The 144,179-nt window shown below is 42.9% G+C and overlaps 3 protein-coding genes and 1 long non-coding RNA gene across 13 annotated transcripts; 2 read left to right on the top strand and 2 right to left on the bottom strand.

The window, feature by feature from the left end:
- Window positions 1-461: 461 nt before the first annotated feature.
- On the bottom strand, window positions 462-2,135 carry RNF222 (ring finger protein 222). The gene is made up of 2 exons (XM_053376201.1): window positions 1,804-2,135; window positions 462-1,152 (listed from the first exon to the last, which is right to left on the bottom strand). The coding sequence occupies exon 2, from the start codon at window positions 1,119-1,121 to the stop codon at window positions 462-464; it is 660 nt and encodes a 219-aa protein (XP_053232176.1). The 5' UTR covers window positions 1,122-1,152; window positions 1,804-2,135.
- A 32,410-nt stretch (window positions 2,136-34,545) lies between these two features.
- NDEL1 (nudE neurodevelopment protein 1 like 1) lies at window positions 34,546-63,978 on the top strand. Of its 7 annotated transcripts, XR_008328844.1 has the most exons (11): window positions 34,546-34,695; window positions 45,417-45,514; window positions 48,267-48,420; window positions 49,330-49,478; window positions 50,168-50,304; window positions 51,845-52,018; window positions 52,746-52,837; window positions 53,404-53,555; window positions 56,833-56,965; window positions 58,303-58,327; window positions 62,739-62,810. XR_008328844.1 is itself a non-coding variant. In XM_053376194.1 (10 exons), exons 2-9 carry the CDS (start codon window positions 45,423-45,425, stop codon window positions 56,930-56,932), a joined length of 1,050 nt encoding a protein of 349 aa, XP_053232169.1. In that variant the 5' UTR covers window positions 34,546-34,695; window positions 45,417-45,422; the 3' UTR covers window positions 56,933-56,965; window positions 62,739-63,978. The 7 variants fall into 7 exon arrangements, 6 of the variants coding, with proteins under 6 accessions (XP_053232169.1, XP_053232175.1, XP_053232173.1 ...); XM_053376194.1 differs by lacking the exon at window positions 58,303-58,327 and having other exon boundaries at window positions 62,739-63,978; XM_053376200.1 differs by lacking the exon at window positions 56,833-56,965 and having other exon boundaries at window positions 34,547-34,695; window positions 62,739-63,978.
- A 1,119-nt stretch (window positions 63,979-65,097) lies between these two features.
- On the bottom strand, window positions 65,098-139,889 carry MYH10 (myosin heavy chain 10). Of its 4 annotated transcripts, none has more exons than XM_053376190.1 (43): window positions 139,870-139,889; window positions 133,364-133,736; window positions 127,653-127,809; window positions 118,761-118,788; window positions 116,167-116,269; window positions 113,346-113,375; window positions 112,151-112,168; window positions 109,658-109,750; window positions 107,806-107,869; window positions 103,361-103,459; window positions 102,098-102,241; window positions 101,447-101,542; window positions 99,561-99,679; window positions 98,829-98,981; window positions 98,274-98,447; window positions 97,188-97,361; window positions 95,215-95,329; window positions 90,456-90,649; window positions 89,638-89,759; window positions 89,373-89,442; window positions 89,118-89,278; window positions 88,726-88,834; window positions 88,494-88,625; window positions 87,465-87,671; window positions 87,190-87,327; window positions 85,883-86,006; window positions 81,109-81,280; window positions 80,127-80,339; window positions 79,454-79,598; window positions 78,463-78,669; window positions 76,862-76,966; window positions 75,428-75,580; window positions 74,594-74,842; window positions 73,995-74,207; window positions 73,103-73,315; window positions 71,496-71,657; window positions 71,123-71,251; window positions 70,172-70,260; window positions 69,891-70,014; window positions 69,597-69,805; window positions 68,450-68,558; window positions 67,305-67,477; window positions 65,098-66,626 (listed from the first exon to the last, which is right to left on the bottom strand). In XM_053376190.1, exons 2-43 carry the CDS (start codon window positions 133,709-133,711, stop codon window positions 66,482-66,484), a joined length of 5,982 nt encoding a protein of 1,993 aa, XP_053232165.1. In that variant the 5' UTR covers window positions 133,712-133,736; window positions 139,870-139,889; the 3' UTR covers window positions 65,098-66,481. The 4 variants fall into 4 exon arrangements, with proteins under 4 accessions (XP_053232165.1, XP_053232164.1, XP_053232166.1 ...); XM_053376189.1 differs by lacking the exon at window positions 139,870-139,889 and adding an exon at window positions 139,547-139,676; XM_053376191.1 differs by lacking the exons at window positions 112,151-112,168; window positions 139,870-139,889 and adding an exon at window positions 139,547-139,676.
- Window positions 139,890-139,902: 13 nt separating this feature from the next.
- On the top strand, window positions 139,903-142,141 carry LOC128407626 (uncharacterized). The gene is made up of 2 exons (XR_008328845.1): window positions 139,903-140,153; window positions 141,354-142,141. It is a non-coding gene; the product is annotated as an uncharacterized LOC128407626 (long non-coding RNA).
- The last annotated feature ends 2,038 nt before the right edge of the window (window positions 142,142-144,179 follow it).

The raw sequence follows: 144,179 nt of genomic DNA, 5'->3' as shown, positions 1-144,179 counted from the left end.
ACTGGCACCAGAGGCAGTTACAATGTTGAGTTTGGGTGTGAGCTCAGATCCCTGCTCAGCTGTGAAGCTCATTGGTTGGTCTTAAGAAATGTTGTCACCTCTCAGTCTACCTTAATCTCACAGGGAAACTTTAATACAACTCTGAGCTCCTTGGAGGTGCTCCTTGAAGGGCAGGATATGCATGTAACAATTAAATAAACACACTGATTATCCTCAGCAGGATATTTAGACCCCGTCTCTAGTCTAGGTGACCTTTCTTGCTCCTCTGAACCACACTTTAGCAATACCATCATACATGACAAGGGAGGGATTGTACAAATACCATTTCCTGTAGTTCTGTTTCCTTCGTGGATCTCCCATCGACCCGAATCCTGCAATTCTTTGCGGGTGTGCCAAAGGGATAACTTTTTTCATAATGTGGTTCCCAAAAGGAGATGCAGGGGAGGGGTGCAGAGTAGGGTTCATTCTAGTAGTAGTAGCCAGGGGAGAACAGCCCCCAACAGAGCAACAGTGGAGACCAGGAGGATTGCCAAGACAATGGGTGATTGGAAGCAGCCCATTATTAGGGACCTCTGAGACGCCATTGACCCCGCAGCTTCCACATCGTGGTTTAGAGCGGTGACACCAATGTTCTCTTCGATCAGCGGCATCCCACACTGAGTGATAATGAAGACGTGAGACTGTCGCTCCAAGCCACCAGGGTGCACCACCGAGTTCATGCTAGGGCAGCCACACACATTCTGGTGGCTGTCGTAGCCACGCAGGGACATCAGGAAATGGCCAGGCACCACTAAAGTGTTTGCTGACCCCAAGGACAGCAACGAAGGTGAGAGAGGCAGCTCCAAAGGTGGAGGGTTCGGGGAGATCTTGGAAGGCAAGCAGGCTCTCTTCCTGCAGAGGAAGGTCACAAAGCGACAGACGGGGCAGGTGAGGCAGTTCTGTAGCCGGCCCTCATCCCGAGATGCCAAAAGGCACTTGACCAGACAGTCGTGGCAAAAAGTGTGCCCACAGCTCAGCACCCGGCGCGACACTTTCGGAGACTGAAATGACTCATAACAGACGGGGCACTCTGCCGAAGGGGCAGCAGCAGGAATCTCCTTACTGGTTTTGGTCACAGACATCCTTGTCCACTTGTTCACATGCAGCCACCAGCTGGATGAAAAGCAGGACACAAATACTTTTAAGAACTCCAGAAGAAGATGAGGTGAGAAGGGGAAGAAAGTGTGGGTTGTATATACACGTGGAGAAGGCCCCTTTCAGTCCCTCTGCAGATACATAAATTAGCCCACATAGATTTAGACTGGTGGCAGAATAAATAACTTCAGTATGGAAACACCAAGGAACAAGCCCCCAAAGGATAATAAGAATAATAATTAATAGTGGGCTGGTTGTTCTTGTTTTAAGCACTTTTTGAACGGCCTTTCAAACATTTTCCCACAAGCAAGGGGACTAGAAATTAGCTTTAACGAGAGATTGTAGAGATTCTTGCCATTTAGGCTGGTGAGAAGAAACTTTAAAATTGCGAAAGCTAGATGTGAATATGCTGCAACCCATCCTATCCCACATTCAAGGCTAAGGTTAAGTAATCCAAGAACGTAAGAGCACAATGAAGCTAGAAACAGAAGCAAAACAAAAATGTCAACCCTTCTCCTCATTAACTTTTTGTTTGTTTGTAAACATTTCTATGCCATCAACACATGGTAAGAAAAAATGTCTTGGTGGCAAGCGGGATAAAATCAACAATAAAACCACATTCATAATAGCACAAACAAAACCACATGGATATGCTACACAGATACGTACAGGTCAAAAGATCTGCAGAGGTGTCCCGTCCATGGAGATCATTTGAAGCACACCATCTTTTCGTAGATCCCGGAGTTTTCCCACCAGCATCCTGCTCCTTTCCTCTCAAGCACCATACCTCCCTTCCTCAAAACCAGCAAGGAGCTACCTCTCCAGGCATTTGGTGTTGGTGCCTCCAACCTTCCCAAGCTCACGATGAACAAGCCCTAGCTATAGAACAATGAGTGTTTGCTGGGTGGTTCGCTCTGTATCCATGCCTTTGCCTTGCGTCAGATCTTTAAGCAGGCAGGTAGGCAGGAGGGCGGTTCCCCGAGGAGTGAATGTGGAGGAACTTGTTTGTGAATCGGAGGTTTCTCTTTCCCGATTTGGGACTTGGGGAGGAGTCACCACAACTCAGCGTCTGAATCATGGCACCTCAAAGATGCTCTTTCTGTACCAGGCTGTGACATGCATGGACATCATGTGGTCTTCCTAGTGAATGAGATACTGAAACTGAGATGCAGATCTGTTGGGCTTGTTAAACTTTTCACCTTGCCTGTAATTTACTTGAGAGAGATAGTCAGGAGGATCTGCCATTACGATGTACAAAAAGGAGAAATACCAAACTGTCCTCAAAGGCAATTATATTACAAGAGCGCCCACAGGGGTTGTTGTTGTCATCGTCATTGTTTATTGAACTTGTTAGTTGCTTTATGTTATCTTGCTCAGGGCAACCCAAGGTGACTTACAAACAGGCAGAACACCTCCTCCCTCTCCCACTGGCATAGATGCATTAAAATCAAGAGGAAAGAGGGAAGTCTGAATAGAAATACAGTGGTACCTCAGGTTAAGTACTTAATTCGTTCCGGAGGTCTGTTCTTAACCTGAAACTGTTCTTAACCTGAAGCACCACTTTAGCTAATGGGACCTCCTGCTGCTGCTGCGCCGCCGGAGCACAATTTCTGTTCTCATCCTGAAGCAAAGTTCTTAACCTGAAGCACTATTTCTGGGTTAGCGGAGTCTGTGACCTGAAGCGTATGTAACCTGAAGCGTATGTAACCTGAGGTACCACTGTATTGTATGATGAGAAAGCATGATGTGTAAAAAGAAAAATGGAAAATGCATAAACAATTTTTTTAAAAAAAATCAAGAGGAAAAATAAATATACTAAAAACATCCCATCAACTTTTAAAAGGCTGCAGAGAGTTAAAGGTCAAAGGCTTGGTCATAGAGGAAATTTTTTGCCTGTCCCCTAAAGATATGTAACAAGGGCACCAGGCAAGCCTCCTTGGGGAGAGCATTCCACAAATGGGAGCCACCACAGAAAAGGCCCGTTCTTATGTTGCCAGCCTCCAGACTTCTTGTGGAGAAGGCACAAAGAAGGGCCTCAGATGATGATTGCAGGGTCCGGGTTGGTTCATATGGGGACAGGCAGTCTTTATAGATCAAAAACAGCATTTTGAATTGGGCCCAGAAACTAATTGGCAGCCAGTGAAGTCCAGCCAGGATTGGCACTACAGTGGTACCTCGGGTTAAGTACTTAATTCGTTCCGGAGGTCCGTTCTTAACCTGAAACTGTTCTTAACCTGAAGCACCACTTTAGCTAATGGGGCCTCTTGCTGCCACTGCGCCGCTGGAGCACGATTTCTGTTCTCATCCTGAAGCAAAGTTCTTAACCTGAAGCACTATTTCTGGGTTAGTGGAGTATGTAACCTGAAGCGTATGTAACCTGAAGCGTATGTAACCTGAGGTGCCATTGTATATGCACAAACTGTCTTGCCCTGGTGAGTTTGAACTATTGTGTTCTGAAGTTCAGAGGCAGCCCCACACTTAACATGTTGCAGTAATTAACCTAGAGTTAGATGCTATCAGAGCATAGACAACAGAAGTTAGGCTATCCCAGTCCAACTTACATCTATGACCTTCCCTGATTTGTATGGGAAACCCCTGCTCCACCATCCTGGACATTTGTGCTCCTTCAGCCCATCAAACAGCTGTTGATCCTCCCTTCCCCCTGCATGTCCTTCCCAACAGTGTGTGAATGCATGTGTGTGGGTTTGAATGTGTGCATTAATGGCTCCTCCCACTGATAGCTCCAGCCACACCTGTGGCACGTGGGCCCCAATTATCCATCCACTGCCACATGGCATTTGAGGGCAAAAAGGTTTCCTAGACTGGACTAGAACATACCTACCTGGCTAACACCGATCACAAATAAGACCAGTATTAAGAGTGCACCATTTTTGTTACCAGATCATTTCACAGATCAGTTCAAGGTGATAGGTTTTACTTGCATGTTTTCTCAGAAGGAAGTCACTCAAGCATTAAATGGCAGTGATTGTGCAAATGAATGCAGTTATAACCCTGTAATTGGCCAGTTCTGTGACTACCTCAAGCACTGCCTCCTCCCACGTAGACCCCACCACACCCTTGGCATTTGGTGAGGATCTGCTCTGCATATCAACTCCCCCCACCCCCCAAAAAAGTTTAGGTTGATAATATTTTCTAAGGATAAGGCTAGTTCCAACACTGTTATCCCAGGCAAATGAAGAGGATAGTAATCAAGGTTAAATTAAATTCCAACTAGGCTGGCAAACCAATGTGCATTCTCCATTAAAAACATTTATAGAGCGGGTTCTGGTGTGTTCTAATTGCTTTGCATAGTTTGCCACCTTGCAATCCATTCTTACAAGAACACAGGAAGGTAGCTCAGCAAAGTGTTCCTATATTGCAGAGGGGAGGTTTTTTGTAGGCCACAAACTATGCTGATGGTAGGCTAATAATTGAATGGGCGATCACGCAGTTGGCGAAGAACCAAACTGGGGACTTCCTGGTTCACATCGCAGAATGCCAGCTATACCTGGTCTGTTCTCCCTCTGAGAGATGTAGGTTAAGGCATATATTTTGACACGAAGAATAGCTGAGCTCTTCCTGATAGGATTGCAACAACAGCAGGACTTCTGAAGAGATGACTCAGAAGGAGAAAATTATTTAATTATTTAGAGCGGGGTAGTCAACCTTTTTGTACCTACTGCCCACTAATGCATCTTTCTTCATGGTAGAATTTTCTTACCGCCCACCAGTGCTCAATGGAAGGAGGATTCAGCTTGTGCTGTGGAACCCCCGACCGCCCACCTAGGATCCTGAAACGCCCACTAGTGGGTGGTAGGGACCAGGTTGACAACCCCTGATTTAGAGCAATTCAATTTTTAATCCTGCATTTCAACCAAAGAAGCTCCTGGATTACAATGACTTCATATGTTCCACTTGTCCCTAATGTTCAAAGATAGTTTATCCACTTTTCTGTTGCTTATCTCTGGTGAACCGAACTACTGGGTGGAATTCAATGTGGCACTATAATAAACTTCCTGTCTGCGCTGGATGATCCCAAACCCTCCAAGTGTCCCTATTTTCCAGGAATGCCCTTGATTTAGAGAAGCCATCCCGGTTTCTGATTTGCTCCCAGAATGTCCCGCTTTTCCTTAATATGTCCCTATTTCCATTGGATAAATGTTAGAGGTTAAGGAGTTATCCAACCCCCAAGCCATATGAAGGCAATAATAGGGAATTTTTTTTTTAAAAAAAATGTTTAATGTTTGTTATGTTTTTATATATGTTGGAAGTCTCCCAGAGTGGCTGGAGCAACCCAGTAAGATGTGTATATAAATAGTATGAAGATGTGGGTAGTATGAAGATACAGACTCTGCTAACCCATAAATAGTACCTCGGGTTAAGAACTTTGCTTCAGGATGAGAACAGAAATCGCGCAGCAGTGGCGCGGCGGCATCAGGAGGCCCCATTAGCTAAAGTTGTGCTTCAGGTTAAGAACAGTTTCAGGTTAAGTACGGACCTCCGGAACGAATTAAGTTCTTAACCCAAGGAACCACTGTAGTAAAATTATCATTGTGGAATGAGACTTCCCTATTTTCATTGGAGAAATGTTGGAGGGTCCTCTTACAGGCTGTTTCTGTGGGCTCTCCTGACTGCACCCCAACTCTGAGCCAACATCAGCAGAGGCAGGGGGCACACAAGGCACATGGGGGGAAGAAGATGAGGAGAGCCCCATCGCCATTGTGCAGGGCTTCCACTAATGGAATTCATCCAGGGAACCCCACTGCCCTGTCCCTACATTTGCCTTTGGGAGGTATATTTAAAAAGGCACAGGGGGCAAGATTCATCTAGCAAACCCTGTCAGCAAAGAGGCTTCTCCCCCTCCTCCAGCTGCACCCCTGAAATCAGCTCAGCGAGTCAGGAAAACTGTGAGAGGAAGGGCAATCGTTCCATCTGGCAAGCTGATGTCCTTGCACAGGTGGAACATTGAAGCTGATGTGCTTGTGCGGACAGAACCTTTGTAATAGCACAATGCTACCCAGACAAGCAAAGGAAAAGAGGAGGAACTATCCCTGGAAAACAAGGACAACTGGAGAATATGTAGTCATTATAATCCAGGTCAAATAGCAGGATAAAAAGTGTTCTAAATAAATAAATGCGTTTCAATTTCTGAGTCATTTCTTCGGAAGTCCTGATAGTGTGGCAACGCTACCAGGAAGGCCATTGCTGGGCTGAACGGCCTTTTGTGTCCAAATAGACACAGAGACCACCTGGCATACTATTCTGTGTTGTGAAAAGAGCAACTCCCTATCAGACACACACGCTGCAATGTATCCCAGTGTGGGAATGAGAAAGGGTTGGTAAATAGTGGCATCTCTAGTGAACATCATAGAGGGAGGACAAGACTTCTGTACCCTGCAGGTACTGCTAAGCTCATGGGGGGGGGGGAGGAACTATGTAGAATGGCAGGTGGCCTTTGGTTTTTTTCTAATGCTTTTTATTAATTTTTAACATAGATATACAATTTTGATCCACATTTTCACAAATTCCATACTTTTGGACTTCCTTCAACTTCTCTGACAATCATCCATATTTAACTCTTGCTTACGCATTTCTTCTGTTCTCTATTGCCATAAGTCCCCCCTCCAATCATCCATTTTCATTTAACAATATACCTCAGTTTTTACAGTGCTTCTTTAAACCCCACTAGCGTTGTTTGTACTTCACATGTACTTTTCAGATATTCCACAAATTTCCCCCAGTCCTCGATGAACTTTTGGTCTCGAAGATATCTAACTTTCCCTGTTAACTTGTCCAGTTCTGCATAGTCTGTTAATTTCATCCTCCATTCCTCTTTCGTCGGTCTTTCCTCTTGTTTCCACTTCTGGTGGAAACAGGTGGCCTTTGTTCCACACTGGACAGTTACCCCTGTGCCTCACAGAAGGTTCTCCACTCATCTTAGAGCCAGAACAGGCAGCATGTCTATTATCAGTTCTCCAGACTCTTTGCTTTTCACTTTAAAGCAGCCATTGAAAGGAGGATGCTCTGATTTAGATCAAAGCAATGGTTTTGGTGGAGATGGTTAACCCTTTCCTTGTGCTGCTTTCCTGATCTAAATTGCCCCCTTCCCAAAGCTGTTTCTAGCCCACTTGGTGAAATGGACTGGTACCTGCATCATGCACTGGGCCCTGTATTCACTCCCTCATTTTCTGTGATTGATCACTCGCAGTGTTTACTTACCCACCATGGTCAGAAGCAATACAGTGATACCTCGTGTTACAGATGCTTCAGGTTACAGACTCCGCTAACCCAGAAATAGTACCTCGGGTTAAGAACTTTGCTTCAGGATGAGAACAGAAATTGTGCTCCGGCGGTGCGGCAGCAGCGGGAGGCCCCATTAGCTAAAGTGGTGCCTCAGGTTAAGAACAGTTTCAGGTTAAGAACAGACCTCTGGAACAAATAAAGTTCTTAACCCGAGGTACCACTGTACTTCAGGAGCTTTTCTCCAGCTGTTCTGAAAGACTCCTTAGGACCTAAGTATGGCTGGGACACACATCATTGTTGCCACAGGACAGTAGGGAAGAATAACCTTCCCATGCTGAAAAAATGCTTGTCCCTGTACTAATGCTTTTGAAAATACTCACTTTGTGACTTATGGTGATCATGTTGTGACTCTTCCACAATCGCTTTCTGTCATGTTCCAGTACCTTCTGGGGGAGCCTCACGAAATGATGAAACTTAGTCACATGGGGATCATTGTATCTGTTCTAAGCTAGTTTGGGATCCTGCATCATGGGGAGGCTGTTGCTTTGGCAGACCACCACCCCCCCCACTGTAAAAAGCCCAAGGTGACCATAAAGGGAGCTGCTTTGGGCGAGAAGCTTCCAGGACAGCAGATCTTTGCTAGACTGTTGCTAGACTGCCCCACTTCAGATGGGAGGTGGGAGATGTTGGGATAGGACCTGGGAGAACAGGGTTCAAATCCCCACTCACCCATGAAGCTCACTGTGTGACCTTGGTCTAGTCACCATCTCTCAGCCTGACCTACCTCACAAGGTTGTTGTGAAGGTAAAATGGAAAGCGGGGAGAGCCATTTCCACCATCTTGAGCTCATTGGAGGAAAGTGGCATAGAATTATTATTATTTTTAAAAGTTTAAATGTGTCCCAACACAAAAACCTGCATATTGAAAACTATCAGGCCCTGGAGAAGGCTAGCATAAACTCATTCACCTCTGACCTACTAATCTTCTATGTACAGGGAGCTTTTGTTCTGAGGGACAATTCAACAAGCAATCTTTGACCTGCAATCGGAAGTGGTACAGTCCAGCAAGGGCTGTGCCTTAATACTCTTAGCATTCCAGCCTCCCAGAAGGTACTGGAATGAAGAGATAACTTCGTCATCCTTGACCCCGTTTAGTTTCCTGGAAACTTAAAGCGCAGAGAAGGAAAGCAGCATGTCAGGATTTGCAGCTAATTGAAGCCTGATGCCAGATTACCTGCACCCTCCACAGTTAGGTCATTGGCCACCCAATGAGAAATGGAACCCACCATAGTCCACCTAAGTCCCAAATAATGTGTATTTGAAGGACACAAATAAGACACATCATTCTGAGTCAATTTACAAATGTGGTACTCAAGCATTCCTGCCTGATGATTTGGATACAGTTCGTTCTCTGTGGGTTATTCCTTCTCTCAGAGGCTGTGAGCCTGTCTCTCTGGACTATCCAGAATAACAGTTTGAAGCATGGCATATTCCACCATGAATAAACAACCCTCCTCCTTGGGTCAAACTACATGACCCACATGGAATTGGCCATCGGATCTTCTCATCTTTCTGTTGGAAGCACCCATGAAGGTGCTCCAGTTTTGACAGAAGAAGCAGTGTCAGGGACTGGGCACCCTGACCCTTCCAGGAAGGAGGAAGACAGTATAGATTTACAAGAGGGGCTTGAGGGAGGTCGCAGCTCAGAGGGAGATGAGGGGAAAAGTTGGGAAATCATGGGAGAGCCAGAGCAACACCTGGCTGACACGTTGTCATTAGAAAGCATTCCAGACCCTCCATCTCCCAGAACCAGGAAAGCCTTAAAAGAGGAGAGCAAAGAGCTCAAAGACAGAGGGCACGTAGCAGCACCCATAGAGGAGATGATGAGAATGACGAAAGAGGAAATGGGAGAGATAGGGGGGTGGAGATTCACTCGGGACAATGCCATTATCCAAGAGGCTGGGTTCTATAGCCTCTCTCTGTAAAGATTGAAATAAAAAGGGCTATAAGAAACTTTTCCTTGTCATTATAATTTACTGGGCAACTAGCTGGGAGTTGCTGACAGCATCCTAACATGTGGGAGGGGACTTCAATCCTTCTCTTGGGTCATTTCCCCTTTCTAATCTGCACCTCCCAAGCTGCTATTTGCTCCACTGGGGAAAACAGGTGGCTGGATATACAATACCTACACAATAGCAGGGTATCCAGTCATGGAAGGAGAAGGGCCATAACTCAGTGGTAGAACATCTGCTCTACAGCCAGAAGGTCTCCAGTTCATTCCCTGACACCTTCAAGTAGGGCTGGAAGAAGATCCCTCCCTGGAACCCTGGAGAACCACTGCCAATCTGGGTAGACCAGTGGTTTTTCTTTAAAAAACGTTAGGGGTACTCTCATTTTCCTACTCATATTGAAATACTGCCCCTCAATGAGGCCAAACTTGGTTTCACAAACTATTTAGGGGTATGCGTCCCCTTACGTCTCCCTAGAAAAGAAACAGTGGGATAGACCATGCTGAGATAAGTGGACCAGTGGCCTGATTCATTATAAGACAGTTTCCTGTGTTTCTATATCCCATGTAATCTGCTTCATAGAGAACTAGCATGTTGGGGAGCAGTCTGGACTAGGGTGATTCTCTTTGGTGTGCCAATTTTCCATGTGCATGGTTTGCTTGTTTGTTTGCTTGTTTGTTTGCTGAGGAACATTTAATCATGTGAACCTCACTTGCAGTCCAAAGTAGTATAGTCCTGATTCAGGATTTACACCCTCAGTGAGAACTAGGCCAAAATGAAACTATGAGCTCACCACCACATTTATTTATAGACTCCAGCTAAACAGGCCCATCAGCTCCTGCTACTTCTAGCAACAATGGGAACAGAGACATTTTGGCAGATCAAGTGGGCACCTCCTTGCTGCAGGCTAGGGTGGGTAGTGTCCCCATTCTCCGGGAGTATAAATACATACACTCTACCTCTTCTCTAGTCAACTTATTTGGGAACTTGAGAGATACAACTGAGTCAGCCAAACAGGTTTAGATACTGACACCAGGTTCTGTGGAAATCAAATTAGCCCAGCGTTTAGTTGCATTATTATGAGACCGTTGGGATCCTTCTCAGGTGGTAGAAGGACAAGTCCCCATACACACACACACACACACACACACACACACACACACACACACTTACTAGAACCAGAAAGATCTCTAAGCACAATCTAAGACAAACATAAAAATGAGCTGCATAAAATTTAAGTAAAATCATCACCATCATCATTAAAAAAAACCACCCCAAAACTTTTAGTTAAAATGAAATGCTAAAATTACATGTCTTGGGCTGATAAAGGCTCCCCAACCTTATTGTGCAGTTACATTTCAGCTACCAGCTTCCAATTGCTGCATATAATAATTCAAAAGCCTTCTGTCATTTCAGACAGGAACCCACCGCTAGAGAACAGAGTGTACAGGGTAAATTGCAGAGATTCCTGACAGGTGAGGCTGGAGGAAGGAATGGATCCTGAGAGGAGGGAGAGGAGTGGCTGTAATGCATGTACACCTAATACACAACATGCTAGCAAATTTTATTTATATCCTGCCTTTCTTCCATAACAGAATGGAAGGCAGTGTGCCATGAGGTCCCCAGGCAGTCTCCTGCATGTACCTTCAGACCATACCCTGGAATGTTCCTAACCGGCAGGATCTGCCTCTCCTGTCAACCCAGATCATTCAAGTGCCTACGAAATTAGGACAACAGCCCACTTAGCCAAGAATCCTGTCTTAGACAGCGGCTGGTCCCAGATAACTTTGGGGAAATGTATGGGATGATTCAGAGGGCAGTTGAGGGTTGGCTCATCCTAGAGTCCTTGGACTCTTGGGACACTTTGAAACTGGTAACCTTTGTTCCAGTTAGGAATGCAAGGGTGATCTACTTGCCTCATATGCCTAGCGTGGAGAGCCAGTGAGCTTGCACATTTGGGGCTGCCTCAGTTCTACTGGAGGCCCCATACATTAATAGTAGTAGTAGTAGTAGTAATTTTATTATTTATACCCCACCCATCTGGCTAGGTTTCCCCAGCCATTGGCTTTGAGGCTTTGAGATTCATGCTTCAATCTTCCCCACAGGGCCAGAGAAGTATAGGTATCAGTTCCCCGAAACACCTGCTGCTGCAGCTGCTTCCAGGTGACTTTCTACACCTTACGAAATCTTTCTTTGTCCTGCGCCATTCTTCCCACCTGGGTACCATCCCTCTCATTTGGCTTTCAAATCACAGCTGTGTTGGCTAATTGAGATACAGAAGACAAGGTCCATCTAGGTTGATTATACAACTCTAAATTACATAACACAGGCTGCATCACTTTGTCATTTGCCCAGGCCAAGGCAGCAATGTTTCTTTGTGGATTCCACCCTCTCAAGGAGACAACATCTCTGAGCAAGTAGTGATCGAAGCTGATTACAGGCTGGACTGCGTTTAAGAACATCACAGCCTTGCCCTGGGTCTCATGACTGTGAGTGTTTGCATGAGGCCTCTGGTGCCTTCTCTTTCTCCTGGAAGCAGGTTGGGCCAGTCTGATCTGAGTCACACACTCCCCACGATTCTTGACTCCAGAGCAAAGCTGGTTAGCTCAGAGTTACCCTTCCTTTTTCCAGAATGCACTGTTCTTCACCAACAGCACTGTCTCTTCAGAGTTCAAGCCACCTTCTGTGTTGCTCTGACACACACTGTAGTTCATGTTTGCTGCGGCCGGGACTTGTTGACTGTGTCACTGCCACTCCTACCACAGTGAAGTGCTGTTTGCCCTCTCTCGCCAATTGCAGGAGGACTTTCCCACAAAAAATGACAACAGAAAACCCAATGAATTTAAAACTCACACTGTCATAGCTTTAATTGGTGATATGCTGAGAAGAGAAGACTCCCTGGAAAAGACCCTGATGTTGGGAAAGATGGAGGGCACAAGGAGAAGGGGACGACAGAGGACGAGATGGCTGGACAGTGTTCTCAAAGCTACCAGCATGAGTTTGACCAAACTGCGGGAGGCCGTGGAAGACAGGAGTGCCTGGCCCATGGGGTCACGAAGAGTCGGACATGACTAGACGACTAAACAACAAGAAGAAGTAAGACCATAACCACAGAGGGCCCATGCCCTAGTTACATCCAAATTAGATTACTTTAGTGCACTCTACATGGGGCTGCTTTTGAACACAGTTCAGAAACAACAATTAGTACAAAATGTGGCTGGTAAGTAGTTATCTAGAGCCTTAATACAACTCCAGTATTATGTTACTTTCATTTGTTTCTATTCCATGTTTTGTACCAATTCAAGGTGTTGGGCTTGATATCATCATTATCATCTTTAAAGCCCTCAGCAGCATAGGACGAGGATATCTTAAGAACTGCATCCTTCTATATTAGCCTGCTCAAGCACAGAGATCAGTTTTGTAAGCTCTGCTAAACAACCCTCCATCATCAGAAGTACATTGGGTGAATGTAAATCTGCTAAATTTCTGTTGATCAGGCTTCTGTTCAGGACATAGCAAAAGTTTGCTGATTAGGGTTGCCATATGTCCCAAATTCCCCAGACATACCCGGAATACTGCGATCAGAAGCAGTGTCTGGACAGAAATTGGGATTAGTAATAATAATAATAATAGTAGTAGTAGTAGTAGTAGTAGTAGTAGTAGTAGTCCAGGAAAATCTGGACGTATGGCAACCCATGTCGGCAGTGTCATTTTTGCCGATTTCCCTTAAAAATAGCTCCAAAATGTAAAAAATAAATAAATGTGATCCTAGCAAAAGGCCACCAGTGAAAATCTCACAAATCCTGTTATCTCACAAACAAGACCAAACTGAATCTACAAATTGCAAGCAAACTGAATGTGAATTGGACCAGGTTTCATTGCAAGTCGAGGCTGATAAATTACTGAACTGGGGATTTGTCTTCATATTTTATTAATGCAAAAAAGAAGAAGGAAGAAGCCTGTTCTTTCCAACCCTGCAGACCTTTGCTCAGCTTTCACTTCCACACCTAGTCTAGGACACATATGCCCACAAGGTGGCACTGTGGCACGCCACTTTTGGACCATCCTGTTTATGGCACTGGGCACTGGGAGCAACGCTGTCAGGAAGATGTCTGATGAGTTAAGCAGGGCCTACTTGAACTGATTAATTTAAATAATTTATTCTGACCTTCCATCATATTCCCAACGGCAGTTGACTAAAAGAATTAAACAGTAATGTTATGCCTACCAGTGTGGTTGCTCGAGAGCGAACAGGCAAACCCCCACTGGTCTTTTCAAAGGCTTTATTATTGGTGCAAAAACATTTACAGTGCAGAACGTCTCAGTTCATGTCTTGCTCAGTCACTAGCAGAATCTGAGAGTGGGTGGCCCTTAAACTTTCCCCAGCAGAGTAGTCTCTTGACCCCCATCCGACGCCTCCCCTCTCTGCGTGTAAACCTACTGCGCAGAGAGGGCGTGGGCAGAGGGGGACCTCCCTCCCCTCCCCCCGCTTTGCTCATGCACGGTGTCTTGGCTCTCTCTTGCATCCTCCGAGCCCTGCATCTCTTCCCCACTAGAGACGGGGCTTCCCTCCTCCGCGGAGGAAGTGCTGCTTCTCACGATCTTTGGAGGCTCCCTGTAACCCAGCTGCCCTTCCACCTCTCGCCTCTGAGCTGATGGCAGTTCCCTGACAAGTAACTACTACACTCTCGCAAGTCACAAAATTTGCAAAATAAGCAACACAGCAACACAGCAACACAGAAGAGTCAGCGGGATTAAAATGGTATATTAAGATCTCGGGAAAATAAAAAAGGCTTTTTCCTGGCACCAAAGGGCAATAAAAATCTCACTGGGAAGAGCATCCTGCAACTAGGGTGCCACCACTGAGAAGGCCCTCTATCTTGGTAGGCACCTTCCTCACCTGAGGTGGAAGGGGCCCCTGCAGGAGCACCTCCGTTTAAGACCTTAATGTACAGGTAGGCAAATGTGGAGACAGGCAGCTCTCCACATAGGCTGGTCCTAAGCCATGATGGACTTGAAAGTCAAAAGCAGCACTTGGGATTCAGCTCATAAACAGACTAGGGTCCTGGGGGTGATAGTGGAAGGTCTGGAGCTGGGTTAGGGGTCCTATCAGGACATGTGAACCACTTGCAACCCTACTCTGAGCTGGGGCCCATAGTAAGGTCCTGCTCCTCCTCTGAATCACAGAAGAGGAGATTCCGCCATGCTTGGGGTCGGCTCAGAAATGTGCCCCAACACATCCTCCGCATCAAAGTGCCCTTTTTTTAGCTGTGAGATGAAGGCAATTTGGCTGTTGTGCATTTCAGAGTATTCTTTGCACAAATGATTAAATGCAAAATGGCAATTAAGATAATGTTATTTTAGATTCATCCTATTGGTGAAATTCTAGAAATTGCATGCAGGGGGTGAGGGGTGTGTGAGTGTATGTTTCATGAAGTGAATATCAATGAGACAACTAGCTCATTCCTTGGTCAGACAAACTGGATCTTACCCCTACAGGTTACTGAGGTTTGTAGATAGATAGCCGGGGGGGCAGTGTGTGTGTGTGTGTGTGTGTGTGTGTGTGTGTAAAATGTTTGCCAAACTTCAGTCCAGCTCTATGGCAGCAGAGGCCATGGAGGCAGGGAGATGCATCAGAGCCACGTTGTCTGTTATATGGTGGGGAAAGAGAATCTATCAGAGATTCCATTAATTTAACAATCAGGACTACAGCAGATATATAAGGCATTGCAACTGCAAGGCCCCTCTTTACTCCTTTGTAGGCACTGTAAAACGTAAAACTGTAAAACTGTAAAGGACCCCTGGACGATTAAGTCCAGTCAAAGGTGAGTATGGGGTGCAGTGCTCATCTCACTTTTCATACTAAGGGAGCCAGTGTTTTTCCACAGACAGCTTTCCAGGTCATGTGGCCAGCATGACTAAACTGCTTCTGGCGCAACAGGACACTGTGACGAGTGCCAGAGTACAGGGAAATGCTGTTTACCTTCCAGCCACAGCAGTACCTATTTATCTCCTTGCACTGGCAATAGCACAATGCTACCCAGACAAGCAAAGGAAAAGAGGAGTAACTATCTCTGGAAAATAAGGACAACTGGAGGATATGAGGTCATTATAATCTGGGTCAAATAGCAGGGTACCATAGCGGTGCCTATTTATCTACTTGCACTTTGATGTGCTTTCCAACTGCTAGGTTGGCAGGAGCAGGGACCGAGCAACGGGAGCTCACTCCGTCATGGGGATTCGAACCACTAACCTTCTGATCGGCAAGCCCACTGTATAAAATGCTACCAATGGGTTGTTTGAGGCTAGTGGCATGGATGAGTGCTGCTAGGAGTAGAAAGTTGAACTATTTTAAAAAATGGTTTCAGGTCCTACTCAGTCCCTTAAAAGTTTTTAATTCTCTGATTTGATTCTATTCCCTGGGAGCAGGGAGGAGTCCATACCGAGGTAGGGTGTGTGTGTGTGTGTGTGTGTGTTTGTGTGTGTAGGCAATGCCAAGATAGGGCATACACACAGCTGGGAGTGCTTGATTGGCTCAGCTGGTGTGCCCAAACCACCCTGCCCTTGCCACCACCCTGCCCTGCAACCTCTTCATGTTGTGGTATACACAACAGGGACACTGCTGCCAGGGGGCCTGGTCTGTGGCAGCTCCCCTCCCTGCTGGCTGCTCCTACCTCCCCCCCAGCCTTGTGTTATTTATTCATTGTCTCCAACAGTTTACTCCACGGCTTCTTCAGTGCTTCTTCCTTCAACTTGTTTTCTTTCTACCCTTTGAATCATACCTGCAAGGCCAGTCAATGGGAGCTCCTGGTTTGCTCTTCCCCTCTGTTGCCCCAGGTCCTCCACTTCTAGAGCTCTGCTCTTGGCCCCGTGCCCCCTTGTTGTCAAGTCCCTCCCATGGCATCTCATATTGTCACCCGTATTTCAATGGCACCTAAATAGCATCTTTCTCTCCCCTTCCACCTGAACCTTCATCCATAGTCAGAGGCTTCTGAATGCCAGTTGCTGGAAACTACAGGAGGGAAGAGTGATCCTTTGCTCAGGTCCTGCTTGCAGGCTTCCCACAAGCATCTGTCCACTTTTGAGAACTGAATGCTGGACTAGATGGGCCGCTTGCCAGATCCAGCAGGGCTCTTCTTGTGGACTTACCTGCCACTTTTCCTGCCTGGATGACTTTCTCCTTTAACACAGGCAGGGGTGTGGATCTTCCTGCCAAATTCACATTGGTGTTTAGGGCCGTCTTAAGCATATCCGGCGCCGTGGCTCAAAGATCCGTCCAGCGCCCCCTCCCTTTCCCAGAGTTGTTGACCTTTTCCCAAGCCTCTGCGGGGATCACTCTCCTCCCGCAAAGGCTTGGGAGGTGTGCTGGGCCAGGGGTTAACCCGAACAATGTGGTCCAGGTCTGGTCCCGAATCCAAGGATTCCGCAAGGAGTCAGTCCAACAGGGCCAAGGTAAGACACAAGGCAGGAAACCAGGCTAGGTCAGGCACAGGCTCTCAGGCAGGTAATAGCAATGTTGCTCCCGCAACCTGGGGTGGGGTCCGGCAGCCTTTTATCTCTGACGGGGTAACGGCCAGTCCTGATCCTTAGTGACTCACCTCCCTGTCTCGCCTGAAGGCCAGCACTCCTCCTGCGAGTACTCAGGTATCTCCTTCTCTCAGACCTGAGTCTCTGCAGCTCGGGTGATGTCGGTGGGTTACTAGACCCAGAGGCCACCTCAGCCTCTCCTGACCCAACTGGTAGTGGAGCAGCCCAGGAGAGGGTAACAAGGTAATCCCCCACATCTGGAGCCAGGCCAGGCTCAGGCCCCTGACTCGGCCCAGCTGGAGCTTGTTGCAGGGGAACCTGTGCAGACCGGGGCTCTTCAGAATCAGGCCCAGACTTGGTTCTGATGCCACCTGAGGCAGAGGATCCGGTGCGGACTGAGACTCCTTCGGTTCTGAGTCCGAGCCCGAGTCCCAGGCCATCACAGGTGGCAAGCTCCACGCCTGCCAGCCATATGGTTGACGGGGCACAGCTGGCGGGCATGCAGGGAAAGGGGAGGCCGCTGGCAAAGCCGCACAGCTCCCCCACTCGCTGGGGCGCCCCGAGAGGCCAGCGCCCTGGCGCAATGCGCCAGTAAGCCCAATAGGAAAGACAGCTCTGTTGGTGTTGCATTCTAATTTTTTCATATAGATTCCATCACAGAGCGCAGCTGGGGGTTGCAGGTCATGCCCCTCCCATTAGACCGGGCAACCCAGCAGTGTGCAGGAGTCGGTTGAGCACAATAAAGGCATGCAAGTTCTATGCTGCTTTTTCTCTCTATGAGGCCAATGACTATAATGCTTCTTTCTTCTTAAATAAACATTTCTTTGTTTAAGTTTCAGCATGCATTGCCTTGGGGTTCAAGAGGCTGTGCTTATGCCTCTCTGTTTGAGACTCCCTCGCCAGATTATTCTCATGCCTTAAACAAGATTTATGCTTAGATTTATGCTTCTGGGTGTGAAACAGAGCTCTGAGTTGGAAAGGACAATGTGCTGTTTCTAGTCTAACCAGTACATATTCTCAGATTAGGGCAATGCAGAACATCCGAAGCCTTTGTGCTAGTTTAGGCTACTTGTGCAAATCCTAAAACTCATTTTCATCAAATACTTTCTTCTGAATAGCAGGAAAGGGCAAGGAAAATAACCAGGGGCTGCAGTAACACCCCAACGAGAAACAGCGTTTACAGTGTTGGGGGCCTTTTTAGCAAGAGTGCATGGTGGAGATTACAGAAGTAAAGAAAGATATGCATGTGTATTGTGTGAAGAAACTGGATAGAGAGTTTTTCTTCCTCTCTGAGTCTGTGTGCACACCATACATAGAAAGCACAGTCAAACACACACCCCTTCAAAGAATCCTGGGAACTGTAGTTTTTTCAAGGGTGCTGGGAATTGTAGCTCTGTGGGGTGTGAACTACAGTTCCCAATATTCTTTGAGGTGTGTGTGTTTAAATGTATGGTGTATACACAGCCTAGAATCACCCAGTGAAGTCAATCGGTAAGAGACTGGGAAATGACAAAGGGAAGTATTTCTTCACACAGTGCAAAACATAAACTATGGAATTTGCTGCCACAGCCCACTTTGAATGACATTGAAAGGGAGTTAGACCAATCCATGGAGGAGAAGGCTTCTCAGTGGCTGCTGTTCATAAGGGCTGTATACTACTTCAACATCAGATTCTAGTTGCTGGGTAATTTGCATGGGAATAGTGTTACTGCATTCATGTCTGCATATGGGCTTTTCATAGGCATCTGGTTGGCCATGGTGGAAACAGGATGCTGGCCTGATGCCAGAGGGTTCTTCTTGCCGTCTTATGTTCTTACTGGAGGTTATTATAAAAGTTTGGGAAAGTAAGTCCATAGCCATGAATCAAAAAGTTGTTCCAAGTGGTTTCATGCTGAAAGAGAGAGAGGTGCTACTAAAAGAGTCAGAATGGCATTTCTTTCTGAAGAAGCTGAGACCCCATAGGTCATCCTAGAACTAAGCTGAACAAAGTTCTTGTCTCCTGAGAAGTGAAAAGTGGTGGCATCTGCTATGCAATGTTCTAAAATAGTTTAATAGAATGGACAACAATTTCCAAAGTGAGCTGAAACCTGGCAGCTCCTTGATGGGAACCAGCTTCAAGAATCAGCTCTGCTGAACTTCCTTATATGTGAGGTCTTAAAACAAAAGGGACGCATCAGTTGGGAACTATGGCCCTATCGAGGCATCTATTTTCTTCCACCCACAAATCCCAGCTGATGCCAGCTGGCATTTGGCACTGGCAGGAAAAGGGAACCCCAGGCTCTCTCCATGCTGGAGCAGGTCAGAAAAGCCAGGTGCTGCAGAGATCTGCTTCTGCAGGCATCAACAACCCTCACCTTGTGTTCATCTCTTAGGACATTTATTCTTTGCTTAGAAAAAAATCCCCAGCTGCAGGGCCAGGGGCATGCTAACACTTGGACTGGATCCTTGCAATGCCCAGTGCAACTATGGCATGGGCAGGTTCCTGAGAAGCTCATACATGCCACTCTTTGCATTATGAGTCCCCAAGGCTCCTCACAGTGAGAACTTCAAAGGTGGAATTAATATCTTAAAGATGCCAGTAGCTTCAAGCTGTCCTCATTGTAAGCAGGCCAACCCTGCAGTTAACAGCTTGATTATCTACTTCCCAAAGGCTTAGGACAACTGCATAATGAACCACAGGAGGAGATCTGGTGATGAGGGTGTGTTTCCCAATCCTTTCAATTGCCTCAACCCTCCTTCATTTTTGTAGGATGAGCACCTTTGTTTGCCTAAAGAAGATAACAGACGATTCACATGCCCCTGCGCCTCTTAGGAGAGAGATCTTCTTTGCTTGCCACCAAAGGAAGGCTGAGATCCAGGAGGAGGTAAGAAGACATCCGCTGGTTTAAGAATGTGTGCAGGAGGTCTGCAGGATCAGGCGGAATGTGAGATTTCTGGTGCAGCTACCAACACTGATGTTCCAGGAAGAAAGATGGGCTCTTGCAGAGAGTAACTGCAAAGGGAGTTGAGAGAAAAGCTTTGCACTGTGTCTGTCTGTGTGTTGTCTGAAGAGCAATTAGTGAAGGCTTGGCTTGGGGAAATTATTTCTGTATAAGCCCTTAGTCCAGGTGTATTCCGGTGCTAGTCTCTGTATGCTCAGAAAATGCAGCTATTTGACCAGTGAGCCTTTATTAAGTAGTGGCAATTAGCGCACCTTGGAACTGTTAAAGGAGCAGGTGCTGTCTCTAGGCCAAGAGGGGCCCTACAGCCTATACCAGAGTGCAACAAAACAAGAAAGAAGGTATTGTGGGATGGAATTCAAAGCAGATGCTCTGTCACTGAGCTACGACCTTTCCCCTGTGAAGGAATTCTGGGAATGAGAGTTCTGTGAAGGAGGGGACAAAAGATCTCAAACTGAGCGCTCTCAGAACTAGAAAACTGCAACCTCAGCTCTGTAATGTGGGTGGATCCTGGATTCCAGGTGGCAGGAGAGGGCAGGGTCAGTCAGGAGGAAAGCATGGCAAATTTAGCCTTTTCTTTTTTGAACTGCTGTACTTTAACACTGGATTTGTATACTGTAGGGGGAAGGGGGGGGAATTGATTCTGTTTCATGCTCTGCTCCCAGCGTTACACAGCTTGCACAGTCCACAGGAGAGGGCTTGACATAAAAGTCACAAACTGTCTGCTTTACTAGTCGGCCTCAGTAAACCTGCCACCAGCTGATGCTTTTTATCCTTCCCCGCCTGTCTGAGATCCGTAACAAGGAAGCACTAAGCTAGCGCCCGACTGACCTATCTTTGCTTAGACTGTCTGGATAGAAATCCAACTCCGGCCATCTGGTGGAGCTTGTGGGGATGGAGATGGTGGGGTACAGGTCAGGCTACCACTTTGGGATGAATACCAGACTCATTTTGAAAGGGCAGGGATGTTTCCACTTACACTGCCCACTCCCATCCTCAAGAACTTTCCCCTAACCTAAGCAAAGGGGGTCTACAGATGAGTCCTAAACTACATCCAGGTCAGCAGCACGAGATGATGAAAGTAAGGGCTACAGTACAGGTCAAGTTGGGGTCTCCGGAATGGTCTAATTATATGGAGCATCCCAATAAAAAGGATGTAGCCATCTGTCTCGCTACTCGGAAGGTCTTAAAAAATTGCTGCAGTTCATGCTGACAACTTCCCTTTCTATCCTAAGCAGCAGGCAGTGGCTATTTTCCCAGCTGCTGTAAATTAAAATATATGGCTCTTCAAGGTGTCAGGAGACACCAAGTGCTCTCTATGCTCCAAAGGAGCTTGCAGATCATTGAGGGAGAATGGGTGGCTGCACATGTGTGCGTGTGTGTGAATCTGAATGCATCTTTTCTGTGGCCAACATTGTAGCAGCTAAGGAATATGGTTAAGAACCTGGCTCAGTGCGTATGACTAAGTATGTATTGCATAACATTAAAAAAACCCACACCATGAAAGGGACTGCTGACGCCACACTGTCTCTGAAGGAAGACAATAGGGAAAAGTCGTAAGTCAGCCAAAACAAAACGGAATCAATCAACCTTTGGTGTCCCAGAAGGAAGACTAGCTGCCCTCCTTCATTCATGGTTTCGGTATCTGACTGGTACTGCATCTTAGCTGAAGGAAGCCATCAGTATGCAGCTCAACATGAATATTCTGGAGCTAGGAAAGGGGCAGAAAGGGGCAAGCAAAAGGATGAAGGGGACAGGAGCAACAGTGGCACTGTTTGGGGCTTGTTAGATTAGGAAAAAAGAGGCCAGTAGATGGGGGAGGGGAAACATGACAGAAGTGTGGAGAAAGTGAAGAAAGAGAAGCCCCGTCCCCCAATAATACTAGAATTCAGGATCATCCAATTAAGATGAATAGTAGAAGATTCAAGACAGGCAAGAGGACATATGTCTTCACAGTGTACAGTTAAACTGTGGAATTTGCTACCACTAGATACGGCGACCAACCCAGACACCTGTACGACAAAGTTAAATTCATGAAGGTTATGCAGCTATCAGTGGTTACTTGTCATGATGACTTATATGTTTCCTTCCAGATCAGAGATAGCAGGCCTCTGAATACTAGTTGCTGGGGAGCGACAGGAAGAGGGTCCCCTCCCACCACAGGTCTTCCCTGTAAGCTTCTCATTAGGGCATCTAACTGGCCACTGTGAGATGCTGAACTACCGTATTTTTCGCTTTGTAAGACGCACCAGACCACAAGACGCACCTAATTTTTGGAGGAGGAAAACAAGAAAAAAAGTATTCTGAATCTCAGAAGCCAGAACAGCAAGAGGGATCACTGCACAGTGAAAGCAGCAATCCCTCTTGCTGTTCTGGCTTCTGGATAGCTTCGCAGCCTGAATTCACTCCATAAGACGCACACACATTTCCCCTTACTTTTTAGGAGGGAAAAAGTGAGTCTTATAGAGCAAAAAATAGGGTACATCTTATTTTGGCCTCATTCAGCAGCACTGGTGGTTCTTGAGGGTTTTATTTTCCCTAGGTGGGGATATTGTAAGGGAGGAAGAGTTGCTGGAGATATATGGTGGAAAGGTAAGGCAGGCAAAGCATATTACAGTGGTACCTCAGGTTACAGATGCTTCAGGTTACACGATTTCGGGTTGCACACTGCGCCGAACCCGGAAGTACCGGAACAGGTTACTTCTGGGTTCTGGCGCTCGTGCATGCGCAGAAGCACTAAAGCCGGATCGCGACCTGCACATGCGCAGACGCAGCGCTGCGGGTAGTGAACGCTGCGGGTTGCGAACGTGCCTCCCGCAAGGATCGTGTTCGCAACCCAAGCTATGTAGACACAAATAAAATATTGTACACACACATACACACATTTCCCTTGTGAGTACTTTTTATAAGGGTCTATGACAAAGGAACAATTGGGGGGGGGCATCTGGGGTGGGGGAGCCCTTGAGGCCTGACAGCCTACACTGGGTCAGCCTGAATGATCTCAGTGGCATCTTCTTATTTAGGCAAGGGAGGTGACAGTGGAGGAGAGAGAAGCTGTTTTCTGCATTGTGAGGTAATGGGAGACGAGCAGGAAGGGAATATAACCCAGCATTTGCACTGTTCCTTGGGCTTCTCATTCAATTTTTTCCCTTTCCTGTCATTAAAAGGGGGGATAAGGCACCAACTTCCTCCTCCTCCTCTCTCTAATTTACAAAACAACAGGACAGTCACCAGAGCCTTGCATTCTCTCCCCAGGAGTGGGAACGAGCATGCAGTTTCCACCAACAAGCAAAGGAGGTTAGGGGTTAATTTACTTTCATAATCTAGAGTGTCAGCTCAGCAGCACCTCGGCAAAGATGCTGATGGTGTTAATAAGGAGATACGAAGAACTGGCAATTGGGATTAAGTACTATCCATCTTCCCCCTCCTCCTTTCTGTCCCCCACCCCCAAACTCGCTGTCTCTCTGTGCCTTTCTGCATCTGTGCATACAATGTAATTTTCTCCAGTATGTCCAATAAACCTAATTTCTTCCCTCAAGATTTAGATGGTTTTATCCCTGATTATATACCCAGGAGAGGTAATTCCTGCTTAACTTGGTATCCAATTGAACCCTGATGGGAACTCTCCAAGCAGCTCCAGCTCTTTAAGGCGCAGGAGCAAATCAGATTATTATTCTTGCTGGCTGTGGAGGAGTTTGTCTGAGCAAGAGGCGCTCCTTGGAGGCTCTGCCTGCCTTCTCTTGAGTCCTTTTAAATCCAGCAACAGTGCACTGAATGGTTTCCTCGCCTTCTTTCTGCAATGTTAAATAGTGGGGATGGGGTTGCTGCTGTTTCCTAGCAGCTTCTAGGGGAAGCTAGGGTGAGCTTCTAGGGTGAGCGTCCATTGCTCTGTCCCAGCTCCTGCCAACTGAGCAGTTCAAAAGCACACCAGTGCAAGTAGATAAATAGGTACCGCTGTGGCGGGGAGGTAAACTGCGTTTCTGTGCACTCTGGCTTCCATAGCAGTGCTCCATTGAGCCAGAAGCTGTTTAGTCATGCTGGCCACATGGCCCGGAAAAGCTGTCTGTGGACAAACGCCAGCTCCCTCAGCCTGAAAAGTGAGGTGAGTGCCACAACCCCAGAGTCACCTTTTACTGGACTTAACCATCCAGAGGTCCTTTACCTATAGCAGCTTCTCAGGTCAGCTTCTGTCTTTCTTTCTTCTTAGCAAATAAGGGTGCTTCCAGATTGCCTGTTCGTTGATTTGTTTGTGGGGAGGCGAGATGACCTTGTGTCAAAGCAGGAGCTATCTCACACTAGCCAGCACATCTCCCCATCACTTTCCTTATCACAAAAGTCTGATATTTTGGGAAAGCGAGGTTCTCATGTAAGACTTCCCAGTCTGCTATAATTGCAAGGCCTCAATTTACTGGTATGTGATTGAGTCTCACCTGAAAATAGTGACCGTCAGAAAGTGTCTTTTATGTCTGGAGTCTTTCACAGAGCTTGGAAAGTTCATTTTAAAAAGCAACTAGCTAACCTTAAAAGCTGCCCTTATACAGGGCTGCCTGAAGATGTCTTCTAAAAGTCCAGCCTCGGAGCGACAGTAGTGGCTGCTCCTTGCAGTGAGCAAGCAGTGCAAAGCAGCGAGCTGCGCTCTGCTTCTTTTGAGGCAGTCTGGGGGGGGGAGATGGGTCCCATCCACCCAAGAAGCAAGGGGTCAAATTCCTCACCCACCCAGAGCAGGGGTAGATGGTGGCGGCTGCTGCCCTGAGCAGATAGGCCCTTCTGGGATGTTGGCACTCATCCAGAGACACCAAGCACCCTAACTCTTTTCTCAGGGCTAAAACAGCAGATACAAGAGAGATCTGTGGCTTGATCTGCCCACATTTTAATTTACTTTAAAGCAGGCTACATGGGGGTTGGGGTTCTTATTTTATCAGAGCAAGCAGTACTGGCAGCAATCATCCCCACCATACATGTAAAGCATGTGGCGCCCCCCAAAGAATCACGGAAACTGTAGCATGTTAAGGGTGCTGGGAACTGTAGTGCAGTGAGGGATTAATTCCCAGGATCCTTTGGGGGAAGCTATGTACTTTAAATGTGTTTTGGCATGGTATGGATGTGACCTAGATTGCTCTTCGAAGCTGCTATTTTTCCAAAGGGATGACACAAAAGTTGTTGAGCTTCTTTGGGCAATAGTTCTCTAAATATACGTTGTTAAAAAAAAAAGGGAACTAGCTCAAGAAAAAAGGCATTCCTTGGGAAAACAAACTGGTTTCTTTAAAAGTAAAAAAACAACAACTGGTTCCTTTAAAAGGAAAACAACTTAGCTTAAATAAATAAGAACTGTGGTAGACACTCTTCTTCTCTAGAAAGCCCTGCTGAGGGCAACATAAGCTTTTCAGGGCAGGGAAGCTGCAAAGTGCAGACTACCAGAGATATTATTTGTAGAATGAAAGGAGGTATGCTTACAAACATCCCTTGACCACCTTGAAAGAAAGGTAAGGGGAGACCCCATCTTTGATCCCTCCCCCATCATGTTTTCTCTCAGGCTCAGGTTCTGACACTTCCAGACAGTGGCATAGCGTGGGGGGTGCAGGGGGGCCCGGCCGCACCGGGCGCAACATCTGGGGGTTAGGGGGCGCAAATCCACGGGTTAGGGGGTGCAGATTACTTGCCTTGCCCCGGGTATGCCACTGCTTCCAGAATAGGGCTGGGGGAGACGCATGCCTGAAAGCCAAGATGGACCAGTGGTCTGATCCGACTACCTTTGCACAATTGAAGCAATGCCCATTGTTTTACTACCTACAGCTGCTGCAGGCAGTTCTTGTCATTGTGGATTGCCTGCCGGATCCACAGTGATGGATCCTGTACTGTAGAGGTGGCTTGGGCTCGATTACTAACCCCCAGCGCTGCAAAGAGCAATTGCTCTCTTCTGTTGAAAAAATTGTTACCCAGCAACAGGGAGGCTCATCTCCCTGGCAAAATCCCACGATCATTCCTGTGGGGCAATTTGCATTTGAAAAGCGAGTTTCCTTCCATTGCTGGAATATCAATGGCTTTGAATCCATTACATGGGCCTTTATGGGGAAGGGGGCGGGGAGAAAGTAGTGCCTGGGAACTGATGCACTGTGGATCTGAGTTGGCCTATTCTCATTGGTCTTTATAGCCAGCAGCACTCCTGCCATATTGTGGCACAGGAACCATAACAGAGAGGGCATTCCATGGGCACTTCCCTTATGGCAAGACTTTAAAGAGGTGTGCAGTAACTTCCTTCCTCATAGACACCATATATCCAGCGGGCATTAAGCCAGAGGCATTGAGAAGGCTGCAGCCGTTCTCATCTTTATTAGAAACCACAGGCCGGAAGCACAGCGATGCAAATTGCTATGGCAGAAGCAGAGCACTGCCTGTGAAACTGGGCACTTTCCTTAATTAAGTGTGTGTCCAATGGCTGCTTCTCATTATTAGATATGTTGCACTCTGGTACAAGATTGAGGGCACAAGGAGAAGGGGATGACGGAGGACGAGATGGTTGGACAGTGTTCTCGAAGCTACTAACATGTGTTTGACCAAACTGTGGGAGGCAGTGGAAGACAGGAGTGCCTGGTGTGCTCTGGTCCATGGGGTCACAAGGAGTCGGACGTGACTAAACAACTAAACAACAAAGCACTCTGATACAGACACCCCAGTACAAAACACACATGTATGTCAACATCCTACCAGTGTGGCAGAATAATAGAATTATAGAATCATAGGATTGTAAGGAGGAAAGGGCCACAAGGGTCACCAACCCCTTGCAATGCAGGAATCTTTCACCCAACATCTTGAATCCACGACCCTGGACTTAAGAGTCTCATGCTCTACCTACTGAGCCAGGGGATCTGGGTGCAGGGCTTAGGGGTGTTGGACTAGGATTCAAACCCCTACTCAGCCATGCAATTCTCTGGGTGACCTTGGGCCTGTCAGGGCCACCCTCACAGGGTTGTTGTGAGGATAAAATGGGAAAGTGTACGCTACCTTAAGCTACACTGGAGAAAAGGTGAGATATAAATGTAGTAATAAATATATATATAGGTAAATAATAAACCGGTTAATGTGCAAAGATCACCACTTTTTGCCTCAAATTACACACAAGTTGTTAAGTAGGAAAAGATCAGATTCCCGCTTACATGTACAGTAGTTTAAAGGGAAAGCTACCTGGAAGGCAAACTTTTTGTTTTAATACTGCTCTTTTGTGCAGACGCAGGCCTGGCCAGGACGGCTTTCCTGTTATAGCTTCTGGGGTTGACGAGGCATGTGAGCCTCACCTGTCCTGAGCCTACGCCAACTGAGGAATCACACACCTCCATCCTAAGCTAGCGAGCCCCATCTGGGCTGTTGGTCCTTGCCTTCCTTCCCTCCAAACTGACAGCTGTTAGTTCTGAAATCCTGAGGTCAGGGGTGGTATGTCCCATTTTGCCACTTGAGGCAAAACAGGAAGTGCCGCCCTGCTCTGCAACACCACCACCACCAGTGAGATACTACAACTTAGCTGCCTGCCTATTTAGAGGGTATTTTTTTTTACCTGTGATTTCCTTTTTAAAAAAGCTTAACAACTTTGGCTGCCTCCCCTCCCCCAACAAAAATCCTGGCTACGCCATTAGTTCATACATGTTAGACATTTCATTATTTCCATAATTCTTGACTAATGCCTTGAAATAAATTATCACCTTAATTAAAAAAAACAACCCAGAGCTAGAACAAATGTGAGAAAATGCATTTGAATTCAAAACCTTTATTTGTTCGGCAGCTGCAAAGAGAGCTTTTGAAGAAGTTGGTTAAAGCAGATCTCAAAGTCTTGACATCCAAATTCTGTAATCTGAATGATGGCACCTGAGTTTTGCTTTGGTTACAGTCTGAAATTTTGTAAATGAAACAAAATAGCCAGAAATGGGGAAACGAGTGTCACCTTCTTTCAAACCATCCATTTGTATTCCATGCTTCTGAACTGACTGGGGACGTTCATCCAAGTATGCATTTTGTTTTGACTTTGAAGGTTTTCACATTAAAAATTGACCTGATTTGGGATTTTGCAAATTAATACCAAACTATGATTTGTTACAAACTAGAAGTGGAAAGTTGTAAATCTCTTCCCCTTGTGCACAGCAGAAGTGGCAGAGGATGCACAGGAGCCCAAGCCTCACTGTTGTTCATTTCTGATTCTGAGGTGTGTGTGTGTGTGTGTGTGTGTCTGTGTGTGTGTGTGTGTGTGTGAAAGTGTCACTGTCTCCATGTGTTCCTTGCACAGACAGCGCATATTCTTGCAATATCAGCATTCTCACAACCACAATCAAATATCTACATGTGACCCTACTACTCACTTCATGCTGCTGTGCAACACTTATGTGGAACAGATGTAAACATTCTGGAATATTTCCATTTCCTGACTCCCGATCAATGGACCACAGAAGAGATTTATTTGGAAGGATGTTACGGAAGTACTAGCAATCACCGTATTGTCAGATGTGGCTCTGCTATCAAGACAGACAGGCATATGTCTTCATAAACATGTAGGTGCCTTCCTGAGCGACTGGAAGTACACAAAGGAGAATGGGGGGGGATGTTTTGAGTGAGGCATATCATTCCTCACAATTCCTCCCACGTGCTATTTATGATTACATGACTTGGAAACCATACAAGAGAACATCTGAAACTGGTAGGGGCATTTGTGTGGGGAGGGGGAAGAGTGCAGACAGGCAAGCCCACAGATTCTACCCTTAATAGCTATTTTCATAGATATGGTTTGCCTATTGCTAGCAAGCCCTACCATGCAAACATATAAAGTATTATGAGAATCAGGGCCATCTTTACCTGAGGTGCAAGGGGTGTGGGGCACTCGGGCGCCAAATTCTAGGGGGGTGCCAGGCACCCACCGCTGAAGCCACCTAAGCTCTATCTACCTGTTGTGAAATAATAAATAATTTTGATCAAGATAGAAAAACAAAAGACATATATGCCTAGGAATTATTATTATTATTATTATTATTATTATTATTATTATTATTATTTATTTGTACCCCGCCCATCTGGCTGGGTCTCCCCAGCCACTCTGGGCAGCTTCCAACAAAGATTACAATGTCACACATTAAAAACTTCCCTAAACAGGGCTGCCTTCAGATGTCTTCTAAATGTCAGGTAGTTGTTTATCTCTTTGACATCTGATGGGAGGGCATTCCACAGGGTGGGTGCCACTATCGAGAAGGCCCTCTGCCTGGTTCCCTGTAGCTTTGCTTCTCGCAGTGAGGGAACCGCTAGAAGGAGGCCCTTGGTGCTGGACCTCAGTGTCCGGGCAGAACGATGGAGGTGGAGACGCTCCTTCAGGTATACTGGACCGAGGCTGTTTAGGGCTTTAAAGGTCTGCACCAACACTTTGAATTGTGCTCGGAAACATACTGGGAGCTAATGTAGGTCTTTCAGGACCGGTGTTATATTGTCTTGGCAGCCGCTCCCAGTCACCAGCTTAGCTGCTGCATTCTGGATTAATTGTAGTTTCCGGGTCACCTTCAAAGGTAGTCCCACGTAGAGCACATTGCAGTAGTCCAAGCATTCACCACTCTGGCAAGACAGTCCACAGGCAGGTAGGGTCTCAGCCTGCATACCAGATGGAGCTGGCCCTGGATACAGAATTGACCTGCACCTCCATGGACAGCTGTGAGTCCAAAATGACTCCCAGGCTGCGCACCTGGTCCTTCAGGGGCACAGTTACCCCATTCAGGACCAGGCAGTCCTCCACACCAGTCCACCCCCTGTCCCCCAAGAACAGTACTTCTTTCTTGTCAGGATTCAACCTCAATCCATTAGCCACCATCCATCCTCCAACCACCTCAAGGCACTCACACAGGACCTTCACTGCCTTCACTGGTTCCAGTTTAAAAGAGAGGTAGAGCTGGGTATCATCAGCATATTGATGGATACCCAGCCCTAATGATCTCTCCCAGCAGCTTCATATAGATGTTAAAAAGCATGGGGGAGAAGACAGAACCCTGAGGCACCCGAAATGTATACCTACTGTTTCACTAAAGGTCATTTGACTTTGTGCACTCATTTACCAAAGATGCACCGTGCCAGCAGCGGCGTTTGTCATTCACAATGGCGGTGCTTGTCATTCTCAATGGTGCCGTGCACGCGAAATTAACTAAATTTGGGGGTGCTGGGTGGATCTTTGCACCCTGGCGGTGCATATGCTAAAGACGGCCCTGATGAGAATTAACAAGAAAATAAATTCATGGGGGTGGGGAGGTTTATGTGATGATGAGAAGGGCAAGTAGGTACAAATTGCTTGCATGTGTTCTCTAGGCTTGCCCAACCTTCTTCTTCTTTTTACATTATCATCTAAACAATGACCGCTCACAAATAGGCACAGGGTTTACTACCAAAGACAGTCCCCAAATGCCAACAATTCCAGTCCGTAGTAGCGAAGCTGCAAGATCCTGTAGCTGCAGATAAAACTGATATACATGTGTAGTTGGGGCAATGAATGTAAAACAGGTACTGTACCACACCTGGGCAGGTATAGTTGGATAGACTGTGCTCACTGAAGCATTCACAGGCTCTGAAAGACATCTGTCTCTGCATTCCCACACTCAATCTATAACGCCCACCCTGTGTGTACTCCTATAAGAGAGAGAGAGAGAGAGCATGCCTTGTCAAGAGTCCTGACCCCAGATTTCATGAGACACTCCTTAGTCTCTACTCTCAGGCCCCTCTGTGCTCTCATCACCCCACCCCATGAGACGGATCCCACTTCAATAGAATCCATTATGTCTCTTTTCTTTGGTCTGCTTTTCAATAGATGACTTGGTTCTGCCTGGGAAGCACAGCCCCACCACGGCTAAAGAGGAGCACTGGCTGTTCGGGGTAGGAGAGAATTAATGCTAAGTGACTGTGCCTTTGTGAGCCTCGGGACTCGGAGCCCGTGGAGAATGCATGGGAACAACTGCAGATTACAACAGGGTGCAAGCAAAAGAAGTTAAAAAAAAAAAAACCCCACACACCCTGAAAACAAACATCGACTTTAAATCAGTGTTAACCAGACAGGCAGCCCCCTCTAAATGCAAGTTTGGAAACAGGGGCCCCAACACTGTCTCTTTGTTAATTCTATGAAAGCCCCGTCAGTATCGGACAAAAGCAAATGTGCAAGGGATGTTGCCATGTGTCAGGTGCAGCAACTAAGGAGGAGAATGCAGGGGAAGTGAAGAGAACAGAGTCTCAGAGGAGAGGCCCATTGCACCTCTCCATCCTTCAGAGATAGTTCCATCTGCAGCCACACTCTCCCGGTGTGAGAAGGCATTCAGACTATCTCAGCTATGGCGGGGAGGCAGTTAAGGGCAGAAATGTTGTAAGCAGAACGCAGGGATGTCGCTACAGCCATCACAATCATCTCCCTGGATTTTTGACGGCAGCATTTTCAGATCATTGAGCTTCAAGAATCCAGATGGCTTATTACGGAATACTGGCCCAAGACATTTTGATGCCTGAGGCCAATGGTAGAGATCAGAGGCGCCATCTCCTATGGGCCGAACCCTTCCCCTGCCTTATTTTTTGGGAGGGGGCTGGCTCCCCCATTGTTCAAAGAGAGAGGAGGAGGCCAAGCATGGAGCCTAGTGCAGTGTGTCTTCAGTGGCCATCTCCTCCTCCTCCTCCTCCTCCCCCCCCAAATGGAGGGGAAGGAAGAGGGAAGCAGCCCCTGGCCAGTGGTGGTGGCAGGAAGAGGAGGATCCACCAGCCATTGAAGCCACATTGCCGCTGCATTCAGCTCCGCCCCTGGCTCCTCCCAGTGTTCTGATGTCACACGTGACATCACACACGTGACATCGGGAGCCCCATTCTCTCTTGAAGTTGGCGCCTCTGATAGACGTACACTGCTCCCTCCTTTCCATATGCAGAAGTTGACTGGACTGATAGTTGAATCTTACTTCAGTACCAGGAACAAGAGATCATCATGCAACTGAGGGTAGCCAGAAGGCTAGTTAGGGTGTGTGTGTAGGGCAGGCCCCATAGAATACACAGCTCTGCCTTCCAACTGAAGGGTACAGCCAGAGGTTCAGGAGAAACAGCCAGGGGCCACCTGCAGCTGAGCATCTGCTTGAGGTGACTTGACCTAATGGTAGGGCCAGCAGAGATGGTTTTAGGGTGGTGAGACAGGTGTGGTTGCACTGGGCCCTGCGCTGCAGGGGGTGCCACAACAATGCTATAGAACGGAGCGTGAGTGGTGCCAAATATTAGCATCACACAGTGCCCTGCTGAAATTTGAGAGCTCAGAGTCCTCCACTGAGGCCAGCCTTGGACAACATGCAGTAGTACCTCAGGTTACAGACGCTTCAGGTTACAGACTCCACTAACCCAGAAATAGTATCTCTGCTTAAGAACTTTGCTTCAGGATGAGAACAGAAATTGCACGACATTGGCAGCAGGAGGCCCCATTAGCTAAAGTGGTAGCTCAGGTTAAGAACAGTTTCAGGTTAAGCATGGACCTCCAGAACGAATTCTTAACCCAAGGTACCACTGTATACGAAGTCCATAGCAAGCAAGGAAACCATCCAAGTCACTTCCAGTACCACATAAGGGGAAGCAGCTATTAGGGATAGTTTTTACATGAAAGCAAGGCGCCTGTAGTTCCTACTTCTTTCTTCTCAGTCTTGCAGGAAAGGCTCTGGTTTGTCCCTTTAGGGGGACTGCAGTTTAATAGCAGGTTTCTAAAACTATCTCAGGAAGATCTCAATACTAGCAGGCATATCTAGGAAGCAGATCTCAGCTAATCTCCTTCCTGTCCTCCTTCCTGTTTTAACTTCCTGTGAACAAGATAGAATGTCTCACACAGCTTAGCATGAACTACTACATCATCTTCCTGAAACACTAACGCTGTTCTGTTCATAAAATACCTCTTTTGTGTAGAAAGGGGCACTGGTAGAAGGGCTTCATCTTTAAGAAACCAGTTTCTTCCTACAAGGTAGGAAGTCCCAGGCTGTTTAGTAACATACATCTATGCATGTTCTCTAATAAAATACCGTATTTTTCGCTCTATAACATGCACCCGACCATAACACGCACATAGTTTTTAGAGGAGGAAAACAAGAAAAAAAATATTCTAAATGAAACAGTGGATGTATGATTTTTGTGGTTCATGCTGTGGCCACAGACATGTGATCTGACGGTGAGTTTGGGGTAGCCCAATGCAACAATCCTCAGGATCCATGTGGATCCATGCTTTGTAACCACGTTTTTGCACCACTGCAGCCCCAGGCAACAGTGGGTGCATGATTTTTTTGGTGCAAGCTGTAGCCATGGACATGCTATATGATCTGATGGTGAATTTGGGAATACCCAGTGCAAAAATCCTGAGGATCCATGTGGATCCGTGCTTTGTAACCACGTTTTAAGTGGGGAGGGAAGGAAAAACACAGAAGGGACAAGGAACACGTGTGGGGTGGGTGGAGAAGGATGCAGAAGAGGGGTATAAGAGGAGAAGGCTCCTCTCCTCTCCCGCTTTGCTCCTTTAAAGGCTCTGCTTCTCTCCCTCCTCCCCGGCTCGCTGAAAAAAACAGCTCTGGACTCGTGTAAGCGGCTCCTCTCCTCTCCCACTTTGCTCCTTTAAAGCAAGCAGGCTCTCTGTCCCTCTCTCCTCCCCACTCAATCGCTCTTCTCCCGCTTTGCTGTTTCAAAGCGAGCCACGGAGGAGGGAAGGAAGGGGAACCATGGATCCTCTGCTCACGACTGCAGCAGATCCCCCCGCCATCCGTAGGCATTCGCTCCATAACACGCACAGACATTTCCCCTTACTTTCTAGAAGGAAAAAAGTGAGTGTTATGGTGCAAAAAATACGGTATGTCTCACTGTGTTTTTCCCATGTAAATGTACACAATGTTGCAGTTTATGGGTGGGATTCAACTAACCTTTTCCCTCAGAACAGACCTATTGAAATCAGTGGTCTAATCTTAGTCATGTTCATTAATTTAAATGAGCCTACTCTGAGTAAAGCTTAGTTAGATACCACCCTAAGGCTTTGTAAGTCAGAATCACACTTTGCATCACACCTGGAATCAAACAGGCAACCCGTGTAGATCTTCTAAGTACTGTACTAGTGATAGGTATTACCTCTTGGGTACTGCTATATGCATCCTATCTACCAGTGAAAGAAGCTAAGCATCACTTGAGCAAAAGGAAGAAAAAAAATAGAACACACCCAACAACCCACTATTTATTATACAGTATTAACAATGTAAGACTTTTCTTTTCTTTTTACATTGCTGGATAGGTATAGGGAAGAAATGGAACAAAATCCGTTCTGATTGGTCTTGGAAACCATGCAGGTAGGAAGAGATTGACCACACTGAATACTGTATTTGGAACACACAACTAGGTTGCAATCCTGCACACACTTACTTGGGTAATACGTGTCATTGGCATGTACGTATTTGGATTGCGCTACATGTGTGATCGCCAGTGGGTTGGTTTGTCGCAACAAAATCAGCAAAACCACTACAGGAACATTAAAGTTTTAATTTTGCTTTTAGTATCACGCGCGAGTCTCAGAATAGGCACGGCGCGCGCTCGAGAAGGGCGTGACCATATCTACATGGCCCCGCCCCCTCTCCCGCGGCCTGCCGTTCAAGCTGGCTGGCTCCGCCCCTGAGCGGGGTTGTGCTTGTCTCGTGGCGGACCTCGCCTTCTGCTGTGACGTAGCCAAGGCGGTGGGTTGCCCGGATGAGGCAGGGTTCGGAGCTGTGTCAGCGACTGAGGCGATGCGGTGGCAGCAGCGGCGTCGGCAGTGGTAGGAGGAGAGCGCCGCTGAACGGTTGAGGAGCGCGAGGAGGAACAAGGGTGGGTCTAGAGGAGCAAGTGTGTGTGAGAAAGAGCGTGTGTTGTGTGCGAGGGTGGGTTGACTTTTTGAAGTGCGCGAGCGGGGCTGAGGTACCGCCGAAGCCGGGTGAGCCCCCCCCCCCGTCCTCTCTCCCCCCCCCACAACTGCTTCACTCCTTCGTCGCGAGCTCGTGCCGGATTGGTTGCGAAGCGACAACGGGGCAGATTCCGCCCCTGCCGGCCTTCTATTAGTCGGAAGAGGAGCCACGGCCGACTGTCACTGGCTTGAAGCCGTGTCATTCATCCATCAGGGAGCGGCGGGCGGACGGGCAGGCGGCCTCCCTCCCCCCCCCCCGAGGACTCGCTGCCCTCCTTTCCCTGCCACCGCTCAGGCAGGGGAGGAGGCGGCCGTTTGTCGCTCCTCTGTTGGTGGCGCCACCGCCGCCCGCCACGCTGTCGGCCAGCGCCGCCCTGTGACGCCTCGGCGCCCCGCCCGGAACCTGCCCTCCCTTGCCCTGGACCGTTAACGCCGAAGGGTTCCGGCTGCTGCTGCTGGCCTCGTGACTCACCTCACGGCCCGCCGCTGCCGCCGCCCGGTAGGCCCCGGCCTCAGATGAAGGCCTGCCTCCGGTTCTGCACCGCCGGCACCAACTCCCTTTCGTGCCAGCCCAGCGCTTCGTAAGAAGCGGGCATCCTGTTGCCGCTTCTCAGGCCTCCATTTAAGTGCTCCAGGCTCCAGTCGGTTGAGCTTCGGCGTTTGGCCTGTGAGTGACTTCCAGCTCCTGGCCAACCCTGTGGCCGCCCTGACTTTTCCTTTCTCTTCCTGCCTCTGGCAACCTTGGCCAGGTACCTCCCGCAGCTTTTGTTCCAGCTGATAAGGCTCTACGACAAGCGAGGCCCAAATCCCCGTGTGTGTAAAATCTTGGGCGGCTTGGATTCCTTCCGGTATTGAAGTCTCTTCCCAGGAGTGATTCAGGGCCGTCTCTTGCAAGGTCTTTTTTTGGGATGTTTGTGAATTTCCCAAGCGAGTAAACCCTGCTTTTAAATTAGGAGGAGGTGTCAAAGAGTTTATGACCTTCCTTCTGAGTCTTTGTGTGTTGTGATAGGAAAAAGATGACTGCCCCCTTTAAGGATTTGGCTTAACCCTTTAAGGTTAAGCTGGACATGCTGAGACACTTGGTCACATGTCACACTGTATATATTAAATGCGTATGTTTTTAATGTTTACATCCGAAGGCTGTCTAGGTGAGGTGAATAATGTCTTCCTCTGTTAATTCCCATTGGGCTCACTTCTTGTGTTGCACCTCATCCAGGGGAGGAAGCCTGCAGTAATTGGAAATGGACAGATAAGGTGAGGAAGGGTCAGGATTCAACTCCACTGCCTTGGGTCTCCTTTTACTCTGAAAATGAGATTATTATTATTTATGAAATTTTATATCACCCCTCACCTGTAGATTTCAGGGCAGTGCACACCATAAAAATACAAGACAAAGAACAAAAACAATATAAACCAGTAACCTCCCCGCCCCCACCCTCTTCTTACATGTGAATAGGGATGAGAACAAAAAATGAGGTTGCTTCTATTATATGCAGCTGAAGTGAACTGAAAGCATATCTCCCCCTACTCCCCTTATTACTCTTGCCTCCATTTCCCTCCACTCCCTCTGCACCCTTCTCCTGTGTCATATAGTTGATCACACTGGATATAGTCTGTCTTCTACATGTACACCAGTACTGTAATAATGATAATAGCAGATGTTTTATACAAACAACTCCTCCTTTGTTAATGTTGATTTTCACTGTAGAATCTATAACTACTAGCCTGCCAAATTGGGGAAAGGGAAAAGCTTAGGTGTTTTGCTGTCAGATGGTTGCTAGGATACACAAATATACTGATGATGTCAGAGCACTAAGTTCCCATGAGTCACTGAAAATATTTTTCTTTTGCTTAGTGGAGGGAAGAGGCAGGTATGCTGCATTTTATTTTGGAGATAATCAAGTTGTTGGAAGGTGGCTATTCTAGATCAAAAGTAAACAACAACAACAAAAAACACCTACCCACCAAATCACGCAAAGCAAATCCTAATTATGGTTTTCTGCCCCAAAGAGCTGAAGGCTTTTTGTTTGAGACAGCTGCAGAGTAAAATCTTAGTTGCTGCTGTTCTCGTTGCTCCCTGACCCATCCGGTTTTTTTGCCCTTACTACGTATGTCTTAAACCATGTTCTGCAATCACAGAGGCAATTTTTGCATTGTTGGCATTAGACATATCTTACACTCAAATTTATGGTGATACAACTGCTTTCATGGTATTGGCCCTTGCAGATTCATATGAGATGGGGTTCAGACTCTGGAAAGTAAAGCCTTCATTGAGAGTTCAGCTACTTCAGATAGGATAGGAGGTGAAAGCCTTTAGTTTATCTTTCACAATGTAGATAGATTTGATGTCAGAGTCTTGGCATGATGTCCCCAAAGAGGCTTTCCTGGCAACCACATTAACATCTTTTCGGCACCAGGCAAAGACCAAACTTTTCCTGCTTTTGAGGGTATATTTTAACTTGTTATTTCATTGGTCACTTTTTCTGGGGAACATACTGATGACAAGACATACTGATGTTTCTGAATTGTGCTGTAATATACTTAATGATTGCTTGTGTTACGTATTTTAAAATGTGTAACTTTGATGTTTTTATTTTGTCTTTTCATGGTTAGTCTACTTGACATTCTTCTGTAGGTGATGAATAGATGTTAATAATAAGTATGATTATTATAACTATTGGTGCAGATTTCTCAAATGCCTGGTGACCTCTTTGCCTAATGGTTCGTACTGTATGCTGAAAACATAACCCTTGATTTTTCTGGTTCCACCCAAACCTTGAAAGCCAGAGATTACATGGAACTCCAGTATACCTTCAGTTAAAAGCCATGTGTGGTTACAGTATAGTTCAGTCCTAGGGCCCCATGAAGAAAGTGGACACATCCTGCAGGTTTTATCGGTAGGGAAATAGCCGGGCACCAGTAGGTTATGTTCTTTTGTGGGTTTATTGAGAGCTTGGAGGTTGAAAATGAATGTGGAGCAGTAGTGGATCATTGTTGCTTGGTCTTCTGTCAAGATGAAACATCATAATATAACATGGGCAAATATTCTATTGTGGAGGGTTCTTGTCAATTTGTCTTTATGATACATTATCTGCAACAATATATATTAGACTGAAATGTAGATATATGTCTTCAGCATTGCTTTTTGCAATGGACTTGGAGGTATCAAACTACTGCTGTTTAGGTGCCTGTAGGTGAAATTCCAAAATTCTTTCACCTCAAGCTTTCCTTTCTCACTGCAGGTGAAAATATGTGAATGTATCTCTTATGTTGCAGGGGTGGGGTGCAGTCTTGCATGGGTGACATTGGAAGGAGAATGGTTAGCAGGGAAAGTGGTAAGAGCCCTCTCCTGCCTTTATTTATTATTGCTGCCTCCAGTTGCTACTTTTCATTTAAAAAAAAAAAGTCAGGGGAAGTTTACATTGAACTATGTGTATGCAGTGTGGCTTCTGGCCACAGTGTGCAGTTAGGGCCTGATATAGGATGACTTCTCTTTAAAAGTGTAGAGCTTTGTAATAAGTACTTGAGAGCGTCAGAGCTGCGCCCAGGAGGCTTGCTGCTTGGCAATAATAAGAGCAAAGGGGAGGGAGTGGCTGATTCACAACTGAGTTTAGAGAGAGTGAGACTCTGCAGCTCTGAGGACATGTGAATTCTGATTGCCTAAAATTGCATCATTTACAAAGTGCATGCTTTTCAAGTTAATGCTGGGACCAATACAAACTTTGATATGTGGCAACAGCAAACAAGCTTTTAAGGGAGAAATAAGTTGATGAAAGTTTCGCTAGATTTAGATGGATCACGATCAGTTACTATTCCAAGGAAGGGAAAGGAGACCATGCAACTCAGCTATTGGTCTGGTGTATACAAAACTTGTATGTGCATCATTCTTTCATATTTGGGGCTTAGAAAGGTTAATAAGGTGTTATGAAAAAGAAAGTAAAACACAGCACAGTGCTCACGAACTAATCTGTGTTAAAGTACTATATTTGTGTATGCAGTATTGAGGTATTTCAGACTTTAGAATCAGTTTCTAGAGCTGATTCCAAATTAAAGTGCATTCTGTTTTCATTTCCTGCAAGGAAGTTGTTTGTGTGCTGTCTGTGACAAATATTGAGTTTATTTTGTTAATGCCATTTTAAGGATATATGAATTTTAGTAAACCAGTTCAGTGAGAGCATTTAACTGGTCTCAAAAACTGAAGTCTGGCACCATAATGCTGTGCTTCTAAATGTAGACTAATGACTATAGATTGATAGTCCCCCCCCTTCCACTCAGTGGTTCTCTGACGTTCTTGTATCTAAGTTTAGGAACTGGAAATAAATGTGCATTTGAGGCTATTGCAATTGAGGTAGTTTTTGTCTGAGTAATGTACTTGCCAGAGGAACACTAAATAAGTCGTCGTCCCCCGCCCCCCCCCCCCCGTAAAATGGCAGGGAAAGATTGAATGAATGTTATACTTTTTTTTGGAAATAATTTTAATTTGATTTTACAAATGTAGAGTTATAACAATACAAATTACATATCCATATTTAGATATTTCCCTGAATCTCTGGACTTCCCACCTTCCCCTCCATGGGTCCTATTGAATGAATGCTATCCTTAATTTTGATAAACCTTCTCAGAAGAACTTAGGTCATCGTATAAAGAATCATGTTAAGTTTCCCCTATCACACCACACATTTGCTTTCCTTGTTCTTACAGATGGCTTTTAAAAAATTATAAATGCAGAACTCTCTTAGGGTAATTCACAGTAAGCCATGGTTACTAGTTCACATTGAATGCAGAAATTGCTTTCATTCCAAGTAGAAGTACAAACCATCACCTTTGGCTAAGTGTTATGGTTCATACTCACTTGTAGCAATCACTCATCCAGTGGCTGTCCTGATAGCAGAATCTTGTTCAGAGCAACAGCCAAATCCATTGAGTGACTTGAACATTCAAAATATATTGCTTATTTGCTACCTTTATTGTACTTTGTGGCAGTTAAGCTATGCCACATTACCACTTCCACAACTAACATGTTGGCTCTCACCCAACGTCCAAACCGAGTATCAAGTTTTGCTTTGCTCCAAACAGCAGCTTCTTTGGATAAAAATACATCTCAGTCCCCTGTTCTGTTGAGCCAAGGATTATAGCTTGTTGCTGCTGCTCATTAGTAGGGAGAAGTAAAGTGAAAATGACCTCTGCATCCATGGTAAGCCATAACCATAGCTTACCATGTACATCTAAATGCAACTGCAGTGTAGATTCTCTTTACAGTTCTTATTTGCCATCATATAGTCTTGAGAGGTGTTGCTTTTATTTGAACAGGTACAAAAAGGAAATGAACAGGCGAACTGTTCTGAACCCTGATTTGCCCTGGTTCTATACATGTGCCACACACTTTATTTTGCTGCTCTGCCCCCATGGGTGGATATAGTTTTGTTCTCTTCTTTTGGTACTCTAGAACTTCATTCATCATTTTTTTGTAAGCTTACTGGGCAGCTGGTATCAGTGAAGAGGTGATCAAAGGCTGCAGTTTGTAAATTCTTCCTTTCCTTGATGAAACTGGTTGTTTTTAGTAGTACTGAGACCTTTCATTGAGTAATCATCATGTGACCTTACTAGTCTCTGTAGATTCCAGAGCAGCATCTGATAAACACAGGTTTCAGGAAATGCTGACATCCTCTCCCAGCCAGTTGCCAGAAGCATATGATTCAGTGTTCTGAAGTGAGTTAGATCTTATGATAATGCTAAAACACACTTCTGAGGAAGATAAATAATTGTTTGCTTGAGTAATCACCACTTAAAATGTGAATTTGGTATTTGTCCCCCCTCATAAATTTATGACTGCTTCCTACATGCTTTTTAAAATGTGCGGTGAAGTGAACATGAAGTGACCTCAAAACATGTGTCTTTGGGATGTGATCAGAGAGGAGTCTTAGAGATGTATCTGGCAGAATTCAAGCTTGTATGCTATCCATTTGTCTCATACTTGTGCTCTAATCTTACACATCACAAAGATGTGTGTCTGTGCCATTTTCTAGTTGCTTTCCTACGTAGATTGTAAGAATGCAATTAAGGAATAATACTGTGGATAACATTTTTTAGAACATTGTACTTAGTGGTACATATGCACACAAGCTTATTTTTCAGTTTGAACCTCTGCTTTGCAAATCCTTTTTCTTTTTTGAAGGCAACACAGAAGCTGTGGCAGTGCCTCTGGATGATGGGCTTTATTCCTAATTCTGTTCAGACGCTATGCTGGGCCAACTGGCAATCCCCCCTCCAACTGCTCCCCACACTTTCCCCAGATTAGTGTTAAGTATAATTAAGCATTTCCAGTGTAACCATAGTTACCACTAGACATACGTTGCCTTTAATTTGGAAATTGAAACCACGATTAGCCCTTAAATCAGAGATTGAAATTAGCTAGCCATAGTTAGCAGTTATAGTAGGTTCACATATTGTGTGGGGGTTATGTTCCGGGGGCTGCATGTAAAGCTGTAGAAAAGTTCTTTTGGGATGCTCTCAAGCTGCTAATTACTTGACTGGAGTGCAGTAGAGACTTTCTTTTATATTAGGTGTATGGCTCACATTCAGTGTTCGAAACTGCTATTGTTCTAGGTGCATTTTGCGACAGGGAATTTCATTAGTGTGAGCAGTTTCTGAAGATTTCAGATTAGAGCTGCAGAGTGGAGGGGGAGAAGAGAGTTATCTGTTGAGGACTCCCCATTCTTGAAGACTTTTTTGCATTCTTAGTCTACATTTACATTTTATTTTATTTCCTTTCCTTTCCATTAATTGGCCAAACAGAGTTTACAAATCAAATATACAGTGGTACCTCGGGTTACATATGCTTCAGGTTACATACTCTTCAGGTTACAGACTCTGCTAACCCAGAATTAGTACCTCGGGTTAAGAACTTTGCTTCAGGATGAGAACAGAAATCGTGCTCCGGCGGTGCGGCAGCAGCAGGAGGCCCCATTAGCTAAAGTGGTGTTTCAGGTTAAGAACAGTTTCAGGTTAAGAACGGACCTCCAGAATGAATTAAGTACGTAACCAGAGGTACAACTGTACTCGCATTAGACTTTGCAAAATGTCAGTCAATGCTGTTGGAGGATTTGACTTCATGCTTCATAAACTACCTGTTCTAAGGACCATAGCCTGCTTTTGAAGTCTCTTCATCTGCTTAGTTTTTCACTTCCTCCATACTTCTGTGGTGTTTTTGCTTAGGACTGATTTGCGAAGAGGCTGCCTGGAAACTTGCAAGCAAAGATGTACTACATTTGAAATCCCTTCTCCACAATGGTTGCCAATTATCATCTTTGTGGAAATTGTGCTATCCATGTTATTAGGCCTAAGCCACAACATAATCAGCTTGTAACAGACTGTATTTTTCCAGACCTGTTGAGTTTCATTTCTGAGAGGCCTCTGAGAGCAAACTACTGTTGCACTACTTCAGTCATGCTTGTTCGAAGTGTCTCATGTTGCCATTTTGGTGCTTTAAATTTAAACTGTAAATCCAAGTGAAGTCCTTGGAAGAAGTCATTTGAAAACAGCACACTATTGGGTGGAAGAACCCACAAATAGTTCATTCCTGGAATGGTGCAGACTGTTTTAAATAGTACCTTGGCACAAACACCATTGATGTTACCACACTGAGAAGGCAGAGTCTGCCAAGTCCCAAAATGCCACTTAGCAATTTGATCTGTTCCTTGAGTCACTTATTGCAATGATGTCTGTTTACATGCTAGGATTCTTTGTCCCAGTTCAGGGAGACTATACTGGATCAGGTGCATTGGTTATGATCCGTTGCAGTTGTGTGATTGGAATGGGGGTAACAGAATGTAAGAAATGATAGGTCAGCATTTATATTCTAGATGGACACAAAAAAGTCAAGGTAATAATAATTAAATAATAAATTACTAATAAAAAGGTAACCCATAAGTTGAAACAATATCATAGCCCAGTGACCAAAATATTCATCTCCATGACCTCCAATCTGTTGTCCATTGGACTATGATACTGTTTTTATAAAATTACCATTTAAAACTTGTCCTGTACAGTGGTACCTCGGGTTACATACGCTTCAGGTTACAGACTCCACTAACCCAGAAATGGTGCTTCAGGTTAAGAACTTTCCTTCAGGATGAGAACAGAAATCGTACTCCGGCGGTGCAGCAGCAGCAGGAGGCCCCATTAGCTAAAGTGGTGCTTCAGGTTAAGAACAGTTTCAGGTTAAGAACAGTTTCAGGTTAAGTACGGACCTCTGGAACGAATTAAGTACTTAACCCGAGGTACCACTGTATATGGAGTAGATTTATATTTAACTTATAAGTCACCTTTACTTTTTTGTATCTATAAAGTATTGGGCAGGAAATACATTTACCTTGTTCTTGATTACTCAGTGTTTATATTTCTCCACTATCATTATTCATGATACTTTTCTCAAAGTACTGGCCTCAGATGATACTGCTATTTAAGAACTGTAGTTCTGAACTGTTACATTTTTTTCTTTGTCATGTTTTGTACAGTAAGATGAAGTAGAATACTATGTGTGTGCTTTGAATGTTCAGGTCAGAAATGTGGGTCACAGAAATGTGGGATGCGCCAGTTTGTTTCCCTGGAGGGAGAAATGGCTATTGATGCTTGTCAGAATTCAGCAGTATTCTTTGGTTAACAGCATTAGAATCTATATACATGCGGAGGATGAAAAGCTATCGTGAATGCAGTTCATTCCTTCCTGTGTGGCACCTCAAAAGCCTTCTTTGTAGTTGAGTGGCTGCAACATTGACTCAGATGCTAGCAGTGATCATCTGTTGAAGTAATGGGGGCTTTAACAGTCCTCTGGAAGGAAGCAGCTGACTAAATTTTAATTGTATTATTATTATTTTATTTTTCAAACTTTTGTGGGAATATGATTTAAGGGCAGTAAAAAAATATATATAATGAGTCCTGTTGGCCTTTAAAAATGAGCTTGCTTTTGATATCTAAATTTATTGGTAATCTTAATGTATATTTATTGTAACTTGCTAAGAGGTTTTGATCAAGTGCTATATAAATCCTGTTAAATAAGAAAAATAAAACAGGAGGAACAAATGCTGCTTGGAATCGTGCACTACAGAGGGCTAAACTAGATGTGTTATGAGAGATTGCCTATGTTTAACATTTTAAAAAGCTTCAGTGATCTGGAGTGGGTCATAGCACTAGCGGGAGTGCTGACCAGGGCTCTTTGCAAGGAGCTTGCAAAAAATGCTTCTGCATTCTTTGCAGGTCGCTTCAAGGATTGACTGTGGAGTTCCCCATGAGGAAATCAATAGCACAGTTTTTTTGTTTAATGTATTTTTTATTAAAGATTTCTTGGTTTATAAAAGTATGTGCAATGCCTTTTTTCAAGTTACATTTTCTACAGATCAGTTTCATTTGTTGAGACATTACTGTTATATTAGGAAGAAAAGTCGGGAAGAGGTGGAGGGGGCCATGGTGGGTGGGGGTGGGATCGGGTGGCGATGTTTCTATTTTACTTAATATATGCGTGGGGTTTTGTATCAGCGTCACTTGTGCAAGTTCTCTGCTAGAAATCAATAGCACAGTTGATACCAGGAAGCTTGAACTGAGCACCTCTCAGCACAACCAGGAGTCTACTTTAAGGTTGTGCACTGGCAACCATGTTTCCACCTGCCCTCAGCTGATGTCAAATACCATGTCAGATTTGGAACAAGTTTTGTGTAGTATAAGGGAGAAAGCAGGCTAAATTGGGACCCATGCTGGGCCTAATTGGGTCACAGTCTGGAGATTCCCCATACCTCTAGTAGAGCTTCTAGCCTCCATCAGCTATAGTGCTTTGTCTATGCCTTCAATGTACTCTTGAAGTGCTACCCTATGTTTTTGTTGGCATGTCAAAGCAGTTCATTATCTTTGTGCTTCTGAACAGATAATGTTGTAGAGCCACTCTGCCAATTTCTATTCATTATTCAGGTGCTAAAGAAAGGGCAGTTTGAAACCTTTCAGCCTCTCACTGTCTGTAGGGCAGGAACAAACCTTTGCTTGGCTTAAATGGCTGACCAGACTTTACTTCTATGATCTTATTCAGTGGGTGATAGACGTGTTAGTTCCAGTAATTACAGGTCTTACCACCTGGCTGAAAAGCCAATGCCTGCCTTAAAATGTGATCATTTGCATATTCCTTAGCTGGATTTGTTCCAACTCCGTTAACCCTTCTTTGAATAGCATGGTACATTTTGGGTGTGTTTTTATTTTGTTTTCCCAGAACATTTAAAGTGGTATTCAATTTAAATGCAACAATGCATCTTCAGAGAACTCTTGGTGGCCTGGTTCAACCCAGACTTAAGGTAAAGGTAAAGGGACCCCTGACCATTAGGTCCAGTCGTGACCGACTCTGGGGTTGCGGCGCTCATCTCGCTTTATTGGCCGAGGGAGCCGGCGTACAGCTTCTGGGTCATGTGGCCAGCATGACCCAGACTTAAAACATTTTAATTGCTGATAAAAAAATATGCCAATCACCCATACTCATTTCTTTTGAGATAAATAGAAGGTGAGGTATAGTTCTACTTGTTGCTTTGGAATGCTGAGAGTCCTGGGGCTTGTCTGAAACCAGTAGGCCATATCAGGAGCTTCCTGTTAAACACTCTGGATTTTGCAGGTGACCATGATCATGGACTGTGAAGAAATCCCTGAGTTCTCATGTCCAGAGGAAGAAACTGCATACTGGAAGGAGTTATCTTTGAAATATAAACAAAGGTATGGTTCTAGTAGTAGTTTATTGAGTTTCATTTCTAGGTAGTTAATGCATTTAAATTGCTTTCTTTGAGGTAACCTTTTAAATGTCTGTCGCAGCAGTAAGAAGCAAGTGGTTGGAAGCCACGTGTCTTCAGCAAAGCTGTGAGCTATGTGCTCTGGGATGCAGGAATAGAATTTCTTTGTCAGTAGTGGCCTTGCACTGTTTGAAATCTGCCTTTGCAAACAATGGGGTCCTTTATCATCTCAAGAAAGCTGCTGATTGCTGCCCTTTGCAGATTGTCTCATGCTTCACTGTGGGGTTAAACTGTATATCTTTAAAAGTTCTAGTTTTACTGAAGTTTAGGTACAGTGCAGCCTAATTTTGGTAAATAAGGTTGTTCTGAGATTATAGGAGCTTCTGACTCCCTCTAGTGATTAGGATGCTGTTTAAGCCTCTGATTCTTGTATATTGCAATGATAGCAGCCCAGCACATGCGTGATCTGAATGAATTCAGTTTCCTGCCTGAATACTGGTATGGAATGAAAGACAAAGACAGCCATTATGGGCTACCAGACACCCCCCCCCCCCGAGATTAGATAGATAGTAGATTCATTGTTCTGACTTGGTGGGTAATTTTTGTATAGTCTTGTAGTCTTGTTAGCTTCTTCTTGCCTAGATCAGTATGGTTTGAAAAATAAAAGGGGGGGGGAGAGTGATGTTGGCTTCCTAAACAAGGTGTGTGGTGTGAGTTTTTAAGGAGTTAACACAGGGATGGGTAGAAACTACTCTATTGGGAAATTTGCGGGGGATTGGCAGTGGTTTTCAATTTTTATTTTTTTTAGCAATAGCAAAAAGGATTCAACAGCATCCTCAGATTATTAGTGCCTTGTTTATTCATCACTTTTAAGAGTCTCCAAGTGACTTACAGTTTTTTATCTAAAGGCACTCATCCAGTAATATTGTAAAAAAGTTGAAGCCTATTCTACCCAAATAAAATATTAACACCACGAACAGGCCAGAAAACATACTACAGTATTATCCCAATTAATCAAAAGCCTGGGCAAATAGGAATGTCTTAGCCTGGTGTCTGAAAGCTGACAGTGATGGTGCTAGGTTTTTATAGGGAGAGGATTCCACAAATGGATAGCAACCCTTGAAAAAGCCCATTCTCAAGTTGTCACCCTCTATACCTCCCTCTGAAGAGGCACACAGAGAGGGGCCTCTGAAAATCCCTGGGTTTGGGTAAGTTCATACAAGGAGAAGTGGTCCCTAAAGTATTGCGGGTTCTGAGCAGCATAAGGCTCTATAGGTCAAAACCCACACTTTGAATTGCACTCAGAAACTAACTGTTAGCCAATGTAGTCAGGCCAGATTGGTGTTACTATGTTCAGACCATCTGATCCCAGTCAAGTTAACAATCTAGCTGGTCAATTTTGCACTGGCTGCAGTTTACAAATACCTTTCAGTGGTTACCCAGATGTGGGCACAGGAGCTAGGCCAGTGGTTGCAAGCTTTTTTGGAGCAGTGCAGTTTTTGATTTTTGAGAGTGCTGTGGGCACCCTGCATAAATGGCATGGCATAATCCAAAATTAGAGTACATTCATGATTAAGCTTTCCCCATATTTATATTTCCATACTAGAAACAGCTTAACCTGTTGTATTTCAGCTTGTCATATAGATGTTAAAGGCATATATTAGCAAACTACTTGGATGCTATTGTAGTTAAGTGGTAAATAAATTGTTTAAATAAAATAAATACAAACCCTGATTTTCCACAGTGTCAACCCTAAACCAAAGCCTACGCTGCTTCATTAAACTTGAAGAGACTTGCTTCTGAGTAAACATGTAGACCATTGTATAGTAAATTAACTATACAGTGAATTGTGAATGAGTGCAGGAGACATGCCTAAGCCTCTTTGAAAAGCCTTCACTTTTGCCTTTTGCAGGGACAGGATTCTTTAACATCCAGCCACACTTACTGTAGTAATATTTTTAGAAAATAACTTATAGGGAGAGCCAGTTTGGTTTAGTGGTTATGAGCAGTGGACTCGTAATCTGGTGAACCGGGTTCTTGCCTCCGTTCCTCCACATGCACCTGCTGGGTGACCTTGGGCTAGTCACACTTCTTTGAAGTCTCTAAGCCTCACTCACCTCACAGAGTGTTTGTTGTGGGGGAGGAAGGGAAAGGAGATTGTTAGCTGTTTTGAGACTCCTTAGGGTAGTGGTAAAGCGGGATATCAAATCCAAACTCCTCCTCCTCCTCCACCTAATTTCAGGTGAATTCACCACAGGAAAGATGGATTCTGGTTGTTAGGGGAAAAGGAAGGGCAAATTACAAATATTCCACTGGTTGGAGAGTAAGGGGAGGGGGAAACAGCAGCTCTCTGGGGCCCCAGGGATTTCTACTGCTTGGTGTCCAAATAACTTGTTTATTAATCTCTTTATTAACTTTAAACAGTATAGCATCACAAGAGACACAGTATTTTGAAACAGCATGTGTCTCAAGTGACACAAAGAATTCTATTGTTTGGAAGACTATTTTTTTCTTTCTATGGGGATGCGCATAGATAGTGTGCAGCAATTCTTTCAGTAGGCTTTCAGCAAGAATCGTGGTTAACCTCCACACAATAATCTTTCACATAATGCAGCAGTAAATACTTTTGGTCTTTTTGAGGTTCAGTGGGAAGAAGTAGTTAAGAGCTTGCTAATACCATACAGGATGGAGGCATGGTTGGAGTAATGCCTCACTCATCATCACCATTCTTCTTACAGTTTCCAGGAGGCCCGTGACGAGCTGGCAGAATTTCAGGAGGGCAGCAGAGAACTGGAAGCAGAGTTGGAGGCTCAACTGGTACAGGCTGAACAGAGGAACCGGGACTTGCAAGCAGACAACCAAAGATTAAAGCAAGAAGTGGAAACTTTAAAGGTACAGCTGCATCTGTTGGTGGAGGCAAATCTGGAATAGGAAATTATCGTTGCATTTATAGCTCACTTCATTATCAAGACATTGCTCTAAAGCTACACTTAGGTTTCAAGGCCAGTTAATTGTGGCCTATCCTTTCTCTTATTTTTATAGTCTCTTAGCCCACCAGATTTTCAAAAGTCACTGGAAAGTGAGCAGCCTAACAAGCCTTGGAGCTTAAAACTAGTGCTCAATGTCTATTAAAGGGCTTTTAAGAGTGAACATTGGTGTATTCTAATGCCTTTTACATGTGAAAGGACTGCTTGGTGCTATGAGTATACTATAGGAAGAGAAGATGTTTTGGCAGAATCCTATCTGAAAGGTGTATGCATTGCTGGTTGCAAGGCTATAAGAGTTTAGTTGCAGTTCAAAGACACAGTGAACTGCCATACTGCCTTGCCTTGACATGCTTCTGGAGAATTGCATTCTCTCCCATAAACCTAAAGATACTGTAACTTGGATCTTCTGTACTAAGAGTACTTGGTTACTTACAACCATCCAGTATAATGAAAAAGCATGCTTGCTTTGTGGTCTTAGATGAGGGCTTGAGCATACTGTATCCACTACACCCCTTAAGACGAGCTGTCCCTATCAATATGAGTCTCTTAGCTGAGGGGCTCTTTTGTAGCTACACATCTCATATGTGAATTTGCTTTTCAGAAATGTGGTAGGCATTGAGGAGTAAAAGAGAAGAAAATTGGTCAAGTCCTGCTGGGTGTGACTTGGTCTGCTTATATAGGCTAGGTAGTCTGTAAATGTATCTGCAAATATGAATGTGAGTTTGAGGAAGTAGCACAGGGGATAGCAGGAATGCTTCTAAATCACTTTGTTAATTTCAAAGCAGCAGAATACTTAATACTCTTGTGCTTTCAGGAGAAGCTTGAGCACCAGTATTCACAAAGCTACAAGCAAGTGTCTTTGTTGGAGGATGACTTGAGTCAGACCCGGGCAATTAAAGACCAGCTGCATAAATATGTGAGAGAGCTAGAGCAATCCAATGATGACCTTGAGCGTGCTAAGAGGTAAGGGTCATGGTGTTGGGTGGTGGTCTGTTCCCTTCCTGAGACAGATACTTCCTTATATTGCCTTGCTGCTCAGGTTTTTGTTTCAGTAGCTTCCAAAGAACTTTGTATGCTATAAATAGTGAATTGATACTGATGCAGTTGTGTAACTAAAACATCTACAGTGCTTATCATATGTCCAAAATCTCTTTCATGTGGTAGCCTCTTGGGTTAGCAAAAAATATGATTGAATTTTGAAGCATTAATGTAAAACACGCAATGACTATAATTTCCATTTATACAACAAATTGTTTTGCACTGTCCCCATAAAAATATATATGTATGTGTGTAGTGTTTGTGCCTGGTTGGACTGATTCTCTCCAGAATGATAAATTAGCATTCAGAATGTGCTGTGAGGAAAGTGGTCAATGATTTCTGCTACATCTACAGCCCACAGCATCAGGTTGGCACCAAGTGTGCCAAAAAAATTATTTTATTTTATTTATAGTTAAGTATATATATCATGAATAGGAGCCGCAAACACCTTTAAAATGAAATCCTGCTCTCGGGGATTTAGGGCATCCTTGCAAATAAATTCAGAAAGTTACCAACCACAACCTAACCATGACTTATAATACGATAGTTTTAGAAGTGACTGTTGAATGTGCACTGAAGAGCTGTATCCTCTGTTTTTCTCTGTGTGTCTCTAGGGCCACAATTGTTTCCTTGGAAGACTTTGAACAAAGACTGAATCAGGCCATTGAGAGAAATGCCTTTTTGGAAAGCGAGTTAGATGACAAGGAATCTCTGCTAGTTTCTGTACAAAGGCTGAAGGATGAAGCAAGAGGTATTGCTAAATTAATGCTTAGTTAATGAAGATGGAATCTGGTTGTGAAGGAATAAATACGAACTTTTAGAATGAACCGTGGGTACAAATGTAAGCCAAATCGTAATATATTGTCATATCGTGAAGTTTAGCTGGCGATATATTACGATGTTGGAAAGCAGGTATTGCCTAGCCATAGGTTCATAGAAACAGTAAAAGGGCTTTGAACTACTACTGGTTTCCAAGCACCAAACAGCCAGGTGGGTGCCTGGAAAGTTCACACAAGGTATTTTGAGAGATGGGTGGGGTTGCCTACCTATCAATCATGTGATGTCATAATGATGTCATGTCATATTTGGCTTACAAGGCTGATCCTGATAAGGATTTGACCTGCGGAGGCAAATAGGTTTCCCAGCCATGCTTTATGTAGTGGCTATCATATTTCAGAACATGAATCAACGATCTATTGGACATCAGCACACCAGATTTGATGAGGAAATACATATTTAGTAGCTTTGAAACCCATCTGTACTTATGTAATCTCCTTTGGAAATCCCTGACTTATGGAACATTTCTCGGAATAGGCTTCAGCAGTACATAGATAAAGGCATGTCTGGCACCTTCAACATTCTTTCTGCGGCACCCCTGTGAGGCTCAGGAGCCCAGTTATGTCACCCCTTGCCTGCAGAGCTGGCAGCCACTCACCGTTTTTCAAACACGCTCCCTTGTAGAGTGTTCCCTTAGCCTCCTTTCCTTGGGAGTCGTTTGGGCAGCCGCTGCTGCCGCCCCTGGTCTCTTGAGTTGCTCTCCTGTCACAAAGAGAGGTGCCTCTTCACACTGCCCCACAAGGTCCTGGGACTTGTCTGTCCATTCCCAACATCAAGGGCTGGTGGACTGGCTGACAGGGCTCCTTTGCCTGCTTGATTGGTTGATCTGAGGCAGCCTCAGCTCCTGGCAACCAGTACCTGGCAAGACACTAAGAAGACCTTGCTGTGCCATTCTGCACAGACCTCTTGTCTCTCCCTGTTGTAGTGTGCTGCCTGCACTTATAACTTGGTAAAATAAAATAAGAGTGTGTATATTTTATAGACTTGGGTTCTTTTGACGTTTCAACAAAAAGTGTCTTTTCCACAATGGAAGTGTGAGGTGCTATTCAAAATATGAATATGCTGTGTCAGCCAAGCAGATGCTTGATAGCTAAGGAGTACATTCATAAAAGCTAGTGGGAGGAGGGAGGTGAATTTACCTGATGGGCAGTTTGCCTTTGCTTAAGGGTTATTAGTAATGCTACTTCTGTGTAACTTGCATTGATAGACAATGGAAATTGTTCATTATTGACTTCAAGCTTTAGTTCAAAGAAAGTCTTGTCCAAGTTAGGCTTTGAGATCAAGTCATTCAGCTCCAGCCAACGTTCTGTTTGTGTCTCATTCGGTCTTCACAACCTACTCAGAGATGGTAGCAATCCCCAGAGAAATGAGTACAACAGAAGTTGGAGGGTAAGGTGGATGTGTTCTCTGTGTTATGGGACACATCTGCAATATATTCTTCTTCAAACTTACAGATTTAAGACAAGAATTAGCAGTACGGGAAAGGCAACAGGAAGTGACCAGGAAGTCAGCTCCTAGTTCCCCAACCTTGGACTGTGAGAAGATGGATTCAGCTGTCCAAGCATCACTCTCACTGCCAGCAACACCTGTTGGGAAAAGCTGTGAGAACAGCTTTCCCTCTCCAAAAGGTAGAACACAAAACACATGTTATGCTTTGAATGTTCTACTGTTTACATTGTGTGTGAATGTAGAACTTGCACAGTTCTTGCACAGCTGTAGTAATGTAGAAATAGTGGGCCAGTCTCAGAGTAGAAGTTAAAGAACAAATTTTGAGCCATATAAAGCAACAAAGATTTATTTGTGTATTAATTAAGACTTAATTTTTTCCACCTGGCCTGTGAGGGTATGACCCTGACTGACTCCAGCTACAAAAGCTGAGGCTGCTGAAAGAATCTTGAGTGGGCTTTTTGTGGTGTGTATGTGTTGCTGCTGTTGCTGGGGTTTTTTTTGTATCTTATTTATGTGGAAATCGTTCAGTTTGTTTGTATACTTTTTGATGTTTTGTTTCTTTTTTAGGACTACTTTTGTTACATTTTTATAAGCTGCCTTCAGCATGTTTTTAACTTTGTAAAGGTGGCATACAAATAAAATGGTTGATTATTTTTCCATTGCTTCTTGTTTTCGTTATAAAGTCCTATCCCATATAATGGCAATGTAGATATTTGAAGATTGTGCAATAAGGTTTTAGGGAACTCACTGAGATAGTTGGTCTTCATAAATACGTGTAGTGGTGATATTTTCCCAGAGAGCAACTGTTCTTGGGGCCAGGGAACATGAGTAGGCATGCTCTTCATTTTCCTTTTTTGTTCCTATGTACATCCATATGACTAGTCTGTTGTCTTTTTCCATCTGCAGCTCTTCCCAACGGTTTTGGTACCAGTCCCCTTACTCCCTCTGCCAGAATATCTGCGCTCAATATTGTAGGTGATCTCCTAAGAAAAGTTGGGGTAAGAGCCTTTCTTTACTGTGCATGACTTATTTATTCTCTCTTTCAGAGTTCCAGGCTATGTTTAAAGCAGCCTAGGACTTTTCATTGATACTGTTGCATACTGATTCTGTCACACTCTTTGTTATGAGATGGACTGTAAACAAGGATGCTAAGTGAAACAAATGTATTGTTAATAGCATTGTGGAGGTATCTGCTTCAAGATGTTTGAGCCAACTCTCTCTCTCTCTCTCTCTCTCTGTGTGTGTGTGTGTGTGTGTGTCAGAGAGAGAGAGAGAGAGAGAGAGAGAGAGAGAGAGAGAGAGAGAGAGATGGAATTAGTTCTCTGAAGAATTCTGGCCTGTCCTGCATTTGGGAATCCATGTTCTATTCAAGAGCAGACTTTTCAAATCAGCTTCTCTTACTAAGAATGTGACATAAGTGGAATCAGAAGATTGTTTGACTGCTCTGAGTCATTGCTCCATCTTATATTTTGTTGAATCTGCTGATGTTGATTCTATTTCTCCTATTCCCTCATTAAGGCAAATTTCTTTAAATAAAAAGCTCTGTTATCTACTTCTTTCTCAGGCCTTGGAATCGAAATTAGCTGCTTGTAGAAACTTTGCGAAGGACCAGGCATCGCGGAAATCTTACATTTCAGGGAACATAAACAGCAGCATGATAAACAGCAATGGCATGAAGTTCTGTCATTCAGGACACACGACATTCTATGACAAAGCGTAAGTTCTTGTTGTGCTCAATGTTTCAGGGATGTAGTTTGTATGCTAATAGACAAAAGCTTCCAACCTTTGGCCTATGGACATATTTCCTGTGGATATAGGGTGCAACTTAAGGAAGCCCATCATCTTCAGGCCTCTTGTTAAGCCAGAGAACAGGATACCTTGACCCTCTGAGGATGCGAATCTGAGCTTTCATGTTATCCAATTTGGCACCTAAGCTGTAGCACTAGGAAGCTGGCTTGGCAACCTTCAAGAAATTGTAGTGGGCCCTTTAGAGTGTTCTGTACAGTTGGGGAAAGGTGTTAATAGCAAATCGTGGAACATCACTCAAAATAAGCAAGGCATCATGAGGTCAGATTTGTTTGGCTTACTGTGACACTTCATGCTTTGGTTTCTTCCCAAGATTTAAGTGAAGCTTGTTAAGTAAGAAACAACCTAGCCTTCACATGCCATCAGTGAAACTCAGGAGTATTCCATCATGGCTACCACGTATGTCTAACAGAATGTTGGTTAGTAATGGTGGTGAGCTGAACTCCCACCCTCATATTTGTTGGACCATTTGTCCCCTTGGGAAAATGAATATGTTTTCAATTAGATTTCAAGATGGACAGAAGAAAATTTTGTGGGCAGTGGTGGGCTTGGATTCACTTTACTTCTTAGAATGAGGAGGCAGAGGGTTTAGGGTCAACAGGACCTTTTTTCCCTGAGTGTTAACTGTCATGCCGTTGTGTATGTGCTGATTTAGGTAAGATCATGAAGGGTAAGGGTTGGGTTAACTCACCCATTCCTGCACAAAGTTGTCCTGATCAAATTTTTTATTTTTTAAACTATAGGGCAGTGGTGGGAAATAGAATTTGGCTGGTAAGCCAGATCCTTAGCTCCCCCACCCTCAGTGGGACACTTTGACAGCTGCAGTGTCAAAGTCCTGCCCACTTGTCAGTCACTTGATATCACAATGTCAGGTGACCCATTTTTCCCTAGGCAACACAGCTCAAAGTCAAACTGTGTCGCCAGGCAAGATTGCAGCGAGGCTTGAAGTTGGTGCTGATCAGCCAAATTTAACAGGTGCTGCATCCAAGTCCCATTTGCCAAAGAGCAGTTGGGAGTATATTCTAAGGCTCCTGGTTATTCCTTTCTCTTGCATCGTTACCTCATATATGGCATCATATATGATGGCAGGTGGGCATGGCTTAGGAGAAATGGCCTCACAGGCCATATTAAGGACTCCTGGCAGAACAAATTAGCCTGTGGGCTGGAGTTTTCTCAACCACGGCCATAGAGAATGTGAAGGACTACAGAGTTTCTCTTCCTCTATCATATCAAGTACAGGAAGACAAACTTGGGAATGTTTGAAATGATACACACTCTTGGTAATTTCATTATAAAACGTAAGGTAAGCCCCTTCCACTCTTTCCACTGAGAACTTTCTCAGAAATTTCTTCTGCTCTTTCCCAATTTGGGGCAAAAATTATTCTAGCCTTTTATGCCCCTCCCCTGCAAATGGGCAAAAAGAGCTGTGCCAAAAATATCGGTCCAGCTCTAGTTAAGAGCTGTTTGTTTGAAAAGTTTCGGGAGCTATGCTGCCTTGAGCATTTGTGAGGTTTTAAATAGTGTATGGTCAACCATGTTCCTAATCTTTTTGCAGAGATTTGGAGCCACTGCAAAGAAAGCCCTGCCCTATGCCACCTTTCCCCATACTTTGGATTGTGGAGGATCAGGGTCATCCTTAAATTATCCTGCACAGAGATTGTTTAGGTGACATAAACAGGGAGTTAGGCAATGAAGTTGTTGCAAAACTGAAGTGTTATGTTCCATGCAGCCTGCACCAGTTGCAATCTAACAGCTGCATTTCTAGTACCTTTTTCAAAGGCAGCCCCTGACAGACCTCAAGACAGCAGTCTAACCTAGATGTGACTAAGTGTGATTAGGGCAAAGTGTGGTACATCTTTCATGTGCAAAACTAAATCCACATAAGCAGCTGAGTCCTTCAGAAGTTTGGGAGGGGAAAGTGAAAGTAGAAGCTCTGCTGGCTGTCTTTGTTCCTGGCTTAATGATGTTTTCTGTATAGCTTACAGACCAAGCTGCATCTTTGCCATTTGCACAAAGGTGGGATAGGAAATTGCTTGTGGATACACTTAGTCTCAATGTGAATTGGGTGTGTTTTCAATGTGTGATTTGCTTCTCATGGTCATGAATCCAGAGGCAAGCCTCTTAAAACCCACGCTTGCTATCTTGAGCCATACTGTGAACAGTAAGCAGATTGTAAGGTAGGAAAGGGTCACTCCATGCTGGGCTGCTTTGTGTAATACAACATGCAGTTGACCCGCTGGAAGTATTCATGCTTTGTGTATATTTTGTATTATCCCTCTATTGCTGCATCAGTCATCATCTCACGTCTCTTTTCAGGTCCTTTGTGCTTTTTATCAGTTTAAGCTCATCTTATATTGGCTTAGTTTTTGTTGCCCTGTCCTCTTTTTGCTTTTTGCTCATCCCTTCATTTAGAACACCCGGGCTTTCCTCTTACAAGTCTCTCTCCAAAATTCTCTTCAGGTTTTCCCAAGTCTCATTCTGCACTTTTGCAGAAATGATTTCTTTCTATTTGGTCCTCTTATTTTTTTTTTTTTTTTTTGCCAGTCCCTGACCTCACCTTGCACTATGCCATATCCATTCAGTGCAGAACTCCCTGTTGTTTATAGTAACTAGTACAGAACTGAAACAACAGAATTGGTAAACAGTACTGTTAGGCAGCTGCAGTCCTACTTTTGGGCAGTGGTTAGGGGATTCTTGCAGCTTGTCTCTTGAAGAATATGTCTAACAGAGATCTGGTGATCCTGTCTTCAAGGTGAACAAATAACAACGACAAGCTATATCCCATGAAGCAGATACACAGGGTTTTCTTGAGCAGCAAGCAGGGAGGTATTCAAGTTCTTCAGGAGTGTGCAGAGAAGAGTCAAAGGCCACACTTCTTTTCTCAGTTCCTTCTGCTTTTGGCCCCGATGTTGACACTCTGTGGCCTTGCATCCTGTCCCTCTTCCTTTGCTGCTTCTCCTTGTATCTCCCCCACCCTCCCTTTCAGTCCACCTGTGATTTATTTTTAATTTTTTGCATATTGTTAAGCCCTTCTGAGTAATTGTGAATTGGCTACCGTCTTATTGCCATGCTGGCTAGGGCTGAGTATAGCTTATCATGGCATGGAAAGTGAGCTTAGGCATGCTCTTTTTTCTCCTTCTCCCCTGTTTGTTTGTTTCTTTCTTTCTCTCTCTCTCTCTTTCTCTAGCCCCTGTAGTCTTCTCCCTGCCCCCAATTGTCGCTGGATCCTGAAACAGCCACGCATGTTTATGGACCCAACCCAATCTGCTGCTGCTGCTGCCTTATGAATGGCCTATGGTTGGGTGGTGGGACTGATTGAGGTAACTCACACATTGCTCTATTGCTGGCTTTGCTGCTGTTCTGCTAGTAGCAATTGTTTACACTGTTGACTCTCTATAGTGCATTGGAATTGAGTGGCTATTAAATTGGGGTGTGGTGGGTACCGTCCTACCTAGTGACATGCAGGAACAACTTAAGGGCCGCTTATATGGAAAGTTAACTAAGTCATTTGTTGAAACTTGAAGCCAAGTGAGCTTAAGTGAAGTTGGAAATTGTGACTGAACCAGAGAATAAACCAGTTATTCATGTCCTTGTAATGCTGAAAATTGGTGGTGGCTGATAAGTGGCTGAGATGACTTCATGAAAACTCGTCTTTTGAGCTCATTAGACTAGGGATGAGGAACCATAGGCCTGTGGGGTATATGTCATCCCTAAGACCTCCCCATCTGGCCTACAGTGTTCCCTTCCCTGCTGCAATTAAATATGAAAAAAAGGCTTTTCCCAGAGCATTTCAGTTTGCCACAGCTAGGAAGGAAAGTGTTAATACTCCCTTTGCACCAAAACACCCTGTGCTCTGCAATTAAACTTGATAAATAGCCTTCTGTTGCCCTCAGTAGGTTTTTCTCAAGCCTAATTGTTGTGATGGTCTGTCACAGCCCATTTGCAATCTCCAGAAAATCCATCCCTCCTCCAGGAGTTGGGCTTCAAAAACCCCAAAATACTGTTTTCAAGCCAAGTTGGCTGGGGGAGTAAATGCATGTGATATGAAGGCAGGTGTGTGTATGTAATCCCTGGAGGGTTTATATCTCATCCTGCTTTAGATCTCATTGCCAAGGGTACAATTGTGTGTGTTCCTTGCTTGCATTGTAGTAGCACACGTTTCTATTGCAGAATGAGAGCACCATCAGCAGAGCACGCTTTAGATCCCAGCTCAAGCCAGAATTCCATGCTGGTGTCTTTGTATCTTATGTTAGCATTAATGTACAGCGTTATCAAATTCTGAACACAGCTGTATTGATGTTGTACAAGCTAGTACTAAAAATGGTCTCTGGTAGGCCATCAAGGACCACTGACTATATTATTAGAAATATATACAGTATACATGAATGCCAGTTGTGCAGGCAGAACCCCTAATAGCAAAGTGTTCCCAAAGCAAGGCAGACGTGTAGATGGTAAACTGGATTGATTTTAGGCAACTCTAATCTTGCTGTTTTAGTGCTATGCTTGGTGGAATTTGGAAAGCAATTCCCCACTTTGGCTTTAATACTAGTTCTTAAATCGACTTCAAGAACCTCACCTTCATCAGTGATGCCTGGAAGTCTTTTGACATAACAGATATTTTCAATATGAATTGTTTCCATCTCTCCTTTTTGGATAGGTCAGATTCCCTGCGCATTTCATGGGTAATTGCAACTGTTTTGGTGTGATGCCTGATGCGTGGAGATGCGAGTGTGTGTCACTTATCAGGGATGTGTGGGGCTGAGATACTAATCTTGTGACTGAATTGGTTTTTGGTTTTTATTGCTATGTAACTAGATTTATAGATTTTACGTAACAGGATGCTATACTTCTATTGAACTCTTGTCCTCTTCATGCATGCCACTTGAGTGCGACAAATACGTGCCAGATTTGAGGTGTGTGCTGTGTACAGAAATGAAACTTCTGGAAATTTGCAAACCATGGAAAAACAAACCCCTAGAAATTTTGAGACAAAATAATATATATATAAGTGCTTATTCATCAATTTCAAACTTGAATATAAAATGTATTGTGTAAAGTTAGTACTTTAGCAAACAGTACAATTTAATGAAATTTGAAAAACAAATGCCTTAGTTGTATTTGAGCATCAATTACAAATAGGCCTAGAAATAGAGTTACTACCTGCTGAACCTTACATTACATAAAGATAACTTTTTTTGTAAAAATATGAAAAAAATGATCACATAAAGCAGGAACAATCAGTATTGTGATAAGCAAAATGAAAGTTTTTGACAATTAGGCCTTGAAACAGTCCACCGTCCATAGCATTTATGCAGAAATGGGAAAAAACCCCAAATTAATAAAATAATAATAATCTGGAGACACATGAGGGGGTAGTGGAGTGATACCACATATCACAAGCAAGATTCATATATATCTGCTTTATATTCAGGTGGTGACCTTCTCATGCGGGGTTCTATTCCCAGCCCCCATAAGTGTCAGTGGAGTGCATATAAGCCTTCATCTGGGTCCAAAAGGACCTGTGCGTCTGCAATCATATGTCAGTTGGACATTGCTAAAATGGTTGCCGCCTGTATAACAGGATTGAGCTCTTTAGTCATTAGCACACAGCAAGTGTGGAAGGCAAGGGTAAAAATACCATAAATAAGCCACATGAAACCCTAATTGAGCAATAAAGCATACCCTTGAAAATACCCACAATGAAATTTGTTTCTAATCATGATCATAGATTCCAATTTCCTTTTCCTTCTCCATAATCCGTGAACTGAAGGTTTGCTGCTTGAAACAATATTTGCATGTTAGCTTGTTTCTTAATTCAGTGTGTACTTAATTTGCATCATTTTATTTCATGCTCAAATTTCAAGTGGAGGAATTTGGAGTAGGCATTAAGAATTGTGCATGTCTTCTAGAAGTACCTAACACTTTACATCAGAAATTAAGGAAGTAAGATAAAGATGAAACAATATTTTAAAGCCCTGTATTAAAAGGTGTCATTCACATTAGATTGGCTCCAATGCTGGAGGAATTACACTCACCTAACAAGATTTCACCTGCCTGTTCTTCCATTCTGCCCCTGCCACCAACAGACCTCCAAAATCTGTTCCAGAAGGTTTAGAGACCCTTCAGAGAAAATTCTGACACTGTGGAAGTCTGTTGCAGATGAGGAGAGGAAGTGAAGTCCCTTTGCTCAAATACAGAAAGCTGCCTAATCATTGGTCCCTGTAGCTCATTATTGTCTACACTGATATATTGGCTCTCTAGGGTTTCAGGCAGGGAGTCTCTCCCAGCTCTACCTGGAGATTAAGCCTGGGACCTTCATCAGGCAAAGCAGATGCTTGCCCAGTGCTGAGGTTTGACCCTTCTGTCCATAATTCCAAAAGTGAAAATAGTTCATAAGTTTCAGATTTTCTTCCACAGCGTCCTTTCTTTTTCATTGAAAAATGGAGGGGAAAGGCCTTGAAGGGAGAAGGGCATTCCCCTACCTCCCTATTCATTCTTTGTCAATAGATTTCTGCTTAAGAAGGGGAGAGGAAGTCACTGCTGAATGTAGTCACTTCTGCTGTTTGAGTGAGAAGTATGCCACAGGCAAAAAGCTTTGCCTGCTCATATTGATGCGGCATTTCTCCAGCTCAGGAAGGCAGAGGGAGGCTTTAATGGGCCTCCTGCCTCAGCCAGTTCTAAGGTGATAAGTAGGCTAGAAATGGCTGGCCGACAGTCGCTAGGGCTTTATTGCATCAGAACTGCAGTTCAGTGAATGGCCTGGATTTGAACAGTCTTGTACCTCAGTTCTCAGCTGTTACCATGACATCCCTTGTGTGACTAGCCCCAGCACTTTGCATGGTTTTTGTAGGAGCAGTTTAGCCTATAATTGCCTTAAGCCATCTTCAGAATTGTGACCTAGAAATAGTTTTTCTTAGCTGTAGGGCTCACACCACCATCATTTAGCTTGCCCTGGGAAGCGCTAGCAGTCCACTAGATGCCTGCTAATCAGTGAATTGTACAATTGACCAAGACAATCTCTTTTCAGTGCTAAGTGAACTTCCATAGCTGTGATGCAGCCTCCAGCTGCATCTGTGTAGGTATTGTCTCTGTCCAGTATGGGACAAGCTATGTACTGGGAGAAAGTTTGGACATATATATTGGGTTTCACTTCAGCATCATCATTATGTGCTTAATTTGTGCCCAAGCCCAGTACATTTAAAAACCTGAAATTGGAAATAAACATCAGTATATTCAAAGGGATGTGTACATATTTTGTGGGTAACACCACATTAGTGTATCTGGGAATACTAGTCAACAAGTTCAGGTCTGTTTAGGAGTTGGACTCCTCATCAGTGAATGTTTGTATTCCAGAAGTGTTGTCCGCTGCCTGTAGGTTTGGGAGCCTAGAACTATGCATAACCATGACCTTGCTGGAACTTTCTGAATCCACCTTCTAGTACAGAATCTGGCATCACTCCAATTCTTGGTGATTGGATTGCAAATTTTGAAAACACAGGCAATTTGTGCAAAACCACTTGACCTGGCTGGAGCATATAATGGCTAGGTCATTCAACATGTTCTATCACCCTGTCTCAATGTCCAATGCGATGGACCTGGCCATTCTCCCAGGACACTTTTCTGTTCATTAGCATCATAAACATCTTCTCTGTCTCTACCACACTAAAAGTAGCTAGGGGGTTGCATCCAATTATATTCTGCTAATAAATGGTTTCTTGATCCATCAGAGGCTTATATGAATTCCCCCTGCCCTCTGCAGTCCACTGTGTGCACACACATTCCAGAGAGTTGGGGAGCCCTTGAAGTGTGTGGGGGGAGGGCCTTGGCAGGAGAAAAGGGGAATTTGCAAAACAGGACTTCCATTCACTGATACCTCTACTTGAATGAAGAGCTTGCTGTGGGTGTAGGGCACAATTATATAGATTGAACCAATGGGAATTCCAATTCATTGGCAAAACTAACTCTGAAACACTTCTGTCACTCTGCAACTTTTGAATAATTGAATTTGAGACCTATTTCTTAGCTATTGTAACACAGCCCACAGCAAAGATTTAACTAGCTCTGTGAGCCACCTAGTCCTTCTTTATGTAATTCATTTTTGCTTTTCTTCCGGGTTGCAGCAGCAGGAGAGTGTCCCACATTTGCATGCAGCCTAGCTCTGGGGACTTGTGGTAAATTATGAGTCCCCTTCTCTAGTTTTTCAAATGGAGATTAGGTCTAAGAGCAACAGAGGTTGGTTTGGTATTTGTGTGGCAGCCGGGAGCACCTCTACATGGAGGTGTGATGTTTGGTCAATGCATATTGTGCGTTTTATACTTCTCATAGCTTTCTGATAGACTGGAAAACTTGGATGATAATTTCTGTGTTTGGTTGTGTGGTAATGCTAAGGCAACATACCATACAAAGTTATTTATGCACACCTTGATGGTAGTGAAACATTAGTAGTTTACAAGAAATATTAAAATTATCAGTTTAAAAGATTAAAAAATGTCAACATCTGTGACTGAACAGGCTTGTCTAAACAAAAATGTTTTAAGCAGGTGGGTGTAAACAGGATACACTAAAGGTGTCTGTCTGGTGTCAGTAGGCAGGGAGTTCCAAAGTATAGGTGCTGCCACACTAAAATACCCATTTCGTATAGCCAAATATGCTTACAAAGCATTTGGTGTATTTCCGGATAAGCAAAAAGCCCTGTTACCCCTGATGACAGCCCCAAAGGCAGATGTTTCTATTAAATATATAGAAAATACATGTGTACTTTGCCTTTTTGCAGTTAGCCCCCAAAATTATACAATTGTAAAATATAAACAAACATACCAAAATGGAAAACAAATGGAAGGAGACTATCCTGAAAGGAGACAGAAGTGTCTATCAAGGGACTTGCCCTTGCTGCATGCATTTTGGGAACTGAACTATTGGCCTTTAGTTTGCAGGATTAACAGTCCTTTGGATTTTCACAATTCAGTTTACACACTTGGCTAGCCCTTGCAAGACAAACAGTTCAGCATTGCATGTGTTTGTGACATGGCGCAACAAGTGCAGTTTTTATCTGTCGGTACTTCTTGTTGACCATTTTCTCTTACTGTTCCACAGGGCAGTCAATGGCTTTGACCAAGGCCCACCACCAGGTCTAGGAGGGTCCAGACCATCATCAGCACCAGGCATGCTCCCTCTGAGTGTATGAATGGGTTGCAAGGCCATGATGGGACTCTAATTAGTTCGTGAAGGAACAAGAGCTGCTTGCAAAACTTTTCCGTTAGTGCCCCCTGCTGGAGCTGAGTGGGTTGTAGCACTCAGAAGCTGCCTGGAGAAGATCCCAGCACACACAGAGCACTCCTTATGTCAATACAGTCTATTTTCTTCTATTTCCATCGTGGACGTTCTTTAACGTGGTCACCGCTGATGTCTGTCTCACAGGATGCTGGAGTTGCACTTGCCTAAATCACCTTCTCCTGCTGCCCCACCCTCCAGTTTTGTACCTCTGCTAAGTTGGGCCTACTTTGATGCTGGATGGCCCCTTAGCAACTCCTCCACCTCCTCCCACTGCTCCCCAAACTTTGCACATAGGCACACAGGATCCCAGTGCTGTATTTCTTTTCCCCACCCTGCCCCCTTTCTGGATGAGACAGTGAGACAGCTCATATTCAAGGGAAGCCAGGGAAGGCCTAGAACTTCTCTGGCCAGCTGATACGCTTGGGATGCAGGATGAACCTGTATGGACCTTCCATACTCCCAATGAAATGATGATGTATCCAATGGGCTTGAGACCTGATGGAGCAGCCCTGCTAAAGATCTAGCTGTGGTATCTCCTCTGTGGAGCACAAGAAATGTGTGTGTTGTGCAATTATGTCTCTGTTCACCAAAGCTGGTAATTTTTAAAGTAGAGCAACACCCCTGTTTAATTTTTTAAAATTTTTAGTCAGCTTCATCGTATGCTGCTGGCTTTTGTCTATCTTATTTCAATAAACCAGTGGTTTGGGGCTCTGGCTTCTTAGTGAGATTTAGTGGGAATTGCCTAGGAGCAAGGGAAAGAGAAGGGAATAAAAGCCAGAGCAGGCTAGGGGCAAATTGCCACTCACAGCTTGGATTTTGTCAGCCCTTTTCTTGTGTGTCCTTTGCTGCATTTACTGTTTACATTTGTTTTACTGTACATAGGTTTGTAAACATAATATCTTTGCCTAAGATATTTGTACATAACTTGGGCTTTGTAGCTTTATTTATTCAGAATCTCTGAGGCATGTTTTCCCTAGGACAGTGTATCAGATTTCTGTGGTGACTGCCATCCTGTGGTTCAACGAGAGATGGTCCAAAAATAAAGATCTTTTAATGTGGACACATTGGCTTTTGCAGAAAAGATGCTTCTGCCTATGCTTTGTGTGTTGTTTTGGTGAGTGGGTGGTGTCGCTGTGGAGCAGGCTCTTCCCCTTATAAAGTTGATACAAGTTCCCTTCCACAGCTGTGGCTAGCTGTCAGTAGAGGGTAAATACGGGAGTGTGTGCATCTACAACTAGATGTGGAGGTGGTCTGATCAAAGAGCACCCTTTTTCATGTGTTTTGGAATTGTGGGAGCCAGGGAGGGGGCTCTCTTCTCCTACATGCCTAACCTATGTTGGATTCCTGCAGCACATGACAGGTGCCAGGAAAGACTAAGTTACACTAAGAACTAACTAAGAAGAGTACTTAAAACTTGTTTAATGTCAAGATGGCAACTGAACAGAGAATTCAGGTTTGATGGGTTTCTAGTAAGATTTCCAGCCAAAATCGAAACTTTCTGCATGGTGCTTCACTACTGTCAACATCCACCATGATTGGCAGTAGCATGTGCTCCTATTCATCTTCATAGTTTCTTATCTTGAAGAAAGTACACACCCAAAAGACCCAAGCTTCAGGTAGGCCTTTTTCTCCTAGATGTAAATACATCAGTAATAATGGACCAATCCACCACTTCTGTACTGTCACAAGTGGTGAGTGGGTACTACCTTAAGTTATACACCAGTTGCAAAGCTATTTATCATCTTCATTACACACTGCTACAAGAGTAAACACAATCTAAAGGGAAAGGGATTTTGACAGGTTGATGCCACATCTGTCAACATCTGGCTTACAGATAAAAGGTTTTCCCTTGTTCTAAATTAAGGAATGGGGGAGGCAGCATTCCCCCCCCCCCCGTTATTGTGACTAGTATTCCTTGCATTATGTATTGGTTGCTGAACTCGGCACACCTGTTTCTCAAATGCTAAAAGAATTTAAAACCCAAGAAAATAAATTATTGAAGTAACTCGATGCCTATCACTTACTACAACTTAAAAATGATTCAGTATTTAATATTATTATCAACATTTACTTTTAGAGCACCATCAGTTTATCAATAGGGACAAACCTGCAAGTTTCATTTATTCATTTCTATCTTGATTTCGGGAGGGAGAGCATAAGTAAGCAGCCCAAGCATGAATGAGTCTCTAGAATGAATAAATTTATTGTCTTACAAAAATCATTGTCTAGAAATATGGAGATACAAAGAAACAAGGTATTTGCAGTCAGATGCCTGGTGGTCAACAGCCAGTTAGGATTAAGAAATACCCAAATGCACAGAAACAAAAGCTTTATAACGGATGTTAAAGCTTGTAACCAAAAAAAGTATTTTTTTCAAGCATGTTGCAACAGATCAAGATTTCATAGTTAACACTGATTCCTCATCACTGAATATCAATACCACTTGGACTAGAGAAGATGTGTATGTAACATGATATGATAAAATTAATACATTAAATCATTGTTATAGGCAAATTATATATGTAACATTGTCTTAGTACTGTAGTGTCTAAGGCACTTTCTGTAAATGTCAGTTCACAGCTATGAAACAATAAGGATGCTAAGCTAGGTGCAGTTAACACTGTCCAAATGAAAGCCGAAGAAAGGGAGAGAGCAGTTCCACAGGCTGTATCCATTTACAGGCAATGTCCTCGTGCTATCCTCTGGCAGACACACTGATCTTGGGCATCAAGATAGCTGGCAAGAGCGGCTCTAATCTTAACACTTCTATCCCCAGCAAGGAAACAGTTGCTGGGTAGCTGCGGGGGGGGGGGGGGAATCCAATTCCCAGGCTGAGACTATCCAATTTGCACTGAGCACTATTAATAGTACTGTACTGAAGAAAGTGGTTAGTATCTTATTTGGTCTCTAATCTGCCAGGACATAGCACCAACCCAGTTTGGAGGTCCCATGGTTGAAGAGTGCTCATTATGTAGCACCAACTGCTGGCTAGTAGAGATGCTACTCTCAGCTGTACGTTACCCCCTGAAGCCCCTCAGGGCGTTTTCACAGTCAATGACCTAAATCTATCGTAAAATGATCAGGAAAAAGGCGCAGTCGGGGCTGGTACAGAAGCAGAACTTTGGAGACCAAAAGAAAAGCAAGTGATTGCTATACAGCTAAACATGCATAGAAAAGGGGAAGAGGCAGGTGTCAGAAACTTCTGCTTGGGAATGGTGTATCAGAAGGGACAGAGGAGTAATCCTATCGCCCAGTGCCTTAGAAAATGGCTTTACAATGGATACCTTGAAGACAAAGAGCACTGAATGAAGACAGTTTTAATACATATAAAGAAGCAGTGGTACCTATATCCAAAGCAGGCTACATCATGGCAAAGCCAGGCAGCAGTATGCTGGGACTGACCTGCATGACCAGGTAGTGTGCCAGTGTTGCCTAAGGCAAGTCTAGGGCCACAAGGCAATTTGGTGGCCAGTAAGGGCCTCTTCTTCCTCCTCTTCCAAATGCATGGAGCGAAAGTCACATTGGCGGGAATACCCGCTGTAAGATATGGTGTGGGGGAAGCTCTACTCTGTTTGGGCAGCCTGCGGCTCATTGATATCACTGCCTTTACTCTCTGCGTCGTCATCTGAAAGCTCCAGGGAAGCCCCTTCAATGTGCAGCTGGCGCCTCCCGGATCGGCTGGAGGAAAACGTGATTGGGCCGCCCCTCCTATATGAGGAAGAGGGAAAGGAGTGAGTTGTTGGAAGGACATAAGACCTTTGCTTCACAGAGAAAGGATGTCTAGCTACCCACCATGCCCCACATTAGCATAAAGGAGTCCCCCTCATTGAGACCATGGCGCTCACAGATGAGGATCACAATACCACTTAAATCATGTTTCCAGTGATAGACTTAAGCCTACAACTATGACTGCTACCTGTGTGGCTATAGCTTAGGATACATCACTTTGCCCTCTCATTCGTTGGTATAGGAGTTGAGTAGGGCCTGCACTCAGCCTACTTGGCACACAATCAGCTAATGATCTGAACCTGTAGACATGAGGTGGGATTCAACAAAATTGTTGTGTGCGCACACACAACAGGACTCCCCTCCTGCTTCACCCCCCCTTAATCTGCTCTGGGGGGTTGGGGAATGTCCTGTTGTTGAGAGGACCACATCCCCTACTTAGTGCTACATTAAATTTCAAGCATAATGTTCAATTCTGGCTACTCAACAGCACCCTCCCATTAAATTCTGGACCACATTAGAGTTGAGCTATCACAAACTGGGGGAGGGAGAGAACTGGAAATGGTGAATCAAATGAGCCCCACACAACAACTCAAAAGCGACCCGCCCCGAAGCATTTGCCCACACCTGCCTTGACCTTCCTTCCACCACGTGACTCACCGTAGCCTGTTCTTCAGAGTGCTGACCTCCCTGCTAAGACCCTCATTGGCTTCAGTGGCATCATCCAGCTCACGCTGCAGCTTACGGCGTGAGGCATTAGCACGTGTTGCCTCCTCCTCTGCCTCTTCCAGCTGCCGTTTGAGCTGCTTCATCCTGGCATTGGCCTTCTCCATCTACAGAGCATTATCAGAAACAGGCCCCATGAAAGAAACATCCGCACGACACGCCAGATGAGATTAGAGATCCTATTTCACTCGAGACAGAGAACCTCTGGCAGCGGTGTAACAATCTTTCGGTCTCCATACACTGTGGGATGTTCACGGGGCAGATTGACAAGTTCGTCCACTTTCACAAAGCAGACAGTGCTGCCTGCCTTGGCTGCCTGTGCTGCTCAAATGGATTTTATAAAACTTCGGTGAAACTCTTCTCTAACGCACTACCTGAGTTGGTTTTTTTAACCTTATGGCAAGAAATTGCATGCTCCAGAAATACCCTTCTCCTGAAGGTATAGTTCAGTCATTTGCAATTACTCCAGATCAGAGAAGCAGAAGTTTGAATGGGCTGCAGGAGAGGCTTGCACAAGCCCCCAACTCCACACCCAAGTGAATGGGATCCATAGCAGCAGAGATGCTGCAGGATGTGCACACACCTGCTCACTTAAAGAACTTCATGGAGGTTATTGGCCAAGGGTGAAGAACCTTTTCAGCCCAAGGGGAACATTCCCTTCTGGGCGTACATTCGAGTGGTGGGTGGGGAACAGCAGCAAAAGTGGGTGGGGCGCTGAATTCGAATTTCAACTAGGCTACATTTTCTGTACCCACTCTCACACACCTCTTTCTTTCCTTCATCCAGACAAGCAGGAGGCATTATCAGAGTTCAAAGACACATTTCAGCCATGCAAAAACACTCACGGAGAGTGCGATGAAGGACCAGTGAGGGGGGTTGGCCTGGAGAAAGAGGTTGTGGCCAAGGAAGGGAAGTCACCAGGGAGTGCTCTCAGCCTCCAGTTCTGAGGTTCTTTCCCCGTCCACAATACAGGCCGTTGTAAACAACCTGCCATGCTTCCCGATGTGCATTAGCAGGGAAAATTTTCTATAGTCAGCTAGGCACAGCAGAGATTCTAAGTGGCACAGGTAGTTCCTCACCTGTTCTTTGTACTGATCTGCATGTCGGCGCTCATCCTCAACCTGCATGAACACCTCCTTCAGCTTCTTCTCTGTCCGACGTACTAGCTTGTTGGCTGCTGCCCTTTCCCTAAGGTAAGTCAACAGAGCGGGATCACTCAACTTGACGTCAAAAAGTTAACAGACTAGTCATTAGTGCAACAGAGCCCAAATGTATACCAACCACAGGTGAAGGTTCCATGAACCCACAGCAGAAAAATAAAGCACTAGTGAGAATAATTAGCTACCAGGCTAGGTTCAAGTGCTGGTATTAGTGTATGAAGCCCTACAGAACCTGGAACCAGGATACTTGATAGTTTGCCTCATTCCCTATATACCCAACTGATCACTGCATCCAGCACAAGTGGGCAACCTGCAATTATCATTCACTTAGGAGGTCCGTTCCATATGATGTCAGAATGAGGCCTTTAGTGTGGAAACAGCTACCATTTGGAACTCCCTTCCATTGCATATCAATCAGGTGCCATCACTGTTGCCTTTTCAGCACCTGCTAACGTCATTCCACTTTCAACAAACCTTCTAAAAATCTGTATCCCAGCTGGTATTTGTTTTGGATTTGAACCGAGTTTATGTATGTGCTGCTGTTTTTATATTTACAGTTGTCTTTAAAACTGTATTATATATGCAATTGTTTTAACTGTTTTTATTTATGTACTGTCTTATATATGTTATTAGAAATCGCTTTGAGGTGTTACATGAGAAGAGAGTCATAAATGAAATAATAATAGAAAAAATAATGGTGGTGATGATGAAGTGGGTTCCCATAACCATCTAGAGCAGTGGTGGCCAAACGTTGAACTCCCATCATCCCTAGCTAACAGGACCAGTGGGCAGGGATGGGAATTGTAGTCCCAAAACAATTCATGCATCAAGCAGTGCTAACATCAAAGCAATAAATCACACCATCAGAAATAAACTTGATTAAGATCGCACAAATGCCTGCACTGGATGATTATTATTCCTTGGGCTTGCAAGCTTCTGGCTGGATGACTATCTTGTTTCATTAATAGCTACCAAAAAAGGTGTTTCAGAATAAACTGCGCTTTTTCAAAATCAAATCACGATTCAGCCTCCTGGAAACACTATTTTCAGAGTGTGCCGTGCTTACTTTGCCTCTTGCTCCAACTGTTCTTCGAGCTGCCCAATCTTTGCTTCCAGCGCTGAAATGGTTGCCTTGAACTTGGACTTCACTGAACCCTCCAGCTCCTGGAGCTTAGCTTTCAACTCTTTGTTGTGCCGCTCCAGCTGCTGGCGTGCATTCTCACTCTTCTGGGCGGCACTCCGCTCTCCGGCCAGCTCAGAGTTCAGGGTGTCAACCTTTAAGAAAGGCAAGCAGTTGTTTAAACACTCTCACCCCTTTAGGGACAAGTAGAAAACATCCAGCTAAGACAAAAGGGGTTACCTGCAGAGTGGTTTTGCGGAAACGATCATTGAGGAGCTCCATGTTGCTCTGCTCTTCCTCTAGTTCTTCCTCCAGCTGTGCAATTCGGGCTTCTAAGCGGCGCTTCTCGTCAAGCAAGGCAGATCTACACAGGGGGACAACAGAGGATCACTAAAAACTCAGCTAAGATATTAGGCTGTTGTCACATGTATTGAGGTTTGCGCAGCAACTGGTGCAGACACAGAACGCTTCTGCCACATAATGGCTGCCATAGGTGGAGAAGTCTACCCGGAGTTACTTACTTTCCAGAGGCACTGTTGGCAATTTCATCAGCCAGCTCATCTCTCTCTTGCTCTGCATGGCGTCTGGCTCTCTCGGAGGCAGCAAGGTCCTGAAAATATATATTCATGGGAATCTCACTAGTTTCAGCAGGCAAAACCATTTTCAAACATACGGTGGGAAGGGAGCGAAAGCTACCATGTTGTGCCCAATATCACTATCAAACAGGCCTGCACAAGCAGCCTTTTGCTTTTAAGAAATTAATATGCTTTGCTTCTAGCCTAGTTTAACCATGTTGTGAAGTTCCCCAGCTCACATATTACCTGGCATTTTCTAGTATACATCAAATGCACTTTTGAGCTACTCAAGTCTACCAGAAATAGCTGAGTAATCTCTTTTTTAAACTGGATTCTTTTGACCTCAATCTCCTGGTTCTCAAAAAGTAAGGCACCCCTGCCAACATGCAAAGGGGTCTAGATATTGACAGCCATTTCAATCAGAGGAGCACAAGCTCCTCAAAAACATTATCTATGCTTCTCCCCTCCATGTGACAGCCAAAAAGTCTTCATGAATCTTGGGGCAACTAAAAGAGCCACAATGTTTGGTGATTCACAGTCCCACCTAGTTTTAGCTGGTCAACTGTTCAGCACACACTCACTGTTTTCTCCCATTTTCTTCTTTTTGTATTTGGACTCTGTTCAAATTGGACTTTGTTTATAGCATTACCCTAACCCAAGAGAGTTTGATACTGAAGCTTGACTCTACCAGATCCTTGAAAAGTATTCAAATCAACTATTTCAAACAGATGAACCATTTTAGTGTGTGCGCTTTAAAAGTTGTGCCAAAACCACACACACTCAACTGCAAAGCATCTGTAAAATATACACACTCAACTTGCAGAATGTTAAGAGTCAAAACATTCCTATCTCCACCTTAAGCCACGGGTATATCTCAGGCAGCTTTCCGTGCCATACCTCTTGCAGTTGAAGAATTTCTGCTTCAAGGCTTTTGAGCTTTTTCTCATTCTCCTTCGACTGAGCAAAGATTTCGTCTCTAGATGCCCGGGCCTCTTCTAGTTCACGCTGATAATCTTTCATCTGAGCCTGAAATTTAAAAGGCATCTTAAGACCAAGACAAGATATTTATTCTGAGAACTTGGCCAACCAATCACATGGCCAGAATTTACACATCTAGAGTATCCAGTTTTGATTAGATCCTGTTTCTATTAATGTTGATCAATTATATTCAGGTTATCCAGGTCTTTTTCTCTGTTACAGTAAGGAGAAGCTGATAAGTACGTTGGGGGCCAAGGTTTGATTAAATTATTTCAGGAATAGCTGTGCACACCTGCAACTTGCGCAACTGTTTGATTGCTTCGTCGCGGGCTTTGTTTGAAGCCTCTATCTGAGCTTCTAGGTCTTTCAGATCTGCCTCCATTTTCTTCTTGGATGCCACAGCCAAAGCACGCTGCTTCCTCTCATCTTCCAGTTCTGCTTCCAGCTCTCGGACCTACAGGGCAAATCAGTAACAAGCAAAACAGGAAGGCAAAAGAGAAGAATTCAAAAAAAGTCCCGCAGTTTGGAGCTGCCTATAAGGAAGGATGAAGTCTGGGGAAAACATTTGTGCAGTATTTAAATAAAAACACAGACTATAGGATCCACATGCCCTTATGAGGATGCCGTAAAGAAACCCTCTGATAATCCACATTAGCTGTTCAGGAGACAAGCCAAGCAGAGGGCATCTAAGCAGACAAAAATGCAGAAGAGCTACATGGGCTACAATCAGCTATCTTTTCACTTGTCCAGTGATTTTATGAGCAGTTTTTCACCGAGAGCTTCTATCTCCTTTGATCCATAGCTCCTGTGCAAAAGCTTAATATTACAGGTTATTGAAGCCAACCATAATTGTTAACCTCATAGTAAGGCCAAAGGGGCACACTTGTTCATGGTACACCGGTTCCCAAAATGGAGACAATAAAAGCTTTGTGTAGTCTCATTAATTCTTCAAAGCAAAATGGAAAGTAATTTATGATCAACTATGCAAAAAAACCCCAAACCCTTAAAAAACCTACTGAAGAGCTCATAAACAACTTAATGTGTTTTACCGCAAAACCAAATTAAAAAAGAAAGAGGCAAAGAATATGGCATCATTTCCTGAATCAGAACTTGAAAGACATTTTCTTAACAGACTTCACAGCAGCTTGCATACAGTAGAAAGCAACACCTATTTCTACCTCAACACCTATTTCTACCTCCAGTCAGCAGCACCCATACTAGAATTGAAAGAGATCTGTTGAAGGACATCTGCACTAAGCAAAACTCCTAAGCCAGCAGCTTACAGTCCTCCTTTACAGTTGATAAATCAACAGCTCCTCCTTGACTGTTTCTATATTCATAGTGCTCAGCACTCTGTACATTAATTACAACAGCAGAAAGGAAGCTGTAAATTCCATGATCCAGGTTCACTCTACCTGCCCTCCGTCATGTAGAGCCAGCAAAATGCTTCCCCCCCACCTGGCATTTTTGTAACACTGGTTCAGTGAATACTGAATCCATAGGCATTACACATGTATGCAAGATTATGATAAATCGCTATGGACTTAATACAAATTAAGATTTTTTGCTTTATTTACCAGAGATTTTCAGCTTTATGCACCCTACAAAACCTGGGTGGAAAATAGCCTAAATGAAACGAAATCTGGCATTTTGAGAATGCTTCAGCCACTGCCCTTTCAAAGGAATAATCAAGCATGCATGGAAATTGCCAGAGTGGTCATGAATGAAGACAGATTTTGTTTGGCTCTTGGGGTTGGAAGGACTTGTGCTTCAGGTGACTAACATTCCAGCTTCAAAGCTTAATAAAATCCAACCACCTACCGCTTTAGTTTGAGGGACACTTGCTCAACAGAACGTATAACCACCAGTATGGTTACTTCCGTATGTTAAAAGCTTTACCTGTTTTACTAAGAGCCTCTTCTTCTCCTCATTCTGCTCATCTCTAGCCTGGAGATCCCGCTCAAACTGTGCTTTCATGGCTTGCATGTTCACTTCCAGGCGCAATTTGGCATCTTCTGTGGCTTGCAACTCATCCTCCAGCTCTTCCAATTGTGTCCGCATCTCCTCCACTTGTTGCTCCAAGGTGCGCTTGGATTTTTCCAATTCATGAACCTGCAGCCGCAATCAAATGATTAGTGTTCTTACATTCCCATTTTTTTAAAAAAACTACAACCTGTGAATAGCTTCTTAAGTAGTATAATTATTTCAACAAATCCTACATTAATAGGGGCATTAAGTAAGATTTTTGCTTGGATGCCTCAAGTAATAGGTATAAAATCACCAAACTTGCAGATAAGATGCATGCCAATGATGCCCCCCCAAGAGCTGAGGTCCAAAATTCACACGACAATATACTGTTGGGTCATCAGACCAAGTAGATTTGGGCTTGTGGTTTGCCCTACCAAAAATATTGGGAACCACCGACCTAGAACACATACACAAGTGCTCATACCACATTTGCTTCTGCCTTTTGAGAGCACAGGGATGGAAGACACTACCATAGTAGAGAACATAGAGCTCTTATGTTCAGAAGAGTGTAAAAGCTGAAGTTACAACAATGACAAAAATGCACAGAGACAGGCAACTTTAACCCTAGGACTATGAGCATTTGTGTTTTGAGAACCTTCCAGTGCACGCAGCTGTTGAAGCATACAGAATTCCAGAAGTCTTCTCAGAACATTAGAATGAATGTGCTCCAACTGCCCAAAGTTCAATTTGAAATACAACCATTGAAGCACTTGTTCAAACTGTACTACATCATTCTCAGTCATGCAAACAGTACACCACTCACATTTTTGCCCACATCATCTTTGGAACTCATCAAGTCTTCCATCTCTGTCCGGAGTTGCTTGTTCTGCCTCTCATATTCTTCACGGGCCTCCAAAGCTTCCTCCAGGGCTCGTGCTAGAGAGAGGGCTTTGGTTTCCTTTTCTCTTGCCTCGGCCTCTGCACGATCCCTTTCCTCTGCATAGCGAGCAGATATGTTCTTCTCTTCTGCCAGCATCTGAGCATCGCAACATATGCAAAGTTGGAAGAAGTCGGACATAAATATAGATTTCAAGCTCTTAGCTTCCAAATTACCAAGGTAGTTTGATACTTTGCATCTCAACCTTGAGAAGCTCTGGGGCAACCACAGTGGATGTAAGAGATGAGGGTGCATTTCTTCTCCTCTCCCCAATTCCTCAATATTGATCCTGTTTCTCAAGAATGCATTAGGATTCCTGCAACCCCCAAGTTAAGTAGCCAGCTGAAAACCAGTTTAGATATTCCACCAACTCACAGGTAGACCATGAAAATGCCTATGTAACAAGATTATCTACTGGGCAAATAATAGCTAACTGCTACCTGTATCATCAAGAAGAAAGCAAGAGGATTTATATAGTGGCATACCTGATCAAACTTCTTCTGCTTTTTCTCCAAGTTGGAAACAATTTGGCGCTGATGATCAAGGTCCACTATTAAGTCATCAAGCTCCTGCTGAAGACGGTTCTTGGTCTTCTCCAACTTATCATACGCCATTGCCTTTTCTTCAAGACGCTGGCTCAGAAGTTCCATGTCCTTCAGTAGTTTCTTCTTGTTCTCCTCCAATCCTTCAATAGTCCCCAAGTCATCATCAACCTTCTTTTTGGCATCGGCGAGCTGAGTTTAATGAGCAACAGAAAATAACGTCGTTATGACCTTTCTGTGTTTGGCAAAGAGACATACATACGTTGTGCAGGTGGAAGTTGGCTTGTTTTCCATTGAGATGGCAGGGTTCTCACTGCAAAGCTGTGTGCAGGTGAGGGCTTACACACAAGGACAGCAGATGCCTAGGCTAGAACCAGATTGAATGGAGAAACATTTCTTCATTCAGGTCAGTTGGCACCCTCAGTAGTACAGACTACCTGTACATTTGTTTTTACTGCAGTGTGAACTAGATCCACTTTTACTGAATTTATTGTATTGAATTGGTGGGAATACTACCCCCCCCCCGAAAGCAGTTGCATCCACTATCCAAGCTAACAGGTAAATAGACTGGTGTAACCTTGAAATGCTTTGCAAGAAATCAGGAGCGGTGCACCTTGCCAAAAGTTCACAGCTCCTGACGTTTCCCTGCTCCGGTACTGGAGATACAGTAATGAAGAGTCAGGAAAAGCCAATTCAGTTTAAACTAGTCTAAGACAAACCTGGCTGGAATAAAAACACAGAGCTCCGCAACTGCCCGTGTATTCCATGGCTTCTCACCTGAGACTGCAGAGTCAACACCTGTTTCTCCAAATTCTTCCTGGCTTCCTCCTCTTCCTCCTGCTGCTCCTGCAGATTGTTCTTCTCTTCCTCCAACTGTCGAATCCTGCTACTCAAGTTCAGTTTCTGGCGAGTCTCCTCTTGCAACAGCTCCTGTTGTGGGAATGAAAAACGCACTCATGTTTATCACTTGTCCTGAGAGAATCTGAACTTAGCCTGACGTGGTGGTGTTCAGTATGGAATGGGGATATTTACTTGCTGTGAGATGGTACGGGGCTGGGTAAGGATGTCAAGTTTATGCTGGGGTGATCTGAAAGCATTAACTCATTGTTATACAATTTGGTAATGAGATGCATCATTACAGATCTAAAAGCAGTTAACTGGTCCCAGCCAAAAAGAGCCCTCCGTTAAAATGAAGAAATATCCCAGCATCTTATTGTCAGGGAATGGGATGAGACTGCTGCCATTAGGAAAATGACATTAATTGCACAACAGGAAAAGGGCACTTCAGAATTGCCAGAGCTGGTCATGCATTACAGTGGAAACTGGGCGATGCTATCACTGCAGCGTTACCCATCATGCTTCTCAGAAGCAAGTGTAAGCATCAAAAGGACATAGGGATCCTGTGCCATAAAATGTCCAAAGTTGTGTTAAAGGTTTGAACAAATCTTTGCAAGGGAATCCATTATTTTAAATGTGAGCATGCAATTAAAAACCTTGTCTTGTTCATCTTCAGCACAACTCTTGAGACAGAATACCTTTATTTCCACTGTGCAGATAAGGAATGAACCAAGAACATCAAAGGGTGCTGCTCCATGTTCTAGATCTGAAAACACTTTGGGTCACCTGTACACTGTTGCTTAGAAATGCTTGGGCCTTAGCTCTTCCAGAAACAGGCATGTAAGCTTACAGGAGTTGTATTATCTGCACTACAGCAGACGCCGTTCTAACAGCTGCATGGACGCCCAGCTTGGCTTCCCTCTTATTAGCATTCCAGCTTGCAGTGAACACCTTTCTTTTTTGCAGGGCCTTCATAGCTGGAATTAATTTGCTTCTCTTCTTCTGATTTTATGTATAATGACTGATTTATACTCAGGGCAGCATTCACTTGTGCCCTTCCATGAACAGGAGGCCTTTGATCTAGTGGAGGTCCCCACTAATGAAAGAGGAGGAGGCAATTTTCACCAATTCCCACTGCAGCTTTTATCCACATTGTTCTAGAGGACTCCAGTATGTCGGAGCAAATTTCGGCAGGTGAGCAGCTGGAAAAAAAGTCTTCCCTCCTCTTTGGTTAGCTGAGGTGTCCACTGGATCAAAATTTCTTAGATGAGCAGGAGAGCACAACTACAACCAGCCCCTTGTACTTCCATTTTAATTTTTGCTTGGCTTATATATAGGTTTTTGCTGACGTGCATTCTAGAATTTTAGACATACCTGTGTATCTTGTAGCTGAGACTCCAAACTGGCAGCATCTTTGGCAAATTTAATGCCTTTTTTCTCTGCTTCTTCCAGGAGACTTGAGACGCTCTCCAGCTCATTCTGCAAAGCAAAGGAATCTAGAGGTAATGTACTCACATCTTGCTTGTGAGAAAATGTGTTTTTCCAAAGCGACATCCTCAGTATAGGATATTCATAACAGTATTCATCTAAGGCAATATTTGAAATATCTATGTTCTGATGTCTCATTGCTGTCTGTGACTATTTACATGAGACTTCACTTTAGAACATGCAGCAGATTTGAAAAACTTCAATGGAACTAAGGAGAATCTTACTATTTGTTTCCTCCATGACATTGACAACAGCAACTGCATTCTTTTGATTCCAAAAGTAGCGCAAGTGGACCCATTTGCAAGACATTTGTTTTGCAGCTACTTTAGAGTAATGCAGTTGAATAATCCACCTTTTAGGCATGCTTGCTTCAGGTTCTGTTAAGATTATCACTGCTGCCCTACGTCAAACAGAGCTAACAGAACTCCTATAGGGTTCTAGTTCTCTGACCTGACCCGATCTAATCTAATCTAATCTAATCTAGTATGGTAAACTGGAATTGGCTGGAAAACAGTATTTCAGTTCTCTTTGCATGACTGGGCAGTTGTGTATTACATGAGTGAAGTTTTTTTACAGCTTCAAAATAAAGTGGCAGTTGAAAGGCTTGAAATTTACTTAGAAGTTTGACCCTGTGCACATTTTTACACTAGAATTTTCTTGAAGCAGCTTAGACTGCAAAATAAATAAAATAAAATACCGTCCTTTAACACTTCCAATATATTTCATGATAAGTCCTAAAGTGTTATGATAAACTGTAAGAGAATTTTAAAACTATTCTCCTCTGCCTACTGCAGCAGTTTCTGATTGGTACAGATTTTCCCCAAAGTATTCTACACCCGTGAACCATCTCTCTGACATTTTTACTGCTCATTATGTTTGTTATATACTAAAGGATGCAAGGCCCTGGAGCATAGTCCTGACCCAAGGCCTACATTTCTTATGAACTTTTGAATACTTTTATTGAAAACTTTCACAAAACGTTTCAACAGCCTCCCTAAGAAACTGATTTTTTAGTTTTAACTCTACTGAATCTGTGGTGAGCAGAATGAGGAATAATTTTCACTCTGCCGTTTTAAGTAACTTTCGCAAAATTCAAAATGTTTCTCTGAGCAGGATGTGGCTTGCATGGGGGAAAATGGGGACTTCAAGACAGGGGAAATGGTACAAGAGCTCTATAAACAGTCTCCTTGTCACAAGAGGAACAGTAACGTTGCATTTTTCAGGTGCTTAAAACTATTTCAACTTCCAAGAACCATATCAATGCAAAGCAGAATCTTTGCATTTGCTCACCAAAGGATAACTAGTGCAACACAAAGTATTACCAGCAGCAGCTCCCATCCTATTATCTGACATTAATGCCACACCAATTTTTCAAAATACTACATCTGTATCAAGCAGGAGCATTTTAGAAGGATGTTCACTAAACTGTGTAGTCTGACCAAGAGTTCGTGAGAAAAAGCTAAAGAATCGCCCATCCAAATCTTTACCTGCAGTTTGCTTGATTTTTCTGTAAGTTCTGTCCTCAGCCTCTCTCCTTCTGCAACCTTGGCCAGCAATTCCTGTACCTGCCCATCCAGCTTCTTCCTCTTGTGCTCCGATTCAGATCTAACCTGCTGCAACACCTTCACCTCGCAGGCCAGCTCCTTGTTATCTGTTTCCAAGCACTGCTTGTTCTTTTCAAGATTTGATTTGAACTAGAAGCAAAAGAAAGGTCATCACACTTCACCTGCAATATAAAAGCTAGGCTTCACCTGCAGCAAAAATCTTTTTTTCTAGATTCAGACTAAAATTCACTGGCTTCTTCATTTGAGGAACCACAAGTTGGCCATCTGATTTGAATTCTTAGCTGCTTCAAGTTCAATATGAAACCGAACAGCTTTAGATATTGCATTGCAACACAACTGTAACACTTTACTGTGGAAGTGTCTACAAATGCATGAATTTGACACGGACACGTATGCTACCGGCTACAGTCATAACAGTGGTTGCAACAATGGTTATGTGAGCAATTAAATCATAAAAGTGAGGCCTCATTTGCCAGAAATATATACCTAGGGTGGAGCAGGAGCTGCCACTGTAGATCACAATTCCACAAGGGACGCAAGAGGACCCAAATCTTAACACTTTATAATTTTTAGGTGCATATCTGTGAGCAACACCCATATGAGCAAAGTCAACTGATCTTGCATTTCTGAGATAGGTAGCAAAGACTACTGCATTTTCATCCTTAATCTATTGGACGTTTATCTGCTGTTCTGTTCAAAACTGCTGATAGGTTGGTTAAAAAAATGCAAGATCAACTGACTTAACTAGACAAATGGCAGCCATATCCACTGTGCAGTTATATTATGAAAGAAGAGTATTAACATCTGTTTGAATGTATTATTTAATATATGAATATCCTGCCCTCCTTCAACTGAACCCAACAGAGTATATACAAAGGGCTCTGAGGCAGTCTCCCGTGCATCTTCCACTCACTCGTTTGGCCTGTTCAAGCTGTTCCGAGAGCTCTTCCAAGGCTGTTGCATGCCTCTGCCTAATATCCTGAATTTGGGCTTCGTGATTCTTTGTTTCTTCCTCAAGAGCTTTCTTCAGTTCAGCAACTTCCTGCTCACGCTTTGTCCTAAGGAATACCCAGCAAGTCAAGATCTGAAGGTCTGAGCAGCTTCTACCACAGTGTTTATTTTCCAACGATTTTTGCCTCTATGCAAATTTAAGATAGTTTTCAGAAACAAGCAATCTACCAGCATTGCCCAGAAGTAGTGGTAAGAAGAATCCAGTTTGGGTAGAATAACCAAGTTTTAGTTTTAGTTGTTATTCCCCAAAGGCAGATTTCTGTGGGAAGGGAGAGCCACCACCACTTAAATGTTACAAAAAACACCTAACTGGAGATTAATCTGTGTCAGAAGACATGAGGCAGTCCTAAGTTTATTACAATATAAGGAGTGCTGCGTTACTTTTGGAAACTCTTCCTGTGTGAGAGTTTTTACACAGATGTAAGTCATTACTGTTGCTTTGATTCAACAAAATCATTACATCTCCCAGAGAGTTGTAGCCAGGAATTCAGATTAACCAGAATAGGGATTGTTCTTTATGAGGAATCAAAGCATTATGAACACATTCCTTGTTATGTATCTAGTCTTCTACTAACCTGAGCTCTTGCTGAGCTGCTGTGGTATCCAAGGTATCTTCCAGCTCAGTCTTCAGTGCCTCCAGCTCCTCACTTAGATCTCTCTTCTGCTTTTCGGCCTTGTTTCGTGAAGCCTTTTCTGATTCAAGGTCCTCCTGCAGTTCTGCAATTTGAGCTTGAAGTTCTCGTATTAATTTCAGCGCGTTGTTCTTCTGCACAGCTTCCTCATCCCCTCTGGAAACACAACACAATTTCTAGAATAAGAATGAAGCTCGGGGTCCAGGCTTTGCAAAAAGCCTATTATACCCAGCCAGATGGGCGGGGTATAAATTAAAAAAATAATGTTGGGAGTGCAAGTAAGAGTTCTAGACTTCCACAAGAAAACTTATCAGTGAAGAGCAATTTGGCAGTGTACTGGATTCTGTCTACCTAGTCGCAGACGAGATCTAATAAGAGGTGGAAATCAAATGGCATTGATAACAAAAGTGACTAGATTTTGAGTCCTTGCAGATGCCATGATACCACCAGACAACACACACCCCTTGACACCTGCAGAGGCCCACTGCTGCTCCTGATTTTTATTTTATTTTTTCCTTGTCATGAAAGGAAATTGGTGATGCTCAGAAAAAAACACGTGATAGAAGAAGAGTTTGGATTTGATATCCCGCCTTATCACTATCCGAAGGAGTCTCAAAGTGGCTAATATTCTCCTTCCCTTCCTCCCCCACAACAAACACTCTGTGAGGTGAGTGGGGCTGAGAGACTTCAGAGAAGTGTGACTGGCCCAAGGTCACCCAGCAGCTGCATGTGGGGGAGCAGAGGCAAGAACCCGGTTCACCAGATTACGAGTCTACTGCTCTTAACCACTACACCACTACTGGGATGGGCTGTGGAGTGTGCAATTTACACAGCACCCCAGTGCCAACAAAGCAGAAATATGCAGTAATAGCTTAATAGCACCCTACAATACCAAATAACCTGGCACTATCTTTGCATATTCTACCTGGCAAGAGCAGCCTGCAGCTCCTCTTCTTTCTTGGCAAGCTGGATTTTTAGCTCCTCAATCTGGGCTTGCAACTCTGCAATTTGGTCCTGTAGATCAGTTGTTTCTCCATCAAGTTTCCTTTTAGCTTTTTCCAGTTCTTGACGAGTCTTTTCTTCTTTTTTCAAGCGCTCTTTAGGAGAAACAATCATGGTAAGTGGGGAATTTTTGTCTACTAAACGCTATCTTGTGAGAGCATGCCAAGGATGAACTTGCTAAAAATGAAGGTAACCAAATGGCTAATTCAAGATCTAGGGGCATAGAGTTGCATCAATCCCAAGTGAAAATGCCAGAATTCAGTGTACACATTTAGAGCATCTAACTTACAGATCACTACCATAGGACAGAGCTCCTGGAAATTATCATGTTTCAAATAGCATTCTGTTTGAACACTTCCAACATGAAGAACGATGCAGTCTGGGTTTAAAATCAGTGTTGTTAAGAACATAAATGAACCCTAGAGAGTAACAGTGATGTTTCATTTCTTATCTGATTAATTTCTGCTATCTTCCAAGGCAACAAAATTGGGACTAGAACAACTCTGTATGTCACTTATGTAATAATGACTATTGATGTTTTTATCACAATGATGGGACTGCCATTTGACTTTTCTGTGCCAGGGACCAAGATATCCTGGGCTGCCTATCTCTAGAACCTGGGAGGCAGACTTCTTAAGGAAAGGAACTTCTCCCCACAAAGTCCTCAAACTATTACCAAAATCACAACTTGGTGACAGTACAAATCAAGGTGTTTAGGAAGGAAGCCTGATTGTTCTCTGACAAGAGCAGAGGTTCACTAGCTAAGAAACAGAACTTGACCAGCCCTGGGAGACCATGATTAGAACCCTCTTGTCCAAAAGCTCCAGAAAAACATCAATTTATTCCACAGTAACTTCTAAGGTAAGGGACGCGGGTGGCGCTGTGGGTAAAACCTCAGCGCCTAGGACTTGCCGATCGTATCGTCGGCGGTTCGAATCCCCGCGGTGGGGTGAGCTCCCCTCGTTCGGTCCCAGCTCCTGCCCACCTAGCAGTTCGAAAGCACTCTTAAGTGCAAGTAGATAAATAGGTACCGCTTTATAGCGGGAAGGTAAACGGCGTTTCCGTGTGCTGCGCTGGTGCTGGCTCACCAGAGCAGCTTCGTCACGCTGGCCACGTGACCCGGAAGTGTCTCCGGACAGCGCTGGCCCCCGGCCTCTTAAGCGAGATGGGCGCCCAACCCCAGAGTGGGTCACGACTGGCCCGTACGGGCAGGGGTACCTTTACCTTTAACTTCTAAGGTAGTTAAGCCTATGTGTGCACCTGCATTTGTGCAGACAAGAAAAAGAGCACTTGGCTGAGGCAATAACTTCAAAGGGAATAGAAGGATCTTAAATGACAGCCTGATGCATTTTGAGTCTGATGCATTATGCATTTCATTAAGGAATATTTAGTTTATAGAAAGTTTCTACTCTGAAACATCATTGCATAGCTTGTGCATAAAAGGGTTCTCTGCGCTTTGCTCTCTGGGGACTATAAAAGAGACTCTTGCAGGCAGCTAGCTCTAGCTTCTGGAAAGCACAGCAGACAAGTTTCCATCTGTATCAAATAAAAGGAAGTATTTGCTGGTAAGAAGTTGACTATAGAAATCTGGCTAGAAGCCACCGAAGAATCTTTGGAGTATCCAGAAGTACTCTACAATTATTGGTTGTAGAAAACTGAAAAGTATTTGGAACCTCTTTAGTACCTCTGATGGTTATTTAAAGTACTACTGAAAAGTAACTCTCCCGAGGAGCTTGTCTGAAATATGTAGTCAATGGCTGATGGTCACAGAAGAGGCTGAGGTGGGAAATGTGCCAATTTCCTGTTGGGTGAGATTGTGTTGGGGATAGAATCTCCTCACTCAGTCTCTAAAAGATGATTAACAACTCCTGCCTGTTGACTGTTGTTGGTAGAGGCAAAACAAAACCTTCAGTGCGTTAAGATAAGCTTCTGGTCCTCAACTAAAGATCTCATGGAAAGTCTACTTCCCAAGCAGAGGGAAGAAATAGGAACTGGGAGAGATCCATCTCTTAAGTTAAGCCAGAATCTTGGGAGGCTAACTATAGGATTTCTGTTCATTCAGAGAAGAAAAACAATAAGGAAGACACTTTGGGAAACTGTAAAAATGCATTCTCTTCCATTTTGGACTCCCAATGAAGTGGTATATGGTGACACCTTTATGCTTTCTTCCAGTATCAGGTTACTAAGTGTAAGGAAAGGCTATGACTAGCTTAAGAAATTGCAAGATGAACTTCAAGAATACGGCGGATGTCAGTTGAAATCCTTATTATTCAATTTCAGCCTATCTAGCTAAATGTCAGAACTGTAATACTTTCAGAATCAAGTCAGGTGGCCACAGCACTGTAGGCAGAAACTATTCCCAAATTAGGACACAAAAATAAGTAAATGTGTATGGAAAGTCAGAATTCTATGATGTATGTGTTTTACAGCCAAAAATTATTGCACATCTAAATCCAAGAAGGGGGTTACGTATACTGTTGATATTGCAAATGTAACACTGCAAATATTTCATGGTATTTCTTCTCAAAACATAATCCATCAGCGAATGCCAAGAGCAGAAGGGGGAATTTTTATAAACAGAACATTGGGATAAAGAAAAATAACTCTATTTTGAAGCAAGTTGAGATAGCAAAAATAAATGCTAAGAACTTCCAGAAAGTATTCTAATGTGCAGCATAAACAGTGATGTTAAAAAAATTGCAGAGAGAGAGAGACAGAGAGAGAGAGAGAAGTCAGTGAGATCTGGAAGGCAACTTGGAGTAAGGAAGGGGGGAGGGGTATGAAAACTGGAATACCCCAGTGAGAGAAGGGATCCTGTTCTTGTTGGCATGGCTCTGGTCTCCCAGTAGGAGAAAGAAGGAAGTTCTATAAGTAACAGTATACTGTACATAGGAGTGAAATTTGCTTTGGTGATGCCAGGTGCCTAGATATTTGCACTAACATATAACAATCTAGGAATGCAGAAGTTGGTACAAAACAAAGACATTCTCCTCTTTTGTCATTCCATAGGGCCAACACAGCGACACCCAATTCCTATGAATAAGATTCAATATTTTCCAGTAATGAAGGACATGCTGCTTTCTTTTTTTTGAAAATCTACTTAACAAAAACAAAAGTCAGATTAAGACAATGTGCCCAACGGCCAAAATGGCTATTAAGGAAACACAAAGGAAGATTTGAACACATTTTTTTGCATTTGCAATGCTTAAAGCAAACTGCTAACCTAAATAGTTTTCTTTGTGCTGACATTCGTTATAATGAAATACTCAGATACCAAGAGATGCAAGTCCAAATATTTGAAAATCTGTATTTACCCTGATTAATTCATTAACTTATTTGTTACAGCTGGGATTAGCATGTTGGCCCACTGACCGGTCAAATGTTGCCCACTGACCTCCTATTTGACCAAATACTGCCAAATATTTCATGAAAGGGAATATGACACTGGTAGGTTGCAGCTTAGCTTTTTCTTTAGCTATGTAGCAGCAGTAACAGAGAATGAAGACTGCTTGCCCCTTCACCCTGCAGTAGTCAGGAGCATACTGCTGACATACTGATGCAGATAGAAGAAAAAAGCAGGGGAAACAGGTAACCAAAGAACTAGCCTGCTTTCAATTTAGCACACTTGTCTTTAAAAACCAACTTGTGTTCAACAGCTGCTTTAAAAAAATACTTTAAAAAATGTAAAGCAGATGAAAATGTGTTTGTCATCAGAAGCCCTTCCCCTTTAAAGGAACAAAAATGGTATGACATCATTTGTGACATAGAACAACTACATACGACCCAGAAACTACATACGAGTAGTGGGGAGGGGGAAGCAGGGAGACTTTCAATGGCAGACTGGCCATTCATTCAGCACACGAACAAAACTCTATAGGACAAACTGCACCTGCTGCATTCCACAAGGTATGTATGTATTTGCATTCTCTTTCATATTGATATTAGCAACTTTTCAGCCTCTTTCCACTTCAGTGCTTGCATGAACTATGGTTTTATCTGAACTATGCCTTTGAGTTCTGGAAAAGGAGGGGGGAATATTCAGTTTGTAATTCTTGTTCTCTTTTCACTGTATATTTTTTTTTTAAGAAAGAAGCCCTCCTCTGAGTCCCTCTGCCATACGAAGTTTGCCTTCCCTGTTTGACATTTGCCTGTTTTCTTGGTTGGGCCCTTTGTATATTCCCTCCCCAGGGAAACCTACCTGGCACCAGACCTGTTTCTGTTAAATGCCAGGTGAAGACCTTTTTATCTGCCTAGGCATTCCAAAACGTGTTGAAGCTGGTTTCTGAAGGCTGTTTCATGCTTTGTGTGGGATTTTGTTGATTTGTTTATTTTATACTGAGTTTCATTGTATTTGGGTTGTTGTTCTTCTTGTTGTACATGTGCATGTACATGGGAGCAGGCAGACCGTAGGTCAACTTGTAAATTCACTGATTTTATTTTGTAACAAGCCAGTTGATTAAAATATCATTGCTCCAACAGTTAGTGCTTTAAAAATACTTGATCAAACAAATATTTTCCGACCAAATGCCCAATCCTAATAGCTGCCAAACTGACACTGTGGAAGACTATTATTGTACCTCTGGTCCCAGAAAATGATACACGTAAAGGCAGTGATAAGCTTGTTTTTCGTTCAGTGTTAGCATACTTTCGACTTTTACTGAGAGTCCCTTCATATGGCAAATCTTGAAATTGCTAACCTTCCAAATCTGTGATCATCATTTCCTGCTTGTTCTTGAGTTTAGCTAAGTTTTTTGCCTTTTCTTCTTCTTCAGCCAGCTGTGAAGTACACTCTGCAATTCTATCCTCCATTAATTTCTTTTCCTAATTGAGAAAAAGAAAGCAACTGTTAGGTAGTACATATATGGGCTCAGAGCAATAGACATGGGTCCAGCAGATACAGCTTGAGGCTGCATGAACAATGCGACAGGACAGGACAAGTCAATTGCCCCTCCGTATTTTACTGATCCTCCTAAGATTTTAAAGCAAAATGTGCAGGGCAAGCTGAAAAGAAGCCGTGTTACTTGATTACTTCCAAGTAATTAAATCATGGGGCTCATCCAGATATATTTAGTAGAGGGCACAGCAGAAATCATACGTTTCAGGACATATCATTCCCCAGGGATGGGGGGGAAAATGTTTTTAATGGTTCAAATAGGGGAGAATTAGAATGGACAAGAGTGCAGAGAGGCGAGTGCTCCCTAGGGTAAACACATGTGCCAAATGTATTTGGAGAAGGATGCTGTGTATAGGGGTTTACACTGAGTTTCTGAGCCAGGATGGGCCAGCTGGAATGGTGGACTGAGAGGGCAGTGGACACAAACTCCAAGGACAAGGAAGGGTGTACTGCAGGTGGGGTTGCTCTGGACATCATAAAATTCAACAAGCTACAATTCTCAAAAGGGGCAGACATCTCCACAGAACCGTTGTGGGTGGAGATACTGGGTCAGGGGCAATTTAGTACTTGAAGAGACGTACTGTCATCCCCCTGACCAAAATGCTCGTGATGATTTTGAGATGGGAGAATGAAATCTAGGAGGCATCTGAAATAGGAAGTGTAGAAACCAGTGACTAACCTATCCTCATGCAGACTGGATACTTGTTCAGGTCACGATGAACAGCACTACTGCCATACAAATAGAAACGGGTCCCCAAATGCAGGTTGGGATTAAAGGTGGGACCTGGGCTTGGAAAGGTTGCAGAATGCTACTCTAGAAGATGACCATTAAATCAAAGCTATCTTTCATAGAATGAACAGCAAAGCACACCCTTTTTGCATGACTTATGACATGACTGCATGATAGCAGCACAACACATGACAAGAGTTTGCTCTATTGGGGAGGGGCAGGGAGGGTCCTAAATCCAGCAACAAACAGATGCCAATTACTCTCTGGATTACAAGGTTGAGGAGCCACAAGATGGCTCCCACAGCAGTCACTTTTAACGCATTGCATTATTGTTTCCACATACACTAGTTCTAAAGGAGTGTGTCACAATTTGCTCTCACCTTAAGAAATTTGGAATTTTGGTCCTCCAACAGTAAGATCTCTTCTTCCATCTTTTTTATTTTGGCTTCAGCTGTTACCTTCTCCAGCTGCAACTTCTGCCGAGCACCTTCTTCCTCATCGAGCTGCTCCTCTAAGTCCTTAAAAAGCAGAAAGCTCAACTCAGCTATATTATAACTTGCCCCCAGTTTTCACGTGGTCTCACCAAAGATAAGTCAATGTACCAAAATTTAGACATATTTTCTAATCATCCTACCATCAGCACATCTAGAGATACCTGTATGTGCGCCTGCATTTTCTTCTTTTCATTCTGTAGCGCTTGGTTCCTTTCTTCCTCCTCTTCAACCCTGGATTCTAAATCATGCAGAATTTCTTCTAACTCTTGCTTCTTTGAAGCCAGACGGGCTCTCATCTCTTCAGCTTCAGCGAAGAGTTCTGTCTCTGCTTGCAACTGCTCTGCAAGAATATTTTTCTCTTCCAACAGCTGCAAATTCAGTAAGAAAGTATTGTCAATCCTCCTTCAATATATTGTCAAAAACAACCATTTCATAGTTACGGGAGCATCTTGCATAGCTCACCCAGTCCTAAAAGTCGCTGAAAGAACAAGCATGCACAGACAACCAGTTACCAGAAGGAAAGACTTTTGAGTGGTGCTATTTGCTGCAATCTTGTGCCTATTCCTCCAGTTGTTCTCAAGGATGGAACCAAGAAGGAATAAACTAATAAGAGGGAACAAATATATCCTTTTATCTAGCCCAGGCTCCTTTTCACTATAGCAGCCGCCAACTATTTTTGCTATCAGCAGCCATACACGTAGAGAAAAACTATACAGGGAGGGTGTGTATGTATACAGGGGTATACTTTGGTCTTTCAATTTTCAGTGGCTCCCTGTGCAAGGCCAAAATTCAGTGTCCTCTGCCTCTCACCTTCTGTTCCGCACATGTGCTATGTCATAGTTGCGACGCCCCTTGCAGCTCCATGCCCAGTGTGGAGGAACCAGTTACACTGCCCTAAATCTGCCTCTGATTATATGTATATATCCAGAAAAGATTTGAGTTCAATTTCAAAAGCGATCCACTCTGTAGCTTCATATTCCTTCTCCAGGCCAGTCATTAAAATGTATTCGCTATAACTCCTTGCGTGTTTATTTGATCACACAATATGCTTTCTATTTCTACACAAACTAGCTAGATGTATCTAACTGCAGAAAGTTAAGATGTTAGTTTTGCCTAGGTAGATAATAAAGTCATACATGCTATTAGAATAAGGTTTGACTTTGTGCATAGGTCAGATTGTGTATACAAACCTGTTGATGTTTCCTTTCCATCTCCTCAAGTTCTGCTTCTACCTTTGTCTGTTTCTCCTTCACCTTCAGAAGCTCCTCATCCTTAGCCTGAAGTTCTTCCTCCTGGCGAGTAACTTGAAGCAGGGGCTTCACCTGCAAAGTATGACACAAGAGGCATGCCACTTTCGTTCTGCTGAAAATTCCTAACCATCACCACCACCACCACCACCACCGACCTTTGTGGACAACCTACCTTTGTGAACACTCTCCACCACTGCCAATGCCGCAGCTTCAAATAGGCAGCACAATTTCTCTGCAGGACTTTCAATGCACTCAGCTGCTGTTGTTTCTTAGCAAAAGCCCTAAACACAAACCAAGGTTTTCCATTTCAGTTGGGAATGTTTGCATTTTAACAGCTACATCAAAGCATTTCCAAAGCCATATTCAAGTGCAAGGGGGCAATACTCATGCTTTTTTTATCCTGGTAATAAACTTATTACACCAGACTGCTTCTCAAGCTTTTTAGCAGTGAAATAACCATGCATCTGTCTGTAAATTCAGTGCTTTTGATTAAGCTAACTGAACATTTCCACAAAATCTGCACTTCAGATATAAACGTCTGCCAAGATTACTATAAACACTTACTTTCTGGCAAGGTATCCCCTGCAGACTGCCTGGAAGAAGATGATGATGTCTGTGATCTTCAGATCCCTTTCTTCCTCTAGGTGTGCCAGAACACCAGCTCGGAAAAAAATCTTGCTCTGTCCAATTCTATACAAGTTGGGGTCCAGCTCTAATGCTCTGATCTGCACAAATATCCAAAACCCATTTGTTTCAAAATTTATAAGGCAAAGAAGATAACGATTTTTAGCAATGTTAGATTGCTACTGAATGACTTACCATGCGTTCACAAGCCTGCTTCCCATCCATAAATCCCTTAGGAATTGCATTAGGAGTCAGGATCTCATATCTGCCAATCAATAAGAAAACAACCAGTTAAGCTCTGATCAAAATGTACAGGCACCAATTTTCATTTAATCCCCGTGCTACGCTTGACTAATGACAGAAAGTTATGTTGAGGGGGAAGACTGGGTTTAACCACCTGAAATGATGTAGCTCTGAACATGCATTCTGGAGTAAAAGCCAAAACTAGTTATTATAGTACCTCTGTCTAAATTCTTGGAACACTATCCTGTTTGGAAATCCTTGCCGACAAATCCTTATTCCTTCCAAGACACCGTTGCAGCGAAGCTGATCTAGAACGAGGTGCGGATCCAGCTTTCCAGCCTAAAGGCAGAGGAAAAGCTCTGTTACAGGACAGTACTAGCAGCTCCTTGTAATCATCCTTCTGGCTTTTAGCCTTACCTAGTTAAAGAAACTAACCACTCACAAGGATGAAGTGGGGTTCTGAATACTTGTGCAAAACATGAAATCCAAACCCTATCATGTCAACAAATACATCAAATGTCAATAGTATTTCTGGAGAGTCATTCCCCGTGTCTGCAGTCATGGGATTGTTGTCTATGACATGACGGTGTATGTTTTCATTCCACAGTGTGGAAAGTGATGGAGACAAGATGTTTTGTGTTACTGTGTTCCGTGAAGGGGGACTATTGTCCTTTGTTCTCTCTCTCAGTTGTCTGATGAGAAAGAGGATGGAGCTAAGTCAGAATGCTCTGAGTGTATTATATGTAAATAAACGTAGATTAGCCAAAATGCTGAGCTACTGAGTTCTGTTACGCAAACTGCGAATACTTTGTGGATCCCTAAGTGTGCTGATGCCTTTTGGCATTAGTCGCTGTGATGTTCGGGTTGGAGAAAGCTTTTGAAGCTCCCGAACAATCGACCAGGAGGGAAAGAACATGCCAGTTGGGCATGTGTCTCTACCAGGGTCCTACTTGAGAGTAGGTCGCTCCTAACAAGTATTAGCGACTGGGAAGGGAAAATTAGATGCATATTTTAACGTTTGAAATGAACACATACCCTCTTTTCATGGTTTGGAATGATGCAGCGGACAAAATTTGGGTTAGTATTTCGCAGCGTGGCCATCAGTTTGGTGAGGGACTCCTTGTATAGCTGCCCCACAGTACGGAACATGCCCTTCTTGGTCTTGTAAGTGGAGCCAAACGCGGTCTCTGTTATCCCAGTGACTTGATCCAGACCCACAATGCGGTCCACTGCAGGCAACAAGAACACCGAATTAAGCGGATTCAGGAAACAGAGCAGCGCCCGAGAGATAAAAGGTTCGACAAATGCTCTGCGCGACAAACGGTGGAAGGTGCTGCCTACTATGGCAAAGCAATCTACGTACATATGGAAGCAGCAGGATTGGAAGCAACACACCAGGCAGAACATTGTAGCTTTTGCCATTATGCACTACAAAGCACAAGTCACGGCTTTATGCACCAAAAGCCATTCCCTTTTCATACGTAAAAGGAATTTTAGACCAAGAAGCCGCAAATAATGTGAGTGAATATGTGGGAAGGTTTACAATAGAGCCAAAAAATGCAAATGACGACATGTATCAAACTTCGCTAGGAACAAACCATGATCAGCCTCCCAACAACTTCTGCTTAACTTGAAGAAAACATGGAATAATATTCCCATAGAAAATGGGGGGGGGGGATAATTAGGCCATTTTGCTTCACCACTGACATTCCCTTTACCACATCGTATGAAGTGCAATTCTGTGGGTACGTCATAGCAAATATATCAGTACACCTGAGATATCCACTGTGTATGTGACAATGCTAAAGCTTCTGTAAAGCTCTTTACTTTTTTGAGGAACAGAAGGGAAAGGATTTTCTATATTGTTTTCTTCTATGGATTCTATAAATAAACCAAACTCTAAAGGCACGAGGAACCAAGCACACATTTGGAGCAGGAGCACAGGGGGTGGAGATATTATTTTTTGGTCAGTTAGCAAAAGAGAAATGCAAATAAACAAATCTCAGGACAGCCACAGTACTGGGTATTCCTAGGAAACAACACATTAAAATCTTCAACCTAAGATCTTGCTAATTAACCTAGTCAAGTCTACTTCAATTAAGTATGCATAAAATTACGTCACAGTATTTACTAATGAGAGAGCAATGCATGCTGCATTCTCCAATGAAGGAAGAACCAAACTGTAACCAATCTCCCAAGTTTAAGTGAATAGGGGCCACATGCTTAAGTATTTGCACAACCATGTATTTCACAAAATACATTTTTTTCTATCAGGAGTAGAAATCAGTCCCCTCTAGTGATCAAGGAAGCACCGCAGGAGAGCAGATTCACTTAGGAAAAAGCAACATGCTTCATTCTGAAACTACATCAATATGATTAACTTAGATACACCCATGGAGATACATAAATTCCCTGCTTATGTATTTTAGCTTACAACAAAAGCACGATCAGACACGTAATGGTGGCAGTAAAAATCTACTAAAATGCCCAAACAGGCTCCGTAAAATACTTTTGGTGAAAAACAAAGAAGACTAAAGAGCAGCTTTAAAGCCTACCAAAATATATACAGTTTTGCTAATGGGGTAATCTTATAGGTTTACTGAGAAGTAAATTCCACTGCGATCAACTGGGCTTAGTTCCTTGTAAGTCTGCTTAGGAGCGCAGCCTGAGATTTGCTTCAAGTTTAGAAGTGCTCCTGCAGATTAATGGGCAGCATATACCCCTGGCAGAATTTGTTTACTGACGGACTTCCCTCATAAACTATCATTCAAAATATAGGCATTTAATAGCAATGATACTAATTTTGAGCAGCTTCTGAAATAATAAACATTCAACATGCCATTTAATGCCAGCGCAGCAAGTTGTATAAAGAAAACTTGCTTTGACTGCAATTTTTTTTAAAAAATTGTATACAGACATTAACAAGTACAAACCATACTGAACCAGAGTACCGAGACTCCTAATTTCAAATACCCCAAATCATTGGGGTATGTTGGAGAAGCAAGCCTGTGTTTCAAAATGCAGCTACTCACTTGCAAAGCTTCTAGAGGTGCAGTACAAAAAAATGAGACTCTATGTATGCAGCAGCAACTAAATAGGTATGTGCACAAGAACATTTGCCTTGTGGAGGTAACACTAAGGTTAGGATGAAATGAAAGTTCATGCTTGCCTAACAAGCAAAAAAATGTTTTTCCTACAGATTCAAGTCCTGCTTTTAGGAGGCCTATGTTATTATTTTTGTTTTTCATTCATTCACCTGGTGTATCAGGAAGACCAGTAACATTGTCATAGAAAGAAGCTCTCTGAATAATGTCAATCTCTATGGCACAGAAACAGCAAGAACAAAGAGCAGATACACAAGACAGTCTAGTTAGTAAAAAGAAGACAATTTTGAATTGCAAGCAAGCTTTAACAAAGTGCATAACAGGTTGCTATGGTGTAATGATGGATCTTCAGCAGAGTGTGTTGATTTCAGGGCCCAAACAGTGAACATAAAGGCAGGTTGTCAGACCATAGATTTACAAGGAAACATGACAGTGATTCCATATTTCACAACAAGGAACTGTTTACTGAAAAAATGTTCTGAAATGGAACAATTGTTGTGTTCATGCATACTTTGGGGCTGGTTCGCAGTCTGTTTAATAGAGAAACCAGTGCTTTTTTCCTTAGAAAATGTTTAGGGGTACTCTCATTTTCCTACTCATATTGAAATACTGCACCTCAATGAGGCTAAACTTAGATTCACAAAATGTTTAGGAGTAGGTGTACCCCTGCGTCCCCCCAGAAAAAAGCACTGAGAGAAACTATGTATGGACTGTGAAGCTATAAGCCCACAGGCACACCATCTACTAATTTTACAACTAAACTTATGACAGACGTGGAAACGCCCCCTTCTCACAATCCATGCACGGTCCCTGCTCCAAGGCATTTACAATATTCCCAGAATGGGCATTTATCAAAGTCATTACACATTCTTGAAACCTGGCTCCATAAAAGCTCAAAAGCATTTCTTCGGTCTTCAGCATGTTTACTTTGCTTCACTAAAGTTGACCTTAGCGAGGAAGTAAAATTGCTAATATTGCACCTTTGTATAAATCTATGATGGGCCACACTTGTATAGTGCAGCTGGTAACTATATCTTTAAAAGGCTGTTTGTAGACCTGAAAATGATGCAGAACAACGACAACCAAATTTACCAGAGGCCTTAAGCATGTCCCCTACATAAGGAAAGCTGACCATCTTGATTTGTTGCTAATTTTGAAAGCAGGCTAGGTTCAAGGTTCTTGTGTTAGCTCACAAAGCCAAAATCAACTTGGGCCCGAAGTACCTCAATGACCATCTGGTCCCTTATACACCACCTCACTCCCCGAGATCCTGGTGGCTCCTCACAGGCCTTAGGTTTGGTAGGCCTTCATTACAGGCCTGTAGGGGTTTGGCAGGGGCCAGCCCTCCCCTTCTTTGAGAAACCCCTTGAAAGCCATATTTTCTGGTCAGGCCTTCCCAATATGCATTTCTTTTTTAAACCAACCAGTATCTACTGATGTTTTAAATTATGTTTTATAGATGTTTCTAGATTTTATTGTATTTTATGCTGTCAGCTGCCTTGATATATTTTATGTATCTGTAGAAAATGCACTTTCTAAGCACCCAGGAATCAGCTGGTTGTCAGATGCCTGGGAAGTGCTGCTCAAGGGGCTTTGCAAGCTCTTTTGGAAGGAAAACAATGCTCTGCTTTTAGATGGAGCATTCCTTTTTTTCTTTCCAAGGAACAGGTACAGAGTTCCCACCAATCAGCTGATATGCAGTATCTCCAAACTTGCTTGGTTGAACAATCTATCATTGCAGAAAGCCGACTTTGGGAGTCTGATAACAGTCAATAGTTGGGAAGTCCAAACCTCTGTGGGGCTTCAAAGCACCGTGCAGGACTATTTGCTAGCCCTATGTGGTACTTTGAAGTCCCAATGTGCTGCAGATCCTTATCTCCCCAAGATAAATTTGACAATGTGGGAATGCCATCAGGTGATTGACAGGTAGATGGCACAGTTACTGGTGAGCAATAGCTTTTGCCCTTATGTCTGGTTTGTGCTTTCCCATAGGCATCTGTTTGGTCACTATGGAACACAGGGATCCAGGATTAAGAGTGTCTTTTGGTGTAATCCATCAGATCTCTTCCTAAATTAAGTTAATGTGAAGCTAAGAGTTAAGCAGGCGTTAAAAGGATACTAAATTATCTTGGAAGCACTCCAAGCAATGCAACCAAGTTTTAAGAAGTGTTTTTGGTTAAGCAAGCTTATGTTCTGCCATACCAGGCACACAGAAAATTAACAATGCAAGAAAAAGACAATGTACTATTATGATACAATCTTGAAGAGCTACTTAAACTTTGATTGTTTAGAATTCTTAGTTTCCTGTCCTGTTTTACCAGTGTACCCATTGCTGATAACTAAAACAACAGCTTGAGTACTTTTAGCTGTCATGAAAGGTTGAGTCATTTAGTCACAACACAGACTTTCAAACTATCCTAAATGACTACGAAAAGAGTCTACTCGAAACACATTTGCAGCTAAGTAGCTTGATGTATGGAAGTGCAATCAGCCCATAATGACACATGTGCAAGTAAATTAATTGATACTGCAGCAGCACTTCAAACCCTCCTGTTGCCACTGCTGGCAGGAATCTCAGAGGAATTGCACTAACCCATGAAGGATTCATGTGTAAGCTTTGCAGACAAGGCCCCAACTCACCCACCAGGATTTACCAGCTCATCTTATATAGATTAGGAGCAGATTCTTACCATCCTTCCAAAGCTCTGCCACAAATTTGTCTGAAGACTGGTGTAGAAGCGTTGCCACGTTGTCATTCAGAGGGTCCATATTCTTCATAAGCCACTCATCTGCCTTGTAGTCCACCTGTAATTAAGCAAGTGGGGTAAACAGCAAATACTGCCAACCTTCCCAACCTGTTTTTTGTTTTTAAGGGAAGATGAGTTGCATCTCCTCATATGTGATTGACATTTAAGCAGCGCTGACATTGTGAAGAACCTCTGCACACACTTACTGAACTCCCTTTTCAGACTAACACTGAATGTACCACACTGTCAAGGGTGTATGGATAGCAGGCACAACTCCTCCGTCACACTGAACGCATGAGGTGGGTTGTCTGAACACGGTTTTTATGTGTACAGTGGATCCACTTAACATGATACTTTCCAGATTCTCCCTCTGCTGCAAGTGACCCATAAGTCTTTCAAACTCATTTTAGAGATCACAACTTCCCAGTGTTTACATGGCGGTAGGCTACTATTGAGAAAATGCCTCCCCCCCCAACCGATTGTAGGGTTATTATCCTTTTTTTAAAAAAAATATTCTTATTCTTATTTATTAAAATTATCCCACCCTTCCACCCAAAGGTGCTCAGAGAGGCATTTGGAGTCCTGGGCAGTGCCTCACCGATGGATATGACTTTGTTCCTTGAGCCTGCAAAAGTTCAGGCTGACATTAACCCGGAAGTAACTGCAAAGGTGGCTGAGTTTTTGTCAGTAGTATCTCTTAAAGAGTGGTGAATGGCACAATTTAGCAGGAAGAAACTCCTCGTTATTACATATTTTACATGGCTGTTTATTTGTATATAGTTTAAAATTTTATACAGTGGCACCTCGGGTTACATGCACTTCAGGTTACAGACTCCGCTAACCCAGAAATAGTACCTTGGGTTAAGAACTTTGCTTCAGGATGAGAACAGAAATCATGCTTTGGCGGCAGCAGGAGGCCCCATTAGCTAAAGTGGTGCTTCAGGTTAAGAACAGTTTCAGGTTAAGAATGGACCTCCAGAACGAATTAAGTACTTAACCTGAGGTACCACTGTATATGGATGTTTTATGATGGCCTATATTTGTAATGCCTAATAAAGTTTTGGCAAAGTAAGTAAAAGTTCAGGAGCTGAAATTGACTTGTCAGGGCAAGATATGAAAAAAGCACTATGAGTTTCTGGCAACTACTGTACTTGGGCATGCTGCTAGAGGTGTATTAAAGGGGAAACAACTGATAGCAAGGCTTCTCCAGTCCTTGGCCCAAAGCACTAGTCAGTTACTATTTGTATCTCAGGAACACGACCCACCCTTTAAACATTCAGGAGGGATGAATAGCAACATAGCTTCCTCTCACCCCGCCCCACCCAAAATTCAGTACATGTTTGATCCATACTGACTTTGATTCAAGATTTGCAGGACCACCCTGCCAAGATCAAAGTGGGATACAGATACTTTGAAACCCATCTAGGTAAGCCCCAGTGGAAAAATATTGATTCAAATTGTGAGGTGCCTTCTTCAATAGTTACTGATTAAATTCTTCTACAAATTAACTGATTATACCTATAATGGCAAGTTATACCCATAAGTGTGAAATTGATTTTCTTTAAATTACAGTGGTACCTCGGGTTAAGTACTTAATCCATTCCAGAGGTCTGTTCTTAAACTGAAACTGTTCTTAACCTGAACCACTTTAGCTAATGGGGCCTCCTGCTGCCCCTGGAGCCCAATTTCTGTTCTTATCCTGAAGCAAAGTTCTTAACCTGAAGCACTATTTCTGGGTTAGCGGAGTGTGTAACCTGAAGCGTATGTAACCTGAAGCGCACGTAACCCGAGGTACCACTGTACTGCAGCACGTGAAGCAAATAGCAAGATACACAGGCTCCTGTAGCCTCTCAGAAGTCCCACAAATGGGACACACTGATAAATGCTGAAGAAATCATATAGCATTTCATGCTTACCCTTCCTGCATAATGAATTATGCAGAAGTCTGCCTTGTCCTTCAGCTGCCGAGGCTTTTGGAATTTGGAATGGGTTCCTTGTTCCTGGACCAGTTTTTCCACAAATGTCTTGTCAGTTGCTTTGGGGAACCAGCACTCTTCATCCAGGAGAGCAAGTACACCAGGGGGGTTGGCCTAGCAAGGATTAGTACATAAATAAGTGTTTTATTACCAGAATCTATTCTGTTCTCACCTCCCCTCATTTGATATTCCTTTCACTATACAGTTGCACCTGAGCAACACAGCCGAAGCAGAGCACGTGCTTATGCAAAAATAAGATCCATATTCACATTTCAACGGGAGATACAAGGGGACATACGTGACTAATGGCAGTGGATTCCCCCCCCCCCAAGTCAGCTGATTTTGAAATCAGATACAAGAAGGGAACAAGATACAAGCATATCAAGAATTCTAAAGCATCAAGTTCAACCAACTTGATGCTTTGCCTCACAGGATGTCTCATAGCAACACACAGCTACCTGAAATGTAATCAAAATTATCAGAACCGAAGTAAGAGCTATTAAAGGTATAGGACGAGAAATAGGAAAAGAAACAGAGCTCAGTGACATATACACTGAAAGTCATGGTTCCCTACCATTCAGTTAGCTCACAAAATAATGTGTGACATAAGCAAGCCTAGAGTACATTTGGGCATGTTCCAAGTTGCCAGCGCCTTGTTAATCAGATCCAGTGAGGCATGTATTGCCTGTAAGAACATCATTCTGAATTTCAGTTCATAACACATTTTTCTGGCTGGGATTTGTTTATTATAAATTTGCTTTTTAAGTCGCCTGATCAGTTTTTAATTAGAAAAGCAGAATAATAAAGCCACAAATGCAAATCAGGAGGGTAGCACTTGCTGGATTTGTCTACAGGCACACTTTACAGAAATGTCTCTTGATTCAACACTTAAATCCCGGACAAGCCCCTCTAGAAAAACAAAAAAACAAAATTTGGATGGGTAAGGTGTATGGAATGATTTACATCAAAGAGAGATCTTGGTTGAGAAAGCTATGAGCTGTTAAAAGGACAAGGATGAGAACTTACAGGTCTTTCAATTAAATCAATACAGGGTTGCAGATCCAGTCCAAAGTCAATAAAGTTCCACTCTATGCCCTCCCTCTGATACTCCTCCTGCTCCAAGATAAACATGGTGTGGTTGAATAACTGCTGCAGCTTCTCATTGGTATAGTTGATGCAAAGTTGCTCAAAGGAATTCAGCTAGGGGAAAATACCAAGAAAGTTAACTTTTTAGAGTTTTACAGCTTTTGTATTGGTTATACTACAATGTAAGTTTTGCAGGGCAAATCATTTAACAAGCAACTGGCCAAACGTGCAGAGAGTTTTGCACATGATTCTATGATAGCAAGGAAATAAGGCAGATGTGCTAATCTCTTACACAGAAACCCCAGCTTACCAAGACTGCTTAAAAGTCAGGAAAAGCCACTGAAAAATGTGGTCACGTGTAGAGTAGAATCTTATCCATGAACTTTCAATATTGCAGTTTGGAGCTGCCAGATCCATTGCAATGCTATTTTATATATGTTACAAAAATCTCTCAATCTAGTAAGTACTGGAGATTTCTTTCATTTGTCTAAATACCTCAAAGATTTCAAATCCAGCAATATCCAGGATTCCGATGAAAGAAGCTCCCTGTCGCTTGGTCCTATCCAGAGCTTTGTTAATGCGGTGAACAAGCCAGCGGAAAAGGCGTTCGTAGGTGGCTTTTGCCAATGCCTCCACAGCAAAGTCTGCCTGAAAATTTGAACGAGAATTTGGAAGAAGTTGTAAGAAAATAGAAATACTAAGTTTAACACAGTTACTATTTCTAATAGAAAGATAATGAACATGCTATTTCCTAGGTATATTTATTTTGTTCATATCCCACCCTTCATCCCAAAGGAGTATAAACGTCATATTCTAATTAAGATCTAAGCTTGAACGTTGTACCACCTAGACACAGAAGGCCAGCTATTATGTGGCTTTCTAATTTTTCTACAGACACACACATATCAAACTATATCTCACTGATCAACCACTGCACCCAGTGTACTGATGTTCAGTGTATTTGTCTCCTTACTTGGAACTCCAATGCTGAAGCTCAACCGAGAGGCACTGATGGGGATCCAGGCACTTTTGAAATGCCAGAACTACCCTGTCAGCAGTTTTGGGGCTCCAGGTGAAACCCGAGGCCTCATATGCGGTCTTACTATAACACACAGGATATTTAGCCACCCCCCAGGGCAAAGGGAAATGGTGAGAATGTTTGCTGGCCGGAAATTGGTGGCTACTTTGGGTGGAATAAGATTCAACATTTTGCATCACAGAGCTTACTTGTTCTTTGGTTTGTGCTTTCTGGACGTAGTCCCTGCCAACTTTAATGCGTGGAGTGAGTATTGCTCGAGTAAATTCCATTACATTCATCCCCAACAGGTGGCAGAGTTTCTGTGCAACTACAAATACAAACAATGCAATCAGTTACCAGAACCTCAACAACTGGTTTTAACACTGAATGTGTCCCCAAAAAGTATTTCCCACAGTTCCTAATGTTAAGGAACCCTTTCCAAGCCAACTTGTTTGACAATGTACCCCCTGTGTATTGCAGAGGACTCCAGTGAATGTTCTAGGCTGCCAACTCAGTTCATACAGGCTTAATGAGCCTTTGTACTACCCTACACGAACCAAGCGTACACCCTAGCTCACATTCAGCCACTGCCCTGCAGCTACATGTTGCAGGGGAATGCTGGCAATGGTGGACAAATTGACCTTCAAGGAAGTTTTTCCACCATTACTGAATCTATCAATGAGGAATCTCAGCATTTCCCAGAACAACATTTGAAAATCACTCAAGGAGTAACAGCAGTGCAGTCGTACCGTACCCAAACGCCTTGGTACTTGTCCGTTTTGGCTCCCGAACGCCACAAACCCGGAAGTGAGTGTTGTGAACACTCTTTGGAACGTGAACATCCGACGGGGCTTCTGATTGGCTGCAGGAGCTTCCTGCAGCCAATTGGAAGCCGAGCCTTCGTTTTCAAATGTTTTGTAAGTCAAAAGGTCTTCCGGAACGGATTCTGTTCAACTTCCAAGGTACCACTGTACTTCACATTAATGAAAGGTAGGGTGATAAGTAAGCTCTGCAACTCAACAAGTGAAGCCTTCTGAACAACCAATGCAATAAGTTCATAATTCTAGCATTCATTCACCAGGAACGCATGCCTGGGTTTGCGTATAATAAAACTCTGTGTTAGCATATAATAAAACTATCACTGAAACTCTGTAGATTCAGGAAATACATATTACATACAGTTGTGCTTCATACATGTCACAGCATACATTTTAACCAGTATTAAATCAGCGCTCGGGTGGGGGAGGGATAATGAACCCACTCTGATGACAAAGCCAGTCACACACTACTCTATGCATTAACAAGTTCCCGTAAGAAATCAACTTAAGCACAAAGGGCTAAATGATACAGATGATCCTTGTCACAGAGAATACAAAAGTGAACTAAGAACATGAGAAAATTCCTACTTGTGTCAGGATTCCCCCCCCCCCCCATGATTAAGAGGAACATTAGACACAGATAGTATTAAATTATAATGTCAGTCCTAAGCATACCACCCTGTCACTTGAATGATCAGATTTTCTAAACTTAGCATTTATGGTCTCCAATTCTCCCAAAAGTCGTGTTTGGCTCCGGAATCACTGTCCCTGGCAGCATAATCACTGTATAGACCCAAGAAAAATAAACTGATTCAACTGCACATACCATTTTACTTGGGAGTTTTAAAGACTTTGCTGATAAGCTCTTAATGAGGTTAGAGTTCAAATACTTTTTCAAAGAGGAAATACCTCAACATAGTCTCAGGGATTCTGCAGTATTTAGTAGGTTTGGGGGTGGGGGGAACAAAACACAAGATGTGTGAACAGTACCAGTTTCTTAGTACCTGAAGGCTAGGACTTATCGCTACAACCACAGCTGCCTCTATATTGCAGGCATAACCAACATGGTGCAGGATGATGTGAGCTGCAACTCCCATCATCCCTGGCCGTGCTGCTTGGGGCTGATGGGAGCTGCAGTCTTCAATGTCTGAATGGCACCACATTGGCTATCCTTGATACAGAGGGAGCTGTTTCTTTGCAAGCATCTATGCAGATATCAATCACTGATGAAGAAAATAGACTAAATTTAAGTCTACTGTGCTTGTAAATATATCTACCTGTATTTTCCGGCATAGATGCCTGGTCGGTGTTTCGCTCTTTCTTGAAGGAAATGTTACCAAACTGCAGTACTGAGGATACCACTTTCAACATAGCTGGAGGCACACAAAAGAGCAGAGGACAAGAGCAGATAAATACATCGTGTATACATGTTTGACTGGCAGTCAAGTTCAGTATGAAAGAAGAATATCTAACTGGTTCAGGAAACCCACAGGACAGGCCCCCTCTGTTTCAGATCAGGTCATAGCTGTATCTGACAAGTCCAATGTTTCAACAAGTCAAGGTATGTCGGAGGCTCTACAAACCCTAAAATAAAGGTACTGAAATCCTACACTAGGGTAGTCCAGTTCTACACCAAGAAGTTAATTACCTTTTTAAGGAATTATGCTACTCTTGTAGAGTTAATGAAATACATAATGCCCTGCCCAGACCATTAAAAGTCTCTGCCTTTTTAAGATTTTACTGCTCGTTATGTACACACTTTCAAGTCCATATTTAGAGCCATATACCATGTTTATTAAGCTGTGATGCCACACTATTCTAGATACAATACTGAACTTACTTTCTGCATTTTTACAAAAATGCTACAGGTTTTAAGTGCAAAAACACACATTTCCCCGCTTCAAAAACCGAAGCCATTTCAAACATACCCAAGATTTCATCATGAGAAAACCCCATGATATGCATGGCTTCCATTGTCTCTTGAAAGTTATCCTTATCTTGCTGGCCAGGAATGGGCACGTAGCCATTGGAGAGGAATCTGTAGTTATTAAACCCTTCAAGGAGTAAATCAGCTGTATTGAGGAGGAAAAACGCAAGAGATGTTTCTTCAAGACACGGGGTAAAGTAACTCTCCATTCATTTAATCCTAGGGTTGCCATATTTCAAAAAGGGAAATTCCTGACATCTGCAAAGTAGTTGGGCTTTTGTGGGGAACCAACCCAAATTGTTGAGCTTTTGAGGGGAAACCTCCCCCCAAAATAGCGATTTTAAGCTTTTGGAGCTGTTTCCACTGCTTTTTTCCAACCTGTTGCCATACATCCGGGTTTTCCCTGACATTTTACCAATTTGGCAAAATTCCCCCCTGCACCATTTTTACACCCCAAAGCCAGGACATGACAGGAATTTTCCTGACGTATGGCAAGCCTATACAAGACGTTATGGCAGGCCAGTATTTTATTCTCTAACAATGACAAAGTTTAAAGAGTTCAGAGACCAATTCCCTAGTATTTATAAACTATTTTAAAACCCAGATTCATTTTCACATTGGGCTGGAAACAAACAAAAACTTTCGAGAGGACAAATGTAGACAAACAATATTTCAGAAGACACAAAAGTAAAAAATTAGTATCCTCAAAGAACATCTACATCTGGAATGCTGATGATCCCAAGAAGAAATGGAAGCCGCCTCACAATAATTTGTGCTTCATTTAAAGTGTAAATACCATGCTGCTTTGGCCTACCAACAGCACCTTGGCACTATTCCCAGCTTGAGTGCTCTTCTGTCCAGTGTGAGTTTGACAGCTGGTGCCAGCACTCCTTTAACTGCCTGGCTTGAAGCTTACATGTTTATGTCCAGCCAAGGGCTCAATAAATTTTATTAAGCTTTAGACTGCAATTGTCTGCTGGATCTGTTAATATGGCTGATGCAGATTTCATTGAGGCCTGCACCACTGCAGCATTCCAAACACAGAACCTTAACTCCAAATACAGAACTAAAGCCTAGCTGCAGAGTTCATTATTTAGGAATCACTCATCCAAGGTATCTTGGACAGCGCCAGTACAAATGACCTGACAAACAGAGCCATCTGTGCCCTTCACATATGCAAAAAGATAGTAAAACCGTGAAATCAATTCAGCTTCTGTTTAAATGCTGCAACTAATAAATTCAAAAGAATAATGCACTGACTCACCTTTCAAGTGTTCACCTGCCCCGGATAGAAGCTGATAGAAGATATGAAAAGTCCGCTCATCTTTGGCTTGACGGACGGCACGTGACTTTTCTAGTAGGTCTGAGCCACAGCAATTAAGGATTTTAATAGACAACTATGCATTTTGGCCATGAAAAGGAAACAAACTCCTCCTAATTAACAACAGCAACCCCCCCCCCACCCCATTTCTTTCAACACATTCTATTTTGCACTGGGTCTTCATCAGCACCAGAAATTCTCAGGGTAGAATTTGATGTGTGAGATTACTTCCTCTAGAACCATTAGAGGTCCTATGCTTCTTCCAAATAGTCTGAGCTACATCCACCACGGGCTGCACTATTCATAAATAAATCCGATCAAAATTGTTTCCTTGAGTCTTAAAGAGAGAGAGAGAGAGAGAGCGCAAAATCCATAAATTAAGCAGAGGTGCAATACTACTTCACAGCCAGCTTAAAGGGAGACAAGGAGATGTCACTGAAAGGAGAGATAATATTCTCCTGGCACGTGGGTGAACTCCCTCTGAGCTTCCAGGCTGTGCATAAACCGAGAACTGCTCGTGCTTGGGCTACTAAATGCCACCAGGCTCTGATTCAGAAGATTCTGCAAGCCATGATTCCTGCTTGCAATTGCTCAGTGGCAAGATAAATGCACTCTGCATATGCCAAGAGCCACAGGCCTTTTTCAAACTACTTAATCTTCCAGAGCTAAGCCCTAACAGAGGAGGCAGTTCTGGACATATAACCCTGCTATGAGTAAATCGTACTTTAGGGAAGACTTGAAGAAAATGAAGGAAATGTGACATTTTTAAATAATAATAATAATAATCTATTAAATTTGTTAGTCACTCTGTATCGTCCAGGTGAACTACAACCAACCAACCGACCAAATTAACAACAAAATAAAACCCCACATAGATAACATTAAAACTAAGGCGGTAAAGAAAAACATTAAAAAATTTCCACCAACTTCTAAAAGGCCACAGTTAAAAGGCCAAAGGCCTGGTTATAGAGGGAAGTTTTTGCATGGAGCCTAACAACAACAACAACAACGAATTGTTTTTTAAAAGAAGGTTGAAGGAAGAGAATAGTGTGGGAATGTGAAAAGAGCAATTGACGGAGCTAGATTTCAAAAGTATGTATTATAAAGGAAATAAAGGCAGAACAAAAACATGTAGTGTTAAAAAAAATAAGGCATGATGATCAAGGGAAGGGTAAGTATTGTGTAGGAAATATATATGCCATTTTGGGTAGGGGTGCATTTCAACAGTGAATTTCAACACAACAGAAAGGAGCAAGCTATACAACATCTGAGTCCATGAAGCCTAGATGCTCCATTTTTATTTGCTGCCAGAATCATATGGCAAGCTTCTCTCTTGATTCTAGAATCTAGAGGCTCTTAAGAAGTTCATACTTTGACAATATTTCTTGGAGTTTTATGAAAAAGAATCTCCAAGGGATGGGGGTAGGCCAAGGTTTTGAGAATGGTATAAGTGCAATTTATTCTGAGCAAAAAGCAAAATTGATTGTAAATAATGTGGTTACAGAAGAATTTGCTATTGAAAAAGGGACACGACAGGGATGCCCAATATCCCCACTACTTTTTATATCTGTCCTGGAGGTTTTATTAAACATGATTAGAGAGGACCAGCTGGTTAAAGGGATTCAGGTCGGAGCTAAACAGTATAAATTGAGAGCATTTGCAGATGATTTAGTTTTAACTTTACAAGAGCCAGACACTAGTACGAAAAGAGTTTTAGAACTAATACAAGCATTTGGTCAAGTAGCAGGTTTTAAGTTGAACAGACAGAAAACGAAAGTACTGGACAAAAATTTAACAGCGGTTGAAAGGGAAAAGTTTCAGAGTGAAACGGGGTTAATGGTAGCAAAGAAGGTGAAATACCTGGGGATTAATTTGACATCTAAGAATGTGAATTTATTTAAAGATAACTATGAGAAATGCTGGTCAGAAATTAAGAAAGATCTAGAAGTATGGTCAAATTTGAGACTTTCCTTGTTAGGCCGTATTGCTGTTATTAAGATGAATGTCTTGCCTAGAATGTTGTTTTTATTTCAAACATTGCAGATTTTAGACAAAATGGATTGTTTCAAGAAGTGGCAAAAAGACATATCTAGATTTGTCTGGCAGGGCAAAAAGCCCAGAATAAAATTTAAGATACTAACTGATGCAAAAGAAAGAGGGGGGTTTGCCCTGCCGGACTTAAAGTTGTACTATGAATCAGCGGCGTTTTGCTGGCTGAAAAGCTGGCTGCTTCTTGAAAACACAGACATTTTGGATTTGGAAGGGTTTAACAACAGATTTGGCTGGCATGCATATATATGGTACGACAAGGTAAAAATTCATCAAGGTTTCAAGAACCATATTGTTAGGAAAGCATTGTATAAGGTTTGGATTCGATATAAAGATTTGTTGGAAAACAAAACCCCCAGGTGGCTGTCACCAATGGAGGCTAAGGAAGTGAAAAAACTCAATATGGAATCTAAATGGCCAAAGTACTGGGAAATTATAGAACAGGAGGAGGGAAAAGTGAAATTGCAGAGCTATGAGAAACTGAAGTCAAAAGTAAGAGACTGGCTTCATTACTATCAGATAAATGAAGTCTTCAAACAGGACAGGAAAATTGGCTTCCAGGTGGAGAGGTCAAAATTAGAAACAGAGCTATTGGAACCCAATACTAAGAACTTGTCAAGAATGTATAACCTGCTGTTGAAATGGAATACACAGGATGAGACGGTTAAATCAGCTATGATTAAATGGGCACAAGACATTGGTCATAACATTATGTTTGCTGACTGGGAACAGTTATGGACCACCGGTATAAAGTTTACGGCATGTAATGCCTTGAGAGAGAACATTATGAAAATGATTTATAGGTGGTACATGACCCCAGTCAAGCTTGCAAAAATTTATCATATGCCCGATAATAAATGTTGGAAATGTAAGGAAACTGAAGGTACTTTCTACCACCTTTGGTGGACGTGCCCAAGGATCAAGGTATTCTGGGAAATGATTTATAATGAAATGAAAAAGGTGCTTAAATGCACGTTCGTGAAGAAACCAGAAGCCTTCCTCCTGGGCATGGTGGGCCAATTGGTGTCAAGGAAAGATAGGACGTTTTTTATGTACGCTACAACAGCAGCAAGAGTACTATTAGCGAAGTATTGGAAGATACAAGAACTACCCACACTGGAAGAATGGCAGACTAAGGTAATAGACTATATGGGACTGGCTGAGATGACCGGCAGAATCCGTGACCAAGGGAAAGAGACGGTGGAAGAAGATTGGAAGAAGTTTAAAATTTATCTCAAGAACTGTTGTAAAATTAATGAATGCTAAAATGTTTTGGGTAATGCAAAAAAGAATTGCAGCGATTAGCAATTGGATATGAGAAATAAGATCTAAAGAAAGTATTATATTGAAATTAGGGGATGCTGAAAAGATTGATAACAGGGATGCAGAAAGGGGAGGTATGGGGAAGTCGCTAAAAGAAGGCTTAAGAAATGAAAGGTTAAGAAATTATACGTGTTTATATGTTTGTATGTCTTGTATTGTGTTGTATTGTCTTGTATTATGTGTGGAAAAAACCAATAAAATTTTTTTTTTTTAAAAAAAGAAGAAGTTCATACTTCAGGGAGCTTTGCATAGTGTCGTGTCTCCAACCATGAAATTGGCATTTTGCTTGCGTACTGTTTTTAAGCTGGCTATAACAGCTGAATGGATTTCAGAAAGGGAAAAGTAGGGAATTTGGAAGTGCAGCATATGTAGATTTGAGGAAAATGTGGTAAGTAATCAAAATGGTTGCAAGAACTCCATGCTAAATCTTCCACTTTCTGCATTCTGAACTGCAGACCTTTGTGCAATGGTCATAACCAGCCACAAAAGCTGTAGTTACTCATTTTAATTACTTCCCATCATATCTAGTCCATTGGTAATTTTCCCAGCAACAAAATCACCCAGGTGCAGTTTCAGTGTATACCAAGACAGAACACAGCCTTGTAACTCAGTCTTCAGATGACTCAACCGATGAAGCTTTATTTACTTCAGCAGAACCTGAGCCTATACAGTACTGAGAATTGGTATAAATGTTGACCAGCCAATTGTGGCATATTTTAAAAATTGTGTACCTTGCAAGTCAGGAGTGTGCACCAGAATTTCCTCAATATTAAGGTCTGTGCCTATTTGGCGCTTATTCTACAAACCAATAACGGAAGTGCAACTCTGCATAAGCCCCAAGTTCTCCAACATAGCCACTGAAGAAGTGTCTACTGTATTTTAACCAAGTCATCAATACAGTTTCCCAAATCATCATCATCATCATCATCATCATCATCATCTATTTGTACCCCGCCCATCTGGCTGGGTTTCCCCATAATCAGAGTTTATCAAATGAGCTACTGAGAACAGGATACATGTTTCAATGTTGGCCCCAACAATATAACCAGTAACATCAAAATTTATTCTGATGAACTTGCCCTGTAGGAAAAACAGATAAGAAATTACTACCTTACAAATTCAATGCATCCAAGTTTATTTAAACTGAGAAGAGAAGCAGCAATACCCTCAACTACAGCTACATTTTACCTTTACATCCATTAAATCAATGTTTGAATGTATTTCTTAGTGTATCACTATTATTACACTTCCATCAGGTGAAGATAATTCACAATGCATTTCTCCTTCAGGGGAGGAACTCTCTCTTATCAAATCAGAATTTAAAAACCTTCACTACTGGAGATTACTTCTATACAAAAATAAATCACCATCTGGACTGCATTAAACTACTCATTACAAAAATAGTGCCAGAGCCATTGGAGTGATTATGTTCACAACATCAATGCAGACTTAAAGGAAAAATGTAATAGGAAACAGATGCTTAAGGACTTTTACAGGAAAGAAACTTTACTGCATTCACGTCTTTGCGCCTCCTGTAAAAACTGAGCAAAACAGCAGCGCAGCCTGCGAACTTCTAGCCAATGTCCTATCTGTGGAGCTACCATTAGGTTTCAGATAGTACGTCTGAGAAGAAGCCTAATTACATCTACTCTACTCTGCAATGCCATCATACTTTGGACAGATTGGGATTTGGTTGATCTAACTCATCCCAACCCAGTTACAAGAAAAGGCCTCTCATTTTTTTTTACATACTCTTGGCTGTGCTTACGAATATTAAAAGATATAGGCCACAATGTGTTTTGCAATGTCTTTCAGTGAATTCACAGCCGAGATAAAATATTTTAACTAGGGACTCTCAGCTTGTGCTCTTTGTCGCGATGCTAAACTTTTTTTGTTTATTTTGTTATGACATTTATGCCCCGCCTTTTATATTGTCCAAGGAGCCAAGGATGGTGTACATGCTCCTCCTCATCCCAATTTTTATCCTCTCAACCACCTTCTGAGGAAGGCTAGGCTGAGAGGGAGTGTGACTGGCTCAAGGTCACCCAATGAGCTTCATGGCTGAGTGGGGACTGGAACCCTGGTCCCTCAGGTTCTGGCTCCACCATTCTAACCTGCATGTACTGTATACGCACACCTACAGGGTACTACTGATGCTCAACTTGTAGTAGTCATTGAAAGTTTATAACGAAAGCAAGATTGGAAGGCTAGTCATAAGCTAAATAAACGGAGTGACTATACGCTGCCACCTCTCTTCTTCTAGAGAATGAGGTAACAAATTGGTTCTTTCTGTTGTAAGCTTCAGCTGTTACATGACTTGCTCATGGAAAAATTAACACTGAGCTCTTTTTTAAAAAAAAATGTATCATAGGTAAACATGGAATTTAATCGGGAGGGAATTGCTTATTTATCCAAGGCATGTTTACACCAACACAACAGGGGATGGACTCATTTAGACTGCAATGCTACACCCAGTAACTGCAGAGTAAGCTCCATTCAACTCAGCTGGACTTCTAACTAGGCATGTATTGGATTGCACTGTTAGACCAGTAACTGGCACAGACACTGGTACTTATCTGAGAATATACAAGGGCTGGAATATACTCAGACAATGATCTAAAATTTCATGCACCTGAATCAAGATTTGTTTTGGCCCAAGTGTTATGTATCTTTGTAATGCAAGTTTGGTTGCTCCCAGCATTAAGTCTGGGCATTGAAGACCAAGGTTAGTGGAGGGGGGATTCTCCCCTCCCCGAAGAGAAGAACTACTGCATTTCAACATGTTTCTTAAGAGTAGATCTGGGTAGAAAAAATAGTTTAGCATTTAATTAAGGTTGTTTGGTTTAAATTTAAATTTTAAAAACTTACAAAACGAGAGGAATTATCATTTTTCACAGTCTTTGCATTCCCAAAGGATTCCAAAATGGGATTGGCCTGTAGAAGCTGACGTTCCAGTTCACCCTGGAAAAAAACAACAAACCACAGACACAAACACAAAGTTAGGCAACTCCAATCCAAGAGCAGCACAATTTCCCAGGTGTGGTTTCCGTTTTCAATTGCCTTGACCCCATATGTCTTCTCAATACAGCATCTTCAAAATATGCTTAATGCTGTTAACAGTTGAGATGGACGACATTATAAAAATACAGTTGGAAAATATGGTATTAAAAACTAAAGAAATAGATACAATTTACGTTAGGGCTAATGGATAAAGCACAGGGTTGACAAACTGCCACCTTTCAGGCAATTTTTGAAGACAAAAATGATGCTCCATCTTCCACTGAGATCAGTATCTGAGGCAGCTAAATGGCCTGACAAAGTATACGTTAGTAATGCACAAAGATTTTTTAAAAAAACTTTGTGAAGTAGCCATTTATCATTTTAACTAATCATCTGTGCAGCACAGATTTCTGCTCCCACATCTAAACAAAACTTATAGGATTGTTTTAGACTGAAGTGAGCAGTGTTGCCTTAGCTCTGGCTATTCTCAAACTTGAGGTGAAACAGTATTTCAGCTACAAGAACAGGACACACAACTAATTTTGCAGTTTTTTAAGAAAGGCTTTTAAGTCTGAGTTGCCAGCTCAGACATGTCTGGGAGAATTCTTTTCCCACTGCTGTCCATGTTAACACCTGTGTGTATCCATTAGCCCAATGAGGAGTCAAGTTGGTGAAAGATGAGATTTTGCTGCCATGTCTTGGATAGCAAAGGTGTGTGGCAGAGTGGAATTGTATCTGTAATATAATTGCAAAATTAATATTAGCACCACTAATAGGTTTGCTTTTTCCAGTCAATCTTGTTTGTAAAAAACGTATGAACCTAGGTTACCTAACAGTAAGTGGCCTCCATTCAACTGCTTTGAAATACCAATACTTCACAGTACAATTGGTTTTGTTTGGTCCCAATTATATATATGTTGATTTCTGCCTACTGTTAGTTAATGTTTGTACAGTACCTTTTTAGAAGTGCATTATCTGAACAGAATTATCGCTTAGTTTCTTGACTGAACATTCTCTGCTTATCCAGCTAACATCAAACACTCACTGGTTTCAGAGAAGCAAGTGCTTAACTCTCCTGTTGGAGTTAAACAAGTGAGCTTTATACAGGATGAGTCTTTTAAAAGAGGCCCCATGGAACATGTGTACTCTGTATCCACGGGGCCTCTTTTAAAGGTCTCACCCTGTATATGCAGAAGAATGTAACGTAATTTCAACATGCTTTTTCTAAATGTTTAACTAAGACTACACCATTCTATCTATAGTAAGAGGAAGTGCAAGGCTGGATGATATCCATGATAAAAAAAAACACCTTTCATACAGGAAAGTCACATATTGTTGCCTTTTGCATCTTAAATCTACATGGCAGGTTCTTGCTGGTTCCTCCTTTCTAAGAGATTATCCAGCAAAATGCCTTTCAATGGGCACTGAAAAGCACAAAAACGAAACAAAACACAGAAACCAAGTAATAGGGGCTCAAACAGCTAGTTCAGAGTCAATTCAAGTGAGCACACATCTGTCAAGCAGAAAAGGTTGTAAATTGTTTGTAAACAATATGAACTGCAGAAATGAGCTCTATGGAGTCTGCAGGAATACATCTAGTCAAGAACGGAGTTTATCTCAGTTTGGACAGTTACAAAAAACTGAAATACGCCAAGATAAATCATTTCATGGAATACTGATGCTACCTCCTGTTACAGTCCAAGCACACTAGCATAGTGTGGCTTTAGCTGTTCTCAGCAAGCAAAATCAAATTTCAGACTTCACTGAAGAAAGACATTCATTTGCACACACCCCCAAGTGTCTGATCAGTACAACAGTTTAATCTGTTATTTTAGTCTCTATGAAGTCAGATCTTGAGGTTTGTACAAATGAGGAACTGGTAGCCCTCCATATCTTGTGTACTACCAAGTCCCATCAGCCCCAGCCAACATGGTCAGGGATGACAGGACTCTAGCAAACATGGAGTGTTACAGGTTCCTAGTCCCTGATATGAACATTTCAAAATAGGTTTCCTAGTTATTCTTACTTATGGCCCTAAAATGACTGGCATGCTTGTCTTGGTGTCATGCATCAGTCCCATGTGAGGAAACAGATAAGAGGCATATTGAGACCACCATCCTATTCTGCAATGTATCACAGAAGCTTGAAACCAAAGGCAAGATCTACATTGGCTTTCACACATAAATTCAGGGAGATCTTGGAAAAAGCATCCAAAATATTGTGAAGGTGTGGTAACATGCAATATATTCATGCAAATCAACAGTGTAATGATAGGTAAGAGAGGCTTTGCTCTCAGCATCCCTGTGATTTGACTCATTTTGAGAGCAGGGTGAGAAGCTAGAAGAGCTACATGCTACTCACATACAACAGGGATCCACTCTGCAGTTCAAAATGACAATGAAACAGAATGTTAATGGTTATGAATTTATGAAACCTACAGAAACACACTGGGATTAAAAATACAAAATGGCTTCATTGGGTTCCTATAAGAGAGTTTACTCATCTTTTTAATATAGAAAATCTGTTATCAGACCCTTCTTCAACTTCACAGTATAAAATAAACCTGATGAATATGGCACCAGGTAGCAAAAACTTTTATCTTGTTTATTCTGGTTGGATCATCAAGGAGATCCATCCATGTTTTGCTCTGCACTCGAAGAGTTATTCTCCAGTTACCCTAGTCTATGGATAAGAAGTCATTCAAGCTCTCCTACTGATTAAGCAGTGGCCCATAAGGGTTATAGAGGGAAGAGCTATAACAGAATCTGTTTGTATGCTTTTTCATAGAAAGTAAACAGCATTAGCCTTTCCCTTGCTAATACAACCAAAGTTGCTGAAGGTCACATATTGGACCAAATAGCTAACCAGTCAACCACATACCAAACCATAGGTGGTTCAACCTTCAGCAGTACTTAGGCTGCTCCTAAAATCCACATGCCAAGAGAGTCACAGCAAACTCCTATTCATTCAAAAAAATCTTAGTTTCAACTTCAACACCTGTACATAGTACAAGGCATCACTTCAAGACATTATACAGGAAGTAATAGGTCACTAATTAAATTAGGCAGGTGACAGCTTGAGTCAAAAAAGAAGGGGGAGAAAGAAGAATCCAGAACAATCAGTCCTGGGATTTGCATGCCCTCTTTCCTCACTGGCCTCTAGAACTAAGAATCTATGCAGTCAGAGTTTACTGTACCAGCCCTAGGGCGACTGCAGTTCAGATTTATCCTGAGCCGCAGGAAATCTAGGCATACCAGCACTAAAACACTCCTGCTTTCCCCATATAGGCAGCAAAATATGGAACAACAATGCCCAGCAATCTGGGAGAATCTGTGCCTGACTACTTTGTCAGTTACACTGAGTGATATGCACGATCAAAGGACAATTATATCGGTGTTTCTGTACATGTGCAATAATGAAGTTTACTCTTAGCGGCATGCCTGTACCAGAAATTACTTGTATACTTATATTGGATGTTGACAGGTAGTCTCCTAAAAATGTAAAACAAGAATGATTAAGCCTATATAAAGTTTAGAAGCATAAAAAAGACACTTGCCTGGTGCTTCACTGGCTTAGGTGACTCGGGCTGTTTGTTGTAAACAAACAAATTCACATGTTAGCAAATCTGACCTTGCCTTCCCATCCATCACCAAGTTTTCACTCACATATACATGCTAGTATATTTTCTTTAGCCACTATGTTCATCGTGGCAACAGCTAAATTTTAGCCAGATAGAATTAAATGTGAACTTCTTCATTCAAGGAAAGCTGAAGATCTAAAAGTATTTTTTCATCTTATTTCATGACTCCAGGTATGATACTGGCTTCTTTTAGAAAAGGTATAGCTTGGTAATACAATATACACTGTATGCTCTCAAGATTTAATTAAATACAATGTTTCCAAAAGGTTCTGACCAAAAAAAAATCCACCTAGAATTTTTATTTTCTGGATCACATAGAAGTCTCTAGGCAGTGTATTTAGTTTCCTTTGCCAGGATTCAACAGGCCTGGTGTGCATTCAGGGCCTCCAACATGCATACAGATGTGTGCATGTAAGAGCTGCTCTTATCCTTTGTGAGATGATGTGTGCAATGTTTTGCATGTGCAGGGGAATTCCTAACTCGGAAGAAAACACAACACCAACGTGTAGAACTCCTTATGTGAATCAGAATGCTGGATCACTCTAGATTATTTCCCAAACTTGGGATACAGTAGCACACAAATTGCTAAAGTTTACATATGGGTACCGTGCCACACAAAAAAAATTCCAAAACCCAACAAACTGAGATGTCGTTTTCTTTATCCATAATGCCTTTTATCAAAATTGGATTATCCACACAAGGGATGCTAAATAAAACCTATTTATTAAAGATGCAATGTCAAATACTGGTTCATAGAAAGCAACACAGCTAAGACCAATGGTAAAAAATTCAATCCTGTGCTTCTATGACATCAATTAGACAACTCAAGTACTCATTTATATTGCACTATACAATGAATATTGAGGGCAGATAAAGCCCATGTTCCGAAACATGGTGCCTTCTTCACAGCTATAAGGCAATAGCAGTTTAAAGAAGAACACCGTGCTCTACAATTGTTTGTCAAAACAGAAATTTACAGAATATCTGAAAAATATATGTGATGTACAGACAACGCTTGTTGGTTTTGAAGAGACTCTGTGAGATAGTAAGAAATATTGCAAAAAAGAGATTAAGAGGAAAAGGAGTTGGGAAAGGCATTATCATGTTTAGAAATGCGTCAATAAATAGAAATTTTACGAAAGATTGACAGAGAAACTGAGGGAAGTCAAAAATTGAAGAATGAGTGCAAAATAATTTGTTGATTGTATAAAATTTGTTTGGAAAATGAATAAAAATTATTTAAAAAACAAAACAAGAAAAAGTTTCGGAAGGCAACAGTAGAGAGTTTTCAGATGAAAGTTACACAAACAGATGCTTAATTGTTGCAAGCTGTAGAATTAAAGGAGGGTAGCAACTAAATACCTTAATAGTTCTAAAGCTACAGAATGCGGTATGCCTTCACAGCGTCTTCAGAGGTGATTTAATGATGTTCCATTTCTCACTTCCCCATAAAGCAGGAAAGGTGTATCTGCTCTGCACGTGCATACATACAGTGTACACACAAACCTATATCACCAGAACTAGTGGAAACCAAGGTATGGACTGCCAGGGATAGAGGGTATGTTTTGTGCCCAACTACAACACCATCCCAAATTCATTATTCTTCTGCCAAAAAGGGTTAATCAACCATTCATTCACATGAACAACATGAAAAGTGTATACTCAGATACCATTTTGGTATGGGACTAAACCCCAGTAACAGAGGAAGGGACTGGTTTTATGTCCTATAATTCATCTTGCTGTAGATTTTGCTCCACAAAACTCATTGCTAGCCTTTGAGATCCAAGACAGTTCCATGAATAATCCTTCCTTGGATTACATTTTTTTGGGTATGCTCAAGTACTGGTCTTCAAGTGGTGGGCTGGGACCCACGAGTGTGCTGTGTCCTGAGTCAATGTGGGTTGTAACAGCTGGGACTATTAGGATGCAAATATATGGCAAAATTTAAGAAATGGGTCCCCAAATGCATATTTGGGTTAAAAGTGGTTCCTGGAACTGAAAACTTAAACGTTACCTGTGCTAGAGTTAACAGACTAATTTTTTTAGTCCCTAGTTACAGGGCACATCTCTATCTAGAGGAATAGCAGGCAGCCAGCTGCACACTAAAAGCAATAGCATGATGTATCTGGTACAGGATCACTTGAAGGCTCCCTTACATCTCAAATATACATCACAAAAATCCTTATGCTAACAGCAAGAACTTAAGGAGACATTGCAATATCCAAGAGAGCACAAAAGTGGGGCAATGAATTTTCATTCAAGAACATGTTTTGCTTTGCTATATAACTTAGCATATGGCACCACAAAAACTAAAACCAACGGTGTATTGTACAATACATATTTCTATTTTAAGAATTCATTATATCAACACACATATACTGGATTTTACAGAATTGTTCCCAAAGACAACTGTAACAGCAAGAGGGTTGTTATGTACACATAGCAATTTGAAATCTACCAAGCTGGCATCCAACTGTTTATGCTTTGTAACTTCTAACAGAGTGCAATTGTAACACAACTATTAGGTGGCTATTCCCTTAAACTAAAGCAAGCTCTTTGTTGAATGGATAATGAAGCAAACAGCAGTGCTTACAAACTGATTCCAACGTTAAGTGGCCTGTTTTTCAACACTTGTTTATCAAGGACAGGGTCTCGGAAGCAGACTTCAAAGCAAGGTATTAACCTTATTTACAGAATACAACAATTACAAATTAAGGAAATACCATGTAAAACTTACAGGAATATTGTGGTCCTTTCTTCCTTTATGAGAGGAAGCAACATGTGCAAGATACTGAATGACTTTCTTGGTGTTTTCTGTTTTCCCAGCACCTGATTCACCTCTGCAAGAACACACATAATTTAAAGCTAGATTTGTGGAAGAGAAACAACAATCAGGCTTTCACTACAACTTAATGTCTAGAATAATTTTATTAATGCCAGGTTTGGACAACTGCAAGGTACTTTCTGGTTCCCGAGATGTGAAAAGATGCTGAATTGTGTTGTTCAGTAGTGAGTTTTATGTAAAACTACTGTTGTACAGCAGATACACTTGGTATTGAGAGCACTTTTCACTGAAGGAACTCTCCCTGTCAATGAGGCAGCTTGCTGTCCCAACTGAATATACACTAAAGGTATTTCAGTAAGAACTTTGATGGTGGATTTTAAATAATGAAAACCAGACATTCCGAGCTAACTTCTAAAAGCACTCTTCAGTCACCCAATGGTAAAGAATGAAAACTCTAGTGAGTTTGGGATAGTTAAGTCAGTAGAGCATGAGACTTAATTTCAGAGTTGTGGGTTCAAGCCCCACCTTGGACAAAACACTCCTTCGTTGCAGGAGGTTGGACTAGATGACCCTCATGGTCCCTTCCAATTCTACAATTCTATTTGAAGTCACCTCCGCCACTCAGGAAATACCATTTGAGTCTCCTTCGCCACTCAACTGTAGGATGCTGTGATCCAAGAGTCCTGTCCTGTCCTGCCCCATTAAGATTGACAACTGAAGCACAGCAAGAATCAAAACATTCAAGTTTGTCACTCCTGTTTCAATTGCTTAGGAAAAATGAAAGATGAGATAGTGACATACACGCTGAGAATCAAAAAAGGAATCTCCTGGAACAATATATAAATTTGCACAACCATTCTCAAGTTGCCCGATATAAGACTTCTTCAAACATGAATATGTATTGCTGCATATAAAGCAGTAACTTGAGAAAGAGCCCCAAGTTTCCTTATGCTTTTTGGAGTAACAGAATTTAAAGGATCTAGCTAAAGGGTGGTGAATACTTCATGTACAATATCCAAATTACTGCTATTTATTTCATATGGTCCATCTAGCTTGCGCATATATGAAAAGAAAAAAAGCATAACTTTAAGCAGGTATTCAACGTGTCAAGCGTAGGTTCTATTCTCTTTATAAGCAGTGGCTGCAAAGCTGAAAATGAAGTTAATTCTCCGCCCCCCCCCCAATAGTGTATTGTTGCCAGATGGTGAACTAAACAAGATTTCCTGGAATAGGAATACTTGATGAAAGAGGACACACACACTCCTGGCCTAATTTAGAACACTTTTGGATCATTCCATGACTGATGTTGGATTTTCACATTTCACTGCCAAATAGACTTGTTATATACTGGAGACATATGTTCACCAATATTAACTTATTAGTTACGTATGGGGTTCCCACTGACTAACCCAAAACTTTTACATTTTTCACTGGTTTTATTATGTGACAAATGATCCTCAGAAGACAGGCTGAAGACCCCATTAGTCCTCTCATCTCCCCTGTATCTTTAGTGCCTTTGCCTCTTGACTTCCATATTCCTTAGGAATCTGTGAATTATGAATGAAAGATGTTTGAGGTAAAAGACAGTGACTGCCTTGGCGACCATGGGAATGGCGCAGATAGTGTGAAGTGGGGTTACTGCCCTTCACTAAACCCCTAAATAGCTGGAAGTCATTCTTCCAGATCTCACATGAATGATATGCTTAGATTTATAGCCTAATCCAGGCATAGGCAAGCTTCGGGCCTCCAGATGTTTTGGCCTACAACTCCCATGATCCCTAGCTAATAGGACCAGTGGTCAGGGATGATGGGAATTGTAGTCCAAAACATCTGGAGGGCCGAAGTTTGCCTATGCCTGGCCTAATCCTTTCTAAAGCCATGGTAGCAAGCAGCAGCAAGAGTTGGCTCGCAACAGGAGCTAGAATAACAGTTGCGAGAGCAAGCAGTGAACTGTGAAGTTCCCAGTTCCAAGCTCACCTCCATGAAGGCACTGGACACACTAGATCCAGTTCCTACTGTCAGGGAGAGGCAAACGGGAAAAGATGAAAGGACAGAAACCAGCAGTTATAGAGAGCCTAAAGAGATTATCAGCAGCTTGTCATGCTGTACACAGAGGAAGTAAGGGGAGGAGTTTTCGCAGACTTGCATGCTGGGTGCGGAAAAGAAGGAAGTAAGATTAGAGGGAGCAACTGCGCACAAGGGGAAGGACGTTAATGGAAACGCTGGAGATGTACGTTTGAACTTTGTCAAATAAATCAATTGTTGGGAACTAGCTGGGAGCCCGGAGTCTTATCTATGGCCAACTGGACAGCACTAAGCCTCTGACACCTACTAAGGCAGGAATGCCACAGCCTGCCTCCTGCAACGGAACTGCAGTACATAGTTTGGTAATAATCTCTGCCACCCGTGAGATCGTTCAGTGAATAAAGTTAAATGTTAACTCTTGTGTAACTCATCTTAGGAGCCCCTGTTCCCAGTGAATCTGACAAATAGTAGTCATCACACTATCACAGAACAAAGCTAAGCTCCAAAATGCATTTACTTACGTGCAAAGAATTGATTGGTCCTCACGATCTGCAAAGGAAAAGGGAACAATTTATGATTGACATTTTGGTGCACATATTTTGCTAGTAAGGTACGCAGAGACAGAAAACCTGAGAGGAGGGAGAGTAAAGGTGACAAGAAGTTGCCAGGAATAGCTAGAACCATAATATTATCCAAACGCAAATTCTCACCTCTGTAACATCCATCCACAACCCCCCTAATTTTTAAATCAAATCACCCAGACAAGGTGAGTGTAGGCACATGTATATATGCAGTCCTTCAGGCACCCTCGATTTAAACTATGGAAGACTTATAAGGTTAAAACATGCCCTGAATTGAGCCTGAAAGTGGTGTTAACTTAAACAAAGGTCATACAAGGTACTAACCGAACAAGGTTTGACCTATATGCTGCCAAGGCTCGTTATTTTATACTACCGCTGAGAAAAGGGCTCGCTGCATAAGTCTGCAGTAGAGAGACAAGAATGTCACCACTTCAACATGCCTACCATACATCCCACCCCCTTTGGAGCTACCAGCCTTTTGGGGACAAGTAAGCAAATTTGGAATTTTGAGCAAGTGCCATGGGCACCAGTCACACAAAGTGGCTGCTGTAGGGGTAAAGCATAACACAGAATCGTTATGACATTTTTTAAAAAGACAGGAGCACAAAGTAGTCACACCACCAATGGGAAATACCTATATTAGCTGCAACTTTATTTGCTCAGAAAGCAGCTCATTGCACCTCTCCTCTGTTAAGAATAGATGGGAGTGTGGATGTCCAGTCCTGGCATCTAATAAAATATGGGCATGTTTCAGAGGTGTGTGTTCAGTGTAGGAGAGGGCTGAGCAAGTGTAAACAGGAACTGAGCAAGAACAGAAAACAGTTTCTTGTGCATTGTGGATTTCTGAAGGCGTATTTACTGTGACCTCACAAAGGCACCATAGGAGGTACAGCCTGTGACTGCCGAAATGGCCGGAAAACCTCATATGCAAGCAAAGCAAAGACAAATAACTATTCGAACAACTATACAACCTAGCCTCCTCTGGAAAGAGCTCTTTCAGCAAGTATTGTTGAAGTTTGGTATTGAGGTGCCAACCAGCCATAGAACTATCAAGTCTCATTTCACCATACATTTTTTCTTTCAGGGACTGCTCATACAATGTATATGTTTTTGACATAACCAGCTGGTGAAAGATTTGAAATGAAAACTCGTAATTTTAAAATATTGCCTTAAAGGTGATGTGTCGTGTCAGATACAAGCCCTATCCACTTAAAAAGATTAATGTTTAAACTTATATTTGTAGAAGAAATGTTAGCATATTGAAAAGTACACAGAGATATAAACTAACGTAGTACCCTTCGGGAATCATTCAACAATAAGCAGAAATAAATGCAGCTGTTACACATCACTTTGACATTCATGGAACACAAAAATATGGTTATGTTATAGCAGCAGATAATTTATAGGGCTGCCTATGTCTGCGCAGAGCAAAGGATGGAAACTTAAGCATTATTTCCTTTAAAGAAAATTTATAAAGGCTGTTAGCTAGGGCTCATAGGAGTTGTAGGCCAAAACATCTGGAAGGCTGCAGGTTGGGGATGCCTGGTTTAGACCAACACTGCTTTGTCAGTTATAACTTTAAAGAGCTTTGAGTTGACATAAGTAAGACTTGGGGACTAGGACACTCCTCACCACAATGAGCAGCTACAATTGCTTTTGTGTTGATACAGCAGAAAAGGAGATGTTGGCCTTTCAATACTTAAAAAACCCACAAGGAAGTATGCTTCTAGGAGAATGATATCAGAAAAGCTTTGTGGGGAGAAATTTAAATGAGAATTTACCTGACAGGATTTACCTGTTAAAGTTCATCATAAGCTATTTCCTTCTTTTTAATTATTTATAGTTTCTACATTTCTGTTTCTTGAACAAAGAAAGACTGTGCACCTCGTGTGTCTGTAACAGGGTAATAAAAAGGACAGCCTTTCATAATGAATCATTTTTCATTTTAATCTGCAGTGCTATAGAACTCAGGTGAAGTAAAGTCCAACTGAATATCTCCATAAGTGAAGTGCAAGCTCCTTCGTGGGAGGAAGCAAGTGTTTGCTGCCAGCTCCACATGGCTGGTAGGCAGCAAGCAAGCTGGGCCATAAGGCGAGTAGGAAAACCACCCCTGCCACTTCTCTCACCCACAAACTTCCTTCCAAACCAACCAGAATGCAACAGTGCAGGCCCTTCTAGTTCCAGCAATTATTTTGCATCACTCTGCCATTCCCATCTCCCGCATCCTACAGGGTCACCAACACAGCACCCACAGGTAAAATGAATGAAGACCTTTGTGAGTGCCTATGAAGCCACAGGCACCAGGTTGGTGATCCTCACACTAGGTGATCTTGGGCCAGTCTACCTCTCAGCCTAACCTGGGATCTTCTGAAGAAATACTATTGCTATGAACTGTTTGGAGGAACACAATACACCCCCCACCTTCCTAGTACTGTACTATGTCATTAAACCAATACAGAGAAGTTTGTGTGTGAGAGAATACTGGACAGCTTGAAAACTAACTATTAATAACAATGCCAATGAAACTAGGTTAATCATGACCCCAGCTTGGCAATATAGTTTACAGGAAACTCATTCAACATTAAACTGTTTTTGTAAGAGTTAACAGACTCCATCCTCTAAATACAGCATGCCCAAAGCAGACATACACAAACGCCAGAAAAGTAATGCCAATGTTTATACAAGGGCAGCTATTACTTTTAAACCTAGTTATAAAACTTTCAGAAACACTTGTCTGAACACAACTCGTTTTGAAAAATGAAGTTAGTTTATAAAGAGAACTCTGGAGTTAATTCATGTTCATAATGTAGCCAAAGTGTATTACTGGACATGCACGCAGGAACATCAGTTAAGAAATTTTGTACCCTGACTAAGTTTATCAAGAGTTACTTATTTTTACAAGCTTCTTTCAGTTAGATTTCATGCATTAATGTTTAATAGAACGGTTAAGTCCAGTAGCATCTAGCAAGGCAGCACAGGTAGTAATGCGCTGTTAAGCCATCTTCCCAACGCCAGGTATCATTGCCAGTTATTGAGAGGAGGGAGACAAGGCACTGGAGAGCTCAGCATGGCAGGATTGCCTCTGCTGTTGTACCTGTACACCACTAAACTCTCCACTGCCCTGCCCCTCTACGTAACCAGCAGCAATGAAGTACTGGGAAGTCAGGTGAGCAGCACAGCCCCACCCACACTGCCACACCAGCCACTACAGGTTAACTCACTAGCCATTTTGCAAACAGAACAGCCTTGTGGACAACTCTGTATATCTGAAAGCTTTACTGTATCATAATTCACTGAAAGAAAAGGTCTAAGTTTAGTATAATCATTTAAATTATCCTATACAGTGGACGCTCGGGTTGCAAACGTGATCCGTGCGGGATGCACATTCGCAAACTGCAGCGGCGTGTCTGCGCACGCTCGGGTTGCGATTCGGCGCTTCTGCGCATGCGTAAATCTCTGAAACCCAGAAGTAACCTGTTCCGGTACTTCCGGGTTTCGGCAGGTCCGTAACCTGAAAAAACGCAACCTGAAGCGTCTGTAACCTGAGGTATGACTGTATGTTACTAAGCTGGGAAGCAAATTTCCCTCCCACTGATCTACTAAAGCATTCACCCTTCAACAGCCCAACGCAAGAATGACTGAACAAGAACTTATCATCTGTAGTTTGGTATCAAGTGCCACTCAATCAAACGCATGCTTATTCACAGCTACCGTCGAATTCAATGGGATTTACTCCCAAGTGTGCAAAATCTTACAGCCTCCACATAAAAGCAAGTACTTCAAGCGGTGGTAGAGATGTAGCTCTGCACAGTGTTACGTGCTGCTGCTTTTTGCATTTTGAGAGCATGCATCTAAGGTCAGCATAAGGCAAACATCACATACAATTTACACATGTGCATGCTTCTCCCTAACCTAAAAAAGTGTTAGAAACATGCAATTATTAATCCACCCACCACAACCAAGGCTTGGTCCTGTATAATCATATCAATAATGTGCTTATCTAGGGCTGTCACATGTGGACTTGTCAGAATTTTGTCGCCCCGTTGCAGAGGACAGGAAAAGAATGAGCTAGGGCTTTATGCTAACCATTCTATGTAAGCAATTTTTAAATCAAGGTACTACCAAATTTATCTTTTAGCATTCTATTCTATCAAAGTTTATTGAAGCAGAAAAGACAAGAGGATGCAATTCATTTAACCAGCCCCATCCACTGAAGCCTTTCACAAGGACTTCGACCTGTGCAAGGGTACCCCCCCCCACTCCCCTCAGCATCCCCCCAAAACTGTCTGGGAATTTTGTGGGGTGGGGGAGAATCCCAAGAACAGGGGGCAGAAGAGGGAGATTTCAGCTTGCCACCCTTAGAAGAATGTCACAGTGAATTCCACCCAGAGGCATTATCTTGAAAAAAGGCAACGAAGCAAAGCAAATGCTTAAAATGCTTCTTTATCCTGAAAAGGGGCGGGGGAAGGGATGCTATCCACTAGTTTGTAACCTCTACCTTTGGCTTCAAACCTGATCGGCCAGAAGTTTTCTTCCTTCATGAATTTTTATCTTTAAAGTAAGCAAGCCTGCTTTTCCTGCATTCCTAGAGAACACTCACTTATCTCCTCATTCTCGTCTGTGTACCTCCAAGATTTCTTCCAGTTATCAAACACTGCGAGAAATCATATGCTTATTTGGAATACTGTGCACCGTTTCTGGTCACTTCACCTCAAAAAGGATAATTGCAGAGTTGGAAAAGGTTCAGAAAAAAGGCAACCAAAATGATCAAAAAAAGAAGTGGAGAAACTCCCCTGTGAAGAAAGATTAGTTTCGAGAAAAAGCAAGAGGGGACATGGTTGAAGTGTGAAAATGTATGCAGGGTGTGGAGAAAGTGGTTAGAATTTTTTTACCTCCCACTCAGAAGAACTCATGGACAACCAGTGAAACTGAATGTTGAAGGAGAAAGCACTCCTTCACACACCATACAGCTAAACTATGGTATTTGCTCCCACGAGAGGCTGTGATGGCCACCAACTTAGATGGCTATAAAATAAGATTAGACAAATTCATAGAGGATAATGCGATCAGTTTCTGGGCCAAGGCTCTACAAATATAGTTGGTTTCCAACTCCCATCACCCCCCTGAACGTGCCCCTGGGGCTGCTGGGAGATGGAGTCCAACAAAACCTGGAGGGCCATAGCTTCCCAGCCCCTGCTCTAGGATATCCCACACACAGCACGGCACAAAGACCTTGAAAACGAACATTCAACTTGACTGAATTTACTGTTAGACACAGCTGATGCAGCAGTTCGAAGAGAATAGCCAGACTCCTGCTCCACTTCCTGCATATGACAAAGACACAATTCATCTGACATTTTCCAGTTCTTCCCTGCACACTTAAGAAACCCGTCTTGTTCTAATCCGCTGCAACACTATCATTAAATTTTATAAAAGCAGACTTTGTTTACCAACTCTTGGGTCTGTCCAAGTCCCATGAAGAGCTAAGTGAGGCTTTAGCAGGGTTGGCAGTTTGACAGAAGCACAACTGCAACCCATTCAAAGTGCAAGGAAGATAAAGTAGGAAGAACGGCAAAATGAAGAAGAAAAAAAGAAAAGATACCCAAACACCGTAGGCCCTTCTGCAAACTTTCAGCTAGCTGGAAAGCTAGGAATACAATAAGAACTGAATAGTTTTGAAGACCAAGCATATCAATGCAGTATGAATCTGGCCAAACTTACAGGAACAAGCAGAACAACTGAGTTAGGCCAGTGAGAGAGTTTAGCAATATGTTAGTGCTGTATGTTAGTACTATGTTAGTACTACTGAATAATGGAGGAAGGAAACCCCCCACAACTGAGAATACATTTTGAACTTCATCCAGATCAAACCTGTAAGGAAATTTGAGGAGCTGCAAATATGACTTCCTAAATTCTGTGGTGGATTTTCTGGATGTAACTAAATTCCTTTCATAGCGGCCTACGCTAGATGAGGATTCTAGACATCATATATGCCACAAGAAACCTGAGGCCTCCACGCCTACTTCAAAGTGCAGATACTTCCCCTATTACACCAGAGAGCCAATTTTCAGATGCTTTGCAGTAGCTCAACCTGAAACCCCCTCCAGTTTCGCAATTTTGATATGCAGATAAAAAATAGGGTACATCCATTTTTAAAGTAGAATTTTGGTTTTTCTCATCTTTCCTGTAAATTCTGAGAAAATCTAGTAATCACCAGCACACTGTCGAAATTTAATTTCCCCCCAGGAAGCTAGACACCGTGTGAGATGGAAACCCCCCCCCCAAGCTCCTCCACTCCCCCAAACAGAATAAATGGCCTAAATGACCCTCAACGCAGTGGTACAAATTTTAAAAGCACAGAAGTTGTCCTCAAGACGCAAGCAGCTTACTTAAGCCTGCCTTTAAAAGAATAGCACAAATCATCCCTAATGTAATTCAGAAGATTCTTCAAGCTCTCCCCTCAGTGGTTACGCCTAAGTTGAAGGCTTGGATACCTAGAGAGCAGCGTGACTGCTTCTCTCCGAATTCCTTGTGTCCCTGCATGATCACTGAGGTCTTTGTGGGAGTCACTTTTAGTGGTCCACCATGGCTCAAATCCATAGTTGGTATCCAACAGGAGCTGTACACTTAGTATTACTGGCCCCATTTTATGGAACTCCCTTCCAGTTAATGTCAGGCAGCCACCGCCACCATTCCCCCCCCCCAAACTTCTGATGCCTACTGAAGACTTTTATTATTATTATTATTATTATTATTATTATTATTATTATTATTCCAGCAGGCATTGTAATTGAGGTTTGATTTTATAGTTTTGACCAATTTATATTTTTTGCACTGTATTCCTGCAAACCACTTAAGAGACGACTGTAGTTAAGCAGTATATAAATTGTTTGATATATAAATAAATCATGCACGTGTCCCCAGTCCTGGAGGCAGAGAGCACAGCTTTTCAGTGCTCTGCCTTTCATGTACCAGAAGCAACAACTGTAGTTTTAATAATGCCAAGTGTTAAAGCACAACAGCTGCCAAGTGCTCCATTCTCCATTCTTCACTTGGCAGTGAAGTCATGGAACAGAATTATCTCCTCAAAGCCTATTGCCTGAAATTTATTCCCATTTCCCATTTGAGAGAGGCCAAAACTTGAGGGCTCCAATTAATGTTAAACATCATGCTAACAGTCTTTAATGCATTAATGTCTATTAAGGCAATTTAACCATTCATAAAAGATTCTGCTGACAAACTCCAGGGATAACAATGTGATTAGCGAGAAGTGGAAGCCCCCAAGGGGCAAATTTTCTGCAAGTGGTTTCATTTAGTCTGCAAAGTCTTCCGTAAGTAAGTACTAAGCAACTCTTCGAGTGTAGAACGTGGAGTCCCTCTGCCCCAAGGATCGCCACTGGGACCTGTGCTTTTCAACTTGTTCATAAACTACCTAGAATTGGGAATCAGCAGGGAAGTAGCCAAGTTTGCTGATGGTGGTAAATTGTTCAGGGTGGTTAAAACAAAGCAGTGTTGTGAAGCTTTCCAAAAGGATCTCTCCAAACTGAGAGAATGCATGGGAAAATGACAAATACAACTCAATTTTAAAAATGATAAACATCAGGGCAAAAAACAGTATCTCCAAGTGATACCCATTACTTCCATGTAGTTTTCTTTAACAGGTAATCATAAAGGCCCCCTGGCCGGTTAAGTCGAGTCAAAGTTTTATTTCATAACCCTGAAAGGATAGATAAAAAGGCAGAATATTTGAGTACCGGCAATAGGCTTTGAACAGTGGGTTAGCCCAGACTTGCAAAGGACTTAACATCTAGTACTTCTGGGGACATTTCCAGGTCAGAGGATTCAGTTGCACAACGGCAATTGGAAAATCCAAGAACTAGATCTGTCTGTGTGTGTGTGTGTGTGTGTGTGTGTGTGTGTGTGTGTATGTGTTTGTGTATGTGTGGTGCCCTAAAAAGTCTTCCCCATTTTATTTTAAGTATATTGGCTGCCTACTAACTGAAGTTCTTAAGATGGCAGAGTATAAATATATCATATAACCACAACCTATGAAGGCCAAGGGAAAAGTGAAACAGGTCAGTTTTACCAACAGGAAGGTGAAAACGTAGCATATAGATAGATGGATAGGCAGATACTGAAAATGATTCCCGGCTACGTATTCAACACTTTGAAGTGTGCATAAACCCTGAAAATGCTGTAGCATAATCTTCTTATAGCCATTTTTCACAGCATCCCATGCATGAAACAGAAGCCATGCATCCAACTCCTCAAGTAGCAAGGGAAATATGAAGTTTGAAAATTTGCACCTTCACAGTAGGGTTCACCCCTCCCTCTGCATAGTTAGTTTCAGAATTAGTTCTCACTAAAAAGCTTGGAGGGGGAGAGATAATTCATCTGAGGTTTTAATTAATTTAACCACCATCGAAGAACTTGTCAGACAGTGGTATTTGGGTAATAGAGAACTTAGCAAGATGTGGTAGGTAGAGTAACATTTTACTCTATAGTGCATTATCTGGGTGTTTCTATATTTAACAATATGGCGTACAAACTGATTGAAACATCTGTGCAGTAAGCAAAATTTGTGAAATCCATATTTAGGATGTCTCCAATGTGATTCATAACATTTTTTTTAAATATACTGGTAGCTACCTTAATAACTTTCATTGGTAGCCACGGTATGGATATATCAAATAACCTATGAAGTCATTGGGAAAGTATAAACAGGTCAGTTTTACCGACAGAAAGGTGCAAATGTAGCATACGAATAGGCAGATACCGAAAATGATTCCCAGCTGCATACTTAACACTCTACGTTTAAAGTGTGCATCTTACCTTGCAACATGCATCGATATGCTGATTCGGATATTGCATAAATATGTGGAGGCATCTCATGGCGTTTCTTTCCTCTGTACATTTCGATGATGTTCTCAGAGTAAATTGGGAGGTTCTTGTAAGGATTTATGACTACACAGAAGAGCCCGGAGTATGTCTACAGGGAGGGGGAAGAAAAGTTGATTAGTCTCTCCCAACCTGCATTAACCTAACCTGTATGTACTACTGTTTAATTTTTTTAACTGATTGTTAAATAAATAAAACTTTCCCCCCATTACTTTTGGTTTAATTCACGATGCTAAACTGTGGCTAAGAGTGAACAGGAAAGCATGCAGGTGCAGAGTTATAAAATAGTGGCTACTTCACTCCTACTGCACTGTTGGAAAATAAGCCATGGGTTGGCTTAGAATTACACATGAACCCAGGCTCATGGATTGTCTAAACCATGGTTTGTCCTGCAACCAAGGTTTGCTTTTGGTTTACACCTTGTGGTTTGTCAAACCACATGCCTAGCAGGAGCAGAGAGGAGAAAGATGCTTGTTATTTTCTAAATATGCAGCAACATGCTTGCTCTTTCACATACTGCCATAATTCGGCTTAGCGTGACATGCAAACTGAGCCACTGATTCCTATCCATCCTGTCCTTAACCACACAATGCTCAATGCTTTGTTTTTGTTCAGAAACATACACAATGTACTGTTAGCTTACACACATTTCACTCCTGCATAGATACAAACAAGCAAGTGGGGAAGACATGTTCCACACTACAGCATTATTGAAATAAAGGTACTTGGTGGGTCTTTTAGAAGACTTCAGCTGCAAAAGATAGTTTACCGCTATAGCTCATGTCAGCGTCGGGGATGGGACAAGGTCCGGAGCTGATGTTTATTTGCCCTCCCTACTTAAACCAGCAGAGGAAAAATTCAGATGACAACCAAGCACATAGAAAGAGTGTTGCATTTCGCTGGTGCACAAAAAGACTTTGCTTACTGGATCTTGGATGGACTGGTGACATCTCACAGGAACCTCCAGAACCTGCATGAGACCTTCCCAGAGCCTAATAAGCAATGTAGAGGGCTTAAAAGCTCTCTCTGCCTTCCGGGTGGGGCAAGGCCCACTCGGCGAACCAGCTTCAGAAAGGTAGGGGTGGTCCCATGGAGGCGGGGGGGGGGGATTTTGTGGTTGTTCTGATTATAAATGATTTCAGCTTTATGCACAATCCCCCTGAAAATTACCCTGTGCAAGTTGCAAGCCTACTGTATACTATGGCCGCAGTCTGGGCATGGATAATGGAAAAGCTCTAGTCTCAAGACTGATGCTAGTACCTCTTTGCATAACTAGATGCCCCATTTGTGGCAAGTCAGAGTCTTGCTGGATTTTAAGCCAAAGATATTAGACCATCTTAAAACACAGGCCCAAATATCTTTTTTGAAGTTCTGCTTCTCAAGTGAGGGAACAATATACAATCTGTAGCAGTAGCAGCATATAAACCTGTGTCCTATATTCCCCTTCCTCAGTAGTGCACTGTTCTACAACTTTCTTAAGATTTGGGGTCCTCACTTCAGCTGCCACTTCCTAAGGAGGAACAGAACACTATTTTCTGCTAGCGGGCTTCTCAATTCCATAAGTACAAGGCTAGTTTATCTATGCCATACTATTAAGTAGCCTAGAAATGGGAACGTTATATTTAAAAAAAGCAATAAAAGAGAAGACCATCATATGCGCTGTTCTACAACTCATGTTAATGTGAAGATTTAACCTAATAGCACTGAACAAGATGAAAAACAGATCAAAGTACACACATATAAAAAAAGTTAATGCGTGTCTTGAGGTAAAGGTAAAGGGACCCCTGACCATTAGGTCCAGTCATGACCGACTCTGGGGTTGCGGCACTCATCTCGCTTTATTGGCCAAGGGAGCCGGCGTACAGCTTCCGGGTCATGTGGCCAGCATGACTAAGCCGCTTCTGGCAAACCAGAGCAGCGCACGGAAACGCCGTTTACCTTCCCGCTGGAGTGGTACCTATTTACCTACTTGCACTTTGATGTGCTTTTGAACTGCTAGGTTGGCAGGAGCAGGGACTGAGCAATGGGCGCTTACCCCATCACAGGGATTCGAACCGCCGACCTTCTGATCGGCAAGTCCTAGGCTCTGTGGTTTAACCCACAGCGCCACCTGCGTCCCGTCTTGAGGTAGCGTGGGGGAAATACTTATTTATGCCTCCTTATCAGCAGGTTTTTGAAACTTAATGCTACTACAACACTAGACAGTATTGCTTAGTAATTTGAAATCTACATAAAGCCCACAAAGCATCCTGAAGGAAAATATGGTACAATCTGTCATAGTTATCATTGGAGTGTGGATATTTGTGGAACCCTGTCAAGAGTACATTCCAGCATTCCTAGCCCCTTTTGAACAATAAGACCTAAGACTTGTTCTTCAAGAAAAGGAAGCTATCAATTGCTTGAATTTGGCAGGGTTTTCAATTGCTTATCATGTAAGCAGTGGAAAATATTATATTCAATTTAATTATAATTTCATTATCACAGAATGCATATGTCCTTTACACTGATCCTAGCAGTTTAGTCCAGTACATCTGTACTTCTGCAAAGTGAAGAATTCGTAGAGAAATTAGTAGCTGGTACAATCACAATAGCCAAAGCAAGAATTCTGGTGTTTTTTTAAAAAATAAAATCAAGTCTCTAGTCATCCTACAGAAGCTCAAAAGTGGCCTCTGGTCACAAAGAAAAGTTTATGTACCCCACATAATTTCATAATCACTTCCTCCTAAACCCCCTATTGTCTACCACTTTCTCAGCTCTCTGGGGGCAGCCATTAAGACAACTCACAAAAAACGCCCAAATCAACCACTTGATACAAAACACAGTGCAAAGTAAATTTGCATTGTATTGATTTTCATGGTTTATTTTGAAAAGTAGAAGGCAAATTTCCACAGTACAGTATTTCCTGATTCAATGAATACAAATGTGGTGTTGCATTTGGCTACAGCGCCTCTTTCAAATACCATTTTATAGCTCAAACACAAATTTTCCTTTCCTAATGCAATTTAAATATGAATTTCTTCACTTCAGGTGTTTCTAAAACAGAAGGCTGCATAAACTGTTTTGCCTAGAATATGTGGTATAATATGACTCAACTCAAAACTGTGATTTAAACATTTCAGGTATTATTAATGTTGACTTCCTTTTCTTGGTGTAGAAATTAAGATCTAGGCCAGTGCCAATAATATGCCACACAGCAACTGGACTGTTCAATTACAGTTATTCACTTTGAACTAGACCTCAAAATAAGTTGTACAAATCTCAGATCTGGCATGGAAAGATTCAGATTTTGAAATTTTAAACATTTCCATTAGATCAAAGATCAAAATCAAGAGTCTTTCCAGGGCTGCTACCCCCCTTTTAAAAGAAGTGGGGTGTGGGGAATTGAACCAAGGATCTTCTACATGCAAAGCATGTGCCCTACCATTGAGCTACAGCTCTCCCCTTCAGCTTTTACTACCTTCTTAATATGTGTATTGGATAAATGTAGGATATACCAATGGATAAACCCAGGACCCTAAGGTGATGTTATTTCTAGATACTGTGCTGGGGTTTCCTCTGTGCCCACCCCCCTTTGTAGTTCTTCCTTGCTTTTTCTTCTGTCTTGAGAAAACAGAGTAGAAAGAAATATATTAGTGAAGGACAGAAGGGGGTTTGAAGCTTCAAGTTTTCTTGTTGTGCCTTGTCATATGAACGTATGAAAGGGAAAGGAGCATGAATCAGCTATTTGAGTATGTAGGGTGCAGCAGACTGCTATTGTTTGACTACATTCAGTATTGGAGGGAGGGGAGAAGGAATTTATAAGCTTATGTGAAGTTATTTACTGTTATCCAAAAACCATGTGACGGGCGGAAGTGTGACTTTCGGAGCTATTTAGGTGGGCTGAGAAAATATTGCCACTGTTACTATTTTTTTGAAAAATGGGGGAAAGTTGAGTGATTTTAAAAGGGGATTAATATTTTTAAAATTTTAAAATATTAATATTTGTATTTTAAAAAATAATATTTGTATTTAATTTGGTATCACCAAACATGCAGCCACTATAAGATTCTGATAGATGGGGCACATTGAACTAGAAGCCCACCAGTGCAAATTGACCCAATGTCCATTGTCATACACAATCTGGCAAGGAATATGATAGACAGTCATAGTGGGAGTAAGACTGGTACCAAGGCAAAATAGATAAAAATCTAAAAATTGTCAGACTTTTTAAAAATAGCCAGTGAGGAAATCATGTGTATTTCTTGGGGGATTGTATTCCATGAGTAAGGGGCCACCAGTGAAGACCACTTGTCTTCGATATCATTCAACTATTACCACACAGAGTCTGGTTTATTAAAGCAGTTTCTAGGTTCAAATATAAAGGGAGACTGTGGTTTAAGAAACCCTAAAAGTTTTATATTATGGCATGTGATGAAAAGAGGAAAAAATATGGGCACAATGCTCCTTTTTTCAGTCAAATAAAACACATGTTATTTGGCCATTACTGTCATACCTAAGCCATGCCTGTAAGTCAAAACTAGCACCTTGCATTGTGCACAGGACACAATGCAACGTATACTTCGGAGCACAGATATGGTTCCAACAAACCCAACCCTAGATAATCTACCACATTCTGTGCCTGTGGAAAATTCTGTTTTCAGGGGCACGCCCTACACAGAGCACATTACAGGTGTCTGGTCCTTTGAAGGTGATTTGAATTATCCAACAATAAGAGATGCCAACCATCAAGCAGAAATGCCTAGCTGAAATCCAGCCAACAAAGCTGAATATGCATAGCGATTACTAAACTCGACTGACAAGGAGGAAAGAAGCCACATCTAGAACAGGAATCCTAAACTCCCAAAGGCCACAGGACCTGCCAGCTATCATCACTTCCACCTCGCCAAGATTCAACTTCATTTGGTTCACCTGTATCCAGCTCCTGACCATGTCCAAACACTGAATAAGCATTCTAAGGACAGGTGCAGCCCTGGAAGAAAAAGTCAAGGCTGCATATCCTCACCAGTTGCAGTCGCAGCTTGCAAGTCAGCTCTCCTATCTTCCTAACACTGCATGTTGCTTCTAGTTACCTAAGAGGGGGAGGCAAGGCCACAGCATTGGGGGAGTCAGGTTGGCTCCCTGATGCTTTGTCCCTCCCCCTCTCAGTAACAACAGTGATGCTTGGGAAGGTAGGAGAGCAATGTTTCACCCATGCCACCTCTCTTGACCACTACTGACTACTTGTCTATGCCCCAAAACTATGACCAAGCCCATGGGCGAAAACCTCATCATTCTTTTTTACCACCCCAAATCGAAGAACAAAAGTGAAACTTGGAAAGAATAGGTTCACAATGAAGAGATGTTCGTGACCAGTTTCAAAAGCTTCCTGGCCACAAATGCTGAAGCATTCAAAAATGTTTTATGTGTCCTGGTCACCTTATCACTACCCCACAGTCAAAAGTATCAAGAGCCACAGACTATCTAATAAGAAAAAGTAGGGCGATTATCAGAACCCTAACCACACTGTGGATCAAGTTACAAGTTATACATAACATCAGGCTGGCATTAAAAAAGATACAGGTACTTTTTCACATTTCAGTCAATAAGGAAGCTGTTGTTGGTGGCTCCATGGTCCAGTAAAGGCCAGTCAAATAATTATTACTTACATAAATGAGCCCAGAGTAGTATCGGTCCTTCAAATTATGTAGAACAGAGGCCTCATTTAAGCAGGTTAATTCTGCCATGTCTTCCACTTTAGAAAATTTGGGAGGGTTCATCTTCTGAATGTCATCTTTGTTGACAACCGCTTTCTTCCCATTCTCAGCCAGTTCAACCAGCACTTCATCTCCCCTCTCCTCTTTGATGCTTGCAGCTTCAAAGCCATGACGTTCTGAAGGAATCCACACAAGTTTTTTAGCAGTCCAGTCAGCCTGTGTAGCAGGGTTGTAGATTACTGCCCTGTCCACAAAGAGATATCGTTCAGGGTCCTCCTGTCCTATCCTCTGCGCCATCATGAGGGAATTAAGAAATAACTGCAACCTGGGGGGGGGGATGAAAACAGAAGTAGAAGTCACTATTAATACATGAACCTGAATTGGCTGGTTTCTCAAACTCAGCAGATTCTATAGCCAGAGCGCTGAATAATCTCAAGGATGTATACCCAAATAGGGGATTTAGCAGATTCTGCAGAAATGGATGCTTATGAAAGCGAAACATCCTATGAAACCAGGCCATTTCTGTAAAAGAAGCATATTTGCTCCAATGTAATGCTCATGCTTGCTTAGTAAGAGCCCCATCTGTAGCCATGCAAGTATCTGCATTTCAGCTTGTTTTTCCCATTTACTTTCAATGCACTGACACTGCAGTCCACCAAGACAAAGGTGGTACAGTGGTACCTTGGGTTAAGTACTTAATTCGTTCCGGAGGTCTGTTCTTAACCTGAAACTGTTCTTAACCTGAAGCACCACTTTAGCTAATGGGGCCTCCTGCCGCTGCCGCACCGCCGAAGCACAATTTCTGTTCTCATCCTGAAGCAAAGTTCTTAACCTGAAGCACTATTTCTGGGTTAGCGGAGTATGTAACCTGAAGCATATGTAACACGAGGTACCACTGTATTGTGGTCTAAACCACTGAACCTCTTGGGCTTGCTGATTGTAAGGTCAGCAGTTTGAATCCATGTGACGGGGTGAGCTCCCATTGTTTTGTCCCAGCTCCTGCCAACCTAGCAGCTCGAAAGCGTATCAGCACCAGTAGATAAATAGGTACCAGAGTCGAGGGGAAGGTAAATAGCGTTCCCATGTGCTCTGGCTTCTGTCACGGTGTCCCGTTGCACCAGTTGCGTTTTAGTTATGCTGGCCACATGACTCAGAAAGCTGTCTGCGGACAAATTCCAGTTGATTGAACTTAACGGTCCAGTCAAACCAAAGGCTGAAATCTTATAAACATTTAAGCTAGGGACAAATATTCAACTCTACAGGGCTTATTTTCAATTAAACATGTACACCACATTGCACTTTCTTATGCCAAAGTACTTTGATGCAGGATACCAGTTTCTGTATAGAATGGTTTTAACTTTATAAAGTTATATTTAGTACTGTTAGTAAAGTTATATTTAGTACTGCTTTTGGTGCAGTAACAGAAATAATGGATTACCACTCCATGACAGCTCCATAGCTGTCAGTGCATTCAGTAGTTTCACAACTACCTGTCCAATACATAATAAGAAGCATCAGCAACTTCTGAAGGAGGATAAACCAGCTGAGTTGCCAGCTAGGCTCTGCTGGAAGATGGTAGGCAAACAGAAGCAGTGTTCGAAATTCCCCAAGCGCCAGGTACATTTTGCTACTGGCGCAGGTCCAACTGCAACTACCTTGAGATTTCTGGACGCCAAGGTTGACAAACATACGTTTAAAAACCTATGCCTTAGTACAGAGTGAATTTCCACTGTGTGTTTTTCTACTTCTTGCATACTGGGACAAGTGAACTGTTGTAAGAGCAAGCTACAGTCAAGCAATGTAGTTGAGATCACAGAATCAGAATTGTAGCACTGGAAGAGACCCCGAGGGTCATCTGGCCCAACCTCCTAGTCCATTGTGGCGACTGTAACCTAGGTTTAAGGTGCCATTTGGCACCTAGCTTATATATCCGAGTTTCTAACACTGAACAGAAGAGGCGGCTTGGAGATTTCAAAGGGCAAAATTCCAATGTAACGAAAGTAAAGATTCCATCCATAGTAAGCCTGATAAACGCTGAGGAACTTAGGAGTGTTCCCCAGCCTTCTCATCTGGAAGAACTATAATACTGTACCATATTTCCAGTATGCTGTTTACTGTCCTTCAAGTGACCCTGGACTAGAGTGGTAGAAGAAATGTTTCCTTTCATTCTGTCTTCCAGAAGGCCCTATCTAAGTCTTCAATGGGATAAGCAGGAGCTCCGAGAAACCATTTAGCAGTCTGAACCTTAGTTCAGGGGATTTTTGGCTGGAGATGTGCAATCAACTTAAAACAAGTATTCTCATCCTAGCACCTTTTCCTCTGAATGAAGATAAATACCCAATTAACCTAGTATCTTTAACTCTCCAATCCAGGCATAGGCAAACTCAGCCCTCCATTTGTTTTTGGGACTACAATTCCCATCATCCCTGACCACTGGTCCTGTTAGCTAGAGATGATGGGAATTGTAGTCCCAAAACATCTGGAGGGCCGACTTTGTCTATGACTGCTCCAATCCTTCTTTTGATACAAAATTATTCCTTATGGGTAACCTACAGCCCTAAGCCTAATTACAAAAGCTACCCGCTTCTCTGGGAAAAGCAATCAGTTCCTCCTTTAGCAGCCAGCTGGGCAGGGAGTAAGAGACTGTGGTTCCAGAGAAAGAAAGGAAAGCCCCCCCCCCCGGTCCTGTGTACTTTTGGCTTTGGCATATCCATTCCGACTACCAGCATGTGGCTGTTGACCAAAAAAAGCCAAGGTTCCCCACCAATGCTGTAATACCAGCCATACTTAAATCTTCAGGCGAATCACTTGAATAAAATTCCTAAACTCAGATCGGCTTGGTCATAAGTCTAGAAATAGTGACCAGCATAACTTAAGCATGGCACTTAAGCATAGGTGACATAAAATGCATGTTAGTAGCTATGACTGCAAAATAAATGTTGAGACTATGTGTAATACTGGAACATAAACATGGGAATGTTAATCCATAGCAGAATAAGTAATACTTCTGAAAATAATCAATTACAGCAGTTTTAATGAAATTATATTATTTCTGCCATAGCCAAGACAGGTATATAGAAATATATTGTCAGCATAGAATCAAGTTTAAGAAATTTAGGCAGAAACTTAAGAGACCAAGTAAAATGAAGTTCTGTGCTGTGCATTTCTTATAATAATAAGTTACCTGAAACTTACTACAGACACAAAATGCCAGCCAACAAATTCACTTGGATGTGCTCTGGAGCTGAACCAAAGTTTTACTGATCCTGGAACAGTAAGGCAATCAAAGGGCAGATGTTCAGATTTGATGCAACTGGTAATGTTTTGAAATACATCAAATTTAACAGTGAAGAGGACACTATCTAAAGTTAAGGAAACATATTGCTTCATTGATTTATTTGATGCATTGCATAACTACCATATCCAATCCAACCTTGCTTTGTCTAAAAACATGGTCAAGCAAGTTAAAATGTTAATTCTCCCCATGAAAGATAAAATTCATGATGTGTTAAGTAGGTATCATGCAATTATGTTTTGCTAGGATGCCTTCCAAATGCAAGTGTTTGCTATCTTATTTTTTAGCATATAAATCATTTTAATATAATGGACAACACTTTTGTAGAGATTACCAAAAAAATAAAAATAAAGTTGCCCAACGTAACATTCATTTACAAATACAGTGGTACCTCGGGTTACATACGCTTCAGGTTACAGACTCCGCTAACCTAGAAATAGTGCTTCAGGTTAAGAACTTTGCTTCAGGATGAGAACAGAAATTGTGCTCCGGCGGCACGGTGGCAGCAAGTGGCCCCATTAGCTAAAGTGGTGCTTCAGGTTAAGAACAGTTCCAGGTTAAGTACGGCCCTCCGGAACGAATTAAGTACTTAACCCGAGGTACCACAGTATTGCCATGCATTCCGGCATGCAGGTTAATAACATTTCCTGCTCTGCTCTAGACAAACAGGTCGCAGTATTCTCTGCTGGGTGGCTGCTTTGTGCTGACTTGTTCACCACCATCCTGGAACAATTTTTACTAAGAGTCCTAACCCAGCCTAAGCCTCTCACCATTTAAAATGAAGTACAACAATCCAACACTCATTTTAAAGGAGGCAGTTTTAAGAATGATGCATGCATTGGGTTGTATTCAACTAACTTTTACTCAGAATGAACCCAACTTCATCACGGGCATTCATTTCAATGGGTCTACATTGAGTACAAGTTAGTTGAATACAAACCATTCAAGTCTATTCTCCTTCAAGGGAGACACCTACATGTCAGACTGATAAGTTACTATAGCTGAATAAAGTGTGAAGTCATTCAATCCACCAGAGGGCCATGAAGCAGCCTGCCTTACTTGCTGCAGACCAGATGAATTCACATCAGTAGACCAAGAAATGACTACAGTAAGCACAGCTAAGGAGGAATAGTGCTTTAGAATAAACTGCTCAAAAGAAGGTTCCAAGAAGGAAAATAAGGAGAAGGTTGCTCCAATTGAAGCTAGAACCCAAATAAGTCATGCCCAAAGTAAGAGCCACTAGCTCTACAGACGCTACAGACAAATTTGACTGAAATCAAGATGGCACCTTTGAAAACACATGGAGACATCTACAGCAGTATTATACTAGTGGGGCCCTATACTTCCAGCTGCCCTATGAACATTTATATACATACATATACATACATATACATACATATATATATATATATATATATATATATATATATATTTAAAAAAACAGCAAATTAATAGGCATTTATTTTTCCTTTCTAGGTTAAAGCTAGAACTCCAAAGCAGGCCCAGGTGTCATTCTAATACAACAATGTAGCCCACCAGCACGTGCAACCAACATACAACCAATGTTCCAGGTGAGTGCATCAGCTGCTTTCTAGAATCTAGAGCAAAGCAAAGAAGGAATCAACATTAAGGTCTGGAAGAATACAGTCACATGGCGGAGGGGTGTGTGTGCTCCCAAATGGGTTACCTGGGCAACCTTACTTTGTCACACAGTTGGATAGGACCTCTGTTGTTTGCCATTCAGAGAAACCAGCACTAAGTGTTAAGAAAAGATCACTTGTCAGGCTACATAACTCTTTTCACATCATCAGACAACAGTGACTAGAATAAGAAGAGTAGGGTAAACGATGGGTGGGGTGAGGTTTTAGAGGTTCCGTGCAGCCATTTCAAGGACATTGAAGCATCTTACATACACCTGGAGCATCTCACATGAGGAACAGAACAATGCTACGTAGCCCACTAGGTCAAGCAGTTTTGCGTGCTTGTTGTCAACTGGCCGGTAGTTTCGAAATTAAGTGGTAGCAGCTCCCAAGTTTGGAACCAGTTGTGACCAGCACCCACGGTGAAGGACAAAAGGGCTGCGTGACAACTTCCCAGTCCTTACCGGGAAGATGGAAGGAAACAGACGCCGCCAACCCACGGAAGGGCGTCAAGACCTCTTCATTGGGCAGGGAAATTATTTGGAAAAGCGGGGTTACGGCTAACCGGCGCCTTCCTAGCGGCCACACAAAAGGCAGCTGGAGGGCGAGAGAGGGTAGCGCCCCTAACCCCAACCCTATACGGCCCCCAGAGATGGATGCTACCGAAACCTCAGCCGCGTACGGAATAAACCGATGCCTACCCCTCTGGCTTCAACCGCCCCCCCCCCAGCCCACGCCGTCAAGCAATCCCACCCACCCCTTAAACAAAGGGACACGTGCGCTTTTCGGCGACCCGAGCCCCGAACAGGCAGCCCTTTTGGATGCGTCTGCACCGGCGCGCATGCAGCGCGCTGCAAGGGAGGGGAAGGGAAAGGACGGGAGGTGGGAGACCATTACAGGCGAGCCCCATTCAGTTGCATTTCCCAGGAGGGGGGGGACGTGGGCTATTCGTTTCGCGCACCTCCCTCAGAAGGTGGAGTGGGAGGGAAGGGCGCCTGAAGATGAAGGCGAGGCAAGCGGGGAGGAGGAGGAGGACCGGCCCCCCCATCTAGGTGGGAGCAGAGACCCCGCTGCTTTCGCCTCCCCCCTCCCCATCTCGTCCAGGCTAGGCGGGAAAATGTGGGGGAGGGGGAAAGAGAGGGGGGCACCCGCAGCTTCCCCTGCTTCCTCCCCGCTCCTTCTTTTCCCCGCACGCCTCACCTCTTCTCCGCGCGCGCGTGCCCGCGCCGTCCTCTCGGCCGCTCAAGCTGGTCCGCTGTCTGCGGAGCCGCCTCTCCCCCCAGCGCGCGCGCGCTCGAACCGACTCCGCACTACCCGCCCCGCCCCCGCTCCCGGCGCCTTTAGCGCCACACCGAGCACTCCCCACCTCCTCCTCTCTGGCACCGCCCACCAATAGGGTGGGGAAAAAAGAAAGTTGCTGGGCTGCCCCGTTGGTCGCCTCGCCCGCCTATCGGCGTCCTTCCTCGCCGCCTATTGGTCTCTCCCTTTAGACCCGCCCCCGTCCAAGCCAGGCTCATAGCAACCTTCGCAAAGCTTCTCGTCCGAAATTCCATCTCCTCCCGCTTCACCGACCCTTTGCGAGGCCTCGGATTGGCTGGCTGCCTCTGCCTATCAAAGGGAAGCAGCCCTTCCAGTGCTGGGCGTCTGACTCTTGTCACCCGAGCGTATTGGAATAGAGGCGGGACATTGGACGGCTGCGGTTGTCCCGTTTTGCGGCGGCGGCGGCGGCTGCTCCTCCTTTCCTCGCCGAGGTCAAAGCGAGCCCGGACCAGAGTGGCGCCGCGCGGGGTCAGGTGCAGCGGCCGGGGTAATGCGCGCGCGCCGTGCGGCCGAGAAGCGCTGCAGCCTTTGCTCCCGCTGGGGTGCATGTGTCGCATGTAGCAGCACCCCGCCCACTTGCGCCGCATGCATCTGCAAGCAGCTGCAGTTGCCGCGCGCGCCATCGCCCTCCTCCCTCTCTGCGAGCCTACAGCGTGGCTGGTGAAATTAGGACATGCACTAGCGCGATGCGTGTAGCGGGCTGCCCATCCTGTGGTGCCGCGTATAGAGCTGCGGGAGCAGAGTCACCCAAGCGCTGAGGCCTTGGGGTACGATGCGCGCCGCGCCCCACCCGCCGCATAGGCCGTGGCGTTGTTGCAAATCCAGACCCTGCATTGACTCCCTCCTTCCCTCCCTCTTACAGACCCCTCTACTTTACACATCGTCCGTGCTGACCACTTCCCTCAAACCTGAGGGAATGCTTTTTGCATTGCATTCCTGCAGTGAATTAGATGTCTTAAAGTACCACTCCCTTTCTCATGGAAAACTACCCTTTCATTCATCTGGGAGGTGGTTTTCTGCAAAGACTGCAGTACAAATAACGTCATGTAAATAGCTTTTCCTCGCCCATTCCCTATGCAACAAATGTGTAGAATGTGTAGAATGATTGTACATCCACCAGGAACCGAGTTCACACCTCTGATATCTCTTGGCCTTGGCTCCACCCTCTGCTTTTTGCTGCTCACAGCTACACTCATTCTCTGCCAGTTCACGTTCATACCACACATGCACATAATATATTGCCAATAACTAGACATGGAGACTTTGACGTTAAGTGAGTGATCGATCACAATTTAACCATAACATGCTTTTCTTGCATGATATTCTACAGGTTTAACCAATTTGTTCCGAATGCTACTGATAATTAAATGCAGAGGGGCGGGAAACTGTGTGCGCACGCCAAAAAGTTTATTTTTAAAATCCAGTGATCATACTTTGTAATCTCAGTTCAGCAACAGCAAGGCTTGCTTCTGAATGTATCTGGAGAGGACTTGAGGTCACTGAGAGAGTTCACAGGGCTAATTGGATCTGGTGCTAAGGAGACTGATCAGGTGAAACTCATTAACAGGGTTAATGTATATACTGCACTTCAAAAGAATAAAGGCAAATTCTCCATCAAGAAAAATAATTGAATAACTGATACAAATGTTTGTATATGCTCATAATGTGTTTTGCTGTTTCTAATTAGGGGAAGAGGTATGGTCCTATACAGAACGTAGAAGCACCAGTCTGGAAATTCTACTTGGATCCCAGCTCTCTGAGAGCCGCTCCCACTTCCCATCACATTTTCAAGCTTCTCTTTGCTAACATGGACTAAAATTTGCTTTTAAAAATAAGCCAATAATTTATGGGTGCTGGATTTTTAACCCAGAATTAACTTCTGTACTGGAATGTTTGTATGGAAATCCAGAACATGCTAAGTCCTGTCTTTTGAAAGTCTAGGTCAATGGTTCTTAATCTTTCTTAGTCATGGACCCCTTGGAGAATCTGCTGAGAGCTATGCATCTCAGAAAAAATGCACAAAAATACAAAATTTTGCATATACCGTATTTTTCTGTGTATAAGACACCCCCATAAGACGCCCCCTACTTTTGGGGGACCCCAAATTTAGAAAATGGGCATATGCACTATCCATGTCTAAGACGCCCCCATATTTTAAACCTTATTTTAAAGTAAAAAAAACCCCTAGTTTTATACACTGAAAAGTACGGTAATTTTATTGCATTGGTGGATTTGTTGGCTTCCAGTTGAAACTTGCTGAAACTCCTCAATCCATTAACCCCAGGTTAAAAAGCCCTGGTCTTAGGTTATTTGAAGAAAGAACCTGAAACCTTTAAAGGCAGGTATTTCTTTCACTGTAGAGTGAAAAGGGGATAATTCAGGCTGCTGTGAGATGTCTTTGTGAACAGTTTTTAAAAAGAAGAGGGAGCTGACACTTGTTTATTTTCTTTTATGCAATAAAATGTATGTATCACATGATGGAAGGAGGGGGGGAAACCCATGAAATGGTTCACAAAAAAATAAAACAAAAAAAAAATACAAATACAACAGAGCTTTAAAACCTATGAAAGTTAAAATACTAAAACAAATTAAAATTATCTCAACTTTCTTAGCATCTTGGTAGGCTTGCCTAAACAAGAATGTTTTCAACAGGTGTCAAAAAGGGTACAGTTTATGGCTTAGGAGAATGTTTTCTTCCATAGAAAGTGTTTATTTACTTATGTATTACTGCACATATATGGCATTTTCCTGCTAAGGGTGTATAATTTAAAATACAGTAATAAAAAATGGAAAAATACAAAAAACGAAACAGCAAAATTGACTCAGACCAGCCTGGGCTTCAAAGCTCTTTTGCAACAGAGCTTTGAACAGATTCTTCAGATCTGGAAGAAAGGTGGACAGAGATCAGCACTTAAGAAAAGGAAATGAGTAGGGTTGAGCAAAACCAATGTGGTAAAAGCTACCTAAGCTATTTCTTCCTCCTTTTAAATAATTTTAAATTATGCATACATGAACAAACATACAACATATAATACATTCTTCATAGTAAGAGCATAAATGTAGAAAGCATTAAAAATTATATTCCTTTAGTTCTATTCACATAAATGTGTATCAAATTTGTACTAAAGCACTGCCAATGTAAGGCAATCAATATTAATTTATTGTATCAATCCCAACTTAAAACGTGCTCCTTATAGCTGACAAAAGGGGAGCTACGCCTTTTACAATTGCTCTTTTTTTCTGTCTTCTGCCACTTCTTTCATTTTGTGTGCCTGTTTCGCCATCCTTTCAACATACCATATGTTGTTGAACCATTCTAGACTCACCTACCTCGGAATAGTAAGCTTTGTTGAATTCAGTGAGCCTTTCTTAGTAAATTTGTAATTCTACATAGGCTTGCTTGGAAGTAAGCCCCAGTGAACCCAGGGGGGTTATTTCTGAGGAAGCATGCATAGGATTACACTGTAATCCATCACTAGTTATATGCAGAATACACCCATTGAAATCAGTGGAATTAAGTAATTTAAGTCCCAACTCTGTCTACGACTTAGTTGGGCATCACTCTATGCTACAAATAAGAAAGTCCTAGGTTTAAATGTTGTGTCAACCATGAATTCACCATGTATTCTTAAAGCACTCTTGAACTCACGTCTCCCACCCATAATATGCAACTAACAATACATGTGAATCTATGTGAAGTACACTGAATACTAAGCACTATTCTAAATAATAGTAGTCTTGATTGATCTTTGCCACCCAGCCCTGAAATTTCATAGGATTTTCTGTGAACATTATGCTCCTTTCATGTCAAGTAATATCACTGTTTTGGGTTAAAGCAATGGAAACTAATTAAACAATGGAAACAATATATGTTTTTTAAAATTAAGCATTCTTAAAAGGAAAGAAGATGAGGGCTGAGACAAGGGCTTGCTTTTTCCATTTTTTATGTGCTCTCAAATGATAGATTATATTATAATCTTGACTTTAGTAGGAGTCTTTTTGCTGTCTACAGTTGGAATGGAAGCCAGCTGGATTTATAACCTAAATAGAGCAAGATTTTGCAGAAGCAGGGGAGCTGGTGGTGTGGCTCCTTTTACTTCCTTGAAGAAATGGATTTGGTCATATATGGTGGGGCGAAGAAGTCTGTGCAACAGCGGACCAAAGAACTCTTTCCATTCCCAACTGTTTTCACATTTCCTTCTTAGCACCCTCCGGTGCCAACACCATCATACAGAACCTGGAGGCCAACAGCAAAATCCCTTTGGATTACGCTTAAATTTGAAACTAACTGACAGGGAGTGTATTGGAGATAAAGAGCTTAGAAAAGAATGAGGGATCCAAGTTTTGTTAAATGCTTTGTGCTGATATATGGCTATGACTTTTGTGAAAGTTTGCTTTGTGGGGTGACTGGAGTTCAGTTCTTGCACTCAGAAACTTGCTCTTCACATACTTTGTCCAAAACAGCACTTGTGTTCGCAGTGTGCCTAAACATGCCCTGCTCATGGTGGCTAGG

Source organism: Podarcis raffonei, chromosome 2 (genome assembly GCF_027172205.1).
Source record: "Podarcis raffonei isolate rPodRaf1 chromosome 2, rPodRaf1.pri, whole genome shotgun sequence".
NCBI classification, from domain to species: domain Eukaryota; kingdom Metazoa; phylum Chordata; class Lepidosauria; order Squamata; family Lacertidae; genus Podarcis; species Podarcis raffonei.
The sequence above is the reverse complement of the archived record's forward strand: the minus strand, read 5'-3'. Positions and strand labels throughout refer to the sequence as shown.

Excerpts from the sequence above, each read along its gene's own strand:
- RNF222 (XM_053376201.1), bottom strand. The coding sequence starts at position 1,121 with ATGTCTGTGACCAAAACCAGTAAGGAGATTCCTGCTGCTGCCCCTTCG.
- NDEL1 (XM_053376194.1), top strand. The coding sequence starts at position 45,423 with ATGATCATGGACTGTGAAGAAATCCCTGAGTTCTCATGTCCAGAGGAA. Across the intron at positions 52,838-53,403 it reads ATCTCCTAAGAAAAGTTGGG|GCCTTGGAATCGAAATTAGC; the intron begins GTAAGAGCCTTT and ends CTTCTTTCTCAG. Across the intron at positions 53,556-56,832 it reads ACGACATTCTATGACAAAGC|CCCCTGTAGTCTTCTCCCTG; the intron begins GTAAGTTCTTGT and ends CTCTTTCTCTAG.
- MYH10 (XM_053376190.1), bottom strand. The coding sequence starts at position 133,711 with ATGATGGCGCAGAGGATAGGACAGGAGGACCCTGAACGATATCTCTTT. Across the intron at positions 107,870-109,657 it reads ATGATAATTCCTCTCGTTTT|GGCAAGTTCATCAGAATAAA; the intron begins GTAAGTTTTTAA and ends TTTTTCCTACAG. Across the intron at positions 71,658-73,102 it reads AGAGGCTCTTAGTAAAACAG|GTCCGAGAGCTGGAAGCAGA; the intron begins GTAAAGCTTTTA and ends TTTGCCCTGTAG.